Source organism: Labeo rohita, chromosome 11 (genome assembly GCF_022985175.1).
Source record: "Labeo rohita strain BAU-BD-2019 chromosome 11, IGBB_LRoh.1.0, whole genome shotgun sequence".
NCBI classification, from domain to species: domain Eukaryota; kingdom Metazoa; phylum Chordata; class Actinopteri; order Cypriniformes; family Cyprinidae; genus Labeo; species Labeo rohita.
In genome coordinates, this window is record NC_066879.1 from 27,051,756 (window position 1) to 27,195,934 (window position 144,179).

Below are 144,179 nucleotides of genomic sequence, written 5' to 3' on the forward strand. Positions count from 1 at the left end.
TGTGTTAGCAACCCAGGTTGTTCTTTTAAAAATATCTGTGTATGCTTAACAAAACATTTTCACAATAGTCCCATGGTTTCTCAGTCTGTAAATGAAAGTGTAAAATGACTTGTAGACTGTGGATAGCCTACTACACTACATTTTCATATGAAAACTGGATATAAGAAAGGGTGTTAATGGAGGGAATTTTTAACCGCGACGCTTTCTCACCATGGATGACACTCTTTAGCGTGTTAATTTTGGCCCAAAACTAGTATGTGTATCTGTGTGCTTCACGCTGTGGTGCTTAGGGGCATGAATTTGTCAGGCAAATAAAATGTTGCCAAGAAGAACTGGAATTAATTTTTGCAATGAATATGGCAGTAAATGATACTTTCAAGGTAGGTTTGTTAAATACATTTAGAAGATAAATCACTTAAAAACAAAAGCGCTATGCAAATAAAAATATACATACAGTAGAGAGACTGCAACTGTGTCCATATTTCCATTAAAAAAAATTGCAGAGATAATATACAGTGCCTTGCGAAAGTATTCATACCCCTTCATTTTTTTTCACTTTTTGTGAAAAAAAAAAGTTAAACTGCTATAAATTACTTTTCCCCCACATCAGTTTATACTCCATACACCATAATGACAAAGCAAAAACCAGATTTGTGATAACTTAAAAATAAAACACTGAAATAAGTACATTGCATAAGTAGTCATACCCTTAACTGAGTACTTAGTTGAAGCACCTTTACACCCCACAAGTCTTTTGGGTATGATATGACAAGCTTTGCACATCTGCATTTGGCAATTATTTGCCATTCGTCACCTCACCTCTTCACCTCTCAAGCTCTGGAAGACATTTTCAGGCTTCTCCAGAAATGTTTGGGTTCAAGCCCAGGCTGTGGCTGGGCCACTCAAGGACATTCACAGAGTTGTTTATAAGCTACTCTTGATGTGTGCTTAGGGTCATTGTCCTGTTGGAAGGTGAACCTTCTGCCCAGTCTGAGGTTCTGAATGCTCTGGACTGGGTTTTCTTTAAAGGAGAAGTCCACTTCCAGAACAATTTACGAATTATTTCCTCACCCCCTTGTCATCCAAGATGTTCATATCTTTCTGTCTTCTGTCGTAAAGAAATTATGGTTTTTGAGGAAAACATTTCAGGATTTGAACTTCCTAAATGCAGTTTAAATGCAGCTTCAAAGGGCTCTAAATGATCCTCAGCCGAGGAAGAAGGGTCTTATCTACCGAAATGATTGGTAATTTTTTTTTTTTTTTTCGAAAAAAAAAAAATTGTATACTTTTTAAGCACAAAAGCTTGTGTAGCACAGGCTCTGGGATGCCCGTCCACGATGCTATGAATCACGTCTAAGTTCATCATCTGTGTACTCCGGCTCAAAAAGGTAGAGTATGGCGAAAAACTTCATCTTATTTTCTCCTACAACTTCAGAATCGTCCGACATCATTGTACCTTTTTGTTAGACCTTTCTGGGTCTGTAGTTCCACCTACATTCCGCATGACCTTTCGACGTGATTCAATAGTACGTAGTGTCGTGGACGCGCATCCCAGAGCTAGTGCTACACAAGCTTTTGTGCTTAAAAAGTATACAATTTTTTATTTTCTGAAAAAAATGACAGATCGTTTCGCTAGATAAGACCCTTTTTCGTTTAGAGCCCTTTGAAGCTGCATTTAAACTACATTTTGGAAGTTCAAAATCGGGGCGCCAATAAAGTCTGTTATAATGAGAAAAATCCTGAAATGCTTTTCATCAAAAACCATAATTTTTTCACGACTGAAGACAGAAAGACATGAACATCTTGGATGACAAGGGGGTGAGTAAATTATTTGTAAATTGTTGTTCCGGAAGTGAAGTTCTCCTTTAAGGCTATCTCAATATTTTGGTGCATTTAGCTTTCCTTCTACTCTGACGGCTTCCTCAGCCCCTGCTGCTGAAAAACAGCCCCACAGAATGAGGCTGCTTACCAACACACTTTACTGCTGGGATGGTACTCTGCAGGTGATTAGCAGTGCTTGGTTTCCTTCAAACAAGATGCTTGGAATTGAGGTTCATCAGACCAAAGAATCTTGTTTCTCACAGAGGGTCATTTAGGTGCTTTTGGCCACACCGCCATAAAGACCGGAGTGGTGGAGTGTTGCAGTTTTGTTTGTCCTTCTGTAAGTTTCTTCCATCTGCATATATGATGATGGAGCTCAACTAAAGGTTGACCATCAGCTTCCAACAATTGCTCAGTTTGGCCAGGAGGCCATCTCTAGAAAGACTCCTAGTTAATGGATAATGGAGGCTACATGCTTCTGTGAATCTTCAATGCAGCAGAATTTTTTTCTGAACTCTTCCCCAGATATGTGCCTTGACGCAAGCCTGTTTCTGAGCTCTGCAGGCAGTTATTTTGACCTCAGAGCTTGGTTTTTGTTCTGATATGCATTTTCAGCTGTTAGACCTTTTCTAAAAGGGGTGTGCCTTTCCAAATCATAATCATTCAGGTGAATCTACAAACAATATAAGTGTTCTTAAATGTCAAGTGTCCCAGAAAAGGGTTTGAATACTTATGCAATGGAATTATTTCAGTTTTTTATTTCTAATAAATTTGCAAAGTTGTTACAAACTTGTTTTGTGCATTGTCGTTATGGTGTATGGTGTGTAGATCGATGTGGCAAAGCAAGTAACAAGGCTACAACATAACAAAATGTGAAAAAAACAAATGGGTATGAATACGTTCGCAAGGCACTGTACATCCAATCTGCGTGACTACAGTATGTTTACATTATGTAAAGTTATTCAGTGCGTGCTAAGTGCTGTTGAGAGTGATTTGATGAAAACTTTAGTTCTGACTGGTCTACTTCACCAACTAACTGATCGAAAAGCATCACAGATACATTAGCAAGGAGCAGCTAAATGGCACGAATTGTCCTGTAGACCAATAATGAAAAGTTTTTAATTAACTTTAAATCTTAGGAAAGGGTTTCAGATAAATTTTCAAAGCTAAGCTTTTTAGTTTTTCCTGGCAGCTTTTTTCAGTAGGGTGCCAGCTATAGTGAGACAAATCATGCCACAGCCTGTGTGTACATAGGGGAGGCAAAACCCTAACACCCAAGAGCCCTGTTTTCTGAAGGCTTCCTCTAGAGAAAATCATAAATAATAAAACAAACTCCAGTGCTTTTGCACTGACAGATAAACAGTGTGCCTGCTTTCTGCAATCATCCTTATACCTGACACTGTACATGTGAATTCTAACCCACTTACAAAATACATAATGTGTGTCAATGACGTGATGCTCGATTTTATTTATCTATTTATCTATAAATCTATTGATTTATTTAAACATACATTAAAAAACAATTCAAACATACAGTGAGTAGAATACAAATTTATTGTGATGCACATAGTTTTCATTTTCATGAATTTCATGAATTTTCATTAGAATTTTTTTGGGGGGGATGTAAAAGATTTTTGTTTTCTTTGCACACAACAAGTTTTCCCGTAGCCACACTGATGTCACATGGACTATTTTTCAACAATGTCCTTACTACGTTTCAGGGCTTTGAATATGGTAGTTGCGTTGGTGTCTATGCAGGGTATGAAAGCTCTCTGACTTCATCAAAAATATCTTAATTTGTGTTTTCCGAAGATTAACAAAGGTCTTATGGGTTTGGAATGAATTTTAATTTTTGGGTGAGCTAACCCTAAATATTAGGTAATTTGACCTGACAAAGCAGTGTTAGTTCTGGTTGTAAAATGTCATGTGTCATGTAGTAAAAAATACATTTTTAAAACTTTTTTTGTAGTAATAATGATTCAAATGTGTGTATACTTACATGTATTTAAGAATTGCTGAAAATATTTTACACTTTTACTTGATGGTTACACCAGCATGACTACAAAAAGTACATTTTTTTTCTTTTTTTTTTTTTTTTTTACATTTTTTACTAATTTGGCATGTTTTAAACTAGATTTTGTGTGTAGTATTTCCTATGAAATACATGTAGGGTGTACATGCATGTACACCGATATACATGTATGAGGAATTTCAGTTTCAGCCCAGTCACTTCATTTCAATATTTTTATCATTTTAGATAGCCTATTGCATATTGTAATAAACCATAGCAATAAAATTGCACCAAGAGAACATCACAGTAGAAAATACAGTGTTCATTTCAACTGCTTTGGATTTTATGTTCTCCTGTTCAGTACTTATGACCCCACACTGTTACAGCCCATTTTCTTTCTCTAATATTTGGCAAATGAGGATGTAAAGGCAATATTTTAACACACAAAGGAAAATTTAATTTTAGAAGAACTGTTAAGGCTTCAGGCATTATCTCTCAGTCTGCAAGGAGACATCTCATTTACTGTTTGCCTTCGCTTTGTAACATTAAAATTTGAAAAGCAATCCAGACTATTTCTTCTCACTTTTCAAAACATTTCCCCTTGTCTCTAGGTGGGCTGCCTGCTTACTTTGCCCTTGGACTTTTTTGCCATTTTGGGACTCCCGTAGCTTTCACAGATCATAACAAACACACTCAATACTTTTATTTCTATGTAAAGATGTTTTTTGAACTGCTCTCATCAACACGTTTGTCCTTTGGTGCATCTTAGAGTCATTTGGGTGCTTCAATAGCGCAAGCAAAGGCAGGCTGTTTATTTGAGAGCTCTGTTTAAAAGACTCCATTACAAAGATGAATATCATTACAATAACAGAGTGAGGACTGTTTGTCTTAATTGTTTACCTAATTGACCTTGCAGAGCTGGTTCATGAGACACCTGAAAGAGACAAGACTATTTTTGTGGCACAGCTGAGATGAACCATAAGGTTTGGATGAATCATATTTTAGCCCATTAGCAGTGATGCTCCATACATCATAAGAAAGCACTGCATTCGTCACTTTAAAGAACATCTTCGACCATCTGCGCAATGTGGCCGTACTGTAGCACTCATACATCATCATCCATCCCATGTGTGTTTGGTAGGAGGACAATCGACGGTTTACTCTTGGCTGCCGGCTGCATTTTCCAACCTTCTGCCATCTACTGCTGCCACAACACCACTTGTATCAAATGTAAATATGCCATTCTAAAGTCAGATCTGTGAGTTATAGGAGTAAAAATAAGGCACACAATGTCCTTTGGGATGTCCCCCTATGCTTCACACCATACATGTCAGTTTCTGCTTTCCAGGGGGAGCATTTGTGTTTTGGGAGTCTACACTTTCTTAATGTAGTCCTTTAGATCTGTTGACTGCCAGTCTGTGTAAATACTGGTATTTAAAATAGCCTTGAGCAAAGTGTGGAGTGTAGACAACCAAATAACAAAAAAAACAAACAAATACAACCAGAGTATGATTTACAATTATGCCACTGAAGGAACACTGATAATAATTTTGCAACTCTCCATTCAGTCTGTAAACTTTTAAGCTCGCCTCAAGATGCAAGGAGAAGAAGATTACGACACATAGTTTTAGTTCTTCTTAGCATCTAAATAAATGATGACTTTGCACAGTGTTACACGGCTGATGTTGCAATATCATCAGCCGTGGACATCTAATCTTTTAAAATGATCAAAAGTAAATGTCTGTGCGCCAATGCAACATTTCAACCTCTTGGTTTTCCTCAGGTTGAGTGGTTGAAATTTGTAGCCTACACCTCTAGATGACATGGATCTAAATTTTAATCTACAGTCAAAAGTTTACATACACCTAGCAGAATCAAAATTGTAATTATTTTACCAAAATAAGAGGGATCATAGAAAATGCATGTCATTTTTTAATTAGTACTGATCTGAATAAGATATTTCACATTAAAGACGCTTACATGTAGTCCACAAGAGAAAATAATAGTTGAAAATATAAAAATGACACTGTCCAAAAGTTTACATACACTTGATTGTTAATACTGTGTTTTTACCGGAATGATCCTGTGTTTTTTTTTTTTTTTTTTTTTTGTTGTTTAGGAGTTGTTTGTCCTAAACAGTGAAATTGCCTGCTGTTCTTCAGAAAAATCTTTCAGGTCCCACAAATTATTTATTTATTTAGCATTTTTGTATATTTGAACCCTTTCCAACAATGACTGCATGGTTTTGAAATCAATCTTTTCACACTGAGGACAACTGAGGGACTCATATGCAACTATTACAGAAGGTTCAAATGCTCACTGATGCTTCAGAAGGAAAAATTATGCATTAAGTGCCAGGGTTGTATACTTTTGAATGGAATGAGAATGTGTACATTTTTCTTATTTTGCCTAAATAGCTTTTTTTTTGTGCTGCCCTTCAGAAGCTACAGAAGATACATACATGTTCCCCAGAAGACAAAATAAGTAAAATTTACCCTAATCTTATCTCCCCCCCGCCCTTCTCTGAAGCATCAGTGAGCGTTTGAACCTTCTGTAGTAGTTGCATATGAGTCCCTCAGTTGTCCTCAGTGTGAAAAGATGGATCTCAAAATCATACAGTCATTGTTGGAAAGGGTTCAAATACACAAAAATCCTGAAAATCCCCAAAATCTGTGGGACCTGTACATTTTTTCTAAACAACAGCGGGCAGTTTAAGTGTTCAGGACAAACAAGGGACTCATGAACAACTATCACTAAACACACACACACACACACACACACATGTTGTGTTTACATGTTTTATGGGGACATTCCATAGGCGTAATAGTTTTTATACTGTACAAACCGTATTTTCTATCGCCTTACACCTACCCTACACCTAAACCTAGCCCTCACAGGAGACTATGCACACTTTTACTTTCTCAAAAAAACTCATTCTGCATGATTTTTAAGCCTGTTTCCTCATGGGGACCTCACAAATGTCCCCACAAGGTCAAAATTTACTGGTATTACTATCCATTTGGTCCCCATAACGTGATAAATACCAGGTGCACACACACACACACACACACAAAGCTGTGGATAATTCAGGTAACAAAACAGTATTAAGAAGCAAGTGTATATAATCTTTTAAACAGGGTCAATTATTTTTTATTAATTCAACTATTATTTTCTCTTGTGGACTATATGTAAACGTCTTTTATGTGAAATATCTTATTCAGGTCAGTACTAAAACAAAAACATGCATTTTGTATGATCCCTTATTTTGGTAATAAAATTGACATTTTGCAGATTCTGCAAGGTGTACGTAAACTTTTGACTTCAACTGTATGTGACATTCAGGTAAGGATCTTCCCTGCACTAGCTGCTTCAATTCCTATTTTTTGTTAAGCATTAATATCAATAACAATATCTTTCATTTCAAAAAGGCAGAGGTTTTATTTTAAAAACAGGATTACAGCTTTTCTATGTAAACCAAGTAGTGGTAATCACACTATAATTGTGAAACTCATAAGGCCTCAGCCTCATTATATAGATGCCACAGTCACACAACCATCTAAGGAATAAAAACATCTATGAATCTCAAAAGACATGGCGCTGTTACCCTTTTAAGAGTATGCAATAATGACAGAATTATAGGTAACCATGGCTACCAAACAGTAATGGGCCACCTGTGGGCTACTGGTTCAGTGAGGAAGCCAGAATGAGCTTAGTTTCAAAACACTGATGAGATTGCATGTCTGGACAGAATAAAATGATGTTTGTTCACCACAATGTAGGCCTGTTTGACTACAGCTCCCTTGTATCATGTTACAATCATCAGTTATCATGCCCTCACATTAGAGACACAAAAAACAGGTGTGAAATGTGAGAAAACTTAGTTTACAATCCCTCCCATTGTCATTTTGAAATAAGCAGTTTGAGCAGCTGCTAAATAGGTCTCAGCAATGCCCAAAACCACGTTAACATAAACAGACTAAAAAACAAAATTTGTTTTTAGTCCTCCTTCTATTGCATTAATATTTATTGGACATTGGCAAACCAACTTAAGATGCATTTCCGCCACCTATTGGACTGGAGTGATGTGAATTTTGAAGCGCAAAGCAAGGACTACAACTGCTGTCTGACTTGTCAAGCACATAAACACGCATTATTGTGGTAGTTGTAGTACTTCTGTAGAAACATTTTTTTTTTTTTTTTACAATAGGCCTAAATATGGCTTTAAAATTCACATAAAATATGAAGCTAATTTATGTTCCAGAACAAAGCTAGTCTTTAAATAGCATCAACCACAAAACTTTATTTTATTCATAAACTCAAAACAGCTATAAGAAATCTATATAATATAAAAATAAAAGTTGCTGGCTGGAATATGCTAAATCTCTTCTGATTTTCAGGAGAACAAATTAAACAGCTCTATTTAGCGACACCGCTGGCTTTATGACTGAAATCAGAGTCTTGTAAATTTTTAAATAGTGTATAAATATCCCAGCGTCACACAGCGTCGCACCACTGCCTCCGTAGTTGCATATCTCGCTTTATAATGACTATGTCTAGCAACTCGAGGTGTTGGGAATTCCAGGATCTGACCATTCATTTGCTTCAATTTTCCTTGTGATCCACCTTAAATGACTGATCCCACACAAGTCCCTCCCTCTCCGCCGCAGCTCTCCCAACCCTCAGACTGAATCTGTATCTTCCCTCTTTCGATTTCCAGCCACGGCAACCAGTGATTTAAACTGTCTTTTTCGTTGCGCGGTGAAAGCTTGCGTTTATCCGCACTTTTCCCGGCGGTTAAACGGGGGGCAACAAATAGAGCAGTTAACACGTAGAAAACAAGATTGAGAACCAAACAAAACTTGGATCTGTTGCTTTTGCGTTCCGTAACCAAAGCGGAACATACCTCAATCCCTCTTGTGATTATTTCCTCTTTTCTCTGGACGAGAAAAGGCTGTTGGATTGGGTTCGAGCAGACGGGCTTCTTACTTCTCAGCGGCGCGATATAAGAAGTTTAGACATGTTTTTAGCCTAAACGCGGAGGTCACATTTTACATGTAGGAAAGGCGACTAATTCCATCCTGCTGGTTGACTGGCACCAATTCTAAAGTTAGTTTCCAGATGTAGAGTAAACAAACACGGTTTGCAAGCGAAGAAAGACACTGCTTATCCGTGCAAGCGTTTACTTAGAGACCTTTTGCGTCTTTCTTCACTGGGAGTTTTGAGGAGAAGGCTTGTTTTTGAGGAGCAGGGCTTGTTTCTCGATGCACTGAATGAGGAGGAACGTCCCATGTGCGGCTTTCACTCTTTCTGACAACCCTTCAGCCCCAAGGTAGGTTTGTTATTTTTCCTGTTGTATTCTACTCATTTCCTTCACTTTGATTTTCCTATCCACAGGTGTGCGCGTTCATGTTCCATCTTGTAAACGTTCTCCAGAGCTGCTCAGGAGACCTGTTTTTGCCTGTTGCAAGTAATCATTTCTGCACAGCTTTTCAGTGAGCGATTTTAATCGTTTACAGATATTACACTAGCTCAACTGTAAAAATGCTTTTTTGGTATTCCAGTAACGTATATAACTGTCTGTTTCATGTAAACGTTACGCTTAGCGTTTTTGATTTTGTTATTTATGTATGTATTAGCGTATTTTAGTGCCATTTCATCACTTCTGTCAACGTAGTCACATAACGTTGAGGCGTGCACGTTTTGCATAACTGCCTAATAGGGGCTTTTAATGGGTACATTTCATGTGAAGAGTAAAGAAGCTCTCTTGCTGATTGATAAAGAGGTAATCAGTCGATCCCTCTGACGTCACCCCCTTGGGTACGGTCCACCGCGCCTCTTTCGCGCCTCTCTGGGTGTGTCCTCGCGCTATTGCGTCGAAGGGGAAACCCTGCAATTTGTTCCCCGTGAGGAGCTTCGATTCACTGTCCTGTGAGGAGAACAAAACCTACCCAGTCGTGTCAGAAAGAGAAGAACACGAGGCACATAGGCTTTCTGGTTGGTGTTATGTTAAAGTATGAATGTTAAATAAATATTCGTTTGGACGGGTTGAAGCTCTCGTCACCTTCAGGTGTCTTGTAATCGTTAGCCTCAGCAGCCTGAGGAGACGATAAAGCGGTGACACTAGTCATGACAAATGGGTTTAAAATGTCAAAATACGATATAAGCCCCACCTCATTACATCAGTGGTTAATATTAAATTAGTAATTCACCTAAAAATGAACGTTTAACAGAGCGCTTCAGTCGCTATTGACTTTAATGACAGTGGATGTGAGTGTCATTCTGACAAACATCTCTTGTGTTTCACAAAAGAAAATCACTCAGATAGGTTTTACACAACATTAGCTTCAAATTATTTAATTTTTGGATGAACTATTCGACTATTTTGTGTAAATGGTACTTTTGAGGACTTCTGATCCTCAAAAGGTAAGGTTGTGTGTATTTTTGTTTAGGTTTAAACTCCTTTTTCCCCCTGGCAAAAATGTTATCTTGATGTTTTGGAGGGCTGATGAGAGTCCTGTGAGACAAATCATAGCAGGTTAGTTTGTTTACCATGTCACATTCACAAAGTCTCCTTGTGTGGAAACTGGAAAGCCACCTCATTGTTTTATGGCCCACAGGGGATGTTCACTAGCTAATCTTCTGTTGGTGTGAGGGTGATTTACTTTGTGGAAATTTATGAGATGTTTAGTATGCCCACAGAATAATCACACGAGAAAGGTCAGTCATTATGAAATATGCTGTGATCACATTTAAGCTTATCCCTTCAGATCCACCGTAATCCAGGAGAATCCATCCCAAGGTTGAAGGACTGTTGTTAACCAAATGAGAGTGATTGAAACTGGCTGAGATCACGGTGTCATCTGATAGATTTGCAAACGGTACGCTCTCTGCGTGTTTCAATGCGGAGCGTCACGTGTGTTTGCGCAAATATCGTTCATGTTTCAGAGGAATTTATTAGTAATTAGTAAAGAACCTTCTCGAGGACATCAGTAAGCAGATATCACAGCTGAACAATACCACTTGTGTATGCGTTCATGTGTGTGGGTGTGCTTGTGCATGCTTTAAACTTTACATAACCTGTAGGGTGGGGGTGCTTGGAGCTATCGAGAAGTTTTCTTCTCTAGTGATTACTCCAGCCGACTGATGCAATTTATTGTTGTGCATATCAAGCTGTGTTTACCCTGCAGAGCATCTGTTCCCTCTAATTAGGGGAGAACTGTACTGTTCAGCCTCCCTCCTCAGACATGATCATGGGCGCTGGTGGTAACATCAGCCTGTACCGTGACTCAGGTCTCCCTAGTGTGACTACTGGCTATAAATGGGATAGCTATATCTACCAGCTCAGACTGTTGTGTTGAAAACACGACTAGAGGCACTTAATGAGCTGTGGGGGATTGTTTAGCGTGAAACAGTGTGGGGGATGTACCTGTTGAATTGGGCTGAAATGGAAATAAGGCCTTTGTTAGTGGGAGTAGAAGCTTCGGCATGTTGTCGCATAATGGTAAAATTTCAGGTGAATCTCATTGAAAAGTGCTCTGATAACATTTCTTTGAAAAAGCTGCAGAAATCAGTAGTATTATGCAGTTTTTCTAAAGAAAATCAGTATTTTGACATTGTTTAATTACAAGCAATTACTGCCGGCTCTCAAATTCTAATTACCATTGTTCTTTGGACAATTTGTAGTTTCCAAATCATGGAATTTTATTTATTTATTTATTTATTTATTTTTATTTTTTTTAAATCAGCGTACGTTTGTGCATTATGGTAATGAGAATAGCAGGGGGTGCTTTAAAGTCAGATGTTGTGATAATCTTCCATATGATATGTATCCAAGTAAAATGGCTTTTTGAATGGAAAAAATAATGTGTGGCAGGGCTTGGTTTAGTCCTTTGGGAATTGATTGGATTGTTGGATCGTTGTTGTTTGCTAATTGCTGCAATCTCATGTGAATGGTAGATTGCTGGAGGGGAGAAATTATTGTCCCACCTTTGTGCCAGTCCACACGTCATCAAAATAGACATGAAGCGATTGGGAGGGGGGGAGAGTTATTTATTTTTATTAAAGATTATGAGGTCACATGAATAAATAATAACATGCATGTATAAATGATTTATAATAAACGCTGCAGTGTCTGTTTGATTTCATGGTATCTTTAATATCACAATGCCCTAGAAAATATAATTTATAGGGATTTTAAGTAAAAAATTTAATTGCCATTTATTTTTAAATAATTAAGCAAAAGGAGCACCTTCTAATCAATAATCAAAAAATCTGATAAAAAATGTGCCCTCCCATTGCGAGGTGATGTTTCACTCCTTAAATTTTGTTTTATTTTTTTTAATGCTTTATAAAAATTTCCAAATAAAACAACAGAATAAGAACAAGTAGAATAATAATAAATTACCAATAAAATGAAATCTGTATTAACAAAAAATTATTTGTACTACAGAGGTGGCACAGAAGAACACAAAAGTGGCTTGTAGATGTATTTTCATATGTTTAATGAGGCTCAGAGGTGGCATTAGTGCAATCAAATTTACGAATTCTTGTTGAGATTAATGTTTTAAATTATAAAATTTGGAATACAGAAATAATAAATAATTTAAATAACTGAAATAATGCTTTAAAAATGAAACCGGTAGGTGGCGGCAAGTCACAGATTTAATTACTGAATCATATAATTTGACTCGTTCAAACGGCTGATTTATTCAGGAATAAAGCAAGTGACTGTCTTTATGAATAGGAAATTGAATTAGTGACACGTTCATTCATAAACGAAACACTGCTGTGTTTGAATGGAGATGCGCAATGGCTCAGTTGTGACTTGTTTGAGACTATTTTTGATGACGACAATAGTGCTATAGTCAGACAGTGTAAGTCACTTAATATTAAAGTCTTGTTTATTTAGCTGTTGTATTAAATTAATATCACACAGTAGTTTTCAGTTCCAAATGCGTCTGAAATGGTCGCAATGTAGAGCCCTGGTTAAAATATGTTCTTAAAGGGACAGTTCACCCAAAAATAAAAATTCATTAATTGCTCACCCTCATGTCGTTCCAAAACCCGCAAGACCTTCATTGGTCTTTGAAACTCAAATTAACATATTTTTGATTGTAGTACTCTCGATAATGGTGGAATCTGGTAACTCGCAGGTAAAGAATTATTTTAGTTTTTTTTTCTGTGCACAAAAAGTATTCTCGTAGCTTCATAAAATTACCGTTCAGCCACTGATGCCACATGGGCTATTTTGTCAGTGTTCTTGATGGTAGGACTCTTGCTGTCTCTGGAGGGTCAGAAAGCTCTCAGATTAAATAAAAAATGTTGTAATTTGTGTTCCGAAGATGAGCGAAGGTTTTACAGGTCTGGAACGACAAGAGAGTGAGTAATTAATGACAGAATTTTTATTTTTGGGTGAACTATCCCTTTAACAGAATTTGTGAGATTTACCATTTACTTTTATGTAAAGCAGACTGCCAAATGAGACTTTGAATGAAAGTATATGCAGTGATAAATCTTTGCCAGAGAAATATAGAAAGAACCAGTTTTTTTCCTTAACTGTTTCTGTACAATTAGGGCAGACGCTCAGTTGCCCTTCTATTACACATTAACGTTGTCTTGCGACAAAAAAGTTGTTTCCTGCAAGCTGCTTTTTCATTCTCTGTCAGCCGTGTGTTACAAAGATTTCTTTTGCGTTGTTTTCCCTGTAGTTTGCTTGTATTTAGGACATTAGCACTGCTAAATAGGAGAACATTTGTACCAGGGTTAAGTGTGCCAGTGTAATGATTACAGAGGTCAGGTGATTCTTAGCATCTGCGTGTTGTTTTCCTCTCCCCTGTCAGACAGTGTGGCATGCGTGCTCTGGTTTGACGGCAGAACACGCGACCAACAAACCTTGCAGGGATGCCGCGAGTCACATTGGCTCAGCTTGGGGGAAATGGCGAATGTACAAATAAATGCATAAAAAAATAATTTTGCATTAGCGGTGGGGTTCCGTGGAGCCTGGATGCTTGTGGATGTGAGGTTGCCCGGCATGCAGTGGCAGGCGAAAGATCTCTGCTGACTGAGATAAAAAGAGGGGCCTCCCTGTAACAGATGCTCATACTCATTCGTCTGGAAAAACAAACATGCTTTTTTATTTGTACGTTCCAATCACAGCGAGCTTCAACACTTGTGTTATCATCACTGGGAGCTAGTGGAGGCACCTCCTGCCCCAAATCACCCACTCTCAAACTAGCTGGAGTATGAAGATGTATTCTCCATCTCGTTTTTTTTCCCTCTTGCATTCATTTACTCACTGCATTACTCTCTTTCCCTCCCTCTTCTTTTCTGTTTCTATTTATCTTTCACCCTCCCACTTCTGTGTGATGTTTAATGCAATACTAGGGGTGTTTGTGTGTACAGTGTTGTTTGAGTGTTCGTGATTGCTGGTGATTCAACAGTCTTTAACTGTGTTTGCAGTTGCATCAACATTAGCAAGTAAGCAAAGTGAGTGTGTGTCTTTAAGTGTGTGTTTGTGTACATGACAGATACCATTACTGGGTACCTATGTGGGTTTCCATAGAGGATGAGTTTCCAGGCTCTGCCTCTGTTCTGAATGTAATCACAGTGCAACATATTGGCTGTTTGTGTAGGTACTGCATTACATAGCAAAGTGGTTGTCATACTTGCCTGGTGAAGTCTGCCTGATCAAGTCAGACCATGCAACCTCACCTTACAGACTGTGTGAAATCTCTTGAATGTTAAGACAGATTGCAGACACATTGCATGTTAAAGTTTGGTGTCAGTCTCTGGGGCCAGTCTTTTTTTTTTTTTTTTTTTTGGCACGTAACCCAGCAAGAATTTGGTCTTCCAGCCAAAAGGTGTTTAAAATATATTCAATATTGTTAGTATATTGTTATTATCGTGGTAACATGACGATACGAAACGATAGGTCTTCCAGCCAAAAGGTGTTTAAAATATATTCAAACTTTATATATATATATATATATATATATATATATATATATATATATATATATATATATATATATATATATATTTTAATATAAAAGGTCTTTAAAGGAGAAGTCCACTTCCAGAACAACAATTCACCCCCTTGTCATCCAAGATGTTCATGTCTTTCTGTCTTCAGTCGTAAAGAAATTATGGTTTTTGAGGAAAGCATTTCAGGATTTTTCTTCATATAATGGACTTCAATTGTGCCCCCGATTTTGAACTTCCAAGAAGTAGTTTAAATGCAGCCTCAAAGGGCTCTAAATGATCCCAGCCGAGGAAGAAGGGTCTTATCTAGCGAAACAATCTTTAAAATATACAAAATTTTCTTTTTTTTTTTTTTTCCCCAATTCTTTTTTTTTTTTTAAATATCATATTGTGGACTTCATACAGCAGTATTATCATATCGTGAGATTTTGATGTCGTTACATCCCTAGCAAGGATGTATGCTGTTGATCAAATGTAACAGTAATGTCTTTGTCACATTTGATTTGTTGCAAAATTTTCAAATAATTGTCATTCCTAACTTTTTATTCATCAAAAAATTCCATTTCCACAAAAAATATTAGGCAGCACAACTGTTTTCAACATTGATAATGACCAAATATCACCAAAAGCATATCAGAATTATTTCCGAAGGATCATGTGACACTAAAGACGTGACACGAATGGATGCTGAAAATTCAGTTCTGTCATAAAAAAATTAATGTCTAATTGTTATATCTAAATATATTATAAATATTTTCAACTGTAATAATGTTTCACCATATTACTGTTTGTAATTTTAAATGCAGCCTTTGTAAGCATCAGTGAAATTTTATTGATCCCAAACATTTGTGTCGTTCCAAACCCGTAAGACCTTCATTCATCTTCGGAGCACAAATGAAGATATTTATGTTGTAATCGTAGACCTTTCTGACCCTGCATAGGCAGCAACGCAACTGACATGTTTAAGGCCCAGAAAGGTACTAAGGGCGTTTTTAAAATAGTCCAAGTGACATCAGTGGTTCCACCATGTTATGAAGCTATGAGAATACCTTTTGTGCGTTTTTGTTTTTTTTTGCGCAACAGAAGTATTCTCGTAGCTTAAAAAAAAATTATGGCTGAATCACTGATGTTACATGGACTATTTTAATGATGGCCTGGTGTTTGACTATCTTTCTTGGCCTTGAATGTGTCAGTTGTGTTGATGCCTATGCAGGGTCAGAAATTCTTTCATCGAAAATATCTTAATTTGTGTCTTACAGGTTTGGCATGACATGAGGGTAAGTAATTAATGACAGAATTTTCATTTTTGGCTGAACAATCTCTTTAAAGTCTGTTGTCATTTATGCAATAGTTTGTTCCACTCCTATAGCCTGATGTATTGCCATGTGAATATTGTCTTCTCACGGTTTTGTTAAGCCTGTTGTGTAAAATGCTGCTGTTGTGTTTTGTACAGTGTTATCAGCCATTTAGCATAAAAGCAAAATTGGAGACGCACAAAGCAGCCAAGCAAGTTTTCAGGACCTGTTTTGCACTCCAAGCGAAGAAGTGTCTCCGAAGGCAGTATATACTTTAACATTATTAGATCAAATGCACCTTTTCATAATATTCTGTTTTACTGGTGCTATTTCTTATAATTCAGCAAGAGAAACTGGCCTTAGCTCAATGAGACAGCAGCCTTCCTGGCTTTATCAGAATGATAGCGCAGCTCCTGCAGCCCACGCAGCAATGGCAGTTACATAACAATCACTGATGTCTCCCCGCGCAACTGTTAGAGTCAATCGACAGGTCCCACGATCAACCTCCACTGCTGGCCTTGTACTGTGGGCCATGGTGGGCGGCATAGTCCCTGGGTGGTGGGCAAGACAACAATGACAAAGCCATGTAGTCAATAACATTCAGCGTGAGCCTGGGTGGAAGAGGATGTCCTAATTGAATGGGGAAAAAATCTGTACCAACAGCCACAGATGAGCAAGAGCCTCAGAGGTTACACTCTTCAAGGGCAAATGAAAGAGCCAAAGGCACTTTGTGTACTTATGCTGTCTGTAAACGCAGGCCCAAAACTGATGTGGCAACTGTCATAACTTGTTCTTGGTTATTATTGGCCCATATTTAATTCCATTTGCATTAAGAGTGATTCACTTTATGTGCTGCCTGTGTTCTAATCAAAGCTGCTAGCAAACAGAAAACAGGGAAATGATAAGCATGGGCCCATCCACCATTACAAACACATTCTTCAAGATTGAACTACCTCATCAGCTGTTTCATCTCAATGAGGTATCTGTCTCTGGCCTTTTCTGACCATCACTTTCCCCCGCCTTCATCTGAAAGATGAAAGCTGTCAGATACCGTTGTGAGGCAGTGAGAACGAGATGCAGATGAAGAGAGAGAAGTGGGGTGAAAGGGATTAATGTCTCAGACAGTGTGACAGACCCATTAAACAGATACTGTCAGATTCCTAATTAAATGTTTTAAAAGACAAGGGTGAGAGAGCGCCAGATAACCGAAACGTTTGAGGGTCTTTGCAATAAACAGTCTTGCGGGTTGACTACCTGTATAGCTTTTTGACTTGTTGCGGATGGGATATGGCAGAAAACACTTATTAGGTACTTCAATAAATGTCAAGTGGAAAATATTTATTTTTGCTATTTTTTTTTTTTTTTTTTTTTTTTTTTTTTTTTATTTATTTTGCCATAAAGAGGATTATAATTGTTAAATAAAAGATGTGGAACAAACCTGACTTTTCCTGGAATTTGTATTTAAAATTCAAATGATTGATGCTTGTATGAAGCCAAAATGTTGTTTACAGAGTTTTACTCGTATTTTTTGTGTTGCTGTTCTTTGCCATGCTTTATTTGGTTGTAGTTGTTTGTGCCTCAGAGGTGCCTGGCAGAGGCACGGTTCTAATTTAGTTGCTGGGCGTCTTGCCAAGTGGGAAACTCTTGGGCATGATGCCTCCTATCGAGGCCCTCCCTGATCTCTTTTGCGGGGTTACGGTGTTGGGATCTGTGTGAACTAAAGGCCACCTGCTGACCAGTGCAGCTTGTTGATGGCAGAAGCAGCCTGTCCTAACCTAGCCTCTCGTTAACAAAGCAGTTATGCTGTATAACATGGCAAAGAGGTCATATCATGCATTTTTTATGACTTAATTGTTTTTCCCTGAGGTCCACTTAGAGTGTTAGTGAAGCTTTCTGTGCCAAAAATAGTTATATTTTAGTTTTTCCTTACTTTTTGAGTGACAGAATCATAATGCTTGAAATGTGACTGTAAAAATGATGAGAAACTTAAAATTGTTTAACAAAATGTTGGGATTCTTCTGAAGGATATGTAGAGCGGCAGTTTAAAAACAGTTTTTTTTTTTTTTTGGACTGGTAAGTTTGAATTCTAAAGTCACTGTTTTCATAGTACATATTTTTTTATGAAATGGCCTGTGAAAATACACTATGGCTCTAATCTGATTATCCTCAGGTGTGTGAAATTTTGATATCTGTCTGTGTCATCAAAAGCAGAATTGTGTGAGACTATTTTGTTGATCTCATGCTGTTCTTTATGATGGATGCAAAATACTGTGTCATGCCTTCTTACCTGCCTGACAGTGACGTACGTTTCCACATCATGTTTCTCACAGAGATGGAATAGCTTGTTTGGTTAGTGGATGAGGGTGTGGCATACACACATTGTTCTTTTCAGTGTTTACAGAAGACATTTTCCTTTGAAACCTTATTGTTTGACATGTCGCTGATAGGTAATCTCCACAGTAACAGTTTTTTTTTTTTTTTTTTCCAAAACTGATTGATAAATGTAATGTTTTTATTTTCCACATTTTTTTTTTTTTTTCTTTCATCATGTGATTAGCCGCTTTCCTCTCGTGGCATTAAGGGAAGTTTTGCATCTATCTTAGCTCTGTCACGGGTGGAAACTGTCGTGATGTTGTTCCATTCACTGAGACACACCCAATATATTCATGGCTTGGTAGTGAATGTGGAGGTTGTGGACAGCACAGGGAGGGTAAAATGGGTCAAAAATGCACAAGTTTCCGAAACCCACATGCTAACTCCCCACACAAGAACTCTCAGTATTCAAGACAGGCTGTAGTAAGGAATGAAATGCGACCATGTGAGTCCCAAGTCAGAGAGGAGTGGAAGAAGGAGCCTTTGTAGATCGCGTTCTCCTTCCCAACTTTTTCCACTGCTGCGCGAGGCCGGCTGTTAATGCGGTTTTGTGTGTGACAAGCAGCATAGGAGAATGTGGTATGATACGCCTAGTGTTGGACAAGAATTTCTGTCCTCATCGCCACTGAAAAAAAGGGGCTTTACAAGAAATTCCATTACCCCATTTAAAAAAAAAATAATCTATTATGGTTCCCAAATGTTCTGTGTTTGTGCATAAGTTGCTAAGTGGTCAGACTTTGCATATGCTAGCATCTTGTGACATGCATTTGTGCGTCTCTGCAGAAAAAGGTGCCTTGTTCTCAACCACATGGTTTATTTCAGACATCTGAGCAGCTGAATTTGTGGAAACCATTTCCAATTCATTGTAGTGCAAATGATACATGTTTCATGCAGTTCGGAGTTTGATCTTTTGCAGTGTAACAGAACGTTTGCCAGAAGATGGACTCCTTTGAATTGAATTTCCTACAGGGTCATTGGCTGACATTGGGTGCGCCTCTGTGGTCAAGCCTTATATCAGCCAATTTCCCTGCAGATGTCAAAGAGAAACCCTGAGATGGATGGGAGCTCACAGGCTGCAGCTGGCCTTCAACTGAACAAGCTTAAGGTCTTTTGGAAGCTCCCTGCGGCTCAATCCCAAGTCGTGACGAAGCGAGAGAGACAACAGATCAGATGTGGCAACTGTTGACCTCCTCCCTCTCAGGCGCCACTAGAGTGCATCTCCTCATGACAAAGTGAAGGGCCTTCACTATATCAAAACAGACCAGGCTTTGACAGCTATTGTAAAACTGTTCAGTTGCTAAGCCATCACATCAAGCAGTCCTTTTAATTAAAGGCAGGCAGTGCTTTTTAAAATATGTGTGCGCTATTACAAATGTAAAAAGAAAAGACTTTCAAGAACATCAGTGATTTTTGGTAATGCAGACATTCAAAAAAAAAAAACATTAGTCCATTAGTCTGTTAACATTCAGTTGACCCTGCTCTGTTAAAAATAATTAACCACAGTGTTTGGAAAATAAACAGCATCATCTTTTTAAAATCGTATGGTTTTTTGGGGAGATATGTGCTGCTAGTTTTCGAAGCAGTTGGATAAAGCAGATCAAATATCACTCACACATTTTCTTCAGAAAATGTAAGAATCTAATAAGTTACTGTAGCCGAATATACCGCTGCTTTCGTGTTGAGTTTATACGCTGGGGTTGTATTGTCAGAGCGCTAGCACACAATTTTCATTCTTGACAGTTTGTAAGACCATCCACAGTAGAGATGATCCTCGGAGGAAAAGATCTTGTTTTGATCCAAAGCTGTCATGGTGTTAGACTTCTCATAGAGTGGCAGGCTTTTTTGTAGTTGTGTGTGTGGTGTTGGGTTTGCATTAAGGGTGTTGTCCATTGAGAGCAAGACTCGAGCATTTCTATGTAGATAGGCCTGCTGAATGGAACAAAAAGCACAGAAGTCACAAGGGTGCGTGTCTGTCTGTGAGTGTCTCAGCCGTTGACATTTGGTTTAAAAAGCCTCTGTCGCTGTCTAATAATTTGTAGCATAAAAGGGAGCCTCAGCAGGAGCTGCCTAGTCAGTGAAGATAACCCTGTATGTACGGATAGTTTTTCCCTCCAGAGCAAAATGGGACTTACAAGCATAGAATGTGACATCTGTAGACATTGTCAAGACTCCATCCATCCATCTCGGGCTTAAACAGACACAGTGAATTCGTAGAAGCTCGGCGGAGAAAAACTGGAAGGCAGGGTGGGTTGAGCGAGAGCAGAGATTGGGGTTGGGGGTGGTGGTTTCAGACAAGAACACATGACATTCATTCCAGTTATTGGCAGAACTGTTGATGTGAACTGAGCCACATTGATTGCACAGACAAATCCTAGGCAGTGTTGCAATGTGTTTAGACATGTTTTGCTGGTGGTATAATTTTCACAAGCTGCAGTGGTCTTGAACTTGCTCTGCGTTGAGAGACGGCATGTTAACTTAGCGAAAGACGCATAGATGGAAGAATATTGCCTTTGGGCTTGCATGTCACATGTTTGGACCAGGCAGACAATGTTTCTTTGTAGCCATTAGAGAGAAGAAACTGCTGAGGTGTCACAAATGGAATATTTTAGTTCTTGAAAAACCCTATGGAGCGTCATGATTAAGATGCTGTGCAATCTTTTTCCATGATTCATAGCATTTTTTTTTTTTTTGTAATTGTAAATGTTTTCTGCAACATCTGCATTATTGTTGCCTTAGGACAGTTTTGGTCATTCAGTGTTAGCCATCAACTCCTATAATGCCACTGTATTTATAGAGAAGCGCTGGTAACGTAGCACCCACTCTCTTATGAAGCAGTTTTGCCCATTAGTTAGACTCCTTTATAAACGTTGCATCAGTGCCTTCATTAAAAAACATTATTGGACTACAATAAGTGATTATAATGACTCTGGGATTTGTTCGGCAGTGTTTCAGTGATAACCAGCAAGTTACGCTGGGCTGCAATTAGAAGAAAATGTCTGTAATTCCTGATCTGATTTTGGTGTACTCCACTATTTATATGCTAAATAATAGTGATTTGTGTTTGGTTTGTATATTGGATAACTTATTTTACTAAATAATCACTTTTATGTTGGACAGATAAATTTGGAAAACGATTTGGGTCAGGGGTCCCAGATTACCAGAGGTTAGTAGCCAGATTTTGTTCTCTGGCAGGGGCCAGTTGAACGGTTACAGCAAATACAATTGTTCTTACAGCCATGAGTTTTGAATTAAAGTATTCGTTCACTTCCAGAATAAAAATTTCCTGATAATTTACTCACCCCCATGTCATCCAAGATGTTCATGTCGTTCTTTCTTCAGCTGAAAAGAAATGAATGCTTTTGAGGAAAACATTCCAGGATTTTTCTTCATATAGTGGACTTAAATGGGGATCAACGGGTTGAAGGTCCAAATTGCAGTTTCAGTGCAGCTTCAAAGGGCTCTACACAATCCCAGCTGAGGAATAAGGGTCTTATCTTGCAAAACAATCTGCCAATTTTTTTATTTTTTTTAAACCACATATGCTTTTCTTGCACTAGCTCTGTGACGCGCGTCTATGACTTCACACATTACATAATCACGTTGTAAATTTCACGCGCGATTAATTCTTTATCTGTGTTCTCCGGTTCAAAAAGGTAGGGTGGGGTGGAAAAACTCTGATTGTATTTTCTCCCTCAACTTCAAAAATCATTTCAAACTCATCCTACATTGCTGCAGAAGTTCTGACCCAGTCTTTGCAAAGTGAACATGCAAAGAAGATCAGACACCCTTAACAAAAAGGTTAAAACAGCGATATAGGACTATTTTGAAGTTGAGGGAGAAAATATGAGTTTTTTGACATACCCTGGGATCATGCATCTGGGATCATTTGAAGCCGCATTTAAAATGCATTTTGAAACTTCAAAATCGGGGCACCATACCAGTCCATTATATGGAGAAAATCCTGAAATGTTTAACTCAAAAATAATAATTTCTTTACGGCTGAAGAAAAAGACATGAACATCTTGGAAGACTGAGAGAAACAATCTGTTATTTTCTAAAAAAAATAAAAAAAATAATGCAATTTATATACTTTTTAACCTCAAATGTCTTTGTCCTTGCCTTGTCTAGCTCTGCATGAACTGTGTATTCCGGTTCAAGACAGTTAGGGTATGTCGAAAAACTCCCATCTCATTTTCTTCTCCAACTTCAAAAACGTTCTACATCATTGCTTTACCCTTTTTTTTGTAAAGGGTGTTCGATCTTTTCATGTTCACTTTGTAAACACTGGGTCAGTATTTTTGCAGCGATGCAGGATGATTTTTTTTTTTTTTTTTTTGGATGAGTTGGAGGAGAACGTGAGCCCTTTAAAGCTGCATTTAAACTGCATTTTCACCATATCAGTCCATTATATGGAGAAAAAGCCTGAAATGTTTTCCTTAAACATGATTTCTTTATGACTGACGAAAGAAAGACATGAACATCCTGGATGTCAAGGGGGTGAGTACATTATCTGTAAATTGTTGTTCTGGAAGTGGACTTCTCCTTTAAGATTGTATTCATTTATTATTAATTAGGCTTTTCCAGGTCTAAAAATCACAAAATTATGGGTGTTTTTTTTTTTTTTTAATGATTTTATTTTGCGTTCATGTTACTGAGAACCCCACTCCCCTTGAGAATTGCGCAGCCCCCTGGTTGAGAGCCACTGATGTAGACGCTTGTTTGTTAATTTCAGGCTTTAATTAATGTTTAATTTTGTATTTCTGTTTCACAAGGTCATGTGTGTTCTTTACTCTCAGCATTTATTTGTTCATTTCTGCTGTGCATGTTTTGAGGTTAGTTTGCTATTTATCTCCCAGTTCCTCAATTTTTTTTTTTTTCAAAGCCCCATAAATCATGCTAACACAGCATATGCAAACTCATACTTAGGTATCCGGAAGTCATTCCAGTGCGATGATTTTACTCTGATTACTTGACTTACCTGTTGAAGGCCTCACCCTTTACCTGATAAAAAGAGCACAGACCACACAGTGAACACTGCTGCTCGTTAACACAACTCGGCAATTAAAAAAAACCTGAAACCTCGCATCTGATGTTGCATTTCAAAGCGCTTCACTTCAAAGCTCTCCTAGTCGTCACTCAGGTGAGATGGCGCAATGTCAAGCTGTTAGGAGAAGTGCCACACTGCGAACTAGGTCATGTTGATTTATCCTTTTTGGCGAAACATGCAAGTCATCTGTCAGTACTATTACCGAAGAGTTTGGCCTCTAATTTGTATTCGAACACTTCCTGAAATGCAGGAAGCCATCCATCAGCTGGTGTTTGAGATCCTATAGCTTATGAAGGTTTCAGTTCTTATTTCAGCATATACTAAACATTTGCGCTAGACGCCTTTTATCTCTGCTTCTTGCTGAGGCTTGTTGCTTGCTTGTGTGTGTGTTTGTATGTGTGGACTTGTTTTTATATCCTTGTGGGGACCTAAACCTGAATACACACAGAGTCATGGGGACTAGTGTCACCATGGGGACCTAAATTGAGGTCCCCATGGGTACAAAAGCTTATAAATCATACAGAATGAGTTTTTTTGAGAAAGTAAAAATGCAGAAAGTTTTCTGTAAGGGTTAGGTTTAGGGGTAGGGTTAGGGTAAGGGGATAGAAAATACAGTGTGGAGAGTATAAAAACCATTGCACATATGGAGAGTCCCCATAAGGATAATAAACCAGACGTGTGTGTGTGTGTTCAGTTAAGGGATAGCAGGGATGCCGAGGGGGTTATGCAACATTTGTTGTGGCGTTTTATTTTAAAGCTCAACTGCCGCTCAGCCCTTGCACAACGTGAATGTCAGCATGTGTGTTGATTGTTTTTTTGTTTAATGAATCTGAAGTTCATCCAGTCTGTCTGGCAGTCAATTTTCTGTAACAAGTACACATCAAGAAGGTTCACTCTCGACGCAAAGGTCACAAGAGTGACAAGATGTTAATTCAATAAAAGTGACTGGGATGGCCGATCCGCACGGCTGCTATATATATATATTTATTTATTTATTTATTTTGTTTTGTTTTGTTTTTTGTTTTGTTTTGTTTTTTTTCCTAGGATTGGGTTTAAACTTGTGGAATATGTCATTAGCATGGAGGTGGTTGACAAATATAGCTTTAGACAAGAAATATCATGCAACCACTTCACCGCCTACATGAGAGCAGGGTGGTGTTTATTTTCCAATGTATTTAAGTTTCCCTAAAGTCATTTGGAATTTTTCCTTTTCCCGTCTCCCTTTTTTTTTCCCTTGCTCTGTAGGTAGTGTTTTACCACCTCCTTCCTTCTTTCCTGAACACGCCCTCTTTCTTGCCGGCTGACAGCATGGAATAATTTCTGTGGAGGCTGGGTCCACGCAGTCTTTTGGGAGTGGCTTGGAACGACGGGCACAAGAGCAAACACAGTCGTTTTTCTTTGACTGGTACAAAACCCAGGCTGGAGAGAAGAGGGAAGGAAGAGGAAGAGAGAACATGCTGGTGTGCGGAAAGTTTTCCTCATCAGATTTGTAGTTAGCAATTTAAAAATTCTCACAATGGAACTGCAGGAATGTGCTTTGTGTGCTTCGACCTGTTTTGATTGATAGTTTGGAATAGCATACGTCCGCTTGTCTTTGCGTTTGGCTGGTTTCTGAACTGCAAGACGGGACTGGAATGCCTGGAATTAGATTTCAGTCTTTGGTTAGGGTCTGCAGAGCTGAACTCTTACAACAAACACTCTCACGCATTTGTACGTGCAGAAATTCCTATACAATTCCAGACTTGTTGTGTGGCATTCCAGGTGACTTTAAGAGAATCCCATGATGCAGATGCCAAAACATGCCTGTCTTGTTTAAGAAGTGCATAAATGTCACCACCAATTTGTTATAGTAATTACAATATTCTCCACAGAAAAAATGCAAGGCTCAAAAAGACGGCACCAGTAATCTCCAGTCAGCATAGTCCCAGCTGTTTTATTTCAGTCGTAACATCTGCTGTGACCGAAGTTGGGAACGATTCAGATCTTGAGGAATGTGCTATATTTGTATAAAGTACTAATCCTCTTTACTAAGTATTACGGTGTCTTTACTGCTACCAATTTATTGGACATGTGTGGCGATTAGAGGCTATTGATGCTTCTGTATTTATGAAGTTTTCTTCTTTAATAATTAGTGGTGGACTGATATGGGTTTTTCAATAACCAATACTGATATCTAGAGTGCAGGGTGGCAAATGGCAGATGTCCAAGCAGTATTATACAAACGAGAGCTGTTGTACTTAATATCAGATATTCAGTGTCCGTACAACAGCATGATGGACCTATTTCACTGACTGCTGTTGCATTTCCACAGTTAACATCATAAATCTAGCTTTTCCATTATAAAAGCAAAAAATCTAGTGCATATTTATGCCACTGTAATATTTTCTTTGCAATAAATTATGACAAACTAATAAACACTGTTGTGATGGGGTTTCTAATGCAGCTGTAAAACTGACTTTTTATTCTCTTCTGACTGCTGTAATCATTTCTATTTTTTTTTCCCCCACTTTTATATATTAGCGGAAATACAATAGTGAATTTCTTTTGTTGCTGGAGCAAGTTTCCAAACCCAGAAATTAAAAAAAGGCCCATTGAGAGATGATATTGTAATTAGTATAAAATGAGTGGCATTTCAGACACAATGACCAGCTTGAGTAAAATGTTAAAGTGATGTTATATAAATTATCTTATAATGTTGCTTTATTTTAGTTTAAATGAGTGAGCATGAGTTGTGTAAGTGTTTCAAATGCTTTGAAACATTTTAATTATTTGAAACGAAGCTTATGCATAGCTGCAAATTAAGTGGACACCTTTTTTCACACTTAATTACTTTTATTTACTTTTTTGGAAACATTACATGAGCAGAATAGCACTTCTATTAGTCAAGTGGACAAGCTGACATAGATAATCTCAAGATGGGATTGGCTGATAATCGGTCTAATGCTAGAAATATGTAGTGGTCCACAGCCGTGTGCAGTGCAAATGTATCTAAAAGGTCAAACCTTGTATGTTCACACACCCATTTAATCCTGAACATTTTCTGAGTAGCATGCATACACTTGTTGAAAAAGAAAAAAACTCAAATGTTGGCATGCTCATGTAGCGTTAGTTGTCCAGAGCCTAATCGGACACCAGTATTTGCCATGAGTCATGCTATAACTAACCCAGTGCAGTCAGTAATTCAGGAATCCCCTCCCTTTACACTCATCGTCTCTTTATTAATAGCTCACATCCAGCCCCTGAATATGCCCAACTTCCCATGACTCCAGAACGGCTGATACGTCTACCTTTGCCCTTCCTTCCCGTTGCCCCCCGACTCTCGAACTGACATCTGATCAGTCTGATGACAATGGGATAGACCTCCGACACCACTCGCTTTGTCTGGTCTGGCCATCTGTTGACTTTTGTATTTTGTATTTTCAGATGGTCTGGTGAAACTTGACCAGCATTTGCTCATGTTTCTGGAGAACAGTATACATGATGGACTGAGGTGTAATGGTGCTGTTGTTAATAAGTTTCACAATGACTTAAGCAGTCACGGGGTGTTAAAAATGATCCTCGCTCTCTGCAGTACAGAGCTTTGCTTTTTCACATGTACTCCTTGGTCATTTGCTTCTCTCAGCTTCAGTGACTGAAGTATTTATCAAATAGACACATGATCAGGGCAGAGGCAGTGGTTTGGGACGGCTGCCCTGCAGTGTTCACACTGTGCAACTATTCTCGGTTTGTTTGATGTTGTTGGTATTCAGAGGGCATGGGGGTGGGAAATCAATGTTGGTGGGCTGGTGACTGACCAGGAGAGAAGTTGGACCACCATGGGTTTTTTTTTTTTTTTTTCCCCCACATTCTCGATTGCAAAGCAGTGTTTTCAACATTTTGCATGAACATTTACATGGCCGTTTCCATAACATTCTAATGCATAAACCCAAAAGCTTTCTAAAAATATCGCAAGGAATGTCAGTGTTTAGTCCATTTACCGTTTACATGAGTGCTTTAATTTGATAGCTGGGATGCCAGCAATTTTGCAAAGCGTTAAAACCCATCGTTGTGATTATTTCTTTTTTTTTTTTCTCAAGGTTCAGTGTTGTTTTGAAGTGCTTATGTAAGTCGTAATGTGTCTAATTATCACCTTTTCTGCTAACCATTTCATCGAATAATTAGAGGTGAGATTAAAAATAGCTCACATTTAGATTTCATGATGATTTGACAGGTGAGCCTGGTGCTTTAGCTGCGTCCAAAAGCTGAAAAACTGAGCAGGCAGTAGTATATGGAAGATTGAAAGGCATCAAGGCATGTCACAATCACAATTTGATGTTTGCTTAAATATGTATGCTTAATGCAGAAAAAAAGATATACTTAATGTAGAAATGGTTAATCAGAGAGTTTGCAAATTGAATCAGTTTATTAATGTCCATCTTTGTTTATTTTTTCAAATTTGTGACTAAACACGTTATAGATCTTTGATATTATGGGAAGTGCTGTTATACTGCTCTTTTGTTATTATACTTTAAAATGTAATTAATTCCTGTCGTGGCAAAGCCGAATGGTCAGCAGCCGTTACTCCAGTCTTTAGTGTGTCATGCTCAAAAAACTTAGAATTTCTTCTTATCAGTTTTGAGAACAGTTGTGCTGAACAGTTTTTTTCAGGATTCTTAACAGCATTTATTTGAAACAGAAATCTTTTTTGTAACATTAAATGTCTTAACCGTCACTTTTGATCATTTTAATGCATCCCTGATGGGGAAAAAAAGTATCAAATTATATGAACTCTTTCCCCGGCAGCATTTTTAAATAAAAGTTTGCCAAGCACTGCCAGCATTTTTGATCATTTTCACAAAATTTTCATGGCCCTCAGAATATTTTGTTGTATGAATGTCTGAATATGCAATATGCCAAAGGAAAGATCAGAGCTTCTGCTTTAAAAACAAAAACCTCCGTTTCATTATAGCTTTATGCTTTTAGTTTTTATCAACACTTGAATATGGGTAAGTTTGATTTGATTGAAAACAAAAACTAAAAGCTACATTTTAAACAAAAAGCCAAGAAAATTGTTTTTGTCAAAGAGTACGCCCGAATCAAATTCAGATCGATGATCGAAACATAGATAGAACAGATTGCGTCCATCAACACCCCTAAGGCTTGCATGGTTCTATACCAGTTCCTGGGTCACCATTTCATTTGGTTACATTAGGCAGTTTTCATTTATATTTATATTTTTATCCAGACATTCAGTACTCTTTCAGAGGATGTGTAATAGTGCCTCCTACCTAACATCAGTGGCAGGGAAAGAGTTTAAAAAAAAAAAACAAAAAACAAACAACCAAAAAAACTTGACCCTAGACGTTTGAATGTTCTCTGTGTTCCTATATAAAACACTGTCTGTTTACCCTTTGACTGCCCAGACCATGCCGCTTTCTCAAAATGGCCAAATATTAGGAGCAATGCATTCACACAATGAATGGTACAATGCATTCTTAAGCAAAGTTATTTTATTTTCCTCTGTCAGCAGAAGCTGTTGAGGAATTCTTGGAAGAAATCACCAAGACTGGTATTCGTTTTCTGCTGTTGATCGATATGAGCCGGTCCAGAGCTCAAGGTTAAAAACGCCTCTTAGTAATTTAGATTTATGTTACTCTCCAAAGAAAACCCGCAGTTCTCAGAAGCAACCACTACTGACTTTCTATTTGATTTAGATGTAGTGTTTCTTACCCTCAGAACTTATCTCGGCAGCAGAGTGGAAAGAACTGAAGTTATCACAGAGTTGATTTCATTCAATAGGATTATAGTCAGATGTTGATGCTCGGCTCCAGAGCGTACTTGCCCTGAGGAATACCCCGTTCTGTCCTCCCACGTCCATGCCTGATGCAGGTCACAGGCCTCATGAATTTGGTAAGATGCACCAGCGCTGTGTGCCGGGAGGAGTCGATGAACATGACTGATCTCCTCTGCTTCCTTTTTCCCTTTTCTTGTATGTCTTATGTGGCTAATTTACAAAGGAAAGCATCTCACCAGCAACCACAGACGGTGTGACTAGGTCCTCATCGTCTGTGATATCAGAAAGTGCCCAAAACATGGGCTCAAGTCTCCTGCTCTCAGCAGAATGGTGTTCATTTTCTTGAGGCCTGTTCTTCTGCCATTCAACCTTGTTTGTTCTTCCATCAGCCAGAGAATCCAGAGGGGACCTGTGGCTCAGGTTGTATTATGTCTGTGGGTATAGGAAAAAAACAAGAAAGGACCACAGTGTTTGCCATCTTGTGAGAGCCTATTAGTCGAGCTCGTGTGCTATTGTTGTGAAAATTAATACATTTTCTTTCGAGAGACCCTTGAATTCTGGGTAGACTTCTTCTCAAGGGCTAGTGAAGGGGCTTTTGTAGCTCCAGGAACAGAAAAACATATTGCAGACTGTAATGGTAGTTTTAATAAGGTTCATTACCACTAATGCTTCTAATGATTGTGCATGATTTTGTTTCTCTTTTCACAGCATGTGCCCCTCTTCTCTCGCAAATGACAGACTAACTTGTCTGCAAGGTCCATATCTGGTGCATGAGGTTAAATTCTCGTGACTCATCAGATACGACGTGATGAAGTGACGAGCTTCCGTGTTATTCAGAGTTTTTGTTCTAATTTGCCATGACTGTGATGAGCAACACTGTTTTGTCAGGTAGGGTGCCACTAGGGTTTCTGGGCTCTCTGAACAGCTTGCCTCTGCCGGTTTTAATCTCACTCCTTTGCCATTTGTCAGATAGCTCCGGCCCCCCCATTGTCAGTCACTGGGTTTAAATTTTGCAGCATAAAGGCTGGTAAAATTGTCTACCCTAAAATCTAATTTAGGGATGCATGAAATATCTTATATATATTTTTTTTTTTATTTAGCAAGGATGCATTTAATTGATCAAAAATTAAGACATAATGTCGCAAAAGATTAATATTTTATGTTATTGTTATTTTTAATCGTAGTGTTTCACAGTACTGTTTTTACCAAATAAATGCAGCCTTGGTAACACAATTTTAATATTTCTACATCCATTTATGTCATCCAAGATGTCTGTCTGTCTGTCTTTAGTTGAAAAGAAATTAAGGTTTTTGAGAAAAAACCTTATCTAGTGAAATGATTGGTCATTTTCTTTAAAAGAAAAAAAAACAAAACCGTGACTTCACGCATTATGTAGTCATGTTGAAAAGGTAGTTTGTGATGTAGGCAGAAGTACTAACCTAGCGTTTAAGAATATACAAAAAAAAAGGTAAAACAACAGTGTCGGATGATTGTGAAGTTGGAGGAAAAAATGAAATGAGATGCTCTACTCTACCTTTTTGAACCGAAGTACACAGATGAAAAACTAACCACATGTGACCTTTCCAACGTGATAACCTAATGCGTGAAGTTGTGAACGTGCATCGCAGAGCTAGTGCAAGATGAGCATTTGCGTTTAGAAAGAATATAAATTCTTCATTGGGTCCCATTGAAGTCCACTATATTGGAGAAAAATCCTGGAATGTTTTCCTTAACCTTAATGTCTTTTTGACTAGTAAAGACATGCATGAACATCTTAGATGACATGTTACTGAAATTCTAACACATTGTGTATGGTTAAGATGTGTTAGACTGCAAAGCAAATTCTTTTCTCAGTTTTACAGGGTGAGTGTAGTTCAGCATTGGAGAAACAGTTGGCGCCTTTGCCTTGTTTGCACCTGTATGCAATCCATCTCACCCCACCCCCAGACCTTTTGGCTGCCTTTATTTATTTATTTATTTATTTATTTATTTTTCTCTTCTATGTTTGATTTGTGTCTTTTATTCTTACTTGCGCTCCTGTGGCATGATATCTCCTGCTACCCACGCTCTGCTAATGGTGGGTTTAATTGCTTTCTACCGACCTGGTTGTTTACACAAAGATTTGGTACGCCACTCGCTATCTGTGCTCGACGCCTCAGTGAATTCAGCATGTTGCTCATGAAATAACAACAACGCAAAAACAGCTCACTCTCTTCCTAGACACACTCTCTGCGTTCTGAATCTTTTGATGTAACCGCGCTTGCTTTCTTGTCTGTTTTTTCCCTTCCCGACCAAAACACCCTTCATTCTTCTCCCCCCCCTCCCCACACGCACACTCTCACACTCTTTCTCTCCCATTTTCCATTGCTTCTGTCTTTTAGGCGAGCTATGAGAGATTCTGAGATTGTGTAAGGGATTTCCTACTTCCCTTGGGTCATGTGACTGCAGACAGGGTGTGGCCTTTTCCAGGCAGCCAAGCTGTTTATGGCAGTGAATCAGTGTTCGTGCCAACCCCACCACCCCAACACATACACTCACAGTATGTACACGAGGGAGATGGGTGTGGCTGTTCCTCTCACCCCATCCAGTCTACATAAACAGGACGTTGTCCATTTCTAGTAGAAGGGACAGTAAAAGACATTGTGAGTGCTGCTGTCCAGTGCAAAATTGCTAGGGCTTCTGATTGTGGGTTTTTTTTTTTTTGTGTTTAGTGTGTTACTATGTAGTTGCTGGTGTGCTCTGAGTAGTTGCTAGGGAATTCTTGGTGTTCGGTGGGTGGTTGCATGCTCTAACCCTCATGTAATGTTTCATATTTATAATTCGCAGTAGAGAATTTTGGGGTCAGTAAGATTTTTTTGTGTGTGTGTCCCTTTGAAAGAGGTTTCTTTAATGCTTACCAAAACTACATTTATTTGATCAAAATACAGTAAAACAGTAATATTGTAAATTATTATTATTATTATTGTAAAATGTTTAGTTTAAATGTATTTTAAAATGGAATTTATTCTTATGATGGTTACATTTTAAGCAGCCATTACACTAGTCTTCAATGTCACATGATCCTTCAGAAATCATTCTAATTTCCTGATTTGTCATCTTTTCACTTCTCTTTTTTTTTATTTCAAGATTTTAATATACTATCTATCTATCTATCTGTGTGATATAAATATATATATGTATGTGTGTGTGTGTGTGTATATATATATATATATATATATATATATATATATATATATATATATATATATATATACGCATTGTGTCACAAACTTGTACACTCAGTGCCAAGAAGGGTCAGAACAGTATACTTAAAGTTCTGGTGGACATACTATGTACTAGTATATTATACATTTTCTGAATTAAATCTAGGGTGTACTCATTTCTGCAGTCCTTCATTTAAACAAAATTGGCTAATTTAGTTATTTTACAGAAAATACTGGCCTATATTTTGTGTTTTTATTAAGTATATGTTTAATACATTTAAATTTTGCCATTTTTCCAGTAATTATTTTAGTGATCACCAAGAAAAAACATTGTTTATATTTATTCAGAGAGGGTGTACTCATGTATGCTGTGCACTATATATAAAATCCGTTTTTTGCTTTTTCCTCCTTGGTTGGGGATGTAATCGTCTTCGCTGAAGTGAGCACTGCACACACGAAAATCCTTGATACTGGATATTTTAGCTCCCGCAGAATAGCCGATGGCAACCAGCCAAAGCTGTCTCATAGCTATATCCGAAACAGGAAAACGATGGAATCTGAACGGTGATCCCGGCACATTCTTGTGGTCACAACTTGGGAATTTACAAGTTCGCACCATTGTTAATTTTCTACTTTTTACGTCGTTGTCATTCGAGTGTGTAAACACTATGGAACAGCTGATCGGAACGTGCGCACTGTTGACGTTGACAGCAGCGCGGATTGATGGAAATGGAAAGAAAATAGTGCAGATTAAAACTGAGGTATGAATTTTGTCTGGAGTGTTTTTTGTGATGTAAATTAATCAAGCTTTGAAACGCATATAATTTTTTCACGTAAAAACGCACAGTTTTGAGGCCCCGGAAACTAACCGGGACTACTTTCTTGAAAAACTTCCAGTGGCCAGAACTCTGACCAGGGAGGTGACCACAGAGTGGGTCAGCGTGTATACACTATAGTGCTGGTAAGGAATGCATACAACTTCATGTCTTAAATGGACGAACTATCCCTTTAATAACTTTCAGGAGGGTGTACTCTTTTTCATAATAAATTAAATATAAGATAAAATCGTATTTTCCTATATAATTTTGACATTCTTCTTTGGTAATTGATCTAGCAGGCTTGTTAGAACATTATATCTCCAAAGAACCCTAACATGTGTTCTAAGTAAAGAGTAATTGCTGAATTTGAACATCCAAGATGTTCGTGTCTTTCTGTCTTCAGTCGTAAAGAAATCTTCAATTGTGCCCCTCTGAAATGTAGTTTAAATGCAGCTTCAAATGACTAAATGATCCCAACCGAGGAAGAAGGGTCTTGTCTAGCGAAACGATCTGCCATTTTTTTTGAAAAATAAAAATTTGTATACTTTTTAAGCACAAAAGCTTGTGCTAGCACAGGCTCTCGAATGCGCATCCACTGGATGTTCTTGAACAATTTGTTCATTTTAAACAAATCTTTAAAGTGACTCGCGAAGAACGAGTCATCTATTAGGTTCTGTACTGGAATTAGTTCACCTGTTTCGAGTCTTCGGGTTTTTTGAGTCATTCGTTCATCTTATGGAGCTGTCACGTGACACTGATTTTGCTAAAATTAACGAAATGATTTGAAAAAAGATTTGTTCGTTTTTCTAAACGAGACTCAAAGGTCTGAGTCGGTAAAATGATCCGAACTTCCCATCACTACTATGAATCACGTCTAAGTTCATCGACTGTGTACTCCTGCTAAAATGTAGAGTATGGCAAAAAAATCTCCATCTTATTTTCTCCTACAACTTCGGAATCGTCCGACACGTTGTACCTTTTTGTTTGTAAACAGCGTTTGACTTGACTTTGCACTTTCTTAGTCTTTCGTTCGCTTTGTAAACTCTGGGTCTGTAGACTGTAGAACCTGTGCTACACAAGCTTTTGTGCTTAAAAAGTATACAAATTTTTATTTTTTTAAAAAAATGACAGATCGTTTCGCTAGATAAGACCCTTCTTCCTCGGCTGGGATCATTTAGAGTCCTTTGAAGCTGCATTTAAACTACATAAACTATATATATCTATATATATATATATATATATATATCTATCTATCTATCTATCTATCTATATATCTATCTATATATATATATATATATATATATCTATATCTATCTATCTATCTATCTATCTATCTATCTATCTATCTATCTATCTATCTATCTATCTATCTATCTATCTATCTATCTATCTATCTATATATATATATATATATATATATATATATATATATATATATATATATATATATATACAGTACTGTGCAAAAGTCTTTGGCCACTAGTATTTTCATCAGCTAAAAAATGGTTTAAAGTCAGTTAAAGTCGGTCTTTTACTGTAGTGTGTCAGAAGGAAATATCAGTTTACATTTCTAAACATTCATTTTGCCATTAATTATAATAATCCACTGAGATTTTTGTATGGAGCACAGGCTGTTGTCAGACTCCTTGTGCAAACAGAGATCTGATCTCTCCATCATTCAATCCAGTCTGTCTTAAGAAACAGAAAAAACAGAGACAGACTAAATCCATAAGAACTGTGGCAACATCTCCAAGATGCTTTAAGAGACCTACACCTGCAAAGCTACAGTACTGTTAAAATTTTTAGACAGTTAGGCACATAAAATGAGGATGCTGTCAAAAACAATATCATAAATAGATTTTCTTTATCAATGAACTTTTATTAACTAAAATAAATCAGCATTTGATGTGACCATCCTTTGCATTTAAAATAGCTTTTGCCCTAGGTAGCTTTGGAGGTAGGTTATTTGAAAAATCTTGGAGATGTTGAAACCGTTCTTCTGGATTTAGTCTGTTTCGGTTATTCTGTTTCTTCATGTCATTCCAGAGACAGACTGGATGATGGTGAGATCAGATGTCTGAAATGTAAACTGATGTTTCCTACTGACACACTACAGCAAAAGATAGCAATAACTTACTTTAAACCATTTTTTAGCTGGTGAAAATACTAGTGGCGTAAGACTTTTGCACAGTACTGTGTGTGTGTGTGTGTATGTGTGTGTGTGTATATATATATATATATATATATATATATATATAGGGCTGTAGCGATACACTAATGTCACGATACGATACGATACACGATATTCAGCTCACGATACGATATATATCACGATATTTAGCCAACGATACGATTCTATATAATTCGATACGATTCTATATAATTCGATACGCTTACATCATTTTCTGATAGATTTAAAAGAGACAGAGTGATTTTGGTGACATCTTGTGAGTGTTTCATTTACTTGGATTGAATTAATTGAAATAAACTCAAAAAACATCAGACAGCTTGCAAAATAAATGCTGGACAAAATTAATCAAAGATGTGTTGAGAAAATTAGTTCCATTTATTGAAACAGTGCAAACTGTAGATTACAAGCTTACAAGCCGCTGCTGCTTTGGGTCCTCCGTAAGCATAAACTTGTCCAGGTGGTGACGTTTTAGGTGCGCTCGTAAATTTGTGGTATTGCCGGAATATTTAACGTTAGTGCCACATAGCTTACAAACCGCGATGCTTTTATCCAAGTCGTTGCTTTCCTTCTTTTTTTTAAAACCAAAGTGCTCCCACACATCTGCTTTTAAGTAGGTGGGTGCTGGATTTATATTCGCCGCCATTCTCTGAATATCCTCGCTCTGACTTGGTAAACAGGAAGAGGTAGACATCTGCGTCTGTGTAAAGTTAGTACGGGTAACTTGCTCTACAGCAACACTAGCGGCTGGCTGACCAAATCGCTCTTCCTGCAACGCGAACGGGGGTAAACAACACGGGGGATTTGAATGGGACGTATGTATCGATACTCGCGGCAAAAAAATCGATACTTTCTTTGGAAAAAAAATATCGATTTATATCGCAGAATCGATAAAATCGTCCAGCCCTAATATAAATGTCTTAAATGCCGCTTCAAAGGACTCTAAACGATCCCAGCCGAGGAAGAAGGGTGTATGTATATATGTGTATATATATACACATATATACATACACCCTTCTTCCTCGGCTGGGATCGTTTAGAGTCCTTTGAAGCGGCATTTATCTCTATATATATCTCTATCTATCTCTCTCTCTCTCTCTCTCTCTATATATATATATATATATATATATATATATATATATAAGTTGAACTATATCTTAATGTGAGAGCTGTTTGTTGAACTTGCAGCTTCATTTAGCAAAAATACATTAGTTTCACAGGGGGTGTGGTACTCTCTTACAAATAGTGTTCTGGCAGACATTTTTTCCTTGTTGAAGTCAGCTGCTGTTTGTTGTTTTACAGCAACTTGGAGCAGTACCTTCATACTACGTTCTTGTATATACATAGTTGCATTATATGGCTTTAGTATGCTACAACCTTGAATTATGGGACGCATAACTTAGTAAAGACTATACAATGTCCTACTAAATGGCATGTCACAACTTGGTGATGGTGGGTTACTTCCTTTCAGTTAAAGGTTTTTTTTTTTTGTGTGTGCAGCAAGTGAGCGTGAGTCGGCTGGATTGGTGCAGAGCGAGCAGCTGGGTCCAGGCTCCGCATTCTGCCGCTTTAGTATGCAAGGCAGGTGTGGCTGCAGTCAGAGGGAGGGTGGGCACAGGCCGACGCCTCGACACACAGACAGAGTGTTTCGCTCCCGGCCGCATCCAATTACACGCCCCCTGTTACACACACACAATCCAGCACAATCATTTTCTGTCCTTTTTTTCCTTTCCTTTTCTACACACCCCATCTGTCTGTTCAGCATGCCTTCCTTTCCATCTCACATCCTGCTGTCTTCACCTCTCAGTCAAAATGTCTCAGCATCCGTCGCTTTGCAGCCATACCTTCTAAAAAAAGACCTTGTCTACTTTGATGCACATCCACTATCATGCTTTTTTCCGATCAAGCTTCCTTGCCATCTATTTCAGCCACGGCTTATTTGGTTCTCGCTCTCCCTGTCAGGGACCCAGAGGCGTCTGATGAATGAAAAGCTGAAATTTAGGAGTCAAGGGAAGCAAAGACGGATGACCTGTCTGTCCGGCGACATTCAGCTATAGTTAGATAGGGGAATAGGGATGACATCCAGCATTTAGGTGCTATTGACCTGTCTTTAGAGGGTTAAAAATGACTGCGTAGTCAGTGTGGGCATCTGTTGCTTTTCCAACATTACAAAATGAGAGTTCACAAGTCGCTGGCGTGGTTTGTTTATTTGCGCACCATTTGTCTCACTCTCCCCAGGGAGCTGCTGGATGTCTGTGAGCCCTCCAAGCCATTTCCCTGATCCAAATGGATGTTGCAAACGAAGCCGATGCTCGAAAGCGCACTTCCTGTAAACGGCTTCCCCTCCGCCTCACCTGAATTGAACTTCATCCTTTCAGGGGTAATTTAATAGCTGTCTCCATCCGGTGCTCCGCCTTTAATTATTGGGAGTGCATCAGACTGTTTGATTTGTCCCTCCGGCTTTGATGGCTTGGACTGGCCTACTTTGCTTCGTTGCATCTCCCTGTAGCCATATTTAGTTAAAATGCAAAAAAAGTCGAGACTTCCGTCCCACTCTCTACCACACGCTTTTGATTGGTGAATTACGTAGCTGCCTAATTTAATTCACTTCCTGATTAAAGGCAGATAAAAACTGCCACACTCAGTCTAAAACGATAAAGCTAGCATTATTGGGTTTTTGGTAATGGCCGACAGACTGCGCTCGGCAGACATTTCAGCACTGAAGAAGAACGTATTGTCATTTTTAGACATTGACAGTATAAAACGGCGGTGTCTGCAGGGAACCAAGATGTTTTCTCTTCTTTCAGATGTGCACTAACTTGCATGTTTTACTCAAACTTTTCAGATGCAATGTAGACTGATGAGTCACTCTCATAAAAACCCGACAGACAGAGTGAGAGGGTGGAGAGAGAGAGAGAGAGAGAGAGAGAGAGAGGAAAGAAAAAGACTGAAGAGGTGGCGAGGCAGTGCAGGGTTTGCGGTGTTGCAGAGCCCCAGCGGAGTGGAGGCGGATACAGGGCCTAAAGGCCTGTGCTGGCACCACTGCTGCAGGACAGCGGAGGAAACAGATGTGGCCATGATTTACATCTGCTGCCTACCAGTGACTGCTCATACGCTTTAATCTCACAGCAATGCCTCGCTCTTATTTCCTTCCTCCCTCTCTTACTTTGGCATCTTCCGCTCACCCGGATGTCCCCGCCTACTTTCGTACTCCCCCGCCTGTGTCTCGGCGGTCCCCCTCCATCACCACCGCAACCGCTCCCCACCCTTCATCATCCTCTCCAGCTCGATCCACACGTTCAGCCTGAGCTCAGATGCTTTAATCCTCTCAGTGTCTTACCATCCTCCTCACACTCACACTGGGATGCGGAGTGTGAACTACTTAGTGCACCCTCTTCTCCATTTACACAGCCACACTCTTCCTCCACCGCTGAGATTTTGAGCAGACGCCGACCTCCCTTTTTGTTTAACCATGTGTTTGGTGACTGCTGCGGGGTGGAAATGCATTTATGTAGAGCATCGCTACTCAAATGAGCTTTGAAATCTATTTTGACTTTATGTTTGCTAATGAACTTTCTATAGGCTCTACTTTTTATAGTAAAGTGAGTGTGTCACAGCAAGAAGTCCTCCAGGCCATTGTGTTATCCGTTTGCAGTCAGATGTTTGTAGCTTCATATGAGGTCGTGGAGAATGCTCTCATGATGAAGGCATAGATAAATACCTATTTGTAGGAAGTGAGGTCACTCAACTCCTCCCTAGACATGGTCTTGATGTTTTTTGTTGGATTTTTTTTTTAATGTACAGTTTGTGCCAAGGCGTATTGATAAAAATAAAAAGGCTATACAAGGATAATTGCGTTGTGAGTGCTTGGGTAATCAACAAGGCTGAAATATTTTAAAAAACACAAACATAAGTAGAAATAGATAAATAGACTAGGGCTGAGTGTTGATGTAGATTTTATTAAAGTCTGGCTTAATTCATTTTTTTGTATTTGTTTGGGAATATTTCGGTTAAAGTGTTTTCTTTTGCTTCTGTTTGAAAGCAGTTCTCTCTGATTGCTGCAAATTGGCATTGTTTCAAACTTATTTAAATGGACAGTTCACTCAAAACTGAAAATTACCCCATATGTGACCCTGGACCACAAAACCAGTCTTAAGTCGCTGGGGTTTATTTGTAGCAATAGCCAAAAATACATTGTATGGGTCAAAATTATTGATTTTTCTTTAATGGCAAAAATCATTAGGAAATTAAGTAAAGATCATGTTCCATTAAGATATTTTGTAAAATTCCTACTGTAAATGTATGAACCTCATTTTTGATTAGTAATATGCATTGTTAAGAACATTATTTGAAGAAAATCTTAAAATCACCTTTAAATCACCCTTAAAGGTGATTTTTCTAAAAATTTTTTAATTTATTTTTTTATTTATTTATCTTTTTTTTTTTTTTTTTTTTTGCACCCTCAGATTCCTGATTTTTAAATAGTTGTATCTCAGCCAAATATTGTCCTATCCTAACAAACTATACATCAATGAAAAGCTTATTTATTCAGCTTTCATATGTTGTATAAATCTCAATTTTGAAAAAAAGACCCTTATGTGATCCAGGGTCACATATAATAAAAAAATTTCCTGGCTCTTCCAAGCTTTTCAATCATTAAAAGCTGTCACTCATCTTAGTTCATCACAATCTCACAAAGTTCTATTATAATCAATGAAGCTCTCTACACTGCACAATGAATCTCTTATTTACACTCTCTCTAGACTTTGTTTATGAAAGGATTCGTGAGATATGTCTGTGATACATTACTCAATGTTGCAAAAACAATATGCGCAATCACATGTGCTGATCGGGTGAGTCACGCTGGTGCTCCTAAATATTTTTTCATAGTCGCACACAGTAGTTTTCAGTCGCAAATGGGACTGAAATGGTTGTGCCGTAGAGCCCTGCACTGTTAATTTAGTGGTATTTAAAAACTATTATATTATTTATTTGTCATTTTTCTTGTATTTCTTTATAGCTCTTATTACAGTTTTAGTTTTAACTTTTCACTTAGTTGCCACTTTTTTTTTTTAATCTGTTTTTATTTTATTTATTTTATTTCAGCTTTATTTCAAGAATAAATATAAATAAATAAATTAAATAAGTTAATCATAAGAGTCATTCATTCATCAAAAGGAATTTGTTTGAGAGTTGGACTGGTCACGTTGTATTTATTTTTGTGCAGCCTGAATTGGAAAAATCTAAGTTGTGATCATTCAAATAAAGATGATAATTAATTGGAAAATATATGAGTTGGAAAATATTTTTACCTAACCTTACAAAAATAGACATAAATCTTTAAGTTGTGCTCACATGGACTGGCCCATAGTAAGCCTTTTCTTTTTACATATATTAAACGGCCAAGCGTGTTGTGACAACCTTTGGACCTGTTTGGTTGCACATTCACCAAATCTACGCTCAAAACGAAAATGCTGGTTTTATATGCCAGGCCTTGTTGCATCAGCCTGCCGCTGTTTCATTTTGAGGCATGCAAATTGCTCTTTGAGCTGAGCTCATCCTCTAAATGCATTGTAAGAGAGCATTTAAAATGATTTGTTAAATGCACCTCAGGGACTGCGTGATAAATTGCACCGCTCTTAGACGAAAGTCAGCCCGTCCACATAAAAGGTCTGTTGTCAGATTGGTTTAGCAGTATGACCTTGGCAAACAGGTAGTAGTTATCTTGTTGTATTTTCATGGAATGTTGTACCATCCACTTGTATAGTACGATATTGACGGTTTTTCACAGGTGACGCCTCAGCTTTAAAAGGCGGCTTGAGAATCTCAACAATGTTACAGAGGTGATAAAGGGTGGAGTGATTTGCATGGCTTTGTGGTTTTGGCACTGGGTTACTGGACTACACTGATTGCTTGAGTTACAGCTGTTGAAAATTGCAATTTGACAGCTTTATACTTCACCCTGGATAGTGTTATTCAGTGCGCGAATTGAAGTATGCTTGCCTTCATAAGTGTGAAAGAGACCTTGTAATATCCTTGATCCACCAATTCTAGTGTAGAGAAACAAAAGAGCAAAATCATTCAAAGGTGTGAAAATGTTTGCCTTGGTTGCTGTTTTGTGTAAAAGAGTGTGTCAAGGTTTCGCATGCATACTGTGTGTTTGAGTTAGGCATTTTTGTGTCTTTTCTGTTTTTTGGATACATTAAGCGTCATTTAACAGCATTTTTCACCCTGGGTCATACAGTGCAAGAGCTAATTGTAGTGCTGGCATGTTAATCACAGTGTTGCGAGAAGCATTATTCATGTTTGCAAGTATCACTATTATCGTTGCTTATACTTGGGTTTAGGAATTTGAACACACTCCTAAAACTATGTATTAAACTCTGGTTTGTAACTCACCCGAGGTGTTTGTGCTGCAGACATGAATGGTGCCTCAAAACATGCAGCTTGTTAAGGAAAGGTGTGCTGTTGCTTTTTCTAGCTGAGCAGGAGGAAGTCAGTAAAACTTCTCTGTACCTTCACCACTCGACCAGTTTAAGAACCAGAACTTGTGTAAATTGTGTACATGCGTTCTATTATGTTTTTAAGAGAATAAGATTTTGTGCAATATGCAAGCATATTAGTGAAGCAGATGAGGGGTTGATGTTCTGGGCTTTGCAGGGGCTGGCATTGGGATGGGTGTTTCAAGGTGTGAGTGGAGAACAGGAATGAGAAGAAAACTAGTTTAGCAGGATTAGAAACAGACTGTGGGAATTTGTATGTCTCAGTCTGACTAAACGCATGAGTCTAGATCTGCAGAGAATGTCTGATGTGGGGTGGGGTTTTTGAGCCTTAGGAGCCCTGTAAGAAGATGCTTTTCCTCCTCTAGTGGATTTAACTGTCTTGGTATATCAAAAGAGTTTTGAGAACTCAAAGGGATGCATTACCTAAAAATGACAATTGTCATCATTTTTTTCAACCTTGTACCATTGTAGTGTTTCAGATTATTCTTTTTGTTGCAGAAGACATAAAGGTTTGATAATTATTTTAGACTTAATTTTGTGTAAGTGATTTAAAGTAAAATATTTAAGGTCGGTATGTGTGTATAACGAAATGAATAGACTGCTTTTGTAAACTAGGGATGCCTTAAATTGATCAAACATGACAGTGAAGACACTTTAAATATTTTAAAAGATTTGCATTACAAATAAAAGCTGTTCTTTTAAACTTTTTTTTTTTTTTTTTTTTTTTTTTTTTTTTTTTTTAATAGAAGAATCATAAAAAAAATCATAGTTTTAACAAGACTTTAGACTTCCTGCATGGAATATTGGTGATTATTTCTAAGTGGAAGGAAACCCAAGCAACCACAGAATATTTTAAAAACACTCTTCCGTTCATATTATCAGAGATGTACTTACTTGGGTGGGTCCTCTTTAGCATGACATGTGACATTGCTCATTGCTTTATAGATTTAGGGGTTTTTTTTTTTTTTTTTTTTTTTTTCCTTCTCCACAGAAGCACTCAAACATTTTATGTGCTCTGCTAATCTGAAGGCTTGGTAATGGCCTCTCTCAATGCCTTGGGCAATGGATGACATTTGTTTGGAAACACTGTAGTGCTTGTTCTTGTGGCATTTACACATTTCGACATTTACAGACATTTGTTGCATTAGTACTAATGTTAGAACTGTTTTCTGTATTCTGACCTGACTAATGTGGTTTGCTCTAACACACTTAGCCTGTATGTAGAACAATGGATGTGTTTTTAAAATCAGACCACACTTTAGGTACTTTAAACTATGATGAGACCTCAAGTGCCAGGGTTAAAATAATACTAAAAAGAGGTGAGAATTATTGACCTCATTGAGCTTAATGGTTGAGGTTGATGTCTCCTCATTTAGAGGTTAAGAGGTCAGTGAGGCTGAAGCTTGACCGACGCTGGACAGTAATCCAATCTGGGTTAAAATCCACCTCGGGGCTTACCAGTATGCGCTGCTTCGTTTTTCATGCCTACCATCACTGACTGTACATGTGTGATAGTGGGAAATTGGCCGTAGTGCTGGAAGATGAATCCCAGTCCGAAATTTCATCTCGGATCACTGCAAGCACACATCAAAGAGTGACCTCTATTTTTCATATTCCGTGTGCATAAGAAAACCCAACGGAGTTGGAAGCTCCCCTATCTCGTATTAACACAGACCCCTTATCTCGGATACGAGTGGAGTTGTTTTTTTTTTTTTTCTCCCCAGCTTATTTTGAACCCAGTACCCTCTCTTTTTCTTTTTCTACCTCTCTATGTTTTGCTCCTACCCACTTCAGTGAGCTTGGATACTGGTGGCAAAACAGCAAACACATTAATTTGCTCCCAAACTGTGGATTCCTCCGGGGTTAATTATTTATGTATGACTACGATGGACAGAATCTGGGTCTGAGTCTGAGAGATTCCCATTAGATGTGCAAACTAGGTACCTTTTATGGGTTGTATCTGTATACTGCAATTGTTTAAGTGCATGAGGAAGTTTGTAGAACTGCTGTGTGGAGGGAAAAAAAAAAAAAAAGAAAGACGCAGCTCTGGATTTCATAACATTTTGTTTTTTTCCCACTGTTTTATCACAGCATGATGCTTCATTCACAAGCACAAGTGGTTCTAGTCATTTAGAGTGTGTCAACATTTCCTGTCTGTTCTGTCACAAAATGTTCATGCTTGGAAATTAGGCCATTTTTCCATTTGATTTGCAAAATAATTGAAACCCTGTCTGTTTGTGCTCTATTTCAGTTTCTACGTGCTACGTCTTGACTCTACATTACATCCTTTTAATGCCTTGCTGCTGCGGTAACATGTCTGACCTGGATCATTCCCTTCAGAAACGCTTCCTCTGATGCTCGTTCGCTCTCAAGACAGTACTGCTCAACGACACTCAGAAAGACTTCTTGAACCTGGGAACACTGTATCACCTACCTGAAGCATTCCTTCATCACCCAGTCTTGCGTTTACAAGCAGATCGATTGGGAAGTCTAACGTCCTGAGGCGTGACTGAAACTCAGCGAGTCAAAATGGCTAACAACACTGCAGACCACCCGCCGGGGAACTCGGTCGCCGAGGTCGACCACGAAGGGGACTTTGGCTGCTCGATGATGCAGCTCCGCGAGCTGATGGAGCTTCGCAGTGGCGAGGCGGTCAACAAGATCGCAGAATGCTACGGAGACGTGCAAGGGATCTGCCGCAGGCTCAAGACTTCACCTATTGAGGGTAAGAAGCAGTGAAGGTCTACACCCACACACACATGACTACTTGCTGCAGGAAACACTTGTACATGTTGCAAAATCACTCAGAAATGTAGCCAACTGAATTACATTACAGTTGTTTGCATAGTTTAATTTCAAAGCACTGAAACTGAATTGATCTTTTAATTGATGCATATTAGAAGCTATTAAATTGAAATCTGCTCCATATTTTCTGAATCCCTTTCAGCATTAAAAGGTTGAAATATTTAGCTGAAAAGGATCCCCACTGCATGACTCCACACCACCATACTTCACTGAAGGCACGGTGCTATGTTTGTGGGAAGTGTTGTGCTTTGCACGTGAAAAGCGCTATCATCTTGTCATCTGACCACAATCTCAAACTCTTACGTCACAGCCGGGTCACGTGGGCATTTGCGGCAAGCTCCGGACATGCTTTGCATAGTTCCTTTAGAGTAATGGCTGCTCTTGTGCCACCCTCAGATACGTGCCAGCATTATGCAGTGCTTTTGAGATGGGTCCATTTATTTTATTCTCTTCTACTGAGCTCTGTGATTGTTCGCTGCTTTGTGGTTTCACATCCAGTCTGGTTTTCAAGCAGAGAGTCTTGGGGGACAGGCTTTTCTAGGCAGTATTTTGGTAATTTGATGTTTCTGCTTCTGGATAATTCAACCAACAGTGTCCCCTTGTCCTAATTTAAGCATTTTTGTTGCTTTGTCCCAGACATTTTGGAATGTTCTTCAGTCTTTGGTTTCACAGCTGACCTTCAAATTCGCTAAATATTCATTTCTTAGAGGACTATTTTGGGTTAAATACAAGCAAAGCTCTGGATACTTTATTTATTTACAGATTTATTTTTAGTTAATCATATTTAATTTTAATTTACTTTACATATTTATTTACTTATTTTGTTTACTCATTTATGTATATACTTTCTTGTCAAATGTATGGTGAGTCAGAGTGGTTTTCTGTAGTAATCAACAGCATAACACAGATGATATTATCTTAAGTTTATCTTGCATTTAACCTGGCATATGCATCACTTTAGGTACAATCAGACTACTGTTTTCCTCAGAAATATGTTTACACTTAGAAATATGTTTAACACTTAGAAAGTTGTCCAAATGAAGTTCTTTGATATGCATATTACTAATCAAAAATTAAGTTTTGATATATTTACAGTTGAAAATTTACAGAATATCTTCATGGAACATGGTCTTTACTTAATATCCTAATGTTTTTTGGCATAAAAAATAGATAATTTTGACCCATACAACGTATTTTTAGCTATTTCTACAAATGTACCCGTGCTACTTAAGTTTTGTGGTCCAGCGTCGCATAGTTTTGTAAACTGTATACGTTGTATTACATACCCTGTGCCCACTATGAGAATAACCTTTTTGCTGACATGGTGCTAAAAGTCCAACAAACAAGCAAACGAAACCCAGAGTATTTCTTTAACAATTTTTTTTTTTTTTAATCCCTATAACATGGTACTTTTATGCATTTCTGACACATGGAATTTATACAGATTTGGGGCCGTATTATTTCCACTATGCAAAAAACATGGACGAATACAGTCATTAAAACGGAATTGCGGAAAAAAAAAAGTGGAATGTCACAGAATTTGCCAATTTTTGGATGGATATATCAAAAGTAGGTCAGTACACTTAAATCAAAATGCTAATGAGCTAATCTCTGTAAATATTATATATATGTGGCCTCACGTTATCATCATTTAATTTTTTGGGCGGTCGTTATAGACTCAACGTCAGCCACTGCATAGCTTATTTTTTCAAATCAGCTGGGGAAATACAGAACAATCTAAAATCAATCAGTAGCCTGACGGAATTATTCATCTTCATATAATGTTAGACGACATATTAAAACACAAATCAAAAACAATAGAAAGGTTTATCAAGGAATAGCATTAAAACAGCTTTTGTGTTGTTTAAAAACAAAACAATGCAGCAATGCCCATTTTATTTACTGAAGACCATGCGTTTTTGTTTAGTAAATTATCAACGTGATCTGGTGAACTACAAAAAACTCACTCAACAGGAACTGAAGTTGCAGGCACACTGAGATAAACAAAAAGCAAGCTGATAAGAGTTTTTAGAAAGCCCCTGGACATCCCGCACAACCACCGAATTGGGTCTTCGTTTAGAGGAATAGACGGCGCAGACGGGATCACAGCGGCGGCAGGTTGTCATGAATACCGTGATTGACATTTGCTGGCTTTGGCTAGCCTCTAAGCTAACGCCTACGACGTGCCCATTATGCATCGCTCCAGTAGAGTTATTGTAAGCTAATTTGATATTACACTGTTTACACAAAACTTTTCCGATTCCTTCTAATTCTAAATAATCCCACACTTTAGTCTTTTGCGTGGTCATGAGGTCTCTATAAGGACATGCGAGGTCTGAGGTAAAAATGTAGTTTTCGCTCATACAACTTTTAAAAATAATGTATTTTTCAGACGTTTAATTTTAACTTGTTTAAAATGTTTTAAATGTAACGTTAAAATTATGGCAATTTCAATGATAAAATCATGCTTTTTTTCTGTCGTGTAGTCGACTATTGTTTTCAGTGTCGACTAGTAGGAGCTGTACCGTTTAGTCGACTAGTTGACTAGACCCGCACAACCCTAACCCTGGATTCAAACATGCCTCACCTGTATAAATCCAAAGTTTAATGTATGCTAACCACTAATCTACCTTCTGTCATTTTCTGATCTCTCCTCTGCCTGTTTTTTTTTTTTTTTTTTTTTGTTGTTTGTGTTTTTTGTTTTTTTTTCCCCGTAACATGGCTGGTGTTGTAGAAATGCCAAAAGCTCTTCTAAAGCATTTTTAATTCAGGGGAATGGTAGAGCAACTAGTTCTAAAATATTTGTAGTTGCAAAGCCACATTAAGTGTAACATATGTACAGTATGAGTAATTTTATCACTTGAAGTGGCACTTGATGACAGGATAATTCTACTCTCGGGATGTTTTGCGCCATGTTTCCAGAAGGTTGTGTACCATCAAACTTTGAACAATTCTGTTGATTTAAGATACTTGCATGGCCCTGAAGGTGACATGGCTTATCTAAAGAAAAGCTGGACCGTCATACTGACCTTTTAAAGATATTCACAAGCACTCACTGAAGTTTACAGAATGGCTCTACAGTCCTCCTACCAGCGACCTTAGTGATGTTTTATCATAAACCAGTTTGTCACGACATCAAGGCTGTCTTATTTCACCTCCATCAGCGCAAGGTGAGATTAGGCTTTGCTGTCGTCCCCATGAACAGCGTGAATGTGCTAAGCAAACACCGGCAGGCTTCTCATCTCCACTTCAGCATATGGGCTCTGTTGGATCATTCTAGCATTGAAATGTGCTCCACACCGTGTCCTTAATTACATTTTAGATCATCGCTCTGTTCCATTTAGTAATGAAGGGACAGCTGTACAGACTTCCCCACACAAGAAATGACTCATTTTATTGAAGGGGGCATAATTATGTTTTCTCTTTCGCCCTTAAATGGAAGTGTAGGTGGAAAAAGCAAAGTAGCATTTCTGTTAAAGGTGCTGTCGAGACCTTTTGATATGGTTTTTGTCGCATAGCATAAACGTGTATCGTCTGAGGCGTGCGAGTCTGACTGCATTTGTGTATTTGTTAAAAGAAAAGAGGCAGAAACATTGAAATTGACAGTAGAGGCGTATTAGCTTGGCGCTGGACTCGATGTTAGCTCTTGTTGCATACTTGGCTTATGAGGGAAAATGAATCATCACTGGTCTGCTGTAATATTTTTTTGAAATCCAAGCCTCTCCTTTTTGCATTACAGGATAACACAGACCGCAGAACACAATACCATTACAGTTCATTCAAGAGTTATAGGTTCAGCAGCCATTTATGTGTCCTATTTATGTTCGATATACATTGTGGCCTTCTAAGAAAACCCTAAGTCAGAGATAAAAAAAAAAAACAAAAGACGTTTTTAACCTCTTATCTCGGCCTTTAGACTTTGCAGATTGTACTCATCCGCTCCTTAAATTCTCCATTAAATCAATACAAGTTGTTTTCACACCCATGACTCTCAGTGGACTTTGCTTGTTCAGACTTTTTGAGAAATGTTGTCCAGTCGTCTTGTTTTGGAGGGTATCCCTTGTTTATTTGGCTGAATGGCTAACATCAGCTTTTATCACTTCCTTTCATTTGTTTCCTGTTAGTATAGACAAACTTTTGGCAGCTGTTCCAATCACGCCAAGGCCTGAATGTGGAAGACCTACTTGTTTGGCCTTGCAAAACAAGTTAGGGTAAATGAAGTATATTTTACATTCACGTTAGTCAATTTAGCAGATGCTTTTATCCAAAGAAATTTACAAATGAGGACAATGGAAGCAATCAAATTCAACAAAATAGCTTTTTTTTTTTTTTTTTTTTTTTTTTTTTTTTATAAATTATATAATAAAAAGAAAATGGATAGAATAGAAAAATAATAGAGTAAGATAGTATTAGAGTTTTTTTTTTTTTTGCTTTTTGTTAATTGTATAATAATTAAAAAAAAAAAAAACAAATACATACAATACAAAAAGAATAGAGTAGCTAGTGTTCATTTTTTTGTTGTTTTTTGTCATCAGATTTCACTTTTACATGTTGTTTGAACATTAATGTGTGTTGCCAGTGTATGTACAAATCTATCCTATAATGATAAAAATCCATGAAGTGGTTTTTAATTGATCTGTAAAAATATTATCCCCTTTTTCAAATTGAGCCATTCTCAGATGCGTGTCGTTGTGCCGTCACACCAACAGAGGCTGCTCCCACGATAGTTGATTGATATGCGTGTTTTACCTCAGATCAGCTGTAACAGTCCGCCCTCTTTGTTTCGATGCCGGAGTAGGGATGTAAGTTAGACAAGAATATCTCCGATTGAGCGATAGAGGTGTTGTGTTGCTGGATGTAATAATGAACAGTGGTCGCCATTTACTCCCGACATCTAAGCTGCTGAAGATGCAGTATATTACGTTTGTTTGTGAAGGGAATGCACCTCCCGATCTACATAAATGCGTCTATGTTCACGCGAATCATTCATGATCCAGCTTCACTTACAGCAGAAGTGAGTATAAGGGTTTTTATGAATCTTTGCGATCGCCTCTCCTAGTGTGCTAGTTAGCAAGTTTAGCGGCTAAACGCGACTAAAGTAAACACACTCATCCCTCCACAGAGAGAAGAGAGGGGCGGGGTGAGCAGAGCTCATTTGCATTGAAAGCAGCCTCGACCAGAATGAGATGACTTTTGCAGAGCTTATTTTGGCAAGGTAAAAAGGGTGTTGTTTTACACAACCATTGAGAATTTTTAACCAAAGTATATTATAGACTTTTTATTAAGACCCTGAAGAATAATATCAACTTGTGGAAAATGGGCATCCGATGACCCCTTTAAGACAAGAAGTAGTTAGCAATTGAATGGAGTGCAAGTCTAAAAGGGGCAAGTTTTTTTTTTTCTTTCTTTTTTTAAAGAGTAGAATTAGAATAGAGAGTGTTAGAGATAGAAGGTCAAATAAAAATGGAAGAGATGAGTTTTTCATCTTTAAGGATATTTTAAAAGATATATTAGACATTACAGTTTAATGAAAACTTAGTTGGATCACAGTTGGTCTATTATGCTCACCAAGCTGCAATACTGTGAAAACTGGTTTTCATTTGAATATATTTTAAAATGTAGTTTATTCTGTCAATGGCAAAGCTGAATTTTCAGTAGGGATGTAATGGTATGAAAATTTCTGCAATGATGTCCGGATTTTAAATTAAAAAGCTGTGAAAAAAAGATAAACCTCACATTTTGGCCTTTAAATAAAGAAAAGGGTTGAGTCAAAATGATGATTGATTTTAATAAATTATTATATGTATTTCATCTGTTCCATAAATAATCTAGATAACTGGTCTGAATTGTTTAAATGTGTAGAATCCACTTAGGTGGAGCGAAGGGAAAAACAAAATGCCATCGAATCTTTTCTGAAGACAGTCAGAACCTTCAGAGGTACATTCATATAATTAATTCATTTATATATTCATTATAATTCCCGATTTATGTTTCTGCCGGTGGGTGCCCAGCCCCCAAATTGCAAAGTGAAACGTACCGACTGCAAATGCATTAGTTATCAAATAATACACATGTTCTTTCTATGAGGATTGCGCTTCAGTACATAAAATGATTTAATAAATACCTGTTTACAATAAGCACTTATTCACACGTACACAGGACAATGTTTGAAGGCACACACGTAATATCTGAGGGAGCGCAGATCACTGTGGGAGTGGAAGGCTTAAACTTATTTTTTTAATGGTTAAAGTAAATTTTATTACTCAAAAAGCACATCAAATTAATTTAAAATCATAAAACTTAATTTAACATCAGTTTATTAAAAGTTTAACAAAAAGTACATATTTAGGGCCTTATGAAATGTTTTTATGCATTCAAATAATTAGACATGCTAGAACACAGAATTTGGTAATAATAAAACAGAAGGTGGGCAACTCAATAACGCCAAAAACTTGGCACTCTTTTAAAACATCCGCCGTCTTTTTACATGGAAAGAAAACAAAACTACTCTACGTGCCGTGCACAAATGAGACTCTTACTTAAAACTGTGCTTTATGCTGTACAGTATTAATTTATCATCAGTAGTTCAAATCGTGGTAATCAAATACGGTTTTAATGATAATTAAAATACGAAATGGTAATACCAACCGTGGGGAATTTTATCATGATTTATTGTCAAACCGGTAATCGTTACATCCCTAATTTTCAGCCATTAGTCCATTCTTCAGTGTCGCATTCTAAGATGTTGATTTATTGCTCAATCAGTGTTTCCTATTAATATCAATTAAAACTTAAAACAGATGTTCTTCTAATATATTTTTTGTAGAAATCAGGAGATATGAGCTGATGCCCTCGGGCAGGAGATATAGGGTATGAAATTGTACATTGAAAAACACGATTTCTCTAATTCCATTGTCAATTAAATAATTAGTGACTGGATTGTTGTGTGGGTAAAGATAATGTGATGGGTAATATATAATGTGGGTGTACTATTTAGGATTGTGTAGAGGTGATGTATGTGGTTTTGAATTGTTTTTTTTTTTGTTTTTTTGTTTTTTTTGTATTGTTGTATGTTGGAACTGTTCTCTTGATTGATTGCCCAAGACAAAAATTTCTCCTATGGGAGACGAAAAAACAGAAACTTAAACTTAAACTTAAAATATCTCTTTTTGACTAGGGATGCACCAGAAGAAAAATTATGGGCAGAAACGGAAAATTCTGAATGTACTTGGCAGAAAACTAAAAATATATTTTTTAAATATATTATTTTATTAAATAATACTTAATAATTTTGCAAGACTTTTTAATTTAACTTAATATTTCTAATGATACTGAATTTAAAAATATAAGCCAATGAAATAACCACACTTTTATTGAAAGTAAAACAATAGCATTTGACAGATAATATATTAATATTAAATATCAGTGTATTATTTTTATTTAGTTCTATTCAACGGAATCAGGGTTTGTTGTTGTTGTTTTGTTGTTGTTGTTGTTGTTGTTGTTGTTGTTGTTGTTGTTTCACCTTCGTCAGTGCAAAGCTATCATTATTGGAGCATGTGAGCATTTTATCAACATTGCCCAGTTTAACTGTACTGTACCATGTTACAGGAACAAGTATACTATATAGAAATTTCCTGTCAGTGCGTTAAGCAGACTTTGCTTTTCTGGTGAAGGAGGGAGAGTGAAACCTGAACGCTGATTTTCCTCTTTTTTTTTTTTTTTTTTTTTTTTTTGCTGTTTTTCATTTTCGTTGATTTTCTTTTTTTCATTTTTGTCCAATAATTTTTGGCTTCTGAAATTTTGATGAATCCTTATTATTGACCTCGAACTTGTGAACATATCATGAATATATCTAGGCTATAATGTAACTCAAAAGTGTTCTTATACGTAAAGAACTTGCTCATTTAACATGTGGTACTGTGGACAAGAGCCTAGCTTGTTAACGTGCCATTTGAATACCCACTATAGCAAGTTGCCATGGCAGCAGAAGCATATCGCAGCCCACTGTTAAGTCCAATTGCAGGTTTTTATCTGCATAGATTTTACTTGGATGGTCAATTAATGTGGATATCTCCTGCACCTCTGAATAGCCTGATGGAAGCGCTAAAACGCCATCCATCTATTCAACAGGTCTAAACAATCACAGATCAGAAATTGAGGGAGAACATAAATGCTTATGGCAGATATAATTTTCTCTACGCTTTCCTCCCTTAGCTGTGATATGGCATCTGAGATTTGTGATTACAGCATATCCACCGTAACGTTATCTAGTTATATCTATGCAGTGAGCAGCACTATGATAGTATGAAATGATTTCAGTTTCTGCAGATTTAATGAGACCTGTTGAGAGAGTGAAACTCAAGCAGTCTTTTCTTAGTTGTAATATGTGCAATATATTAGCCTACTGATTTTTGTCCAGAAACCTCCTGAGGTTCTTCCATGACAAGAGGAGAGTCAGAGGTGGTGTTTTGAAAGGGCACTAGAGAAGCAGGAGACAAAGATGTACCTTAAGTCCCCCATTCACTGTGGGACACACAGATCTTGGCCATCTCCCTTCTTCTCTCCAATGACTGAGGATCCATCCATACTAACTTTCTAGCCTCTTGCTGAAAAAGAGTCTCCATTTCAAAGTCTTTGGCCTGAAGACTGCTAAATGAGGCATTAATCAGTGAATATTTATTTAGGACAGTTTTGTTTAACATGCCTTGTGTGACAAAACAAGGCAGCGTTCAATAAAATAAAGGGTTGTGCACTATTTAGGGGTGTATCGATTCATTGTTATGGACTGATACATCGATACAATGTCTGACAATATGATGCATCGATGCCACGTGTAAAATATAGATATCTGTAGTATAAAGAGTCACCTTTATTTTGGCACTGTCCGCATTTTTGCATAATGTCAGTCTGTTCATTACTGCCAACACGTGTATTCTTGTTCAAACTCGCGTATCAGGACTAGGTCTGAGCGATATGGGCAAAAAAAATTATCACGATCACTTTTTTCATATCAGTCGATATCGATAATTATCACGGTAAATGTCAAATCTTTATTTATCTCAAGTTTAATGTCAGATTTTTGCTCCGAAGTGAAAGTTGTAGAAACCAGACCATTCATTTTCCTTCACAAAATAAATATCTAAATAGAGAAATTAATTTCTGCATGTTCCAATGAGTGTTATTGTTTCAAATCAAGAAACGGGTTTGGCTTGTCTGATAATAATGATGATGATGATGATCATCAGTCATCTGTAACATCTGTAAAAATTGTAGCAACCTCAGTTTTATATGGTTAAATTTATTCTGACCCATGATAAACATGATAAACAGTTAAAACCACAAATAATGGTACCTCAATACCATGGGAAAAATATTACTACATGGTTTTATAGTTAGCCTATTTGTATTAAAAACGGTAGTGTAAAAACATTCAGTATAAATGCACACATGCTATAGCTTAATCACAAATACATACATACTATAATTATATAACATTACTTGCGTTTTTTAGTGAAATCCGTTTGCTCTTTGCTGAAACTTTGCTGTCTTCATTGAGAGCGCAGGTCATGGTTGCTTAGCAAAGGCAGACGCCACGTGAGGGCAAGCTACAGGGCGCTTTGAAAAGGAGGAGAATGCAGTGCGCCTAGCGTTTTCCATGCGTTTTAGGCGCAACATGTGAACTGCCCCTAAATGCATCTTCTCTAGTGAGCTCGCGCAGTGCGCCAGTTTGAACTTTGATCCAAGCGGATAAATGGCACCTGTTTCGTTCCGCTTTTGGAACTTAAAAATATACTGAACATTTATCAAACTCTTCATATCATTTTATCGAGCAATAATTATATATTATAATAATTATAATTATCGTTATCGAATTATCGCCAAGCCTTAATCAGGACTTGATATAAGGACTGCCCGAAGGCACAAGGCGAGCATAAAAGATGCTCAGGATTGTTGACGGAACAGTTGAGCGCTGTGTGAAAAGTTTTCTGTGCACACACACAGACAGCCGCGTCTACACCACGCGAATACTAAATTGAGATCTCTTCCACTTTTTTGCACATGGATGAATACAGACAAAATTACGTCAAAATGCACATTTTAGGTTATATAGTCAGTTAGGTGTATGTCAGCGTGAACATCCTTGCTTTCGTTTTTAAAGTGAAAGCAAACTAATAATAAATCTAATGATGTCAAAGAAAAATACAAGTGCTCATTGCACTGACTCAATAACCTTTGTAACATAAAAAATGATTAATCTATATTTAATTTATACAGTGAAGACTATGCGGTTATTTTACATTTGATTACATTTCTGTAGTCTACCTGAAAATGTATTTTTGACTCAGTTGGAAAAACCTAAAAAGCTCTGTTTATTGAATTTGTGTCTTTGTTCTATTGTATTTATTTTCTGCTATTGCTTGTAATTTGGTTGTCTGTAGGGAGGATTTTTAGCACTGAGCCCATAGTAGCAGCCAGAATTGTTTTTTCCAATTGTTTATTTTCGTTATTATTTAAAAAAAAAAAAAAAAAAAAGTGTAGGCCTATTTTTTTTTTTGTTGTTGTTGTGAATGTCCTAATTGAGGTACAGAGGTGTGAAAATTTCAGATAAATGTTATATGTTATATATTTTGGTTGCATTTGTGAATTAATAAAAATGTAGATGGTTGTTTAAAATGGGTATAAAATATCATAATCTCGATATATTGATCAATATACTCCTGTATCGAATTGTATCGGAATTGTATCATAGGCAGCGGGGTAACAAATATATATATATAGGCTGCAATGCCTTTCAGAATCCAACTGAGTTTCTGAATTTAAAGTGAATTAATTTTATTCAATTGAAATTTGAATAAAACTTGGATACAATAGTGGCAGAGGATTTATGTCTGGAGGAGACCTTTTTAAATGTATTAATATTACATATATTATTTTTTTATATTGTGCATATATATATTAATAGTTCATAAGTTCCCCTTTGTATTCAATTAAGCCATTATCATGTGCATTCCTCAAGCATATTTGCTTGTGTTATCACAAACAAAACAATTGAAACTCAGAGAGTTTCAATTGCAAAAGTTTTACACTCACTAATAAACTATGCAATATGCTTAGAAAATATGCATCAACATAACATCAGTGTTTGAATAAAGGGAGAAACTGTAAATTTTCCTAGATTGGATGTCACTTTGGCCACTGCTATGTATATATGATGCAACACACCGCTTGTGTGTTGTGGACAATTCACACTCATTAATTGTATGAGAACCAGTTCATCAACTGGGAATTTTGCCCAACCCAGAGATGGGTAATGTAGTAGTGACAGCTCTGTTTAACACACATTATCATGTTTAAAGCCATTCTGGCTATTTTCCCCTTGCTGAAACAGAGAGGGTTTGGCGATGAGGGTGTGTGTGTATTTGTTTTAAAGGGATGAAATCAGAGATTTGTATTTATCCTTTTGAGACCGTACAGACACATTAGCATGCATGCACATTGTATGGTTCGTCATTTGTTTTTGTCAAAAAGCAGTGGCGTATTGAGACATTTCTATGCATAAATGCGTTACCGGAATGCAATTAAGAATTACCAGTGCAAAACAGACATAAATGAAAACAAATATGAAGGTTGTTTTCTTTAAGTGCTTGTGGTCTGCTGTGTATTAATGGGGGCTTTCTTCATCAGATGTGAGCTAGCTGGAAAAACACATTAAAATGATGCATGTTTTTCTCGCCTTTTTCTCCCCCTAGTGTTTCAAAAAAGTTAAAGGCTAATTGAAGACCAGTCTTGCATGACAAACTAAGACCTTTATTAAGCACACACCTCCTTAAATTCTCCTCAAAGTGCTCTCCACAGCAAGAGCGTTGTGTCCTGTTAGCATGGGTTATTACTTTTATTCCACTGCACAAGCAAGTCGGGCGCCCTTACATACCCGACACATCATTAAGAGCTGATGAACACTTTCTTAACCAGACAGAAAGGAGCAGTTTGGAAAATTGCCTTTCCTTGATATCTGTGTGTACTTATCCCAGATGGGACCAAGGTCAACAGTCACAGTTGTAGCTACTATTAGACTTCAAATATATTATTTATTTTGTTTAAGTAGGTAGGCCAGACAAGACACTGTGATAGAAAGCATTTGAGAGATCACATGCCTTGGAAATGTTGTAAAAGTAATATGCTGTTTTGTAATAGAAATTATCCTTTTAAATAAACTTCTATAGTGATCTGTTGGGGTGATATGATCAACTTCAAAAACTCTGATGTGATGTCATGTGGGAAAGGATTGCATAGTTTGAATAACAAATTGAAGTACATATTTAAGCAGTTTAAAGGTTCAACTCTCATGCTGTTCAGCAGCAAATACTGTAGCAGTTCAGGATAAAGAGTTAAAATGATCCAGTCAATCTATAAATGCTTTTAGTTTTATCAAACGATGATAAATTGGCAATTAAAAATGAAACACGTGTCTTGTTTTAATTTAAAATGCATCAATTTTGATTTGTGCTTCTAATTTGTTGGTTTTTCAAGAGATTTTAGAGAAATAAAAAGTCTGTTCCCTGTGAAGCAGCAAAGAGATGAGCTGACAAGCATTAAATATAAAATGATTTACCTGTTCAGTGTTGCGTTACTTTAACAACAGAATAAGCCTCTATGTTGTTCCAAACCTTCCTTTAGTTGAAATCAAAAAGAGATGTTAGACAGTGTTTATTTAGGTCTAAATAGGCCCAATAGACCAAAGTGTTCTATATGACGTGCTATAATTCAAAAGTATTGCAAGCCTTTTAGTAGTTTTATGTGAAGAAGAAACCAAAATAAGAGTGAGACTTACTTGACTTAAACGCATAAGATTCATTGTTTAATTTATCGACAGTGCAATTTTGTAAACAAACACTTAGTGGGTTTGAGCTATGTAGGTTACAGTAAACAGTATAAAAAAGGAGGACATGGTGTGTTTTCCTGGTGTATTTACTGCTAGGCTGTGTGCTTCAGGTTGGCGTTTTTCTAAGGGAATGATGGCCATGTTGTTCAGAGAGAAAGAGAGTTGGTGTATCTGTAGGGGGTGTGACTGGCTCTCCTCCAGACAGCCACAGCCCTTATGCTGTCCATGTGTTCACGATCTCTCTCTCTCACCTCTCATCCTGGCCAAGAGAGCAAAACAAAATGCAGGACTTTTAAGGTGGAATTGAAGGTGTAAGGTTTGATATGATTTTCTTGCATTAAATGAGTCTGGTTGCTAAAACCCAAAACAAATTTTGAAAAATATTTTCAGACATACTCTATCGTTCAAAAGTTGAGGTGGTTTTGTGTTTGTTTTATGAAAAGTCTCCTATGTGCACCAAGTCTTTATTTATTTGATGAGAAATACAACAGATTACAATTTACATTTACACTTTACAATTTACAATTACAATCAGGTAATTTACCATAGAAATGTTATGTTTTTAAATGTTTATGACAGTTATATTGCCAACTGTAATCCGATCCCCTAAAAACTTTGCATGCTTGTCTAGAATCACCTGTTGCATTTGCTCAGCAGGTTTCGTGAAGTTTTGAGTTTTCTTTTAGGCTTTATAGGATTTTGGGTAAATTTGGACAGGCCCTTTTTTAAACTACCACATTATAGCGTACTCATTTACGCCCTTGAAAAATTCAATATTGTCCCCTGGTGGCTGATTTCTTTAAAATTTCCCACGAGTCGAACAGGCCCACCGTGTTTCGTTCCGATCAGCCTCAGTTAACCTTGTCTAAGAGGTGTTCAAATTTCGTCTGCCAGTGGCGGCCATGTTTTTGGAGATATCCTTGTAGACACTTGTGGCACTTCAGACCTAGACCATGCACACCGATTTTCATGTTGATAGGACAAATGGTTTTCCCTCTTATAGTGCCACCAAGTCACCAAGCTCTGCAAATTTTTTTTTTTTTTTCTGTGATCTCATTCCGTTCAGGAGTTATAGGCGTTTTACTAAAAGTGACCCTGCACTTTTTGAATGTTTTGGTGCCCCTTTGCAATGGTGAGTCTAAAGTAAAAATCTTTTTGATAATTATTGATGTTCACTCTCCAGAGAATCTTTTTTGTTTTGGTTACGATTTGGCAAAAAACCTAGTTCGCAAAAATAGGTGTTTCAAAAAATGCAAAATACCCAAACATTTCACGGGGCTCATGATCGAATCCGAACACACGCCGTTTTGTCCGGCCAAATATTCCAATGACATAAGACACTTGAGCCTGCGACTGACGGTTTAGGAGTTATGAGTGATTCTGTACTTTTGTTCGCTGTAGCGCCCCCGACAGCGTGATTGGGGCGAGCCTTGGTCACGTTGTAGGCAGTGTGAGTACTACCATCCCTCCAAGTTTCAAGTCTCTACAGCTTACAGTTTGGTCTGCATGGTCCATTTAATGTGGAGATCGCTGATCCGTGACCATTCTAACAATTACAATACGGTTTCAGCGTTATGTACTTGAACCCCTAATAAATGTCTTCTATCTGAACACATTTTACCAAGGGTGCCCAACCCTGTTCCTGGAGATCTACCTTCCTGCAGAGGAATCCAACCCTGATTAAACACACCTGTCTGTAATTATCAAGTGCTCGTTCAGATCCTAATTAGTTGGTTCAGGTGTTTTTGATCAGGGTTGGAGCTGAACTCTGCAGGAAGGTAGATCTCCAGGAACAGGGTTGGGCACCCGTGCATTTTACAATATAGTTTATTCCTAGCAGTGTCAGGTCACATTTGTTGTCATTATCAGTGAAAAATAGCATTTATTTAAAATAAAATACTTTTGTAACATGTATTTATGGCACTTTTGATCCATTTAATGCATCCTTGCTGTATATGAGAATTCATTTCTTGGGAAAAAAAAAAAAAAAAAAAGTCTTGCTTCTCCTCACAAGTCATAGTTTTTAGTTTATGAACTGTGGTTGAAAGTAAAAAAAAAATCTGAAACTAGCAGCATATTGATTCCAAATGACTTAAGGATGAGTAAATGAGCACACAGTTTTCTTTTTTATGATCTGTCCAGTCACCAGTCACAAATTGGTCAATCTGGCAGTAACTGGGCACAATCTGTGCGTCTGAAAATTGAAGTATTGAATCCCATAATACAGGCTGCACCAGTGCTTAAAGTGATTTATAATGTTCATGCCCTTTCTCTGCTCTTCCTCCCTCTGTTTCTGTTTGAACAAGACTTCTACTGCCCAAATTGCCCAAAGTGTTTGACGCATCACCACGTTGCCATTTGTGGAGATGTCTTGTGACTGCAAATACTTGCTGATGGCACAACAACTCAAACCTCTCTTTCAGGCTTCTCCATTTCTGTGGCATTTATTGTTTAGTATAATTAAAACACCATATATTGCAAACCAAGGTGAGTAGTGTAGTTTTATGAAGAAAATGAAAGGCTGCCTTATCTGCACGTCTTTTCCTGTTGAAGTCATTTGTGTGCCGAGTTGGAATGCAGCCTGTTGTGCTTGGTTGTCAGCCCGGCCCCGCTGAGCTCTGCGGCCCTATTAATGATCTCCTCCATTACCATCACAACCGTCTCCCCTCAGCATCCTCTTTCAAAGCCTCCGCTTCAGTCACCTTGACACCAGCCCCCCGGCAACAGCCTTCCAGCCATAGATGTGACTGCAGTTGTCTGGAGGCAGTCAGCTCTTGTTAGCCTCTAGCGTATAAACACATGAATAATGTTTGGGTGCCTGTAGTTGATGATCTCTTGAATGGAGACCTCCATCTGTCAGTCCTTACATCATCACATTATTACTGTTTTTTTTTTTTTTCCTTTTCCTTTTTATTTAAATCATGATGAACAATTTCATCATTTTTCCCACTCTACACAGGTTTTTTTTTTTTTTTTTTTTTTTAGGCCTGAGTGCTCCTTGACTCTCCATCCTTAGGCCACAGTGGGACTTTTGTTTACTTGATTTGCATGACAGACTACGCTCTTCCAAACTGAAACCATTCTGTTGACAGCGCCGGATGTTGTGTTGAAGTGAGTCAGGAATTTTGTGGAAATACACCTGGTTCACGGCCTGATAGCGCGTCTTAATGTTGATGGGTATGAAAAACAACATCCAGCCTAAATAAAGAACTCAAGATGATGTAGAAGATCCTCGAAATGCTTAAATAAACATCACGTCAGCTTGGTATTCCACATGGAGGGCCAGGATGTTTTCGGCCTAATTTCCAATCCCGTAAATGTCGACACATATACAAATCACTCACGGACCGCCCTGGAATGGACCGTGCACCATGAGATAAATAGATGGGGAGAAATAAAGAGAGGGGGCAATCTCTGGAAAATCAATTCTGACCTTCAGCTTGTTTAGAGTAGAGGGCAAACAGAAGGATTGCTCGATTACCAAACAGGACCCCGCTGATAGAGAAATATTTGGTCACAGCAATGCTTATGGGCAGGACCAGACACAATCTGCAGGCTATTTTTACTCTTTTGGGGGCAGATTTTTAGGGAGAATGGTTTTAAGAATAACTTAAGTTCACTCCTGTATTAAAATTTCTTGAGAATTTACTCACCCCCCCAGTGTCTTTCTTTCTTCAGTCAATAAGAAATGTAGGTTTTTGAGGAAAGCATTCCAGGATTTTTCTAATTGTGGACGTCAATGGGGATCAACGAGTTGAAGGTCCAAATTGCAGTTTTAATGCAGCTTCAAAGGTCTCTACACAAGAAAAGGTCTCCCAGCCAAGAAATAAGAGCCTTGTCTAGCAAAATGGTCGGTCGTTTTCTACAACAAAATGTATGTACTTTTTAACCACAAATGCTCATCTTGCACTAGCTCTGTGATGCACATCTGAGAAGCATTACTTAATCACATTGGAAAGGTCATGCGTGGTAAGTTCTTTGTCTGTGTACTTCCTTGACTGGGATCGTGTTGATCCCTTAGAAGCTGCATTAAAACTGCAATTTAGACCTTCAACCTGTTGATCCCCATTGAAGTCCACTATATGGAGAAAAATCCTGAAATGTTTTCCTCAAAAACCTATATTTCTTCTTGACTTGAGACATGAGGCATGAACATCTGGGTGACATGGAAATGGACAAGTGGAAATCCGTTAAGTAAAAATGAAAATCACTTACTCGCCCTAATGTCAACTTGACTTTCTTCCGTGGAATGTAAACGATACAACGAGTCAGTGGGGTCCAAAACAACAGATAGATTTTCATAGTATGGACAAAACCAGACAGTTTTAAAATATAATATCATAAAAAAAAAATAAAGTGACATAGGTTTGTAACAACATGAGAGTGAGTAAATGACATAATTTTCAGTTTTGGGAAAACTATCCCTTTAATGAGTCAATAAGGATCATCCTCCACATGGCCAAGCTCTTATTGTATCTATCCTCTGGTTCTTATCTAAAATCTCAGCTGCTAGCTTTCTGTTCTTTATTCCCTGGAAGCCTTGCTGCAGTGTCAGTCATCAACAGGCTGGCCAGTCGACAGCTGCGTCTCTGAGGAAGAATGCACACACGCTCTCACCCTCTCCCATGTTCCTCTGTTGCATAATAATTTATTTAGCGATACTGACAAGATTCAGTGCTTTTTCAAAGACCTGCTGCTGGCAGAAAGCAGTCCATCATATCTGATCTGTTTGCGATTTGTGAATGAGGATTGATTGTGAGCAAGGGACATCTTGGCAGGGCACTTTTTGTTAGCTAAGTAGGGGGAAGAAATCACAAGTTTGGACTGATAAAAGAAGAAAAATGACTAACCTTGTTTCAAAATGGTTTCTGTGCGAAATCCATTTAAAGAAATTTCTATTTTGCCTAAACCCTCCCAAACCCCATGTACTAGTTTCTGGTTGATTAAAGCAAAGGCTAAAACTCATTCAATATTCTGGGCTTATCGGCTACAAGCACTCCCGGCTCTCAACACTGATTAATTGTTCCGCTGCTCCTATAAACCTTGACACACATATCCATGATAATCCACCTGAAACGCAGAAATATCTGTGTGTGTGTGTGTGTTTGTGCGTGTTAAAATAATAACCTCTAGAATGTGTGCAATGACTATTCCAACACCATCTACCACAGAAAGCACTGATGAAAGTTGACATGGCATGGAGAGCGTTTTAAAATTCATAGGTGCCAACCAGGCATGCTTAATTGTTTCCATATTAAATGAATTAGGGTGTGCGATTAGTTGGCTTGTTGTCCTTGCCACTTCTGAGGTTGTATTTTTACGACTTTTTTTTTTTTTTTTTTAATATGCGTGCAGAAAAAAACAAATGCCACTGGCTACTTGTTGATACATCTCATTTGTCTTGCAACCACTATGGTCTAAAAGGCAAACAGGCTACAAATAAGGTGACATGCTGAATGTTGGTTGAAAAGACCTTAAGTGTGTAAAGCCCAATCACTGATTTAATATGCTTTCTTTAAAGGTATCAGAGAGCTCATTTGACCTCGTATTGATGACCCAGTGTATTTATAAAGCAATAAGCCTTGTGTTTAGTAATAGTTCATATAGAGATGCTGACCTCCTGCATTGCTATTAAAAGAGAAGTCCACTTCCAGAACAAAAATTGACAGATAGTGTATTCACCTCCTTGTCATTCAAGATGTTCATGTCTTTCTTTTTTTTCTTTCTTCAGCCATAAAGAAATTTTGAACTTCCAAAATGCAGTTTAATTGTGGCTTAACTATCCCAAATGTGGTTGTAAACGATCCCTTTTTACCTTTTTTGTTGAGGGTGTTTGATGATCTTTGCATGTTCACTTTGCAAAGACTGGGTCGGTACTTCTGCAGACATGTAGGATGATTTTGAAATGATTTTTGAAGTTGAGCGAGAAAATACGATTGGAGTTTTTTTTTTTTCTTTTGTTTTTTTTTTTTGACATACTCTAACTGTTTTAAATCAGAATGCACAAGAGGTCAGGGAGAGCAAGACAAGGTGAGCATTTGAGATTAAAAAGTATCTAAATTGTATTTTTTAAAATGAAAATAACAGATTGTTTCGCTAGATAAGACCCTGCTTCCTCGGCTGGGGTCTTTTACAAATGCATTTTGGAAGTTCAAAATTGGGGCACCATACCACTCCATTATATGTAGAAAAATCCTGAAATGTTTAACTCAAACAAAATTTCTTTACGGCTGAAAAAAAAAAAAAAAAATGAGCGTCTTGGATGACAAGTGGGTGAGTACATTATCTGTATATATGTTCTGGAAGTGGACTTCTCCTATAATTCTCTTGATTTACAGTAACGGGTATAGCTGAGTCAAATTTCAGAGTCAGATCTATGTTAACATAATTAATGGTGTTTGTATATTTTACAGGCCTCTCTGGTAACCCTGCGGATTTGGAAAAGCGTCACACGTCGTTCGGTAAAAACTTCATCCCCCCCAAGAAGCCCAAGACCTTTCTGCAGTTGGTATGGGAGGCCCTGCAGGATGTCACCCTCATTATTCTGGAGGTGGCAGCCATTATTTCTCTTGGTCTGTCCTTCTACCACCCACAAGGGGAAGGCAATGACAGTAAGTAGTTGCTTTAAAGAGTTTTTAACAAGTCTGTTTCAGTACTGTTTGGTTTATTTTCCTTCAGTCAAACTACCTAATAAAATTGAGCAAATTGTAATTGAATAAAAGTTTTCTTAAAGTACCTTTTAGTATATTTATATAGAAATACAAATATAAAAATATTTCAAAATATTTGAAAATATAAATTCTTCATAATAACTGATAGGAAACTGCAGAGCACTCTTTCTGTTGTACCAGAACAAGTAAATTTCCAAAGTCTGGTGCTGATTTGGTTCTTCAACAAGTAGCAGATGCTAATATGTTGTTTTAGTCTCAGTACAGATGCATTTTCTTTCCATAACAGTGTTCCTTGCTTTAGTGCCAGTGTTCTGCTGGTTTAGTGATTGCTTAACTATTATTATAAAAACAGAAGTATAAAAAAATGACATTCAACACTAAACTTAAACTTTCAAAACCATTATTAAAACCAGTTAAACTAAACTGAAGTTGCAAAACTATGAACTATCGTTCAAAAACTGGGAGTTGGTAAGATGGTAAGATGGTAAGATGGTAATGGCTTTGAAAGGAGTGTCTTACGCTTAACAAATCATTTATTTAATCCAAAATACAGTTAAAACAGCAGTAATGCAATATATTATTGCAAGTTAAAATATTTTTCTTTTTTTTTTTTTTTATAATTATAGTGTTTCAGAATTTAATTTATTCCTGTGATGTCAAAGCTGAATTTTCAGATGAATTTTCTCCAGTCTTCAATGCCACATGAGCCTTTAGAAATCTTTATAATATGTGGATTTAGTGCTCAAGAAGCATTTATTATTACTGTTAATGTTGAAAACTGTTGTTCTGCTTAATAATTTTTGGTAACTGTGATGAATGTAAAGTTGACAAGAACAGCAACGGAATAACATTATAAATGTCCTTTCCCTGTCCACTGTCCAAAAGTGTCCATGTTTACTTTTGAATAAATTTAATGCATCCTAGCTTAATAAAAGTATTTATTGCACACGCACACACACGCACAACTCTATATAGCTGTCTTTGTGACGACATACATTTACACAATGCAATCTCTAGCTCCTGACCCTAAACCTACCCATCAGAACTAAGTGCCTCACCCAAACCCTTATGCTAAACCTAACCTTTACCCTATTATAACCTGATCTTTAAAATCAAGTCTTAATTTAAAGGGGTCTCAGAAAGTGAGGACTGGCCAGAATGTCCTCACTTTACAAAATTGTCCTCACTCCAATGGTCTAAAACTCAAACCAGCCCTCACAAAGATAGCTGTACAAGTGTGCACACACACACACACACACACACACACACACACACACACAATCATTCTAATCCTAAAGACTTTTCTTTTTTTAATAGTCTTTGTTAGGTTTAGGTAGCTTTGGATCAGAGGCTTCAGTGATCTAAGCAAAGCTTCGGCCTTTTCTTTACTGTCCAGAAACCAATCCGATGTTTTTAATTTTGATTCCGGCTTTATTAGTGACTCAACATTTTGGCGTCTTATATTTTAATAACCGCCTCATTTGGGACTTTTGTTCAAAAGCGCCGCTCTGAACGCCGGAGAACTTGAATTTGGCTGCAACTGCGGGCTCTTCCTATTACCCATATGGCTCAAACCACAAGGATGACCTTAGACAGTCATCAAGTTCTCCAGGAGGAAATTAGGTCAATGAAGTGTAAATCTGCAATAAAACATGTTTCTGGCAAGAGGAAACTTTCCAAAGAGGAGACTCTGATAAAAACATGAGTGTGCAGCTGCTGTTGTTATTGCTTGGGCTCTTAATGGTCTCCAAAGGTTACATGAACCTGTTTAAAGATTACATTTAGTTTATATTTTTTGCGCAGGATGTTGTAAGTGATTTTCTCTTGGTGTTTTTATGTAATTCCAGACTGCGGCCAAGCATCCGGGGGTGTTGAGGATGAGGGCGAGGCCCAGGCGGGCTGGATTGAAGGTGCTGCCATCTTGTTCTCGGTTATTATTGTGGTGCTGGTGACCGCCTTCAATGATTGGAGTAAAGAAAAGCAGTTCCGTGGGCTGCAGAGCCGCATCGAGCAGGAACAGAAGTTCACCGTTATCCGCAAGGGTCAGGTCATCCAGATTCCGGTGGCTGAAATCGTTGTGGGAGATATTGCACAAATCAAATACGGTGAGAGTGCACGTCTGAGAAATATGGTGTAAACCTGTTGATTTATCTCCACGGTGTGACGGCACTACATGTGACACGTCACAGTATCCTGTGATCTCTGCCATATTTGTTTTATGAGTGCTGTGGCATTTATAAAGCCTAGTTTTCCCCCCAGAACCCTTTGCCTTTTTTATTAAACCTCAGAGGCGAGTTCCTCACTGAATTCACCAGCGGTTTTGACGGATCATATGTGACTGCCAGTCTTCTTTGAGACACAAAGCATGGCTCATGACTCATGCTTACCGGCTTGCGTGAGTCACTGCGCTGCTGCTCATGGTGCCTGCAATGTGGGCGACGCGTGGGGTGTCCAAGAGTCACAGGAGAGATCTGTCGTCATGGTCGCCAGATCAGCCTCTGCTCCTCTCCTTTTGCTGAATTGCTGAATGTGTCTTTCTCTGTATCTGTTCCTTCCCTCAAAGTCATCCCACAGTCATTCACCACCCCATGTTCTTTTCCATCAGGTGACCTCCTTCCAGCTGATGGTATCTTGATCCAGGGTAATGACCTGAAGATTGATGAAAGCTCTCTGACTGGGGAGTCTGATCAGGTCCGCAAATCTCTGGAGAAGGACCCCATGCTCCTTTCCGGTGAGATAGATTCTTTTTTTCCCTTGGTTACATCCCTGTCTTAACTTTTGTAGAGTGCAAAAAAACATTTAATCTAGGATTAAATGGACCAAAAAAACTGGGCTCTACAGTGTGACCGTACAGTGTGAAAACTTCTGTGTGCGACTATGGAAAAATATTTAGGAGCACCAGTGCGACTGACCCGATCAGCATATATGTTTGCGCATATCGTTTTTGCAACGTTGAAAAATGTATCACAGGCATATATGTCACAAATCCTTTCATAAACGTGTAGAGAGTGTGTACATAAGAGATTCACTGTGCAGTGTAGAGAGCTTCACTGATTATAATGGAACTTTGTGAGATCGCAGTGAACTAAGATAAGTGACAGCTTTTAATGATTTTTAAGGGAGTTTGTAAATGAGATATTGATTTAATACAACAGTTAAATAAACAAGAAGTTAATATTACGAGACTTGTCTGACTATAACACTATTGTCTGATTTTGCTCTATTTTGTCGTCAAGTCACAACTGAGTCGTTGCACATTTCCATTCAGACACAGCGGTGTTTCCTTTATGGTTTTTAAACAAATCTAGTGATTCAATTTCCCATTCATAGAGACAGTCACTTGCTTCATTCCTGAATCAAATAATTGAATGATTCTGCAATTAAATTAAATACTGGCAGTTTTAGTTTCATTTTTAAAGTATCTTTTCAGTTATTTAAATCATGTAATATTTTATATTTGGAATGTTATGTTTGAAACATTAATCTCAACATGAATTCGATTGCACTCATGCCACCTCTGAGCCTCATTAAACATGAAAATACACCTACAAGCCACTTTTGTGTTCTTCTGTGCTACCTCTGTAGTACAAATTAATTTTGTTAATATTGATTTCATTTGATTGTTAACTTATTTTTATTCTGTTGTTTTAATTAGAAATTTTAAAAAGCTTATGTAATATAATTTTTTAAAAATTCGACATGAATGATGACATACTTTTAATAAAAAAATCACCTCGTAATGGGAAGGCAAATTTTTTATCAGATTTTTTGAGTGTTGATTAGAAAGTGCTCCTGAAATTTTGACTGTGCTCCTAAATTTAGGTAAAAGTAGGCGTAGAGCCCTGAAAAAACAAACAAACTAAGATAATGAGATGTGAGCTTGAGTGCTAGGGGATAGTCCACCCAAAAATGAAAATTCTGTCATCAAATACTCACCCTTATGTCGTTCCAAACCTGTAAGACCTTCGTTCCTCTTCGGAGCACAAATTAAAGATATTTTTGATGTAATCTGAGAGCTTTCTGACACTGTGTACAACGGAACTGATATGTTCAAAAGGCCCAGAAATATGAATGAAGGTCCTACGGGTTTGGAACGACATGAGGATGAGTAATTAATGACAATTTTTATTTTTATTCAATTTTGTTATTCTGCAATTTTAAAATTATATTAAATAATTTTTGGACCACATTTCAATGGAATAGACATGAAGGCCCTACTTTTTCTGAAAAGCCCTCAGGCGCTTTGCTTTTGTTTGAAGTACTGTCATTTAGAACGTAAGCAGTCATTTAGCACATGCTTTTATCCAAAGCGACTTACAGTACACTACAGAAACAATCCCACTGGAGCAGCCTTGGTGTTAAGTGCCATGCTCAAGCACATAGTCCACTTGTTAAGGTGTGATGTATCAATCTTCTGATGTTATTATTTCTGGGTCCAAGACTCTACTCTGTCTTAAATGTGAATTCTCTCTCAACAGCTGTTGATGAACACTATTCATTTATAGCACACCTTTAAGCTTGGCTTTTTTAAAGCTCATAGTTTACAGTACCATCTTCTGGCTCACGGTATCCCAAACACCTGTAAATTAATCAGAAAAGATGAATAACTCTCTTGCCAATGGATATTTTAGATATGGAGAGAAACATTGGCATCATGCTTTTTTGGTAGTACTGGGTGGTGTAGTACTAGTAGCACAATGTGACTCTGTATTAGCATTGTTTGTTGTTTGCTTTTGGGATTTAAGCGGACATTTGGACCCGGAAATGGTGACTCATGATGACAGACTTAATCCCTACGTTTACCTACCTATCTAGTCTACACCACAATACTGTCATTTTTTTAAAATCAGTAGTCTAGTAGTATTGACTAGAAAAATATAAAACTATTCACTGAGTTTAATTGGCTTTACCATTAACTTTACTCAACTATATAGAAAAACACTACTTCAACTTTATTTTCAGTTAAGTAAATAAAGTTGATTATTTAGTTCATGTTTGTTAATATTAAACATTAAAAACTAGTGATCGGAAATTCTGACCTTTGAGTCTTGTTCAGCAAATTGAACGAATCTTTTTTCGAGTCATTTCGTTCATTTTAGCAAAATATAATAAAAATGTTACGTGTTACTTCCCAAACACATCTAGTGCTTAAACAAACGTCACACTATCACACTACAAACAAGACAAAACTATAATGCTATAAGAAACAGAAAAGATTAATTCATTGTTTACCTGGATCTTTAGTCTATGATTAGCTCACCTCACTTCTTATCTGACAAGTTTTCGGGTTTGAGTCGTTCGTTCATCACGTGACAGCCCTATAGCTTAACCAATGCAGTGTGAGCCAGGAAAAAGAATTGATTAGTTCATCTCTCGAGTCTTCGGGTTCGAGTCATTCGTTCATCTATGCAGTCTGAGCCGGAAAGGGAATTGATTAGTTCGTCTCTCGAGTCTTCGGGTTCGAGTCGTTCGTTCATCACATGACTGCCCCAGAAGATCAACGAACGACTCCAAAAACCTGAAGACTCGAAACAGGTGAACTAATTTCAGCACAGAACCTAATAGGTTGTTGCGCATGTGCGACTGAATGAATCACTCCCCGAGACGACTCGTTCTTTCCGAGTCACATTAAAATGAACAAATCAAACACATCAAAATGAACGAATCGTTCAAGAACGACCCATCACTATTAAAAACTGTCAGTTTGAAATGCCAAAAATGGCATTTCACTGATACTGGTATGATATTGACTGTTGACTGGTATTGTGAAGGCGTTTCTTTTTCTTTCTATCAGGAACTCATGTGATGGAGGGATCTGGCCGAATGGTGGTCACTGCCGTGGGCCTGAATTCTCAGACTGGAATCATTTTTACTCTTTTGGGCGCCGGCGGTGAGGATGAGGAGAAGAAGGTGAAGAAAGGTGAGAAACTAACATACTTTCATTCTCATTTGTATAACTACCTCTCTCTTTGAGTAAGTAAACCAGTCTACCTCTCTAGTTGGGAGGTTACGTACTATCAGCCTGCAAGAGGTAAGAGCTGTTTACATGATTTGCTGAATTGTCGTCATCCACCAAAACACCCCTTGCTCTGAAACCCTCTGCCAAGGTTTAAATTTGCCATTTAGTTGGGGAATAATCACAGTATGTCTGTCAGTGGAGACGTACAATGTCCCTTGAGTCACTTTCCATTGTACTAACCCTTTTATCTTGATTTAGTTTGATTTTGTTTTTCTACATTTTTCTGTTAGCTCAAGCTAAATCTGAGCTAGTTATTTTTAATTGGCTAAATATATTATTTAAAAAAATAATGCATAACACTGAGATGATCATGATAACTGAACCGTCAAAGAAACAGTCGGATCTGTCATGTTAATGCATCTCCAATTTAGCATGCAGTATGTCCCTACTGCATACACTGGCTCTTTTGGTCCTCCAAGCTATGGCCAAAAAATAAATAAATAAATAATAAAGTGTCTCTTTCATGTTCCTGTTTGTTGGGTCACCACCTAATTCAGCAGTCACACTGGTTTAAATGGTTTGCTGTCTCACTGCCTTAACTTAAAGAGCAGCTCTAAAACTGAATATTTTGAATCCTTTATTTTTGTTAGAATGACAATTCAGTCATTGTCTTTTAGTTAGATAATTGCTGTAATTTTCCCCTTTCGCTCATGTTCCCAAAATATCTTTCTGTTGAACGTGTTTGCCAATAAAAATTGAGAGCACTGCTTTTTGGTTTGAGCCAAACCCTGTTGGCATTATCATAGTTCGTGTTGCAAGCGAACAGAACCGCTAACTCGTAATGAGGTTTTATCAGCTGTATGCCACAGTCAAAAACAATGACCGAGCCGTCAGTGTGCCCTGCATAAAGCCCCTTCCAGTCCTTGTCTTTTTCTATAGATGACACATCCAATCCCACATATACTCATGTAATGTAGTGTTACTTATCTAGTTTTTATTCTTTTGTTGTTGTGTTTCTTTCTTTTCTTCTTCTGTCTTTGGTTTATTTACTTTGAGCCATGTTATATCAGCCCTCCGCCCTCTCTCTCTCGTTTGAAACAGGTAAAAAACAAGGACCCCCTGAAAATCGCAACAAAGGTAACCTTACCCACTCCCTCTCCCCTCTCCCCCTCCTCCCCATTCAGCAGCAAGTTTCGGAGTCTCGTGTCAGTCCCACTCACTCACTTGCTCACTTTCTCTCTCTGTCTTTCACGCTGTTGCTTACCCCTTCCTGCTGAGCCCGGGGGAGCTTCTCGCCTCGCTTTACCTATCAAAGGGTGCAACTCTCACCTGCTGGAAACGGCACTAAGCAGCCAGAAGACTTTGCAAGTCCATAATTTGTCAGTTGATTTAAATAATAGCAATTCATCTATTATTTATTTAATTTTTTTTTGTCATTCTTGAATTTTTTTTAACATATTCTCAGTGTAGTGCAGTCAGTGTTGACTTCCACTATTAATAAAATACTATTTTGCAACAATGAAAGAAATCGACTTTTTTTAGTCAAGTTTTAGAGTTTTAGAGTTGTTGATGGTTGAGCAACTAGTTGACCATCCTACCCATCCCTATTATCTGCTCGAAGAAAATATTTTGGACGTTTACTGCCAATCAGAAGTTTGGAATCAGTGTATATTCTTTTCTACTCTAAAAAAGTGATTAATTAGCAGTTACTGATTACATCTTCAACTGTGTAATTAGATTACTGTACAAATTACTCTCTCCAAAAAGTATTTAATTGCTTATTACTAATAACTTTCTAAATCCTATATTAACCTTGACAAGTCAATAATACAAGGATAGACATGAAACTATTCTTTTAATTCTTTCAAATAATACTACATAAATTATTCTGGTCACACTTTAGATTCCCATTCCCATTTAGAGTCCCATTCTCACTATTAGCTAACTGTTAACTATAACGATTGCCTCAACATATTCCTAATTACTGCTTATTTATACTGATTAAAGTAGTTGTTAAGTTTAAGAATTGGGTAGGAATTAACCAACTAGTTAATAGTGAGAACTGGACACTATAGTATTACCAATATTCTTTTTAACTCAAAGTATTTAAAGTGAGAAGGGTACATACAAAGCATGCATTTTAAGGTTAGACTTGATGGTAAATCCACTATTGTATTATATATAAATGTTCTACAGTTTATACACAGTATTAGCTTACATAAGTAACCGTAATTAAATTCTAGAAAAAATAAGGGTAATCCCTTACTTTACTTTTTTAAGGGAAAAGTAATTAAATTACAGTAACTAATTACTTAAGAACTAGTTACACCCAACACTGCTGCTCATCAAGGCTGCATTTATATGATTAAAAAAAATTAGTTTGAAAGAAATTGATACTTTTATTTAACAAGGTTGTGTTAAATTGATAAAAAGTGATTTTTGAAGACTTGTATTGTTAGAAAAGATTACTATTTTGAATAAATGCTGTTCTTTTTAACGTTTTATTCATCAGAGAATCCTGAAAAAAAGAATCACAGGTTCCAAAAAAAAAATATTGTTTCCAACATTGATGATAAATTAGCATATTAGAATGATTTCTGAAAGATTTGCAACACTGAAGACTGGAGTAATGGCTGGTAAAAAAAATTCAGTTTTGCATCACAGAAATAAATTATTTTGTAAAGTATAATAAAATAGAAAACTGTTATTTTAAATTGCAATAATATTTTATAATATTTTCTTTCTGTATTTTTAAACAAATAAATTGAACTTTAAGCATAAGAGACTTCTTAAAAAAAAAAAAAAAAAACATTGAAAATCTTACTGATCCCAAACTTTTGAATGACAGTGTACTTTGATATGAAAACTTAAAACCTTAAAACATTGTTTAATGTCAAACATAACCATTTTAATTATGGCAACCGTATTGATTGCATGTATCGTTTATTCTCCTATAGATCTAATTTTTCACTAATGTGACATTTAGATGTCTCTACTTTTCAGAAGGCAGACTATCTCTGTGTGCTTGGCCGGGTAATCTGTGAGCATTTGTACTGTGTTTCAGAGTGTGCCCACTCTGCCCTGGCTGACCCCAACAACCCCTCCCCAGCCCCACCCCCTGTACCGCTCGGGGACTGAGCATCTGCTCCAGACAGAACTGCTCATTTTGTCTGCACAGATCTCCTTCCTTTTGCCCTTGGTCTCCAGCACACAAACACTTACACAAGCTGATATAACACTGAGTATGTGAACACAGTGTCTTCCCGTGGTCTTAAAGTGTTAGCCAAAAAGATCTTTAAGATTTAATCATGTTCAGGTTTTGCTCTGTGGTATGATCTTGTAAGTCCAAGAAAGTCCAAGCCTTTTTTTAATCATTGAATGGCTTGTTTCACTCTGAAATATATAGCAAGAACAGTCTGTTACGAACAGGGTCTCATGTTGACTCGTACATATGCATCCATGAGCTCTTGTGCAGATGCACATTGCCCAGTGCAGTGCGCTCGCAGCTTCATAGATGATTTATGACGTGAATGTAATGCTTAGGGGCGTGGCTTACGTGGGAGTTGCACCCTTGCAAAATGGACCGGCTGTGGATTGTTGTTTTTGTCCGTTTCTTTACTTTAGCTCTTTGTTTTTCTCACTGTTGCTTCTTTCTAGGGTGTGGCTCAGGACTTCATGCTGTCTTGTACACTCTTCTCTTGGTCAAAATTTGACCTTTTCTTTCTCCTTTACCCTCTTTCTCTGGTGCCGCACTCTCTCTTTTGGGAGCGGACAAATAAACCAGAATCTCTCTGATCTTTTTCGTCTTCCTCTTGGTCCTTGTTTTTCTCGTGGTGGTTGTATATCTGGCTGTTTGGACCGTTTTTCTGTTTTTAAGTTGTTTGTAAATCACTCTCGTTCGTCGTGCGTGCCTCTGTTCGTGTTGTCAGTCAGACAGTCAGTCCGTCCATCAATCCCCGATTCATCTGTGGTCGTTCTGGTCAGCTCTGTCAGTTCTGGTCAGTTGTTTGTTGTGACTGGTGGTCAGGTAGGCTCTTGGACTGTTTCTCAAACTCCACCACTACAGAGTTTCAGCCTGTTGCTCACCATGTTTGAGATGATACAGTACATAGGCTAACTGCAAAATGAAACGACTTGGCCTCTTTGTATCTTTTAAAATGGAGACTTAATGGGAATTGGGGGTGAGGGATCAATGTCTGTCCACAGCAAAGTGGCCGAATTGGATCTTCGACTCCATTAAGTTTCTATTTCAGTGGGAAATTGGGTAATATAATATGTCATTTTATCCCTGCAAGTAGCATAATTGAATTAAAACTATCAAAGTTCCCAATGTTTTATTTTTTTTTAAACTAGCAGCTGGTTTGCCATGATAATGTCTTTTTTTTTTTTTCGGTAAATGTATTATTCCCTTATGTCTATTCCAGTTTGGTGCAGTTAATCATAGTCCAATAAGTTGCTTTAAAAGTGAAATGAATGCCAACAGATGCAACTATAAGAGAAACCATGAATGCACAGTAAAACAAACAAGAGAAAAAGTAGGGCTGTCAATCAATTAATCGCGATTAATCGCATACAAAATAATATATGTGTGTGTACTGTGTAATTATGTATATATAAATACAAACACATTCATGTATATATTTAAGAAATATTTACAAGTATATGTATTTATATACATGTATTATATATAAATAAAAAGATTTTGTATATAAATAACATTTCTCACAGTACACGTTAGGCAAACTCAAACTTTTATTTTGTATGCTATTAATTGCGATTAATCGTTTGACAGCCCTAAAAAAAAAAAAAAAAAGGTGAATTTAATTTTGCGTAATTGGCTCATAAAACAGTCCTCAAGACAGAAATGAGATTTTCATTACCTATTTAAGAGAATTTATTTTTACACGCTGAATAGTTTATATAGCTTGTTATCCAGTGCCAGTGTAGGGTTCGGTTTTATCGAAATGTCTTGTGTGCTGCTTGGATCTTCTATTCAATTCACCATGCCCGTCTTAACCTGCCGGGGAATGGCTCTGTGAATTTAGAGTTTTCTCTACCAGCCCAGATTCACTCAAGCAAAGTCAACTAACATTAAACAAGTGCTTCTGGTATGGTTCTTCTGTATAATTCTCTAGGAACCCACTGTATGACTTGCCCTCTAGCTGTTACTGAATTGCCCATTCTCTCCCCTCTTCCCCTTTTCCCCATTTTCCCCCCACCTCTCATCTCCCTCCATCCTTTTTTGGCATGTTCCTCCCTTGTTCCCATAACCACTCCTTAAAATCAACCTCCACAGCTAAGACCCAGGATGGCATTGCTCTGGAGATCCAACCACTGAAGAGCGAGGAAGGTGTGGAGTCCGAGGAGAAGGAGGAGAAAGAAGAAAAGGAGAAAAAGAAGGTCAACGTCACCAAGAAAGAAAAGTCGGTCCTGCAGGGCAAGCTGACCAGGCTAGCTGTTCAGATTGGAAAAGCAGGTTAGAAAACAACACAAGTGAGCGTCAACTGTGCCCGATAAACTCATATACCATATCTAAAATGGTTAAAGATCACTTTCACAGTTTTTATTGAGCGAAATTTTGTTGTTGATGTAAAATGAATAAAAATTACTCATTACGACAATTTTGCAATCCATCAAAAGAGTAAAACCATGTTTTATCAACTTTAAGCTTCAATATATAAAAAACTGTTTTTTCTGTGAATTAGTTTGATTCACATTTGACATTGATTCACAGTTTGATTCTTACTGACAGCTGTTAGGTTGAAATTATTCCTTCCAATACGTGTTGAGATGTTTAATGTGGTTTAAAAAGCTAGAAGATATTGCAATTTGAAATGTATGTATTTAAGCTTTTTTTTTTTTTTTTTTTTTTAAATAGTAGAACTTTGGAAAACTTGTTTCAGATGATTCTAAGATAACTCCCATATTTGCCATAGCAAGCAAAGTGCAGCTTTAAAGCACAGTATTTATACTAATTACCCATGTGTTCACTTGATTTTTTTCAGACGTCCTTTCCTTAAATTAGTTCATTTGGTTCCCAAGATTTGTTTTACTTACTGCTTAAAGAAACAGTGTCACCCAGTATGGAAACAGGCTTGTCCCTTTGGGCTGTGTTCCACCTAATTATCCTACTTCCTACAGTTACCCAATCAAATAACATTCAGATGGAGCACATCAGACCGCAGCTGTGGCTGTTATGAACAAAAGTCAGAAGGCTTTGTTTCTCCCCTGTTTCCCGTAATGGTTTTGAAACTCCCTCTCCTTCGGCAGGTCTCATCATGTCTGCGGTGACCGTCATCATCCTCATCTTGTACTTTGTCATTGATACGTTTGGCGTCCAGGGCCGCGAGTGGACAGCAGAGTGCACTCCAATCTACATTCAATACTTTGTGAAGTTTTTCATTATTGGTGTGACCGTGCTGGTTGTAGCTGTGCCTGAGGGGCTCCCTCTGGCTGTCACCATCTCCCTGGCCTATTCTGTCAAGGTGAGCGCCTCTGGGTTAGTTTGCCAACACAAACCTGTATTTTGTTGACGTCTTGAGGGTGTTCAGATGGATGCAAATGTCCATAAATGTTGCTTGATTCTTTTTATTGGTGTTTGAGTGCAAAAGCACACTCCTTTCTTCAAATATAACAACATTAATTTCTGTTTTTCCTCAACAGAAAATGATGAAAGACAACAACCTGGTGAGGCACCTGGATGCCTGTGAGACCATGGGTAATGCTACTGCCATCTGCTCTGACAAAACTGGAACGCTGACTATGAATCGCATGACGGTGGTGCAGGCTTACATAGGTGACACACACTATAAAAGCATTCCTGAGCCAGAGGCCGTTAATTCAGAGACTCTGGAGCTACTGGTGAACAGCATCTCCATAAACTCAGCCTACACTACCAAGATCCTGGTAAGAATTAGTCGTACACAAATGAGATACAGATGAATGAGTGATCTGTTTTGTTTTCTGTTTATTCATTAATTATAAGCTTGTCAAATTAAAAGCCCACAGTCAGCCCCAGCCAAAACAAAACACACTGAGAGCACACAGCACAAAATGTATTTGTAATTGTTCTACTTCGTGATTTGTCTTAAACTTAGTGCACATTGCACAAGATGCAAAAAATTTCTTTGATAAATATCTTTTTGAAGCACCAACATTGCCCGAAATTATGAACACGATTATAAATATGCGCTGTTAATGCAAAATGTTAATGCGTTTTACTTCACTTTCTGATGCATTGACACGTTCACCGGCATGTTGCATTATGTGCATTGGCTCGCCTTCATGGTTTAAAACATAAATATTTACAAAAATGAAAAAAAAAAATTCTGACCTAACCCCAACGTAATGCTATTGTTTTTCACTCACTGAAAGTTTAATCTGTCTGCGCGTAGCGCGCCACTCTCTGTTCTCATCACTGCATGCCTTCGCTGGTCCCCATTGAAGTCCACTATATGGAGTAAAATTGCGGAATGTTCTCGTCAAAATTCTTAAATTCTTTTAGACTGAAGAGAGAAAGACATGAACATTTTGGATAATATGAGGCTGACTAAATTACCAAGATTTTAATTCTGGACTGAACTAATAATGCAGTTAATTTGATAAAATAATTGCCAAATCATGTAATGTAATCAATTTCGATTAGCTGACTTTGATTGACAGTATCTAATGTATTCTTTTCGCATATTTTTTGCCTGCTGTTTACAATGTATCTTTCTTTCCCATAGCCTTCAGAGAAGGAGGGAGGTCTGCCAAGGCACGTGGGTAATAAGACAGAGTGTGCCCTTCTTGGTCTGGTGTTGGACCTGAAGAGAGACTATCAGCCTATTAGAGATGAGGTTCCTGAGGAGAAACTTTATAAGGTTTACACATTCAACTCCTCCCGGAAGAGCATGAGTACCGTACTAAAGAACAGCAGTGGTCCAGGCTTCCGAATGTACAGCAAAGGCGCCTCTGAGATTGTCTTGCGCAAGTATGTTAAATAAACGAATTGTCAAGCTCTTAAAAGGGTCGTATTATAAGGAAAAAGTTTACTTAATATTTAGAGATTAAGGAATTTGATATACTGTGAAAAGTTCTGAATTTTTTGTCACAAACCTGAATGATATGACCCGTTTATTTCCATTTCTGTCTTTGTCCTGCAACAAGATGCGATAATTGTAGTTCGTAGTGATTATTAAACTTTTCTGTTTTCTGTCAGGTGTTCCCATATCCTTGATGCTTCAGGCCAGCCACGTGTCTTCAAGGCCAAAGATCGGGATGAGATGGTGCGGAAAGTGATCGAGCCAATGGCCTGTGACGGGTTAAGGACCATTTGCGTAGCCATGAGGGACTTCACAACAGAGCCAGACTGGGACAACGAGGCTGAGATTCTGAATGACCTGACCTGCATCTGTGTTGTGGGCATTGAAGACCCTGTTCGTCCTGAGGTGAGAGAAATGATCCAGTTTGCTCTTTTCTAATAGCGTTGTGCTTGTCCATAGTGCAGAAATTACTCACTTCACATTGGCTGGACTCACTGCACATGGCTTCACATATACTTCAGGCCTCCGTTCATAATGAGACATGACAAGCATTAGGGGACGGCTTGTTGCGTCATGGGCAACCCGCCATATTTGATGTAATGAAAATGTATTGACCGTGATTATCATGCGATGATGGATTATTTGCAGAGTGTCAAGCGCTGTGAAAGTATGGACAGGAATAGCCTCATTGATGGAGGGACAAACTGACCTAATTCCCTTGAAGGTGGTTAAATGAGTGCATGACAGGCGATTGTGCTGTTTTTGATTATGATATTGGATCAGTGCAGAATTGACGTCAGCTTCCCTCAAATGAGGTGGCATATATAATTCTATAATGGAGCGCATGAATGATTTTTAGGTTAAAATGATTCTTGCAGGCTTTTTTGAGTGGTACGATCCATTTTATCTGTTCCTTTCTACAGTGATTAAAAATCATCCTTTCTATGTCCGCAACTATACACTTATTTTTATCTTTTAACCATGACGGCTTGGCATCATTATGAGCGGATCAAAGGAAACAAAAAGAATAGCCTGGAAATTTTGGCCTGGATAAAAAGTCATGAAAGTTTAAAAAAAAAAAAAAAAAAAAAAAAACTTAAAAGGTTAAGGAAATTTCCTTAGTGAATATACTTTTTTTTAACAGTCTTAAAGGGTTACTTGACCCGAAAATAAAAAAAATTGTCATTAATCACTCACCCCCATGTTGTTCCAAACCTGTAAAAGCTTTGTTTGTCTTCAGAACACAAATTAAGATATTTTTGATGCATTCTAACAGCTCTCTGACCCTCCCATAGACAGCAATGTAATTAACACGATCAATGTCCAGAAACGTAGCAAGGAGATCTGTAAAATAATCCTGGTGATGACAGGGATTCAACCGTAATTTTACAAAGCTACGAGAATACTTTTTGTATGCAAAGAAAGCAAAAATTACGACTTTTTTCAAGAATTGTCTCCTCCATGTCACCCTAGTGCCATTTGGGAGAGTATCCACTGAACGCAAACAGCGACACACGGATACGTTGTTCGTGTTCAACTCAAATCGTAAATAAACATAGAAAACGTATCTGCGTGGCGCAGCTGACACAAAACAGCATACGCTGTTTGCGTTCAGTGTATACTCTCCAAAATGGCACTAGGGTGATGCGGAGGAGACGAATAGTTGAAAAAAGTCATTATTTTGGTTTTCTTTGCATACAAAACGTATTCTCACAGCTTCGTAAATTTACGGTTGATCCCCTGATGTCACATGGATTATTTTACCGATCTCCTTGCTACGTTTCTGGATGTTGATCGTGTAAATTACATTGCTGTCTATGGGAGGGCCAGAGAGCTGTCAGAATGCATCAAAAATATCTTAATTTGTGTTACGAAGACAAACAAAGCTTTTACGGGTTTGGAACGACATGGCGGTAAGTGATTAACAACAACATTTTCATTTTGGGGTGGAGCAACCCTTTAATATTTCCTTGTGTAGAAACTAATTTTTGTGATTTCATATAAAATTATATTTAAAAATCCTAATCAAAAATTCTGAAAAATTAGATTGATAGAAATTAATTGCCATATCTCTTTCCATTTACAATATAGTCAGATGCTCTGTTTTTAACCCAGCCTTAAATACTGGAGTTTGTCTGACTTTCATAGGTGCTCCTCTAACAGTAAACCTGCCTTGAGCTGATTGAAAAAAGCCTGTGTCTTATAGTTCGAGTTAATGCAGAAGGAAATGTTATGTTAAGGCATTGGTCTGAGAGTGGTGCTAGCCCATTTACAGTTTTGAAATGAAATCATGGAGCCATGTAGCGATGATAAGATGAGCTTGAATCTTTCTGTCCTAGTGAAAATGACTCTTTTGCATTAATGATCAGAGCCATCTGTAGCTTATTTAGTACATTTCTGCTATCGCAGGCAAGACGAGAGTCAAGTCTAGAGTTTGTTAATGTACATGCTAGTTTCTCTGAATCATACAACATGTTCTTCACATGCATCAGTTGTGTAGCATCTCTGTCCATGGAAACACTGGGAGGTTTTTAATTATCTATAAATAAATAAGCTTATTGGTTCTAATTATGGGTATGGTGTGATTCATCGCAAGACTGAGTGGGGATAATTACATAGGACTCCAGCATACACACACACAGAACCTCTGGATCCAGCCCCTTCATGTGTTAAGTAGTCTCGGTACCCCTTAGTGCTTAACACACACCAAGAGCTGACAGGGTGCCATACCAAGAGTGACTGGAGTGTCCTCATTTCTCACTGATCTGAGGCCAGCAATGACACTGGGGAAGAAATTTGTCTTGCTTTTAGCCATGAAGTCTGTAATGACAACGAAAGGCAGGGAACCTCTTTTCCGTGGGGATCAGCCTTGTTGATATAATAATGTGTTCATTAAATATGATTTATTACAGAAAAACACTTTTTTTTTTTTTTTTTTTAATGTGACGTTGTCAGATGTTAATGTAGTAAACGCTCTGAAAGATTCAGCGAGTAGCTCCTTATTTATCATTGATTTTGCCAGTGCAACTGGGAAAATTGATTGAACTTTTGAAAAGTAATTGCTAAATCCTCTGGTATGGATTTTCTAACATGGCTTGATCCAAGTCCGTCCAGACTGTTTTGCATTGATCTGTTTTTTTTATTTATTTACTAAGTTTTTTCATTCATCAAATCTATTTATCCCCAGATTCAGCAGTGGAGTGGCTGAATCCCGATATGGCAGTTGTTGTTAGGCTGCTCAACATACTTTGTATCAAGCCAAATAATCATCTTTCTATTCCTCTGGCATGCAGGTTCCTGAGGCTATCTCTAAATGTCAGCGAGCAGGCATCACTGTCCGTATGGTCACCGGAGACAACATCAACACAGCCCGCGCCATCGCCACCAAATGTGGAATCCTGCAGCCTGGAGAGGACTTCCTGTGCCTGGAGGGCAAAGACTTCAACCAGCAGATTCGCAATGACAAAGGAGAGGTAAAGAGCTACAGTGCTTTATCTGCAGATGTGCAAGTCGACGTGTAAAGTGTTTATTTCAGTGTTGCATTTTATATTTAGGTTGAACAAGAACGTCTTGACAAGGTCTGGCCCAAACTGCGTGTTCTGGCTCGTTCCTCCCCAACAGACAAACACACTCTGGTTAAAGGTGAGATCTTTACGAAGGGTTGGCTGGGCTTCTAGTCCACTCTTTCACTGATAGCATCACTATCTAAGCTAAGATTATAAAACCAACTGGAGGATGAGTTTGTATTCACATCTTCTCCCATTGTTGCAAGCCCTTTTTTACATATATTTAGGTTTACCCTGAGGCAGTTTCTGTATTGTTGTCTTTCAGGCATCATTGACAGCACAGTTGGAGAAACCAGACAGGTGGTGGCTGTGACTGGAGACGGCACTAACGACGGTCCTGCTCTTAAGAAAGCAGATGTTGGCTTTGCTATGGTAAGTCTTGTTTTTTCCTACATATATATATATATATATGTATATATATATATATAGTGCATACACTCTGGACATTCTGACTAGTCCATTTTAGACCACTTGGTTTTACTATAAAAATGGCTGTTTGGTGCAAAAATTGGCGCAACAGCGCTATCCACCAGTGTAAATTTCGTTGACAAATAACTTTCGTCATAATTGTAGTCAACATTTTTTCACAGACGAAAACAAGACTATAATGAAAGAACTTGTTTGGAATGACCAAATCTCATGATAAATCTACTGTCAACAAAAAAACTATACGAAAATGTCAGAGAGGGACGTTTTGAAAAGCGATTCATTCAGAACAAATCTGCTGCGAACATTTGAACTGTAACACAGCCTCTTGATCTATCCAGCAGGACATAAGCTAGCATGCACTTGCTGCAAGTCTCATAAAACGTTCAAAAATGTCAATATCTGGGCGTAAGAGAAGAGCAGACATATGGATAAATTTGATGACGCAAAAGAGAACACGATCGAAAATTCGTTCTGGTTTTCCGAGCGCAGACACCGAAGCAGTGCACGAATACTCTTTTGCATTGCATGAACAGAGGAATACCAACAAAATTATGTTGAATTGTTTGTTTTGATGAGTATTCACATAAACACACCCGGTTACGCCTTGTGAAGGTAAACAGTTAGGAGAATATCGGACGTGCATCAGTACATTGCATCTGTTCATTTAGTTGCATTCTGAATTTAGTTGCTATTGTCTGTGGCATTGATGTTAATGAAGCAACAAAAGAAAATCACTCACTGCTCTTGACTGAATCACTTTAGTAGCCCCAATAAAGAATAATCTAAATTTATTTATATAAATAAATATGTCTGCTTGAAATGTGTTTCACTGAAAACAAGACCATGTTCTTGTTTCGTTATGAGAAGTGGTTTCACTTAATTTTAAAATAAAGGCATGTTGCATGTCACAGCAGTTAAATTTGTGTCTATCATGATAAAACCATCATGAACCATTGGTCATTTTAAAGTAATGCTTAATGTATTACACTGTAACTAAACCCATTAGATTTTAGCCAACTAAATCTACTTTAAATTTTGTTGACTAAAACTAAAACAATTCAGATACATTTTAGTGACATTTTTAAAATGTGACGTATTAAAATAACGTGGCGTATTAAAATAACGTATCATCTGCACTACACCTAAACCTACCCAATAGTATGAACAAAAGCAAATATATGATATAAAAACGCAATTGCAAGCATCTCTCTCTCTCTCTCTCTCTCGTATCTCGTATCCACAGATACGTTTTCATCATGAGATCATGTAGACCTTTCCTGTTCCTGCCCCCTCTCTCTCTCTCTTTCACTTTGCTGCCTTGTTACCTCTATACTGTCCTATAGTAATAAAGGCGAAAATGCCAAAAATAATCTTTTAAAAAAAGCAGTTTTGTCTTTTTATTGTGATAGACGGTTGCCAGATGAGTGTCTGGTTCATTCGATGAGGTTTTGGCATCCAGTGTTGTACTGTAGCATAAATTGCTTTAATAACCGCAGAGGTTGCTTGCTAATCCCCGCCCAGCATCTCTTGTCTGTACCAAGCCAGAATGCCTCAGGGCATCATCGCAGCATGCTGTTCTAGCTGATAAGTGGTTGACCCTACTTGTTGCTCAGATGACTCCACAACACTCGCACTCTTATATGTGGTCTTAAAAATCTAAGAGTATCTGTTTCAAAAGCAGAATTATGCTAACTGCCGACTGAAGGACGTTAGGTTAGGATGAGGGCAGGCATAGTAAATTATTTCAGAAATAGACACCCTGAAGCTGTCAAAAACATGGTTTAATTTGGGTCATCAATGTACTGTGCTGTTTGCACCCACGTAACTACAACTTTGGTCGTTTCTCTGAAAATTAATTTAGCTGAAATATCTTTATATGAAACACATCCTAAGCCAAGAAAAGGCCTAATTAAAACTTTTTGTAGTTAGTTTTTCTTTTTCAAATTTGATTTTTAACGAGAACCATTCCGTTCCTAAAAAAGGACATGCATCTCCAGTTATTCATGAAGTATGGCATTCTAAAAAACAGTTGTTTTCTTTGTCTTACAGGGTATTGCGGGCACAGATGTTGCAAAGGAGGCCTCTGACATCATCCTTACCGATGACAACTTCACCAGTATCGTCAAAGCTGTGATGTGGGGGCGCAATGTCTACGACAGCATCTCCAAGTTTCTGCAGTTTCAACTGACTGTCAATGTGGTGGCTGTGATTGTTGCTTTCACTGGGGCTTGCATCACACAGGTTAATTTACATAATTTTACTTAACTTCCTCGGACCAAGCAATTGAAGATGTCCTCTTTAAGATAAATATCAGGACTTTAAAAGTAGTGTTAGAGAAATAACCACTACAGAGGGAGAAAATAAATAGCTAGGAGAAAAAACACAAGAGTATTTGGTGGTCAAGTATGGCATAGTGAGAGGCAATTTATCATAATGTGCCATAATAACAACCAAGCCAAGTAGTTTATATTTATAGAAACATACTGAAGCCATTTAGTGCTGGTGCCAGATGTTGGCTAATATGGGGCCGGACAGTCTTGTTGTGTCCCTGCCTAACTACATTACATATGACAATACTGTAGTAATGTCCTGTCTGTGGAGTCTCACTTCGGTCTGTTTTGTCTGCAGGACTCTCCGCTTAAAGCCGTTCAGATGTTGTGGGTAAATCTGATTATGGACACACTGGCTTCTTTGGCTCTGGCAACGGAACCTCCGACAGAGTCGCTCCTGCTGAGAAGACCTTACGGACGAGACAAGCCACTCATTTCCAGGACTATGATGAAGAACATCTTGGGTCATGCAGTTTACCAACTTGTCATCACATTCACTCTTCTCTTTGCTGGTAAGAGGCTTCTGTATTCATGATGAAGTCCTATTTAAGTCCAAATGAATTGGGTTCAATAATAATAACTATGATTATTGTTATTATTTACTTTTTATGGCTCTTTTTTTTTTTAACTTTGCATGCGGGAAGGGACTGTGGCTAATTGTGTTTTGTGTATGGGATGGATGAGATGTATGGTTGCTTAGCAACTAGCTTTTATATTTGCAATATTCAAAGCATTAGAATTTGCCTCAAGCACCCGTAAGTTTTACCACGAAACATCAGTATTGGATATTTTAGGGATAACCTTAAACTTTTTGTGAAACGCTCCTCTCAAATCTCAGTGAATCTGAGGGTTTGTTTCCCTGCATGTCATTTGTTAAATGTTGTCCTTGCCATTAGTGAAAGCTAAAAGCTCACTGCCTTGCTTCCTGGAGTTTTTTTTTTTTCCCATTTTAAGAGGTAAATGTCTCCATCCCAACTCAGAATTTCACAGAGAAAACTTATCAGTGATGAATATCTGTAAATCCTGGTTTTAAACCAGTCTTTGCTTCCTATAGTATAGTAGATCACATTACAGACAACCTAAAGCCCTTAAGCATGTCACAGTGCTTCAAGAGAGTTCGCTGTAAATGTTCCCATGTTGTACTGCTGCCAGCTGATTAGACGGGTATAAGTTTATCACAAGTTCACAGTGCCGTGGGTTAAGGAACAGCTGCACAGAAGACCTCATTCAGTCTCAGTGGATATTACACTTGACTGTAATTAATTAATTATTATTATTATTATTATTATTTTTTTTTTTTTTTTAATAGCAGCATGTTTTTTTTGAGATCAGTGTTTCTCCTGACATGCAACGCTAGCCAGGTTTCCATCCAAAGTTATGAGTTTAACTATGAGAAGCCACTAAATATAGTAATTTTCATATATAATAAATGACTCGCACCTCAGAGTGATTAGACGAGAAACAATAAATGTGATAATTTCTGTTGGAGGTAGATGCCTGCTGTTTGAGAGCGCAGTCATGTAAGACTAGGGTTGGGTATCGTTAGAATTTTATCAATTCCGATTCTGCTTATCGATTCCGGTTGTATAAATATCAAGCATATTTATTTTATAGATATCAAGCATATTTATTGTTTCTTTTTTGTGCTAAACGTTTAGTTGCAGCTGAATACCATAAACAAAAATCAACAGTCTATATAAAAACAAGATTTACTTAAGAGCTGTTAGCAAAGTAGAGCTGCGTGATTCTGGATAATTGGGTTGTTGTTATTGATTTTTAAATGGAAGTTGTGGTTCTCTTACGATTCTGAAGAAAAAAAAAACATTAGACAACTAAACAAAATCACATGTAGGCCTAATTTATAAGAGAATGATTCAGTGATTCACTCAAGATCTACTTGGTTTTTTACTGGATGAATCTGTTTTTGAATGAATGATCAAATTAACAGCCCCCTTTCGCCACCTACTGGCATAACAATGTAATCGATAAATCTTTAACAATATTTGGAATGTCAAATTAACTTTCAAAAGGATGATTTACTCTATTTTGATCTCTACCGTACACATCAGAGTTTATATCCAGACTATGAACTTTATCCCAGTACTTCTGTGATCATTTGAATGTTTGTAACACAGAAATAATGAACTGTGTGGTTGAAAAGACTGTGAAACTCTTTCATTCATATACATGACAGTGGCTCTCTTTAGGTCCGTGGCAGCACGAACGCAGCTCTGAATGTTCAAATCACACTGGTTTGATCATATGCTGCAAGGAAGAAAGGTTGAGGAATCAAACAAATTAATCATTGTAATTTAGGAATTCGTGTTTGTGATCTTTAATGATCTGTTAATTTAAAATGCTTTGTCATATTGGTGGTGACACCTCAATTGCAACATGTTTAGCTTATCACAAATATTATACTTTGCTTTTTCGACTTCTGATCGCAAGTGTAGCCATGCTTTGAAGCGCTATGCACTGAGATTAGTGAGCAAGGTCCTGGCTGATCGCTAAGTCTAATCACATAGCCCAACCCTATGTACTGGAAGGCAATCATACAGAAATACTTTCACAACAGACTTTGCTCAGGCATTTCAGAATGACCATGAAAACATTTCAGATGCTGTGGAACGAGATCGGTCCACTGGTTAGTCAGATTTTGCTGTCCCATAGCGAAAAAGTCATATGGCTTATTTTTTGATGGGTATGGAGGAATTTATTCGGCAAATGCATTTTTATCTCCCATTATTCGCATTAACCCTTTTTCGCATCAGGTCAAAAACCACTTCAAGTGTGCGTGTAAACTTTTTTTTTTTTGCAAACTAAAGGCTCATGAAACCCCAGACCACTTTTTTCACATTACTTATGGAAACTATTTTTTTTCTGTGCCCAAAGGTGAGAAGTTCTTTAACATTGATAGTGGCCGCAACACCCCTCTGCACTCCCCACCATCTGAACACTACACCATAATCTTCAACGTCTTCGTCATGATGCAGCTTTTCAATGAGATCAATGCCCGCAAGATCCACGGAGAGAGGAACGTGTTCGAGGGAATTTACAGGAACCCCATTTTCTGCTGCGTCGTTCTAGGAACCTTTGCTCTGCAGGTATAAAATCAAATGAAAATAAATTACATTTGAAATTGTACATTACAAGGCAAATGTGTCATCTCTCATAATGTCATTATGGAGTACACTACCAGTCAAAAGATTTAAATTTTTTTTTTTTTTTTCTCTTCTGTTCACAAAGCCTGCATTTATTTGATCCAAAATACAGCAAAATCAGTAATATTGTGAAATATTGTTACTATTTAAAATAACTGCTTTCCTTTTGAATATATTTAAAATAAAATGTCATTTATTCCTGTGATTTCAAAGCTAAATTATCATGATTACTCCAGTCTTCAGTGTTGCATGATCCTTCAGAATTCATTCTAATATGCTGATTTGCTGTTCAAGAAACATTTTATTATTATTGTTATTATTATTATTATTATCATCAGTATTTATAACAGTTAAGTGCATTTTTTTTTCTGGATTTTTTGATTAATTGAAAGATCCAAAGATCAGCATTTATCTGAAATAAAAAAGCTTTTGTAACATAATACACTATACCATTCAAAAGCTTAGAGTTAGTGTAATTTTTTTGGGGGAAAGAAATTATAGAAATTAATACTTTTATTTAGCAAGAATGTTAAAATGATAAAGACATTTATAATGTCACAAAAGATTTCTATTTCAGATAAATGCTGTTCTGAACTTTCTATTCATCAAAGATTCATTTACTCAGCCGTTTTCAGCATAATAATAATAATAATAATAATAATAATAATAATAATAAATGTGTTTTTACTGTTTTTGCTGTACTTTGGATCAAATAAATGCAGGCTTGGTGAGCAGAAGAGACTTCTTTAAATAACTTTAAAAATCTTAGGATTGTTTTGCCCTGTTCTTGCTTCTATTGTGTAGTCCTGTCACTGTGTGTCATCTGAATTAAGTATTAATGTGCTAAGCTGCTGCTTAGCTACAGTTAGACTCCTTCCACAAATAGGGTACAAAACGGGGATGAAAAAAAAAGACGCATTATAGTGTCATAACTAGCCGGCTGAACTGGTTTTTAGATTCAAATTAGACCATTCCATTTTTATGTAACTGATTTAATGTTTTTTGTTTTTTTTGTTTTTTTAATGAACGGTCTTATAGACACAATTAGACTACTAACTTGTAAAACTAGTCTGAGCAGTTTATGCAACCAGCCACTGATGTGTATAAAGTACTTTTTTGTATTGTTGAAACTGTTGGAACTGTATTATAAAAGTAATAATCCACCCAAGGCCATATGTTACAGCATTTTTCACCATGACTGCAGACGTTTATAAAGTCATCCAAACAACACCCCTTAACCATGTTAAAATTACTGTAACTCAGTCTCTCATGGCTTATTGCTTTACTACAGTATAGCTGGACTAATGGAATCCACCTTGTTACAGATAATCATAGTGCAGTTTGGAGGGAAGCCATTCTCTTGCACGGCCCTCACCATCGATCAGTGGCTCTGGTGTATCTTCATAGGAGTCGGTGAGCTGCTCTGGGGCCAGGTAAGGCAAATCCATACAGAATGTCATTGTTCATCACTAATTAGTACATAAGTGGGAAAAAAATCAGCAAAACAACTAGTTAGTTACATGAGCACATTTACAGATGACAAAGTAAGAAAGAGAGAGATCCACAAGCTTCTCAGTGGTGAAATAATGAAAACATCACGGCAGAATGCACATGCGTGGGTGATGTGGAACATCTTTAGTTCTCTCTTCAATCCCACTGGGAGGGCAGGGGAGGGGGAGGTGAAGCTGTGCGATTTCAAACCTGTGGGAGGGAACGAGGGAGGCTGGCAGACGGCAACTTGCTGCACAATTCCAAAGAGCGCTTGCCGCCATCTCAAAGTTCAGCTCAGAAAGAGGACGGAGAGCTTTATCATCAACCCGGCAACGTCCTCTGCCTCCATACATCTGTGCTTTACGGTACATTTAAAACTCTGTATGCAGGGCTGATGCATCATGTTAGGTCATCAAAAGGCCGGGGAAGTTATCAAGTACGGATTTTAAAGCCTTTAGAGCTGCAAGCCGTCTGCTCCTTCTGGCAGTTGCATCACACATAAGCCATTTCCTACTGGGTTTCTCAGCTGGTGTTTGTGTGTGAAAGCGTTTATTTGTGCATGTACACACGTGCAGCCTCACGAACCAGATGCTGAGAACTTAAACGTGGAGGAGAAGCAGCGTGCGTTCTATCCACTATGTATTAAGTTGTCTTGGTGATGTCTCGTATCAAACAGCGTCAACAGAGGCAACTACAGAGGGGATTGCACAGAAATATCTAGCTATTTTTGAGCTACCATAGGTGGTAGAGACTGGCATGGGTTTTTGTGTATGCGTGCGCTACTGTGTTGGGAAGCCCCTGTGAATCTACAATTTAAAGAGGTTAAATTACAGCTCTTTAAAACAGTGTTTAGCTACCAGAAAAGTTACTAATAAATAGTTACTATCTATATTTAAGGCATGGGCGGCTTAAATTAAATGTATCCAATTAAATGGTTGTCTTTTGAAATTCTATCCACTGCATAATTTATTTTTAATCAGATCAGAATTCATCTGGCACAAAAAAAACGATAAGGATCTCAGAGTAGCAGAATTAAACTTATTTAGAGATAAATATGACTAATAAAACACTCTTGATTTTATAATTCCGTTAAAAACAGACCTAAAGTGACATCAAGGGATTCAAATTCATTTAAATGAATTATCTCAAAGATATGATTCACTTAAAATGAATTACCCACATATATACTGCTCACCAAGGTTGCATTTATTTGATCAAAAATACAATAAAACAGTAATATTGTAAAATATTGTTACAATTTAAAATAACCATTTTCCAATTTAATATACTTTAAAATATAATTTATTCGTTGATAGCAATGCTGAATTTTCAGCAGTCATTACTCCAGTCTTCAGTGTCACATGATTCTTCAGAACTCATTCTAATATGCTGATTTGGTGCTTAAGAAGCAATTCTTATTATCAGTGCTGAAAAAAGTTTTGCATAATATTTTTGTGCAAACAGTAATGAGTTCCAGGATTCTTTGAAAGTTTAAAAGAACAACATTTATTGAAAATACACATCTTTTGTAACAATGTAAAAATCTTATGTCACTTGATCAGTTTACTAGCCACAAGTAGAGGGCAAATCCAGCGTTATGGATGTGACATACAAATGCTTAGAGAATGTATGCGTTATGAATATACCGAACCATTTGTTTATATTTTAATAAACCCTTGTTGATAGTCTAAACATCAGAAAAATATCAGTCTGTGCACAAGTTTTCTATGTTAAAAATAGGGAAATAATAATGCGTTATAGATGTGACAAAAAAGGACACTGTTTTTGACTTTGTAGGACTTCTGCGAATTAAAATGCACAAACCTGATGGAAAAATACCCAGCGAAATAGAGAAGTGATGGCTCTTCACAGAACATATGATTGTTACTTTATTTTAATTTTGATGTGTCTTTATAAGGAATATGTACTGTTATGGATGTGACAAGCCTGAAAATAGCACAGACTATGGAAAATCATTGCTTAAAAATAAAAAAAATGCTTTAGAAACTTTGAAACTTACATGGATATTTAAACCACCATATGTTGACATCTGTGCTATCAGTATAGTAAAAACCTTTGGTGGAAACTTGGAATTACCCATGAGTATTAATGTATTGGTGAATAGTTTAATCACAAAATTGGGAAACATTTTGATTCATAAAATCTTTGCATTTATGCACCACATGCTCAGCGTCCTGTTCTCGGAAAACCATCTGTAATCTCAACCCCTGTGCTAATGACTATTTGATGAACTGCAGTTGCCATCACTTGACCCTATTTTTCCCCCTTCTTCTCATCCTCCAGTTGATCTCTGCCGTCCCCACACACCGCCTCAAATTCTTGAAGGAGGCTGGTCACGGCATCACCAAAGAGGACATGCCCGAGGAGGTGCTAACCGAAGGTGCGGATGAAATTGACCATGCTGAGATGGAGCTGCGCAGGGGACAGATCCTGTGGTTCAGAGGACTCAACCGCATCCAGACTCAGGTAAGCTGCTCTTTGCTGCTACTCTCCTTCCTGTCTCTTCCAGCACATGTCCCAGGAGAGAGTAGAAGTGGCTTAAATACAACAGCAGTGACCTATTGTGTATTGTTGTTTGGAGAAAATGACTTTGCTCTTTGACAGCTTGCTGTTTAAATGTGTGGTTTATTGGTATTTTTGATGTACACTGCTGTTCAAAAGTTTGGGATCAGTAAGATTTTTAATGGTTTTTAAAGAAGCCTTTTCTGCTTATCAAGGCTGATGTTTATTTGATTAAAAATACAGAAGAAAACTGTATTTGCAATATTGTTGCAATTTAAAATAGTGATTTTCTATTTTAACATACTTTAAAATAGAATTTATTTCTTTGATGCAAAGCTGAATTTTCAGTGTCATTACTCTGGTCTTTAGTGTCACGTGATCCTTCGGAAATCATTCAAATATGCTGAATATTTGAGATGATAAAATGATGATGAATAAGCATATTAGAATGATTTCTGAAAGATTGTGTGACACTGAAGACTGGAGTAATTCAGCTTTGCATCACAGAAATAAATTGTAGTATAAAGTATTTAAAATAAAACAGTTTTCATAATATCATTTTTTTTCTGTATCTTTGATCAAATAAATAGAACTTTGATGAGCATAAGAGACTTCTTTAAAAAAAAAAATAAAAAAAAATTCATAAATATCATACTGATCCCAGACTTTTGAACGCCGGTGTATGTAAACTTAACTTTCAATGGTACCGGAATTTGTTGAAAGAAAAAAGAAAGAAAAGGAAAAATGTCAAGCAATTTTGTGTTAATCCTCAATTCATAATCAGAATTATAATTTACATTTTTTTCTTGGTTTTAAAATGTAATCAATTATATTAATATATACAGCAAGAAATTTGAAAAATGTACAAATTATTATTTATTCAGCCTGAATAAAAGAACTAGCTGGAGTAATGTATTCAATCTATTTTGCACTGTGTTATCATCAGAACTTTCTGATCTGCATAAATTATGGTGATAAAATAATTTCTAGTATTTCATTTGTTTGTTTTGAAACAAAAAATGCATTTCGTTTAGCTCCAAACAGCACGCATGTTGCTGAAAACTGCATTATTAGTGAACATTCTAGACAGCCGGTGGCTGTTTTTGTATAGATATCACCCTAGTGGCCTTCAAGCATCTCAGTGGGTTAATTTCTGGAAAAGCATCTCCCTTAAGACTTAGCAGAGACTTGCTTCAGTGCCCCGGGTTAAAAAGCAGCATGTGCCCTGGAGATGCCACTCTTGAAATGCCAGTGGGGCAACCCATGTCTGTATGCACAACCTGCCTGGAGATAACTGGGGACTGTACAGCAACATTCACTCGCTTTCATCAGAAGATGTGCAAGTAAACGACTGGGAACAGACTTTTTTTTAAAGCTCTGTTGATGGAGGCTGTGTGGGAGGACTGCCTTTCACTTTCCATTGCCTTCATACATGACACAGTGTTGCTGCTTACAAACAATGAGTGGATTCAGTGAGAGGGTTCACAGATGTATTTATCTGGATCCTCCAGGAGTGTCTGTGTGTTGGTGGGCGATCATTCTGAGAGGGCGTTCTGTGCCTATTAAGAATGTTCTATAGCTAACACTATGGTTAACCACCCACCAAAGATTGTCAATGTATTCCACAGGCACCAATTCATCCCTCTAGATTTGCTTGCTGTCACTTCTGAAAACAGCATATTCGTTTTAGCTTTGTTTTCATTTTGTAGCGATAAGAAATGTGTAATTTGCCTTTCAGCATTGCGCCAGGTCATGGGGAATTCATGTTGCCATATGGGATCATCTTATCGCTATTGTTCTTGTTCTTTATCCATTCTTTCTTACAGCTTTCATCATATCATTTGGGTGTTAGGAATCAGTATATTGGGGTAAAATATCAATATATTGATGGTTTAGACATGAACAGCCTACAAAACATTGTTGTTCCTTTATCTAATTGCTTCTAAGTCACAGGTTCTTGCAAAAGTTGTTTTGAAGAAAACAGACAAATATATAGCAATATATTATGTAATAGTCTGGGATCACGTAAAGCATATCAGTAATTGCAGTTACAAAACTGAAAAAAAAGAAAAATCCTCCAGGTCCTGCAGATTCTTCAGTTTTCCAGCATCTTTTACATATTTGAACCCTTTCCAATGCATTGAGAGCTGGGGGGTGAAAACTTTTGAACAGGATGAAGCTGCCCAAATTTTTCTTATTTTGTTGAAATACATTTTTTTTCTATTTAGTACTGCCCTTTGGAAGCAACAGAAGATACTACTTGCATGTTTCCTGGAAGACAAATTAAGTACAGTTTACCTTCATCTTCAAATTAAAAAAAGGTTTCACCCCCCTGGCTTTTAATGCATCATGTTTCCTTCTGGAGCATCAGTGAATGTTTGAACCTTTAATGGTTATATTTGAGTCCCTCAATTGTCCTCAGTGTCCTCAGTCACTGCTAAAAAGGGTTTAAATATGCAAAAGATGCTGGAAACGGAAGAATCTGCAGGACCTGAAGTATTTTTTTCTGAAGAACAGTGCTCAGTTTAACTGTTCAGAACAAACAAGGGACTCATAAACAACCATCAGAAGAAAAAAAGAAAAAAAAAAAAATCGTAGATCATCCAGGTTTTGCAGGGGGTTATTTTAATAATTTCAGCTATTTTTTTTTTTTTTTGTCTTGTAAACATGTAAACATTTTTTATATAAAATATCTTACTCAGGACAGTACCAAATAAAAAAGAACATGCATTTTGTATGATCTCTCTTACTTTGTTAAAATTCTTCACATTTTCGATTCTGCGAATTGGTTCCCAAACTTTTGCATAAAACTGTAAATTGTTTTTAAGTTAATAATAGTAGGTAATATTTTTCAAACAGCCTTAAAACAAGAACCTTTTTTGTCAATTTAGTAAGTTTAATGTTAAAATAAAGGGTAAAAATCTGCCAATGGCATTAGTTATTTTACATAAATTATTTAAAATGTATATTTTATATTTGTATGTACATTTTAAATGTTTTAATAGGCAAGACAATTACTTGGGAAGATTATTTTTTTAATGTATTCTAATTTAACATTCTTCTATAGTATTCTCATATTAGCCTTCAAGAGTCTTAAATAGTGGTCTTTCGTTTTCATTGTATAATCTTCTGTTGTCTTCCAAGTAAGTCAGTTGGGCAGTAGTGTGTGAAGGGGAGGAGAGTTTTAATGTGTATGTGCCCTGGATACGTCCGGAACCCCTGTGGTTTCAGATCACCATCCCTGCTAATTCTACCAGACTTCCCTCCAAGCCCAGATGAAAAAGAGGCCAAACAATCTTCTCATCCTCCTCCTCCTTCCCTTCTCCCACCCCTTCACTCTTATTCCTGATTAGAAGCTGGTGAACTGACCGCAAAAACACTACTGTACTAATTAGCTCTTTATCTCTCCCCCTTGCCCAAAGTCCCACCACCCCACTTTTAAAATCCTCATGGATTTCTACTTTCTATCTGTCATGCATGGTTAGCGGTACACAAAGAAAGAAATAATTGGCACACGTACGATTCAGACTCATCAGTACTTTATAGAGCTAGTTTCCTTTGTGCTCCCTTTCTTTTCACTGACATCTTCACAGCGTTTCCTTTCTCCTGGAAAAAGTAGTTCCCTACATAAAACTTTCCTTTTTATCTTCCTGTGCCAGCCCTTCTCCTGCCAGACTCGCTCAGTACTAACCGAACTTTTTATTTGTGGGGTGAGAGGGATGTTCTATTTTTCTCTTTCAAATAACAAATTTATCTGCTCTAACCACTCCTTTTGGCCCTTGGTCTTTGTCTTTCTCTGTTTCCTTTTTCTTCCTCTCTTTTTTTTTTTTTTTCCCCCTCGTCCTCCCCTTGTTCTTTGCAGATGGACGTGGTTTATACATTCCAGACGGGCCAAACGGCGGTGCCTGGGGCTCTGCGTCGCCAGCCCTCCGTCGTCAGCCAGCACAACGACGCAAAAACTGTTTCTAGCCCCACCCATGTAGGGATTTCCTCTTCCTCCCTGTCCGCCAACTCTGCTGCGGCTGCTGGGCCGCCCGCCCCTGCTTCTTCTTCTACTACAGGCAGTGAGTGCCACATAACACACCGGCAAACTAGCAGTGCTGTTGCATGATGGCAATGCTGAATGCTAATGTGCTGAATGCTTTCATGAGCTGCCTGTTACCCTGCCGTAAACCTCTAACCACCCTTTTAAAACTTTCTATTTTCATTGTTTTTTTTCCAGTCTGTCCTCACAATCTCCCAACTAAAGTTTCTTCTACTCATTATTTCTGTCTCTTTCTCATTCACTTTGCATTTTTTCCAACACTAGTGCATCATGTGTGATTTGAATGCAGACAGTCTTGCTGATGTCTGCATGCGAGTTGCAATTTTTTCAGGAAAGCCATACATATAATTTATTTATTTAGTGTCCTTTATTAGTAGAAATCAATTTATGTGTAAATTTATCAAAGAGTTAATGGCTATACCGTTTTTTTTTTTGTTGTTGTTTTTGTTTTGGGTTTTGTTTTTTTTTTGTTTTGTTGTTTTTTTTTTGCTTTGTTTGGGTCAGTCAGATGTTTTGTTTTTTTTTTTTTTTTTTTTTTGTTTAGTTTAGTTTAGTTTAGCACTGTGTCCTTGCTACCTTAGACACAATGAAGGGTAAACCAATATACCAATGATACAAAAAACAAATGCTACTTTTTGATGCATTTTGCTGTGCAATTCCATAGACGGTGATATCTGATTGGCCAAAACCAAGTAAATATGACTAGTAAATTCCAACACATTTTATTTTTTTATTATTATTATTATTATTATTATTGTAATTTTTAATTTTTTTAATTTTATTTTATTTTATTTTATTTTATTTTATTTTATAGTTAACAGTGTCCTAGCTACCCCAGACACAATGAAGGGTAAACCAATATACCAATTTAAAAAAAATTCTACTTTTTGATGCATTTTGCTGTGTAATTCCGCAGAGAGTGATATCCGATTGGCCAAAACCAAGTAAATATGACTAGTAAATTCCAACTTTATTTTATTTTATTTTATTTTATTTTATTTTATTTTATTTTATTTTATTTTATTTTATTTTATTTTATTTTATTTTATTTTATTTTATTTTATTTTATTTTATTTTATTTTATTTTATTTTATTGTTAACAGTAGCACTGTGTCCTAGCTACCCCACATTAGGCCACATTCATGAAATACAATCAAAATTAAAGTCTCTCTTTAAGTTTTGTTGAAGCTGTCTGTGACAATTCATTGCAACAATTTATGCTAGAATAGTTTTACAATCATTTTGCACAGAAATGATTCTGCTTGTGTTTCATGAATTCTGCTGTGTGATGTTATGTATCATAGTTGGAGCAATAAGATCCATGTGCAGATATTTATAGATTTTTGCTGCACTTTGGGTTGGATATGCACAGTTTTCCATAATTTATTTTGAAGAAAAATGCAGTACAGCTCTAAATAGCTGTACTTTATACATCAAATATGCTGATTGGTTTCGATTTTGTCACTTTGCACAGCATTTAGCTGTCAGCGATAAAATAAAAACTACCTGAGACCCAAACTTGACATGTCACACCTGGTTGGGATGAGGTGTTAGACCTGAACACACGATTAGCAGAAAACAAAAAAAAGATGGTTTTAATCCAGGCATCAAATTACTCAACAAGCTCATTCCTATGCTAAAACAGAGTGGGGTTAAATGCCATAGGACACAGTGTGCTTGCTACTCAGGTCAGCTGTTACTTATTCGATGACCTTGGCGTTTCCCACAATTTTGATGCATCTCCACACAGCCTTTTATGTTGTTGACCTGCACAGCACGTTCACTGTCTGATCTCACGGTCCTTCCAGTTTTTTTTCCAGTCTTATGCTCTGTACCTCAGTCACGTCACAACTCTTCCCTTCTCTCTCTGACTCTCTGCCTGTCTCTGGATGAATTCCAAATGTTTTTTTTAGTGCCCTTGAAGGAGATGCCGCATTTAGGATCGTTACAAATGAAAGTGACCAGTTGAATTGCTTCACTAAGGACCCTTTAAAAAGGCTGTTAGCGAACAGTGCATGTGATAGAAGTAAAAAGGTTTTTAGACCATGAGTTCTTACCTGGGATTGTTAAGTGCTCTGTTACTATGTGTTATTTTAGTATTGTTTATATATTGCAGTTTTTATTACACAATGTAATTAATACATGCACTTTTTCAAATTCAATTTTTATTATTTTTCAAAAATGCTATTTAGGTTTCATTTGTTTTTAAGTTATGATGCAGGTTTAGTTTTGAATGTAGTAAATTTAATGATGCAATAAATAGTAATTGTATTGGTTCAACTTAAATGGATAGTTCACCCAAAAATGAAAATTCTGTCTTTAATTACTCACCCTCATGTCGTTCCAAACCCCGCAAGACTTTCGTTCATCTGCAGAACACAAATGAAGATATTTTTAATTAAATTCAAGAGCTCTCTGCCTCTGCTTATACAGCAATGCAACAAAAAAAAAAAAGATAAAACATTAAGATTTTTAATGTTGCAAAGTACAGAAAAAAACAGTAAATTTTAAAAATATTTTTACTGTTTAAAATAAGTGTTTTCTATTTGAATATATTTTAAAATGGAATTTATTCCTGTGATTTCAAAGCTGAATTTTTAGCATCATTACTCCCATCACATGGTCCTTCAGAAATATAACGTCACAAAAGCTTTTTATTTCCGATAAATGCTGATCTTTGAAACTTTGTTCAACAAAGAATCCTGAAAAAAATGTACTCAACTGTTCTAAATATTGATAATAATAATAATAATAATAATAATAATAAAAAAAAAAGTTTCTTGAACAGCAAATCAGCATATTAGAATGATTTCTGAAGGATCATGTGATGTTGAAGACTGGAGGAACATAAAGATTTGTTGATGTCGTAGCGAATGCGCATATGAGCCCCTACACCCTTCAGAGTGCTCACTTCAACCCTAAAGTGAGTAGGGGTCATAGTGATGTTCCTAGAGATTCCTATGGAATTCGTCCTGTTCCTCTCTTCCCCTGGCTCACTCCCTCTTGTTTTAACACCAGGCCTCTCCCTCTTTTCACAACTGCTTTCACACACTTGCTCACACTTTTCTCTTTGTCTTTCTCTCTCTCTCTCTCTCTCTCTCTCCTTCCTTTGCAGCCCCACTCTCACTCTCATGCTGTCAGCCCCCTCATCACACCTTGTGTCTTCTGCTCTGACACTTTATACTCTGTCTCCATCTCTCTTCATTGATATTCTAGAAGGAGCTATGAGTCATGGGCTGTTTTTCCTGCTTCCTTATTTAGGTTGCATCAGTAGTGCTTTTTGCATTACACATCTGAAGAGGTAGATACAGGGTCAGAGGGTTCATTTCACCATAGATGGGAGCGATCCAAATATACAGACAGCTGGTAGGACATTACCAAGGTTCAATTAGGTTCAGTCATTTTTAAAATAACCATGTGAAAATGGACAGATGTAGTCCAGCTAGTTCCTGCCAAACAGTGCATTAAAATGTTAACTGGGTTTTTGTATTTTCTACAGAAATGTGTTCATAGTGGTTTTTAGTGTCTTTATGCAGGTGCTAGGGCATTGTTAGGTGGATGGGTCAAATCAGATTATATGAGAATTACAAAATAATGAATAATTTTGTATCGCAAGAATATCATTTTAGGTCCATCTTTGTAGTTATCCAAATTAGTCATTCAAGACGAGCTTTGTGAGAATTTGAGGAGAGAGTAGATGCTTTACAAATGACTTCAGCCTGCTGTTCCTGCTTTTTTCACAGGCTAATGGAATTTGGTTACTTAGCAGACATTCATTTTACGCATTCAGTCTTTCTGATCCCTTCCTCTCCTTTCTGTGTTGTGCGTTGGCTCATCTCTGCTATTTTAAACTAGAAATAGTTAGACTGATTAAAATAAAGGCTGTTGTTCTCCAGTACGCAGTGAGATCACAACATAATCAAGCACTTTGACATGATCTGACATGCAGCTTGGTTTTATGTGCAAGGTTTTCTCTGGCTCGTCGGAGAAGATTGAGAGAAAAAGCATGACCGACATAGCTGCATGGTACAAGAATGTAAACCTGAGAAATAAACAGGGATTGAACAGAATAAGCCACTGCTGATTGGCTGTGCTGGCAGGGCAGAGGGTTCTTCAGACGTGTTTGTTACCGTGGGCTTCATGTGGGGAAAATCCTCCAGACTCTCACAAAACAAGTTACACCAGTTCGCATTTGTCTTTATGGTCGTTCTCAAGGTTGAAGGCATAAAAATTGCAGGAAAGCAAGATTAGTTTTTTTGACGTTTTACCACACAGCGCAGAGAGACTCTGAGAGACCCAGAGCATATGTTTTGAAGGACTGTATGCACATGCTATGCATTTTAATGCTCTCTCTGCTTGATTTCCTAAGAGTTTATATTTTGGGTGGGAAGAAAACAACAACAACAACAACAACAACAAACCTTTTCCATTTTACGATTTTGATTTTTCTTAAAGGAGTAGTTCCAGAACAAAAATTTACAGATAATTTACTCACCTCCTTGTTATTCAAGATGTTCATGATGTTCTGTCTGTCTTCAGTCGATAAGAAATTGTTTCTTGAGGAAAACATTTAAGGAATTATCTCCATATAGTGGACTTCAGTGGTGCCTCCAGGTTTGAACTTCTACAGTGCAGTATAAATGCAGCTTTAAAGGTCTCTAAATGATCCCAGCCAAGAAAGAAGGGTCTTATCTAGCAAAACGATCAGTCGTTTTCTAAACAAATTGACAATTTATATACTTTTTAACTTAAAATGCTCGTCTCGTCTCTGCGCTGCACATGTGTAGTCTGTGTGATCCGGGTCAATACAGTTAGGGTATGTTGGAAAAACCATCTCGTTTTCTTCCCCAACTTCAAAATTGTCCTACATCGCTGCTGAAGTACTGACCCAGTGTTTACAAAGTGAACATGCAAAGAAGATCAAACGTCCTTTACAAAAAAAGGTAAAACAGCAATGTAGGGCGATTTTGAAGTTGAAGAAGAAAATGAGATGGGAACGTTTTGACATAGTATTCATAGAATTATCTGACAAAGCAGCATACCTCTCTAAAGTACTCTAATGTCCTCTCTATCAGTCTAAATATTAAGTCTTTAGACTTTTGTACCCATCATACACATGAAATGCTTCTATGAAGCATTAAAACCAGGAATCTGAATTGTGCCTTTTTTTTTTTTTTAAGTACGTGTGCATGCGTGCTTGTTTCACTTATCTGACAGCATCTTCTGTGTTTTCTCTCCACCTCCTGACAGTTGTTCTTTTTTTTCCAATGCCCTCTTGATTTTCACCCCTTCACTGGTCTTGCCTCTCTCTTTTACAAAAGCAAAACTCCTACTGGTAAGGGTGGGCGTTAAAAGCAAAAAATGAAATAAAAAAACACCAAGAAAATAGTCCATGAGACTTCCTATGAAGCCATGCGGTAGGTTTGTGTGAGGAACAGACTGAATTTTACCATGTTATTTAATTCAACTTTCTGCCAGAGCTCTGAAAGGAAAAAGTATTTGAAATCCCATGAAGCATTGCGAGCGACATAATCAAAACAATGGATAAATATAAAACAACTGACTTTAAAGATGTGTGTATAAAACCATATACAGCATACAGTGACTGACTTCATTAAGTCTGTTGTTGCTTCATGGGAGTACGCAGTTTCTCCAGAGATCTTTTGCTGTGCTGCAGTTGGTTTGAGTTGTTTTTTTTTTTTGTTTGTTTTTTTGCAAAATCATGGTTAATGTGAGTTTCACTAGGAATTCATGTAAACATGATTATTTAAAAAAAAAAAAGTGAAGCAATGTGGGCTGATTGGTTTAACAAAACCTTGTTGCTCACAGTAGCTCTGTTTTTAATTGTTTAGAAGTGATTGTTCAAAATCAATTCCCCTGTGGAGAAAACAAATGGGATCTTTTTCCGGCAGTTGCCCTCTATTAAAAATGTGCATTTTTTGATGAGTTGAGCCACATTTGAGATCCATTGTGATGCAGCAAGTAATAGATCAATTAAAAATGGTAAAATCTCCTCCGCATTGCTTTTATTAATTCCAACAAAAACAAAAAGCAATAGATTTTCATCTAAACTTTTTTTTTAAACAGTTTGTGGATGAAGTATGGAGTCCTTTTAGTCAGTGTTTCCCAACCACTGTGCAAATTATCAAAAACTTGCTATCTCTATTTTGTCATTGTTATTATTTTACGTCAGTGCTATTAGTCATCATTATGTCTGATTGTGGGTTTTACAAATATTTAACTAATGAAAAGCATTCAAAACAGCTCGTGACTAAGCTTCATAACACCATTGGATCTTCTTCAAATTGTTAGTCAAACCTCATAACATCCCACCTCGTGCAGTTTGAAGACAGACATCAGTGTTGCCAAGTCCATGGTTTTCCTGTGGGATTGGGCTACTTTAAAACCTTTGCCGTGGGTTGTTTTTCATGTCCGCGGGTTAAAGCGACCTCAATAAAAAGGGGGAAACCTGGCAACCCTGACAGATGTCTACTACTTCGCAATGTAACCTGGGTAAATAAAGAACTGATTTTTGAATAAGTACAGCATTTTCTGTACTCAAGAAACTCTATAAAGGCTTTATCTGTCTATAAAGGCTTGTGTTTTTGTGTATTTAAAGAGCAGAGAGTATTCTTAGCATTTGCCGTCTAGCTGTAGCCAATATACTTTTGTACATTTTAAATATACCGTGCATTGCGGTTCATCTTTTATATCATTGGATTTTGGCCAAATGTATTAAACAACAAGAAAAACTGAGGGCCATATAGCTACAGTAAACTTTATAACCTTTAAATTGACGAAAACATAATGCAAAACCCAGATCTTCGTCATTTGTTTGTCAAAAGACCTGTGAAGTGCAAGTGATCATTTATAAATCCAAAATACCAACTCTGACGACGTGTTGTTTACTTACTGGTAAGGATGGGATGATAAAACGTTGCAACGCGAATCGAGAAATGATTCAGCATCAATTCGAGATTTTTCCAACACATCGCGATTCTTTCTCAAATTGATACTGAGCTTAGTTTTGAACAGCATATGGCACTGCTTGTTTTAGAAACAGCCGTGCTCTGCTTGTTTCCAAATCCTTACACGCACTTGAACCTAAAATAATCATTTATACAATTTGAAAAGGTTGAAGCGAATTACAAGGGTGTTCACAGTGGGCTGTGTTTACAGTAATCTCGCATCATAAAAGCATTCTGAGCAGAGGTGAAATTACATGACTCAGCCAAACACAAAAGTTCTCTTCAGCACTCTTCATGAGCATAGGAGTGAGGATAAAAACTAGATTAGAGCGCCATCTGCTGTTAAAATCTAAGATCAGAATCGATTCCAAAGAGAATGGCGATGCATCTCAGAATCGATCCACGAATCGATGTATTGTCCCATCCCTACTTACTAGGGGGGGAAAAAAAAAACATTTCCCCCCTTTTTTCGCTTGGTGGTAAGCCTTGGAATTTTTTTTTTATCAAAACTGTGGGAAAAAAAAAGGTTGGGAAACACTGCTGTAAGTGACACTTACTGGCTATAAATAGTCGGTTAATCCAGATATCATTTACAACTTGCTATAGTAATTCACACAGTCTGGTAGTTTCTTGCTGTTTTGTTTGTTGGAAAGCTTGAGTTAGCAACAGTAACTTCCTTTCCTTTCCTCCCTGAATGTAAAGTGATTTGGCCCTTTTTTTTAAACCATGTGGCAGCGATTTGCAGAATACCCTATTTCTGCAGTTGACAATTTCTACGAGTTTAGCATACCAACTGCTGTGTCGCCCACCCCTACTGACAGGCATTCATAAACCCAAAAGAGATGCTGAACATCTGCCATTTTTGGCTCCAAAATAGCTTATTGAACAAACTTCGGTTGCATGTCTGTCTCGTCTTGCAGTGGTTCTGTGATTGTGGTCATTTTGTTTGGAACGTTTTGAAGCTTGTGATTGATATGGATGTGCCCCACTTACAGTTGTATATGCTACGCCTGATTTCCTCATTCACTTGGCCCAAATAGGAAATTGCATCACAGTCGTGGTTTGTTTTCATTCTATCCCTGTAGTCAACGGTGTGTGCTGTTGTTTTTATGTTGGTATTTGTTTGATATTTCATAAGGAGCTTGAGTGCTATTGTGGAAATGAAATCATCTCCCACCGCTGACCATATTTTTGTTTCCCTCCAGATCCAGCGCATCCCGCCCCGAAGCGGACACCACGCCAGTACAATCCCACTAATTCCTCCTTCTCTTTGTCTCTCCCAACTCCTCGTTGCAGATTAAGGTGGTGAACGCATTCCGTAGCTCGCTATACGAGGGCCTAGAGAAGCCAGAATCCAGAAGCTCCATCCATAACTTCATGTCCCACCCTGAGTTTGTACCCCTCTCCGAGGAGGAACCCCGCGTCCCCACGATAGACGAGGGCTGTGTAGAGATCGAGCACCTCCCATCCTCTTCCAGAAACGGAGGTGGCGGCGAACCCCCACACCGCTCTCTTCACAGCCATGAATTCTCCGTGTGACCCTCCCGTCGTTCTCCAGTGCAACTGCCCTGAAATCATCATTATTTTTTGTTTCGTTTGTTCTGTCTTTAAAACCTGTGCACCATTCCACCGGTGGAGCCCTGCTGATGCACATCTGAGAGACAGCAGCACCTACAGCGGCCGACGGGGCGACTACAATCCCTTTCTCCTCTCCTCCATCCTCCCCACCCCTCTGCCCCTCTCGACTTGCACTGTGTCGGCAGCAGCAGCGCTCTGTAAGTACATGTGGCTGCGCTGCAGCCCATGTGACGCACGGCCTAACTTACACACTAGAGGGCGGCGCTGCGGCAAACGCCCTCTCTTAGCCTGTCACTGGCATTTTTATCTCTTCTATAGTTGTGATTTTTCTCATTTTTATATTGTCACGTCTCTGGTCTTGTGTAATGCTGTAATCATTTTTGTTATTTGTTCCAGGACTCTCAGTTACATAGTTTTTGTTTCGTTTGTTTTTTTGCTGATACAGCAGATTATATTCACGCACTCAGTTGCTGTTTGAATAGATTTCTCTCTCTTTTCTCTCTTTCTCGATTTTAAGGTGGATTGAAAAACATGGCAGTGAAGCTACCCATGTTCTTTTGGATTTTAAAATGATTTTATGTTCTAATGGACGTTTTAAGTAGTTCAGACACACTACGTTCTTTTCATGTTTTCAGACGTTTTGACGTAAGATGCTGTTAGGCTCATTTTGTGTGTCACTTTATATGTACAGATGTAAGGCTGCTATAGTAAACGTTAGCAGAATAAAAGACTATAATAAACTTAGCCGAGTTAAGAATACCTGATTGGCTCTTAAAGGGGCAGGGAGGGTCATCTTACACATCATCTCATCGAAATCACACCCGGTGGGCATCTCTAGTCTCTTGTTAATGCTCATCTGCCTCAAAACGAATGCCCGGCTAATTGACCAAGTACTTTATCGAAGGTACAGCACCTCATCATAGCGTGCATGTATCTGTCTTTAGGTTCATCTGTGTCTGATTGTATGGGAATGGGAAGTGTAATACTAATCTTTATGGAATAACGACTAATGAATAGGATTTTCTTTTTTCATGTTTCCTCTTTCAGAAAAAAAAAAAAATGCGATAGAAGTGATTCTGTATGTGTCCAGTCTTTTTCTCACCTCAGCTCTGCAGTTAGGTGTTCTCCTTGTTATCTAACATCAGGCTGTGCTCCACATAAGCTCCAAGTTACGCAGACGGCACTGGTAGAGCTCCAAAATCCCATCCCTGAACTTAGCCTGCGAGAGTAAGGATACTGCACGTAGTAAGCATGCTTTTGCTCTCTATTTTTTTTTTTTTAAGAAAAGAAAGAAAACACACGATAGCATGCGGCAAGGGCCTCCGTTGGACCCTGTGAGCTCTGGATGACAAACTAGATTGGACTGTTTTCATAAGAGTGCGGCCTCAACGACATGTGCTTTTTATTAGCCGAAACATACTACTGCCATAGACCGACCTTCCGCTCATACCAATCTAGGTTCGATGGATTCCTCAAATTACACCTTTTTCTACTTGCTCAGAGCCATATTTTATAGATTGTTCTTTTATATCCCATTGTTTTTGCAGTTTATTTTGTACGTCCAACCAAATTCGAAAAACACACAGAGAGTCACTGCCTAAAGATTCCTAGATGGACCACTTTAATGTTTACGGAAAGGTTCCACAGCAGTCGGCTGATGCTGCACTTCCCCCTACTGGCAGATTTTGTCATTTCGCTTAAGTGGAACACGGTATGTTGTTGTGGGGAAGCGTGCATGAATTTCATATAAAACTCAATGTTTTGTTCCTTTTTTACAATTGTTCTGTATTTTTATATTAAGTACTTTTTAATATTTTGGAAAAATATATATAAATATAGGTGTATAGGCCAGAGAGTTTGGTGACATGACAAATTAGCAAAATAAGCAGTTGAGTACATATAGCAGTTTATATATATATTATATATAAATATAAATATTTATGCCACGTTTGTAACCACATGCGGTGTCAGATTCGATGTCCGAGCTGAGAAAGTTACGTGTTTACTGTAAAGTCAAAGGGTCTGGTCGAGTTCTCAACAACGGCCTTATCCTAAATAGTGTACTCCGAACCTGCAGCCACAGATAGATATTTAAAATATGAATAATTGCCACCTAATTGGAATCTGTTGAACTACAGCCAGGATGTTAAGTGTTAAGTAAAGGTTTTGAGTTTTTGAAACTCAATGTTCTTTTAGACTGATAAAACCTAATTTATTTTATTTGTGAGATTTCTGTATCACCCATTAAAGTGGCAAAGTGTCGGCTATGGAAAATTCTAGAGATTATTACGTATTCTCTGTGTTGTCGTCATTTTAACTCTGATTTGTATTTGTGAATACATTTGTCATATGCAGCTCTGGATATAAATTAAGCATACATGCTGTACGTTACACGAAAGTACAAATGTATTTGACTTCATGTGGAAGCAGTCAAGCGGTTTCCAGTTAGAGCTTTATATAAATTCAGCCAAAGTGTTGCTTTGTACATTCAGTTCTGACATTTGTCTTTGTTCTTGTTCATTTGAAATAACTTGTAACTGGATTTCATCTTTTTTGGACATTTCTTTCCCGTGAGGATTTCAAATATGCCCCTGTTGTTTTGTTTTTTTTCATGACTTGATCAGAATGGATGCAGAAAGGGGGAAACGATCAAAGCCATTGTCTTTCATTTTCTTTTCTTTTCTGGTTCCCTTTAATAGCTTCTGTTATTGCACATGTTTTTCTCTCTCGCATTGTTGTAAACTGAGCATCGCTTCAAGGTGTCGTGCAATAACTTTGAATCTTAACGCATTACTACTCTACTGAAGTTGTCTGACAGTTCTTGTTTGCTTGGTTGGGGACGGGAAGAAATGATACACCACAGCTGTAAATAAAAGATCGTTTTGAAACTGGAATATAGCATTAAGTTATAACCACTTATTTTGCATATATTTAGTCCAATTACATCTAATGTGGAGTGAAATGAAAACTGTATTTGATTGCGGGGAAAGCAGTCAATAGAACATCCGATTTCTGTAATTCATATGAAACACAGTAATATACACTGGTGTTATTTTTGTATAAACATAATATCATCTATGTGGCATGCATTACTTATAAACAAATTGGTGGTTCAAAGCAATATGTACAACCTGGTGCGATTGGTATTTTTAGTGTCCTGTGTAGCTTAAACCACGCTGTACTTGGGGAAAAAAAAACTGCATTGGAAAAAAATCGTAATTGTTCAATATATGTGTTCAATGTTCTGCATGATTACATATGGAATGAGGCGTCCCCAAATGTTTACTTGTTTCCAGAATGAATGTGAGACACAAACACGCACACACGCTCACCTACTCACACATCAATAGACTGTGCAAAGGGAACACACACTGACTCGATGCTGTTTCAGAGAAGAATCTTCTGTACCGAGGAGATGATAAAAAAAAAAATGTAAAATGTAAAAAAAAAGCATCTCGTTTCTTGTCTAGACATCATGAGAGAGCACTACTCCATTAAATTTCCTAATTACTAGGGTGTGGGAATTGGGATATGACTGCCAGAGTATGTGCTTGAACAAGCTCTGGTCTTTTTACCAGTTACGCTTCGCTCTGGCTTCGTTTCGTTTCTTTTATAGCCATAAGCCGTGGCTGTCGATTGAACTGCTTAATTGCAGAGTGGTACGAGCTTTGATGTTCCATCACCTTATTGTGTGGGTTACCAACTCCATCCAGACAGCTCCCTCTCATCCATGCATGATCCATCAAAGATGAAAGACGCTAGCGCAGTAAAGCTGAAGGACTTGCGTTTTCAAGGTAGGCAACAGTCGTACTTGAGTTCCCATCTCACTTTCCTGAAATGCACTGATTCCCTTTACTCTCTTTATTCCCATCTATTTGCTCTTTTTGAGGGCTTTGAGAGAGAGAGCGCATTGTTTAATAAACTTGTACAACTTAGGTTAGTTATTTAGTACATTAGCCAATGAGCGTGTAGTCTTAAATGCAGCGGTCTTATTAATGCATGTGAAATGCACTCTTAAAATTAGGTTCTTTATTGGCATCTATGGTTCCAAGAAGAATCATTACCATCCATGGAACATTTTCATTACACAAAAGGTTCTTTATGGTGAAAAGATTGTTTAGATTATTAAAAGAGGCCATTCACACACAGTGTGCTGAATCCCATTGTTTTTGTATGTACATGTGACAGCGTTATAAAAATGCAGTGCTCAAGTTAAAGTAAAGGCTGGGTGCAGCTTTTAAAAAACAAGGCCTTGCATTTTTCTCCATTCCACCACCTATATCTTGTGAAACTTTTAAAGGCACAGTATGTGATATTTTTGATTAAACATCCAAAAAGCAACAGAACAGTTTATATAGTACATATTTTGCTGACTTGTGTGCTTGCGTTATCCCAAATGTTTCAATGAATGTTTAAATCCAGAAAAATGGCTGTTTTAAATAGCGCCCTTGTCCTTGCCTTGCCTGTCAATTATGACACGCCCCCTCAATTTACGGTTTTATTTTGTAGAAAACATGGAAATGCCAAAGACGCTTCAATATTTTATGTGTTTTACTAGACAGGTGATGAACACATTCAAATATATAGTATGAAAAAACAGCACTGTTTTTCCACACTTACGCATGACCGAAAGGAGCGGAAGTGGTCGACTGTGGCAAAAAAAAAAAAGCTCAGATGCTTTCGAGCTGTGTCACACTCATTCAGTGTTGCCAAGTCAGCTGTTTTCCTGTGAAATAGGGCTACTCAAACACTATTGCCGCAGGGTTTTTTCATCTCCACGGGTTGGAAAGACCCCAATAATGTGACATTTAGCCCATGAAATGCTAATTTTATCAGGGGACCACTCCGAAAAGCGATTGGGCTAGTTTTGAGTAGCAATTGGATGTTTTTGTTTTGAAAACCTGGCAACCCTGCGCTCGTTTCTCATTGTTAATTGCTCCAGCGGCCTCGTTTCACTTCCACAGCTTTCAGCCAAACTCTGCTTCATACTACAGTGACATTAATAAATCTTTAGTATATTAGCTCCTCCGTAAGCATGAGTCCTGTCGGATTGCATCAGGATGAAGACTACAACTCCCATGATTCCACACTTAATCACAGCATCTTCAAACTGCGCCTTTGTTTCTTTGTTTGTTTTGAAAATGACATACTGTGCCTTTAAGAACTATTCTCAAAATGGTTCTTCTATGGAATCCATATGAAAACATCCTTTTTGCAACCTTTTTTAAAGAGTGTAGATTATAGCACATCATTGCCATTTTTATGAATGTGAGGCATTCATAATCAGAATCATGTCATTTGTGACTTTAAGCTATTAAAATTAGGTTTCTGTGTTACTTTTAATACTTTTTTACTGAACAAGATCTCTTTGAAGGACAAGGGCTTTGCATAGTGAGGGACAAAATGTTGGGGGTAAAATCTGTTTACAGTCACTTTACAGAGACAGAAATGTAGTGTTTTGTGATTTTTACATCTCTAGGATCACAGAAGTGCCAATGGACCACATGGACAACCTGCACCACTGTGTCTGATTGATTTAGTCCCGAGTAATCGATTAAAAATTAGAAAACTGTGTCTTTGATCTTGGTTTTGGGAAGTGTTGCGGCCTTAATTGATTCCAAGTGAAAGTGAATCTGATTTGCATTTATTTTGAATAGTTTAATTTCAAATGTTGAATCTAAAAAGCCCAATGTGTCCCAGTGTCTTGTCTGTTTACAGTCTCTTTTAAGATGACAGAATATGTGCTCACCTAATGTAATGTAGTTTTAAGGGCTATAAGGTGACAGTAGGGGGATATACTGTTACTGAATCTGTGTCTAATGCTGAGAAGTTGACTCAAAATGTTCTTGTTGGAAAGTGCAAGTGTACACTTGGTTTGTTTTGATCCATGCTAAATTCATGTAAAGTTGACCCAGCTGTGTCAACCTTAAAGCTGCATGAATGGGGAAAAAAAATCACCATAAGCAGCTGAATTACCATTTCATTAATTGTCAACGTGCACTTGGAGTGAATAGCGGAGTATGTGTTTTGAATTCAGACAACAAAGTGTGTGCCTGTGTTTGTGTTAGAGGAGAAGATCTCGATCTGACAGTCATGAACGGTGTCTGCAGTCAGTGTGTGTTTTAATTGGTGAAAAAAAATCCCGGTTTGTTGAGCCCTTCTTTCATTTAGCTTTTGTGAGAATCATTATCATGCTGAAATGTCAGTCCTGCTTGCTTCGAACTATGCAACAGATTCATTGGATTAAAATATGATGAATTATTTATTATTCTCTCAGCTGTCATAACAATGCTCTCTCTCTCTCTCTTTTCCTTTCTTTCTCTCTCTGTACGCTTGCTTTCTTTTGTCGAAGTGAATTCAATCATGCCCATATTTCATTATTTATACTAACGCAAGTGTATTATCTATGTAATGTATGTGTGTGATGTGCACACATTCAAGTTTTCTTTACTTTTTGTAATATATGATCATGTGGAATGCCTTGTTCTTTATGTCCTGTCGTTTAAATCTAACAGAACAAAAATGAAAAAAGGATAATCAAGCAATTGAAGTCAAAGTTATTATATAAACTATATATATACACATATATATACAAATCTATATATATAAATAAAGCCATTAGAATTTGAAATACAATGAGGCTCATGTTCTTGTTTCTTGTCTTTTTTTGTCAGTTTGTTAAAGGATAGAAGTTGCCAAGGATGCCAGTTGCCAGCTGTGATTAGTTATATTTAGAAAACGTTAGAAGAGTGTTACTATAGAAACTATTCAAACTTGTTTTTGTCTGACTTTCTTACAATGCACACAGGAAATCTACTGTATGTTTATGTAGTATTATTTAAAATAAATAAATAAATACTACATCATACATATATGATTGTACAAAAACAATGTTTATTTACTTTTCAAATAAATAAATATAGCATATATAGCATGTGCAGGATAATGATGCATCAGCCTTTTAAAGGAAATAAACAGAAACATAGATAACTTTTGATATCATTCTTATTAATGTTTTAAAGTGTCAATAATGAAAAATACTAAATCAACTGTTCTATTTAAATGAAGACAACTGTGAAAATTGACAATTTAGTTGAATAACAAATGACAACCCAGTAAGGCTTTTTTTTGTTGTTGTTGTTGTTCTTGTTCTTGTTCTTGTTGTAAAAACAATATTTAAAATCCCTCATTATTTTTGAATGGATAAATCTCACAAATGTTGATATTTCTCTGGTGAAAAACCAGCATATGCTGGTAGGTATGTTTTGATGCTAGTTTAAGATGGTCCTTAGCTGGTTTATGATTTATGCTGGTTTTACCAGCATAAACCAGCTAAGGACCAGCTTAAACTAGCATCAAAACATACCTAACCAGAATCACAGCATCAAAACATACCTACCAGCATATGCTGTTTTTTTTCACCAGGGTCCTGTTAAAGGACTACATTAAAATCTCACAAATGTTGATATTCAATGAAATCACAAAATCAACACTCACGTTTTTCCCGGGAGTCTTCTCGTATTTCACACCCACCTCCCGCCCGCCTCCCGTTTTTCTTTTTTCTCCTGGGAAATTCCCGTCATTTGTATGGCCCAAACCTGTTTATATTAATAATCACATCAATATATTATGTCTAAGTTTGTCCAGTTGCCAGATCTTGTATAAAAAGCATCCTACCCAAACAATCGATACATCAAACAAATTTCAATCCATTTTTTTTACCTCAACCTGGCAACCTACAACCCAGTTGAGCTGTTGATATCTGCGTAGTAGTAGACGCGGGAATTTGAAAAAGGCATCACTGGTAGAAATGGGAGGGAAAGACTAAGGTGGTGCTCCGGCGAAAAAAGAACAAAATATACATGTAAATTGAACAACAGCTCGACGGAAGAATTTAATTTCATATCTCAAAGCTATATCGACAATACCGACGCGGCGCCGTAACTTTTGGCGCTCTAGCGGTTAATAAACAGAACTGCAGGCGTCTTGCGGAAGAACATTGTAGCCGGAGCTACTTCTTTGTGTATATGTCTATGACTAGTCACGCAGGTACTGGGCTAAGTTACTCCGCAGCGGTTCCTACCAGAACCAGTCTGAAATAGTCCGAATATTAAAACGTATTATAGGTGTACCTATAGTGATTCAGGATAAGCCAAAATGAATTCATTATGTACTCAATTATTATATAAATTTTGTAAATTGTGAACAAAAAATGTTACGGACAGCTTTTTATTATCGGACACGGTGGGAACGGTTAAAATCACGGTGGGTACACGTTAAATCACAACTGCAGTGTTTCTGTTTGTGTAATAAAATTTGTAATAATAATAAAAATAAACAAAAAGTCACGTTAATATCGTAATAATATACAATAGTATTATTTTATTATTATTATTATTATTTTAATAATATTATTTAATTATATTATTTTAAAATAATAATTATGTATTATGTATTTATTTATGTGTAATACCCCTGGTGAAAAAAACAGCATATGCTGGTAGGTATGTTTTGATGCTGGAATGCTGGTTAGGTAGGTTTTGATGCTGGTTTAAGCTGGTCCTTTGCTGGTTTATGCTGGTCCTTAGCTGGTTTATGCTGGTCCTTTGCTGGTTCATGCTTGTCCTTGACCAGCAACATGACCAGCAAAAACCAGCAAAGGACCAGCTTAAACCAGCATCAAAACCTACCTAACCAGCATTCCAGCATCAAAACATACCTACCGGCATATGCTGTTTTTTTCACCAGGGACATGTAGGTATATATTTATTATTACTCCTCCACCAGCCCTAAGATGTCTCCCGGATTTCGGTACCCAAATATTGGCAGGTATTGTAGTCATCATCAAAAATGTTTGAGATTAAATTTTGTGTCATCTTTGGTCAAGAGAAAAAGAAAATGAGGTGAGGCATCTTACCCTATATGGGCCATTCTACCATTCTACAGAACTGATGCAAACTGCTGTCCCACAAAAAATAAATAAATAAATAAAATAAAAAACCACACACACATTTTAAAAAGCATTTAAGCATTATAATCTTAGATGTTATGTATAAAATCATCATCATTATTGTGTACTTTCATTTGGGAGGTGCATGGCTGTCCTGAACCCTAACCCCTAAATTGTAACTCATAAAAATATATTTTTTTTGTTTTTTTCCATTGCTGTTGTTAAAAGTAAAAAATTATTTTATATTTTCTTTATGAAACTTTATGTAAAAAATGTATCTCACATTTTTCATGTCACTACTGAAACAGTGTATTTTTTAGTCTTTTGGCTGAGACTGATTTTAACTAAACCCATAAATCTATGATCAGGAAATATTCCTGTATCCCCCTCTCTCAGCTAGAAGGTGTGAGTAGATAGGTCTCATCATTTTGAGGTAAATGTGTTTAAAAGTCTGAAAAAATCTGTAACTTTAAGGAACATCACTACCGAACACCTTTTTTCTGCAATTAAGCACACTTTTTTAGATGTTATTCCACAACATTTAGCTTTTATATGTATACCACTGTTCAGAACTGTGCTAGCTAACCATGTGCTGATTTGCATCTTTGAGCTAAGTTCAAAAGTATCTAAAAATGTCACTACCGAAACACTTGGTGGAGTTTCGGTAGTGACATGTTTGTTTTTTGGGTGTTATAGTTGTGGAGCAAAGTTGATGAATTTTCTCAATGAAGTCAATAAGGCTCGAGAAGCAGAGTTCCAGATGTCAAAATGAGACTTTATTGGACAAAGCAACAAAGCCGAGATAACGGTTACTGCATCTAGTCTCCGTCTGTTCAGGTATCCCTTCTTATACCTATCCATGCTCACCAAAATTGGTAATTCCGTTTTTTATGGGTTACACCTGTCTGTTTTGACTAGCCCACCTGGCCCATCTTCAATGGTGGAATTTGGCTAGCTCGGCCAAAATGCTCTTAACTCCTCCATCTCCAATTAAAAATGACCCTTACTTCACCATCTCCAATTAAAAATGACCCTTACTTCATACTACTTACTACTGTCATATATTGGAAGTTACCCCAAGTTCATTAGTTCGCTTAAGTTCACTGATATGATCCAGTAGAAATCACCGGTGCTACCCAACCGCATACATATGAGACTCTCAATCTGTGTTAAGACATCCAGTATTGTAATAATCAGCATTTTGATCAGTCTGTTGATTATTGTTATAACCATACATTATCTGTTTAAGTAAAATAATATCATATTGAGTAAAATAGCATAATATGTTTTTGAGAATACACAATATTATCCCATAGAACTGTCACTACCAAAACAGTCACTACCGAAACCTCATTGTTTGGACAGTGACAAAAGGGAACACATAATAAATTATTATTATTATTATTATTTATTTATTTATTTATTTTTTTTTTTGCAATTATTTTTTGTTTTAGTAGTGTTTAATATGCAAGTTAAAATTCTGTAATGTGCCGTGGTCGCTACCAAAGCATTATACTACCATAAATGTGCTGTAACTACCAAAAATGCTGAATAATATTATTTTTATTTTTCAATAACAATTAGCCTATGTATTATGTATTGATATATGTGAAATACATATATATGCTGAATTATCAACTAAGATGTTATGTTTTTGGTTCAGTGTATATTCAAACTAATGAATCCTTAAATTTGAAATAAGTATGATCAACTTTTTGCCTTTTACAAAGAATATTAATAAAAAGAATAAAAATATTAAAAATACAACAAATCTCATAAATTACAAATATTGTTAAATATTTTTGGATTTACCTCTGAATAATTTTACAATGTAGATAACCAAAATCTTAATCTTAAGGAATAAGATTAAGAACAAATCTTAAGGTCAGTATAACTCTTCTTATTAAATTATTATTTCTGTGTTTCGATAGTGACAAATTTGGGGAGAGGACAAATATTCCAAAAGTTTCTGAAAATACAATATGAGAATTAACTGTACAGTTACTAGTAATGTGTACCTTGGATATTAGATATAGATATTATACATGTATTTTCAATACATTTCCAACTCTGACTTTGGACCAATTCTGTAGAATGGCCCATACATAAAACTACAGAATTATACATAAGTATAATACATCAGGAAAACACACACACACACAAACACAAACAAAACACCAGAAGACTATTATTTTAATACAACTATTTACACATATTAAGACATTTGTTGAATGTGAGAGGTCTAAACTCATAGAATACATTCATAGGCAGTAATAAAATATAATGAAATATACAGAACAAAAAAATACATTCAGAGGGGGACACGGGAACGTTGTTTGTATTTATTTATTTTATAGATTTTTTGCATTAAAAAAATTCCATGTAGGCATATCTATCATAGTAGACTTGTACATATTTCTGAGGATGGGTAATTGCAGTAAAAGTCATTATAGCGCCGCTACTAGGCGCAACCAAGAACTTGCTTTCGTTTTGAATTAGAAAAAAGGGAACTGTGCTTGAGGTCTGGCAACCCCGATGACGACATACACCACGTCAACTTCAACTGACTGCAACTGTTCAAAAAAAAGCCCAACGCACCTCTCCCTTTCTTTACACAAACTGTGATTCTTTAAAAACTGGAAACCATGTAATCGTTCACAGATAACACGGTGAGTGTGAATGCACTACCAGCGCGATTACGCGAGGTCTAGTTTAAACGTTATCTGCTCTTTTGCTTCTGAATGTCGCGCGCTGATAGCTCGCGCACGTTAGCCTAGCATCGTCGTTTCAACCTCGGAGAATTGAAATTTACCCAACCAGCTATCACAGCTTACCATATTATCCACATGCCAGAACTAGGATAATGGTAAGTAAAGTCATTTTAGTCTCCAGCATGTCCTATACGGGTGAAAATGTTTTGTGTCGTTAGTTGATGGCTACAATGCAACGCCCTCAGGAAAATTAATTTCGTTTTGACTTTCTGTTTCTTTCATTTTTAACATTGGTAACACTTGGTTGCACAGTATATGTATTACTGACATGTATCATATTTCTGTTGAGCTGTCAGTCTCGATTTGAACAAGGAAGCACCTATGATGTCTACCTAGACGCTCACTAAGTTGTGAAAGACAGCCCTTTGTTGGTATAAATAAACAGACGTTGGCGTTGTTCTGAATATAAATATGTTTCCTCCTAGTTCTTAAGTCAATCATGACCTCATTGTCATCATCACCATCATCATCTCAGTTAACGGGGTCAAGCTCTTCATGCAGGTCTCTTCCAGGGGAAGGGACTCAGGTAAGCAATTAGATAAGCTTTTACAATATATACACTCTCAATTTTGTGGATTCATAGTTCATTACTAATCCTGTAAATGCTTGACGAATGAAATATATTTTCAAAGAAGTGAATGCATTTTGAGTCATATTTGATTCATCAGGCTTTTATGGCCTATGTAACTTAGCATGATATCGTGAGAATATGGAGCTTTCACTCGTAAAATAAATAAATTATAAACAAAAACCTCAGCTTAGTTTTATTCAGAGGCCCAAATTGAGCAAAAGCATGTGATTGGATGTGATTCAGTTAGTAAGATGAAAAGATAGCTTGTAATGTAAATCAATGAGGCTTTTAAGCCTATAAAATGCGTATAATTATCAGTTGTCACTATATCTTCTAATAATATGGCTTAAGATGATATTTAAATTATTTTAATTGTGGAGGGAAAACATGTAATGCGATACTGTTGAATCATATTTGGTTTTTATAAAAATATACATAAAAAATATACATTTGGTTTTTATATAAAATATAATGTTTGAGTCAGTAAACCAGTCAGTCAAGTTGCTTCAGTCCAGTAGATGTTCATCTTGAAATACTACTGACAAGTTATTCTTATGTTTACATAAAACATTTCAAGATTTCATAGCAAAAGGATATGTGACCCAGGACCACAAAACCAATCATAAGGGTCAATTTTTTTAAATTGAGGTTTATACATCACCTGAAAGTTGAATAGGTTTTCCATTGTCGTATGGTTTGTTAGGATAGGACAATATTTGGCAGAGATACAGCTATTTGAAAAAAAAAAAAAAAATCATAATATTGAGAAAATTGACTTTAAAGTTGTCCAAATGAAGTTCTTAGAAATGCATATTAATAATCAAAAATTAAGTTTTCATCTATTTACTGTAGGAAATTTACAAAATATCATGGAGCATGATCTTTACCTAATATCCTAATGATTTTTAGCATTAAAGAAAAATCGATAATTTTGACCCATATTTTTGGCTATTGCTATAAATATACCCGTGCTACTTACGACTGGTTTTGTAGTCCAGGGTAACGTGTACCACAACCTGAGAGTGGACATTTTTACATTTATACTAAAAGGTCTTTTATTTAAAGTTTTGTGTTGAAAATGTACAAAATTTATATAAGCAAGTGCATCATGAATCAATTTTTCCAAGCTGTGTTTTTGGCTTATCCTGAATCACCTCTTCCACAAGAAGCATGCAGTTCTGTTTATTATCTGCTAGAGCGCCAAAAGTTACTTAAAAATAGGAGTCTTCAAAAGTAACTATTAATCAGGGGCCAGGGCAGATTATCTTATAATTTAGACAGAGACCTTAGAAATTTATGTTTTGAATATGATACAGTAGGCTTCATGCTGTTAAACATATTGCTTTTTGGTTTCTGCAGGTCCACCCCAGAGCTCCTCTACTGCAGATCCTGAGAGTAGCAGGTGCTCGGGAGGAGGTGTTTACCCTGAAGGAGGTGAGGAGTGTGTTTGAGCTGACCTCTTTAGATAAGAGTTTCAACAGATTGATAAGGAACAATCAATAATGGCAATGTTTTTGATTAGGTCATGCACTACCTGGGTCAGTACATCATGATGAAACAGCTGTATGACAAACAGAGACAGCACATCGTCCACTGTCAAGATGACCCACTCGGAGAGCTACTGGAAGTGGGGAGCTTTTCTGTTAAGAACCCCAGGTGAGCTCATAACTACCAAAACTGAGATGAATGGAAGAGAAACAGAAAGATGTCTCATTTGAGTCAGGTTTTTTTCAGTCATAGCCAGTGGGTTGGCTGATGACCAATATGAATTGCACATAATCTCTCACACACACGCACACACATATATGTGTGTGAGTGATTATGTGTCATTTTAAAGATGACTCAAAACGCACTCAAAAATGGCTAAAAATGAAAATGATCACCTGATAGGTTATTGATATATTTCTAAATTAACACAAGGGGGCGCTACCGTTAAATGATATTTGCTTTAGAATAGTTCACCAGAAATGAACATCATTTACTCACTTTCATGTTGAGCCAAACCTGTTTGATGACCTGTGGAACATACAAGAATATGTTCTGACAAATGCCCATACAGTGGAAGTCAGTGGTCACCAGAACCAACATTCTTCAAAATATCTTTTCATATTCTGCAGAAGAGAGAAAGTTATTCAAATTTAGAACAACATGAGAGTGAGTAAATTGTCACGGATTTGTTTTTTTGGGATGAACTACCCCTTTAACCACTTTAAGATAACCATATACTGGCTGTTTAACTCTTTCCCCACCAAAGACGAGTTATCTTGTGTTTTATGAGAAAACACTTTCCCACCAAAAATTGGATTTTACAGCTTTTTGTTTTCACTGTTATACCCTCAGAGGCTTTGATCTTCTGAATGAGACCAGAATTTTCCAAAAACACAGACTAGGAAGACACAGAAACGAGCAATCTCATATGTAAGCAGATACATATGGAGAAATAATGCGATCAACAACAATAAACGGCATATAAATCAAAACTTCGTAATGTTACAGAGTGAAATGTCGATGCAGGGTTGGTAAAGTGACTGTGTAAAGTGAAAGCTTTGGGGGTGCTGATTGAAGCGATCTACTGCATCTATGCTTTGATTATCGTACAGAATATGATCCAGATGTAGTCTTTGATAAAAATGCAGTTTTCTCAGCTTTTTGCTCAAAATGTTGCTTTGCTAAGTTTCATAAAAATGCACTTTTTATGAAACTTACCTACATTTAAGTGTTAAGTGTAAAAAAAAAAGAATGCTTGAAGCTAGAACAGGTTTTTTTGTTGTTGTTGTTGTTGTTTAAAAGTAGAGGCTCTGTTCTTTTTGACATATTTTATGTTCAGGTATTTATTTAAAAATATTTATATTCTGGGGACTATGGCTGTGAAAGTGACAGATTGGACCACCTACTGTCGTAACGTGGTTTTGAGATATACATGTTTGCGTACTGTGTGTAATTATGTATATATACATACAAACACATTCATGTATATATTTAAGAAATTTTTACAAGTATATGTATTTATTAGAATTTTTATATAGTGTATATTTTATATAAATAAATATATTTCTTAAATATGTACACTAATTTGTGTTTGTATTTACATATACATAATTACAAACAGTACACACATATATTTGACAAACTCAAACTTTTGTTTTGTGTGTGTGTGTGTATATATATATGTATATATATATATATATATATATATATATATATATATATATATATATATATATATATATATAAGAATGTTAAAAGATTGTTAAACATTCATTTAACAATTTGCAAAAGTTTGTAACAACCTAGGCTGGCCCTTCTCTCTCTCTCTCACTTCCCCATTTCACAGCTGCTGTTGCAGCTATTAAAATAGCTCAGTTTAGTTTTTAATAGCAAAGTGGTTAGGCTATATTTGTTTTCCTTTTTAAAGGTATGTGTTTGGAACATTTTTTGTATGTTACATTCAAGTTTTTATTTTTTAAAGTAAAGCGGCACACAGTGAGTTGATCATAGCCTATGTTTGATCAATTTAGCCTTCTCGAATCATCATGACTTGCCTAAAATATCACAATGTTAGTTTAAACGTTTAAAGCATATCACAGTGTTAGTTTAAACGTTTAACCTAGATAAATGTGCGCTATTAGGCATATCCAGTTGTTTATGCGAAGAGTGGAAGCTAAAGCGTGCTTCGCAGCACATGAAGGCACCAGTGCATAACTTTCAAACAACTTAAAGTACGCTGTCATTTTTGCTCATTAGAGTAAGAGTAATATATCACCTGGAACTGTAAAGGGTCTGCTTTAATTTGTGTAAACTCACAATATGAACAAAATGCGGTGCTTTTGTAAAATAAAGAAAAAATACAGGATGCGCTTTCTGATGTCTCAGTGTTAAACAGGAGCGCTTCACAAAAATGAACTGAAACTCAGTGAATACTTTCCTCATAGAAATTATGAATTTATCTATAGAAAGCAATAATCTATTACATTACTACTTTAAAACATAATTCAAATAGAAAACAAAAACTCTTTCATTATGTAATCCATAAAGATGCATTTCTCTCTAAAGGCACGTCCAGTGACCAGATGGCGAGTCAGGATTGTCAACTTTGTCTTTGCACACTGACTCAGAAAACACTAGTTTATTAATAAATAATTCAAATATCTCCTTGCTATTTCCCCCCGACGCATTCATGGTAATTACTTTTGCTGGTGCTCTGCAGCAAGCTTTAGCCCAGGTCTTCAACCCTGTTCCTGGGGACCCACTGTCCTGCAAAGTTTTTTTCCAGCCTGCTTCAGCACACCTGGCCTGTGACTTTTCTAATAATTCTGAAGACCTTGATTAGCAGGTTCAGGTGTGTTTGATTAGGGTTGGAGCAACCGCTGTGGCAATCGAGTCACAGCTAGGGGTTGACGGATTATCGGGGCCGATATTAAGCATTTTTATGATAATCGGTATCGGTCATTTTCAAAACCAATTTGCCAATAAAATGGTTTAATTTTGAAACGCACTGTTTGGCTCTGATGCAGCCTGTCCGAACTCACCACTCTGTGGCCGAGAGCAATTTCCGCCCACCGGCCATCTGATTTGTTAGGAGTCATGAGTCCGATTAATCATCGCAGAAGGCTGAACGCACTGCTAACTGGAGCTGTTTCAGTGATCATGCATCAGTTGTATCTCAAAGTTAAGGCAGCAGCAGACGTTGCTGAAGTTGCAATAAATCACAATACACTAACGATACACTGAAGTTGCAAAACACCTCAATATTATCTATGATTTCCACGATACGGAAAATGCGGACAGAAATGCGGAATCCAGTCATAAATGGAATTTTCTGTAGTCTGTATAAGAATTTGTCAAAGTTTGGATATCAAAAGTAGGTCCGTACACTTAAGTCGAGTCACGACGTGGACTAGTATCTGTAAATATTAAGCTGCAAATATACTATTTAAATATGGATCCTGCATGTTCTGCATTATTATTAGAATTTTGTTAAAAGAATAATTACACAGTATGCTATTTCTTCCATGTTTTAATTTTAATAGTAAACCTCTATGTTTGCCAAAAATAAAGAGTTTTAACTCTCATTTGATTAAAAGATAAATTAAATAGTTTTCCAAATTTAATTAAAATTAAAACTAACTGAACTTTTTTAGTGTCACATAGGCCAAGATTAGGATGACATTAAGACATTTCAATAGGCTGTTTAACTAAGTGTGCTTGTAATAGGCTATTAGTGTTATAGTTTTATGGAAATAGTTCTACAGTGGAGCTATGAAGACAATTACATTACTTACTATATATATTATATTAAAATATATTACTTATTATTAGGGATGCACCGAATATTTGGCCACCGAAAATTTTCCCAAAGTGCATTTTCGGTTTTCGGCCGAAAGATCTTTATCACCGAAACAACATGGCCGAAACAGTATGTTGTGATGACGCTAATAGAAACTGCGGCCTGCACATGCTTGTCTGAAGCAACATGTCTGCGGTGTGAAGTTGAGACGGACCACATAGTGAAAACAATGATTAGGCTACTATATATGTGACTATCAGATATTTCAGCTCCTATCTCTTACCTGTTTATTTTATTTAAAGAGTTCAACATATTTCACGTATTTACATCTGTCTTTTCTGTCTTTCATAGCCCTGTGTATGAGATGTTGAAGAGGAATTTGTTTATTTTGAATAATTCGGGTAAGTCCATCCTTCTTGTTGAATTTAATCTTCCAGATGCATATTTTGAGTGACCCTGAATGACTTGTCATGCTGTCACTTAGCCATTTTACTGTCTTGCTTTTTCTCAGTTTGATTAGCCCCACCTTTAATTTTGAGATGTGTGTATGTATGTTTGAATGTGGTTTGATGTGTGTGCTACAATGGGTATGTAAAACCTTTTTTTATTTTTTGTTTTTCCCCTAACTTTGTCATTGTATTATCAGGTTAGTGTACTGAGCAATCTTGATACAGAATCTTGACTTCAGGTTAAATACTTGACTAGATTAAAGAAAAAGATTAAATAATGATATATGCGAACATTACGAGGTCAGTTTTGCATTTTCCACGACAGATTCAGGCATTACGTTTGGGCCAAGTGTGCTTGAGGTGTGCTTGGTGATTAAAGGGCAGGTTTTTTTCTTTTGTTTGTTTTGTTACTATGTCTTATTTGAAATACAGATGCAGCAAAGAATCTTTCAGTCGGCAAGGATTCTAATGAGTCTCCAAGTGAAGATCCTGGTCAGGTAAAACTACAGCATGGTGCACAGGAGAAACAGTGTCCATTACTCCTCTTCATGGCAAACATTTGATCAGAAAATCAAATGAATCCTATTATAATAAATCTAATTTATTGATTAGTTCTGTTACTTGTGATTTCTTTTTAAAAGAAAGGCTGACAAAGGTGCTGTGTGCAGGGTATTTTGGGTAGCAGATGTAGTGTTCTTTTTTTTTTTTTTTTTTTCAAAAGGTCATTATATGGTTGTTTTTTCAGCATACAGTACTTACTTTTATGCTTTTACATTTGTCAGCTTTTTTCCTTTCTTTTTTTTTTTTTTTTTTTTTTTTTAAGTGTGTGCTCTAATCAACATTTAAAATACTTTAATGTCCTTGATTGTCTTCTCAAGCCATCACGTCTTTTCTTTCCGTTGTAGTTGCTCATACTTTTGCTATAGTGCAATTTTTGTGTGTGAATTGCATCATGATCAGTAGCCTGTTTGCCACGAAGGGGAGGCCGGCAGCTGTCTCCACCAGCCGTATCTGTACAGAGTGGCACCGTCTCTGTACTTCCCCACGGCCGGCTTAGCCTGGTGGTCCTTCCGGAGAAGCCACCAGCGTGGGCCTGGCTGCTGGGGGACAGAGTACCTGTCTCTGTTTGTCGCTCAGAGTTTCCTTCTCTGCATCGTTGCTTCTTTCGGAAGGACTGCAGCTTCCTTCTCAGTTCACTGGCCCTTTTCACCCCTCTGTCCTACACCCATCCACATTTAACACCATTGGCATGGCGGTTTACAGTCATGAGTTGGCAGAATGAAGTTATGTGGGATTGGGATGAGGTGCCTGATACCGTCATGCATTTGTGCTAATCACAGGATTTTAAATAGAAAGGTTTTGAGTGATTAATGCTAATAATATGAACACTAAAAGGTGTTATCATTTTGGATTGGCCTTTTTTTTCAACATTACTGGTATTAGTGGTGAGATGTTATTTAGATACCAGGTGTCTACTTGTTTGAAGCTACTTTATTTGCACTTGTAGCTCAGCGGTGTCTAATATCTCTGTCATTTGTGATTCATTCTAAGCAACCTTTTTAGAAACCTCCTGTTATTTTCCCCCTCCCTCTAATTGTGAGAACTTGGCCTTTTGTTGCCACACCCATGGGTAACTGCTGTGAAGGAACTGCTGTCCTACCGAGTGTCATGTCATTACTGTGTGCTGATACGACTTCTCCCTTGCCGTGTAGGTTTCCAGTGGGTCCATTAGCTCTGGACAAGCTCTCATTGCTGGTAGTTCCAGCACTGGCGCAACCCAGAGCTGCTCACAACGCAGACCACGTGATCCTGATGAAGGTCAACTTGAACCATTAAACACACTTTAGAGCAGGGGTCTCTAAACTCAGTCGTGGAGGGCCTGTGTCTCTGCAGAACACTGGTCGTCCAAGACAGAGTTTGGAGACCCCTGCTTTAGATAATATAATAAATCATTATCACTCATTTTTGCAATTGCAATATGTTTTTTAAGATCAGATATTGATCTGTCCTTACAGACTCCTCAGATGGCTTGCCCAGATCTGCTTGCAAACGGCCAAAGCTGGATGTTACTCTGGAAGAGTGGGATCTTTCTGGGTTGCCCTGGTGGTTTCTGGGTAACCTTAGAAGTAATTACACTCGCCGGAGCAATGGTTCAACAGATATTCACACCAATCAAGTAAGTGGGCACGATACCCAGAGCATAATTCATATGGTCATTTTCATGAAGAAAAACAAGAAAACTCAGTAGTCTTGGAGTTAAGTGAGTGTAGTGAGACTGTCACACAACTAGACTGAGGGAATAGCTCTCTCCTGGACAGGACGAGGATACAGCCATCGTTTCTGACACCACAGATGATCTTTGGTTCCTGAATGAGGCAGAAAGCGAGCAAGTGAGTGTGGAGATGAAGGAGGCAGTGCTGGAGCAGGGAAGTGACGCGGAGTCTCCACATGAAGAAGAGGAGACTGGGAAAGATAGTAAAGATGACCGAAAGGTGAAGTTACTTTTTTTCTGTTGTGACTGTGTCATTTTAAGATAATTGAGTTGTCATAACAAGCTAAATGCAGTACTTTTTCACTTTTCAGATGCAGGAAGATCAGGATGATGACTCTCAGTGTTTAAGTGATGACACTGATACAGAGATCTCCACACAGGTACACAAAAAAAAATAGTGCTATTTTGTTGCTCTTTATTATTGATCAACTTAAATGAGTTTTTAAAGGAAACCCTGGGTATTAAGACTTGTATATAGCTTAATAGAACTTGAATTACGTAAATTTAAATAGTTTTAATCATAGTTTGGGCTATGTTGGGTGCCATTATTTCGATAACGTGAAATGGTTGCGCTCGGTGAGCTTCAGCCGCTACCTGTTGCTGTTTTTACCGCAACACAACTCTGAAAATAAAATATTGATACAATGACCACAGCTACTGAAAGAGCTTACAGGTGGCGATGGATATACTCATAGGCTTAAACTAGGGCTGTGCGATTTTTCTGATATTACGTAGGGCAGCACGATAAATCGAAATGAAATCGTGATTTAGCAAAAGCTGCGATTGTCATACGCATCTTGTCAGGGAAGCATGGTTCTGTGATCAGTAGTAAGGCCAGAGGGCACTCTCGCACGGGAGCTCCAAATATGCCAGAAGAAGAAACCCAGGAAATCATGATCGCTGCAGCTGAATAAACAAAAGATTTAACTGCTTTCACTGACTGATAAACACACGACTACAACAAAATGTGGTTTATCTGAGTTCTTATAATTTTCCTTTAATAATGTATATAATAATGCAGTGCCTTTATCACTGCTTAGAATACTATGAAATGTTGTGTTCCTTAGTCTGTGTAAAAAGCCACAACATCTCACAGAACGATTTATTTCAAACACTCGATTGACGTTATGAGGTGCGTTTGGAGTAAAAACATGTTATTAAATGTGGTATTTTCATGTGCTTTTCAGATGTAGCAGCATTTACTGCACCGTGGTCCACTGAGAAGCTATGCAAACAGCTGTCATTATAGCAAAAAGATTTCTTCGATTTCATTATCACGTGGTTAAGTCGTCTCTGATAAGAAATGCGTTATAGTGTAGCTTGTCAGTGAACTACAGCTTTGTAGTAAATGCTGCTACATCTGAAAGCACGTGCTGGAGATTTACTATTGATTACACAATCGGCTTTCCTGACAAAATACACATGACAATCGCCTTAAATTAATCGTGCAGTGATTAATTTGAATTGAATGTTTTGCCACGATTTTATTTTTTAGAAATTTTTAATAGAAATATTACCAAATTTTAAAATTAGACAGACATCTTAAAAATGCAAACTGCTACTGGGGTGTAAAAATCCATGGATTTGGGATTTTTTTGTAACCTCAAAATACTTATAAATCCAAGGCACTTGAATAATGTAAAAAAATATAAAAAGCCTTTATTTACTTGGCTTTAAAGTTTTAAAGTTTTTTTTTTTTTTTTTTTTTTTGGTAATAAACAAGTTTACAAGCCAATATTTTTTGTTTGCATCATGGTGACAGGCTGAAAGCTGCTGTTTATTGTTTTTACAGAACATTTATAGTTACTAGTAGTCTACTGGTGTTATGCCTTCAGTCATTTTGAATTTGAATTACCGTGACTTATGAGATTTTTTTTTTTTTTTTTTTTCCTTATATTATTTTTTAACATATATGTATAAGACATGTTTGTACAACATGTAGTTGTAGTTCATGCATCTTTCAAGATATTGAACAAGTGTTTTGTTTAACATTTATATCATGTTGTCAACTTCATGTGTGGTGCACTTGGTATATAATTTTCTTTAACTAAAGGGTTAATAAAGAAAAAGTTACTTGAGTCTTTTTTTTTTTTTTTTTTTTTAAGATTTATTTTTGGCCTTTTTTATGATAGGACAGATCATAGCTGACAGGAAGCAAAGTGAGAGAGAGAGAGAAGGGGACAGGATCGGGAAAGGTCCTTGAGCCGGGATTCAAACTCGGGACACCCATAGCCCAACAGCGCTGTATGACGGCGCACTGCCCACAAGGCTATCGCCGTCATGTTGTTCTTACATTTTCAAGTTGACTAGTTAAAAATCGCAAAACATCTAGAATTGGTCAAATGTTCTGGAAAAATCAAGATTTAAATTTTTGCCATATCGCCAAGCCCAGCTTAAATCAAATTCCATACCATTTATTTTTTCACACAGTGTGTCTAAATGCCCCTGGCTATCGAGTGAAATCCATGGTGAGAAACTCCTTTAATGACAGCGGCGTCATGACAAATGTCGGCGTGTTTACATCCTGCCAGAATGGCATCTAGCGTTTCTTGTCTCTATTGTTTAGAACTCTTTCAGTAGCTGTGGTCTACTAAAAGCCTCAAAGGCATCAGGGCTAAAGTGGAGAGAACAAAGATGTGGGTCTTTAGGAAGTTTTATTCATCCACGGGCATCTTCCCATTCTTTTCTCCTCTTCTTATCGCTTGGAAAGAAGACTTAATTAATTCTCTTGTTGCACTTTGACTGAAAAATACAATCAAAAGCCATACAGCGTGGCATGGTATCAACATTTTATTTTCCAAATTGGTTATTCCAAGCTGTGTTAAGGTAAAAATACCAAGGAGCACCAGTAGCTCACAGAGTGCAACCACTTTACGCATTGAAATAATGGAGCCCATATAGTCCAAAATATGTATAATGACAATAACGTATTTTTTTTCATGGGTTTTCTACTACATATTTCAGTAAGAGACATCAGTTACATTATAAGCCATACAAGTCTAATTCGCAGGGTTCCCTTTAAATGGCCAGTGCTGATATTTTATATCTAAAATATGCATTCTTTGAATAGAAAGTTCCAAAGAACAGAATTTAACGTTATTATCAAATAAAAACCCTTTGTGACGACATAAATGCCTTAACTGTCATTTCTGAAAACTTTTATTCATCCTTGCTGAATTAAAGTTTCAGTTTCTTAAAAGTGCTCACCCCAAACACATGAACAGTTTATAATGAAATCAGTATTTATAGGGTAAGATTTCAGTTTGTATAGAAGTGTATCATTTTTCTATTTATGTTCTGAAATAGTTCTACATACTTGAAAGGCGTATCTTTTTCAAATGACTTCTTTTTCTGGCAGGATGCGTGGCAGTGTTCAGAGTGCCGCAAATTTAACACCCCTCTTCAACGGTATTGTATGCGTTGTTGGGCTCTGCGGAAAGACTGGTACAAGGACTGTCCTCGTCTCGTACACTCCATCTCCGTACCAGACATCCCTGCCTGCAGTTCACGTCCTGAGAGGGATGAAGATGAGGAGGATGATGATGGAATCGACATGCCTGACTGCCTTAGGACCGTGTCTGACCCTGTCGTCCTCCCCTCGCACCACGTCTCTAGAAACATTCCCCCATCATCTGCTTCCTCGTCTAAGGGAAAGGGGCCTTCCCAGCTTCACCACCACTTACAGGAGAGCTCAGAGGGAGACAGCCAGGACACGCTGGACATGGAGACGGAATGCCAACCGGAGGCCATACTGGAACCCTGCAAGCTGTGCCGGGTACGGCCGAGAAACGGCAACATCATCCACGGCCGCACGGCTCACTTGATCACCTGTTTCCCCTGTGCCCGCAAGCTGCACAAATTTCATGCTCCTTGCCCAGGCTGTGGTCAGGTTATACAGAAGGTCATTAAAACCTTCATAGCATGACCGAAACATCTTAAAGGCACGCATGTATTATAAAAGAACACTCGCATACTAGTTTTAAAAAAGGTTTCCTTGTACGAAAGAAGGCAGGGAAATTGACAAACCATTTCTGGGATAAAATGAACACGGTGTATCAGTACAGTGCATCTATAATGATTTATATTGTATAGTACAAATCAAGTATAAATTATGTACAGAATGTAATTTAAAGAAACTGGCCTTGTATTGACGGTTCGCCGTTGTTTTGTTAGCGTAACAAAAAGCGATCTATTTGCATCTGCTTTCTGTCAGGTGAAGAAGAAGGTTGGCCTCCATGATTTGCTACCGATGTGAATTATGGGTCAAAAATATTAACAGACCCAGAAGAATTGCATGGCTTCAGTATTTGTGCCTGCATAAATAATTAAAATCCTAACCTTTGCTACTTTAAACAGAGCAGATAGTTTGCTATAGCGCATTTGTGTACTTGACCAGTTTTGGTTTTAGAGAATAGACTAAAATTTTTATTTTTTTTCCCCTTGCAGATTTCAGGCACTTAAAGACTAAAGCTCTAGGAATTACTCCAGTGTGATGTTTAGTACGCCTGGTGATGGTTTTTCTTCGAACAGGTGCTTTAAGCAGATTATACGGGAATATTTATTTATTTATGAACTTAAGTTTTGGTAGGGTGACATTTAATGGGATGACCAGTCAACTGTCACATGTCATTCCTGTGCTATAGTGAAAGAACCAGCTGTATTACAGATTGTGAAGTATTAAACTTTTAATGTGTGGAAGCTAAAATAGAAAAGTGTAATTAGGCCATTGGCCATGCTTTTCACTTCCTAACCTTTTCTTGGTTTCTGAAGATGCTCAGTTCCTTCTTGTTCCTTTGTTTGTTTTTCTATACCTGAACAGTTCTCATGTATGATTGAGATTCAGTTTAGCCTTCTGCCTCTCATCCACACACATGTGCCTGTTTTATGAAGATTAAGGAGCCTGAAAGCATTTAGCAGGAATTCTTCAGTCTTATTTTCGATGGAACTGCCAGGTGAGATAACATTTATACGGAAGTGTTTTGAAATAGTCATATTGCCATATTTTTTTCTTCAAAATGGTCATCTATTGTTGGCAGCGTTAAGTAAAAATTTACCAGAGCACTTCTGTTATATGGGATTTTAGGGTTATTGTCCTCTGCTTTTCTTAGCACTGCATTGTTTCCCATAACAAAGTGGATTCAGTCTCTATGTATTAAGCGCAGCCATTGAGGATTGTTAAAAAGGAAATCTGTTGTCTTCAGCCATTAGAGGGCGAAGAGCTTTCACACACAGTAAACCCCTAGGACTAGCTTTGTTTATTTCTAATTAATGGTGTGTTATTTACCTTTTGAGGATGTGAATCCAAATTTATCTTAAACTTTGTGTGTGTGTCTGTGTATGTGTGTGTGTGTGTGTGTGTGTGTGTGTGTGTGTGTGTGTGTGTGGAACAAACACTGCTATTTCACTGCCATTATGCCTCATAGTGTGAAAATGAGAACAAATTCATCCTAAGCCAGTGCAAGTTATATAATGAAGTTTATTTAGTTGTTTTGTTCACTTGTTTGTTTTATCGAAACCTGGTTTCTGTTTAGATTTAATCTGAACAGTAATTTATGTTTGTTTTTTAACTGTAAAATAAATAGTCTAACCAATGGGAATAAATGCTGTTGTTTATTTTTACCCGCAGCCTCATTGCGGTATTTTCACAATTTATTTTCTGACTATGTATTGAGACTTTTTCTTGCGCCAATTGTAACCATCCAATGTTTTGTAGCATACATTTTAGGTTTAATTTTGTTTTCTACCACAAGGAGGCAGCAACATCCTTTCAGTTATTAAAGAATCATTTGAAATCTTTAGTGGCAACATGATGCTTTGCTGCCTTTTGACTTTAATCTTTTACATAACCCTGCCTTTATTTCAACTGTTTATTCTCAACATAGCCAGTTTGTTTATAAAGCATTAAAATGTCACTGTTCATGTGCTTGATGTGTCCACAGGTGATGTGACCACATGAACTTGCATGAAATTCTGCTTGTTTCTGTCTATCAGACTTGTCCAATGGAAGACACAGTGATGTAATTGGAAATCAATAACGAAAGTGTCTCGAGGGGTCAGTCTCCATGCTGAGGGATAATTGGGTTCTTCCTCTAATCGCACCTCTAATCTCTCACCATCTCGGGTCGTTGCCGTAATGGGCCTACCATCAGGTTAGATCAGTTAAACTGACAGTAGCTGGTCACTGAGAGGTTCATACATAAACGGCTCAATGTCCTCAGAAGGATGAGACTATTTAAGCGTTTCAAGCTTCGGTTTTACACGTTCTTACCATTTTTCATGCCTTTTGATCTCACGATGAAGAAAAACTCATTGTTTGTGATTGTTTTCCTCCTTACAGTCTTTCTTTTTATGATTTATTTATTCTCTCTCCTCCTTTACATGCTGTTTACACTGGCAGTTTCAGTTTATGCAATCACCAGACTGACATATTTATGAGTGCTCCTCCCCCCCCACTCTTTCTATGACATTGTTTACAATATGTGTCTCTAAAGGCTGAGATTTTGGTATTGACAATGCGTGAAAGAATGATTTGACCACATTTTTTGGTGCAGCCAGGCTTACATGCCCATCCATTGCTATCATGTATTCAGAGACAATAATGTGAATTTCATTAAATAAGATTCTTCCGATGATAAATACTTATTAGAATTCCTGAAATAGCTTGATGCATTGACTGCTAATGACACAGCTTAGTTCTGCATGTACAATGAGTCATACCAGAGTCACACAGGAGGAATGACAGCTCATTGTTTTCCCTTATTATGCAGTAGTTATAGCCAGACTATTTAAATAACTGTAAATGATTTTTAAATGAAGTGACAGTCACTTTTGTAGCAGTGATGTGTTCAGTGCTGTCTAGCTGCTCATTGTTTCGTCAATATTGTGTGTTCACTGCTTTGAGCCTTTCTTTCCAGACTGACTGTTCTTCCTTTCCGATATAAAGCATTGACAAAATCTGTGTCTGTCCAATGATGTGAAACAGGAATTGTATGAGGTCTGGGGATTTACAACAATGCTCCTGCAGGCGGTAAGAATCCACCTTTCACGCATACGCTTCCGTTCAAAAGTATAGGGTAGATATGCTTACCAAGACTGCATTTATTTAAAAATAATCTTGTGAAATGTTACAATTTTAAAATATTTTAATATGTTTTTAAATGTTATTTATATATATACATATATAAAATTTGTGCTGCTTAATATTTTTGTGGAAAACAGATCAGAAAGCTCTTGATTTTCATCAAAAATATTGTATTTTTTGTTCTGAAAATTAACAAAGGTCTTACAGGTTTGTAATGACATAAGCATTAATTAATGTAATTAATGACAAAAATTTTGGGTGAACCATCCTTTTAATAATGACCAAATAATTTTTTTTTTGCATCAGCTGTTCCTTAAATATGTATGAGTTGAAATGCAGAGCTAAATGTAGAGTGTTATCGTAGATGTGGGGACCTCTCACACGAATATATGTGCACACACTCTCATGCCCCACCTAAAACAGCCCAGTTCTACTCCATTAACCAGTGTCACTTCCCATTTCTGGGCTCTTGCTCCCCCGTTCCATATTCCATTATCTTACTCACACGGTCTGCCTTCCTTCCCCTTATGGGGAAATCGATAGCCACACTAAATAGATTTCACAATCAATTTTTCTATCATCGTTCCACAAAACTGCTTCCTGGCTTTGAAAATGGGAACGCTTTAAAGGAAAGGAAAAAGAGAGCAACAGGATGTTTAAAGCACTCAAATTCCTGCTGGTCTCGTCTTGGACGGCTGAGGTTAGAGTGTATTTTACACCGTTGTAGCCTGAATTTAATCGAAAAAAGTTTTAGGTGAATGTTGTTTGTACTATTGGAAGTGTAGCTGTAAGCCAGTTTGCAGTCATGGCAGGTGTTGTATATACAATACTCCTTGGGGTTAGGTTTTGAATTTTATTTATTTATTTGTTTGTTTTTCCCCCATGAAGAAATTAACGTTTTCATTTGTCAAGGATGCATTAAGGTGATCAAATTTTATTTCAAATAAATGCTGTTCTTTTTGACTTCCAGAAAATAATTAATTCCACAATAATATTAAGAAACAGCTGTTTTCAGCAGCGATAATAATTAGAAATGTTTCTTGAGCGCCAAATCAGCATACTAGAATGATTTCTGTGAGACTGAAGACTGTTGTAATGGCTGCTGAAAATTCAGGTTTGCATCACATGAATAAATTACATTTTAAAATATAAATAGGAGACCATTAATTTTAATTTTAGTGATATTACTGTTTTATTGAATTTTTGATTGAATAAATGTAGTCTTGGTCAACATAAAATTCTTACCAACTCCAAGTGGTAGTGAACATGCGTTCCTCCATTTCCTTTAGTTCATGAGGGCAACAGGTTTGTTCCAATGTCTATGCATTTTAACTGAATGTTTTTTTTAGTTCATCACTTCAAACGTTTATCAGATGGTCCATCCATGACTGTATTTAAAGAAACCGCAGTAGTAGACTGTGAAAAATCGGTGATATGTCATTAAAATGGCATTCAAAATTTGTAGGACTTCAGCAAAACATTTGAAATAGCAGTCTTTGAATCTCTTAATCATCACTTCCTGATTTTTATTACTTGTTCTTGAGTCACTTTATTACTAATATTTTTGGTCTAATTGTCCTATTGAAATAACTTGTGATTTTTTCTAATAACAAGCCACTTTGTCTGTGCGGAAATTGATAGACATTCTCAGGCGGTGCTTTGATGGTGCTTCCGTTCCATGATTATTTAACCGGCAGTGCCTGCTGTGACATCCAACACATTCAGATTTGTCAATATGTGAGTAATGTTCCCTTAACTGTAAAGGTTTTGTACAGAATGTTCAATTATGAAGCAACTATTTTCTCATTAAAGGAGAAGTTGACTTCCAAAACAAAAATTTACAGATAATGTACTCACCCCCTTGTCATCCAAGATGTTCGTGTCTGTCTTTCTTCAGTCGTAAAAAAATTGTTTCTTGAGGAAGACATTCCAGAATTTTTCTCCATATAGTGGACTTCAGTGGTGTCTGCGAGTTTAAACTTCCAAAATGCAGTTTCACTGCAACTTAAATGGCTTTAAACAATCCCAGCCAAGGAAGAAGGGTCTTATCTAGCGAAACAATTAATCATTATCTAAAAAACAATGTATGATTTATATACTTTTTAACCTCAAGCGCTCGTCTATTCTCTGCAATGCGCATGCAAACTCTGTGTAATCCTGGTCAATACAGTTAGGGTATGTCGAAAAACTCCCATCTCATTTTCTCCTCCAACTTCAGAATTATTCTACATCACTGCAGATGATTAACCAGTGTTTACAAAGTGAACATGCAAAGAAGATCAAATGCCCTTTACAAAAAAAAAAAAAAAAAAAAAAAAAGGTAAAACAACGATGTAGGATGATTTTGAAGTTGGTGGAGAAAAAGAGATGGGAGTTTTTCAACCTACTCTAACTGTATTGACCCGGATTACACAGAGTTAGACCAGACGAGCATTTAAGGTTAAAAAGTATATAAATTGTACATTTTTGGGGTAAAATATCCAATTGTTTTGCTAGATTAGACCCTTCTTCCTTGGCTGGGATCATTTAGAGCCCTTTGAAACTGCATTGAAGTTGTATTTTAGAAGTTTAAATTCGCAGACACCAGAGAAGTCCATTATATGGAGAAAAATTCTGGAAATTTTTTCCTCAAGATACAAATTTTTTTACGAGTGAAGAAAGAAAGACACGAACATCTTGGATGATTTGTTTTGGGGGGTGTACTAGAACATGCTCTCATGCTTGGTGGTTCCAAAAACGCATTATTTTTCACATAATTTACATTATTACAATACCTTTCTCCCAGCCTGGCACAAATATCTCGATTAGTTCCAGGTTTAATGAGGGCCCGCCTCCCGAAAAAAATGAAATGTGTTATGATTGGTTAGCTGTCAACTGCGTTGCAATTGGCGAACAACTTAGATGGTGTTTCAGTACTGCCTCGCCCCTTGTCAAAGCAGTTAGCGCAAGCTAGATTAATAGTGAATCTTACGTTTTAAATATGGATATTTTTCTTACAAAAACGCATTGATTCGCTACAGGAGACCCTTCGGGAGCGGTGTGAGGCACTTTTTATTATGGATGGATGCACTTTATTAGACTTTATTAGACTCTGATTGCATTTGTCTGAAAGAAGGAAGTCATACACACCTAGGATACTTAGGTTGAGTAAATAATACGCTACAGTAGTGTTGAGTCCCATCCTCAGCCTGCGAGATCGCAGATACATGATATTATCATGCTAATTTATTTAATTATTTTACATACTTAGTTTCATTGCCCAAAACCAGCTGCAACATGAGGCTAAAATCAGCCTAACATTATCAAAGAAAATCATCACTAATCAGCCTAGCCTATTCTAGTGCAAGTGTATGCATTTTAAAGAACACTCGCGTTATAAGTGAAGCTGTCTACACTGTATGATGAATAAATCTGTTACCACACACTGCACACGTCTGCGGCGCGTTACGGCTCCGATGTGGCAACCAGAGTAGATCGCGACTTCGGCATGTGTTTCGACCCCCTGCACTGCACACGTCTGCGGCGCATTACTGCTCTGAAGTGGCCACTCTAGTCAATGCTTATGTTTATACATATATATTAAAACAGCTCTCCACGCTGCAACGCTAAAATTTGGCTAATCCTCCATCTCCTCCCTACACACCACCCAACAATTCGAATTTCCGTAGGCGGGATTTATTTTAATGATATTCTAATGGACAGCGTTGTGGCATCAGGCGCTGTAATCCACAGGAGCCGTTCATTGTAGTTCTTGGAAAGAGATATTTTAAAAACTAAAATCTCCCTTTGGAGTGGACTTAAAGATTTTTTAGATCTTTGTAGATCTTTTTTTATGCCCAAAGATACACACCACACACAGACTAAAATTCAAAAAGTGAAACCGCATAATAGCACATATATTTCTGTAAATGAAAAGTTTTCTTTTGTCACTGTGGGATTTTTAATCCAGTAATATCAATGTTTTTGCACAATATATTTGACATTTTCCTTTTAAAGTTATTAATCTTAATGATTGAGCCAATAATAGTCAAATGTCACATTATATCAGTTGACTAGTGTACCATTTAATAGTGAATTATGTTTTTTGATTTGGGCTGAAACCATATAAATCATTCTCAAGCTTGAGGCAATGAAATCCAGTGGACTTCTATCTCTCATTGATCAGGAAATTGAATCGAGAAGGTCATTTATTAAATCATTATTCAGCAAACCTACTATTTATGTACTTCGACTATAGATGCTGCAGTAGTGTTGTAGTTGAGCTTGCTTGGTTGTAATATTCTTTTGATCTTGCAGTGTAATGTTTTTTTTTTTTTTCTTTTCCCCTCCATTAAACGTCAAAGTTACGGTTCAGTGGTGCATTGAGCCTTATAGTTTGGCATTTCCAGGCTTGATAGATTGGAGAGGGTCCACTTGAGTGTGAAGGATGGCATTAAGTGTTACGAAACACAACCCAGTCGTCCCACTTTCAGTATTCCTTAAAATAACTGTAATGTGCAATTATAGTCATTCACAATTATGGATGATTTCTGTGGAGAAGCATAAAGCTATTATGTTGCCTACAAACCACTGCCCCCTGCCAAACATATCTGTTTATTTTGTTAATTTTTTCTCTTCAGGCATCAATCACTGTCTCAAAGTTCCTGTTTTTAGACAACAGGCTCTTTGCAGTAATTGTGAAGTACGTAAGAGCACTGAAGGGAGAGTACTGGGGGATGGATATACCATTTGCTGCTGAGAGGAAGAGCATCACCAGCCTGAGGCTCTTTTCTCAGCAAATTTAAGAAGCCGAGGGCTATTTTGCAAATCTCTAGAAACTGGAGTAACTCATTGTGGTGATTCCATTTCAAAAGAATGAATATTTGTTCTCATTATAATTGGAAGATATGTTGCTCCATTTAACTCTAAGGCAGTTCTGTGAAATTATGGCCCTTTTTGGACCAATAGCGTAACGGCTCCATGAAACCCAACGACAGAAGAAAACGTAATTCAAAACCCTGATTAAGAAAGAGCATGAGTTAAAGGTTACATGCATTGAGGGTGGTGTATGTCGTCCATACCATTAAGAATGTTTACATGCACAGTGAAAAACTGTTTGTCCAATTAAATGCATATTGCTCACTGTGTTTTGGAAAAATGCTGAGACTGATTAATGTGTATACATGGAAGAAGCTGAGCTGAAATCATATTGTCTTGGTCTGTTTTTGAGATTTTGCAAAAACCAGACTGGTACTTTTTTTCATTTTGAATAAAATGTTTATATGACATTTAAAAAAAAAAGACTGATTATTGCTGTAGACCGACTGAAATCAAACTTTTAAAGTGCATGTAAACACACTTGGTGTCCTGCAATTGATCAAACCTTAATATCAGTCCAAAATGTTTTAATAATAGCTCAAAATAGAATTTAACACACAGTCATCTAAATTATTTCAGAAAGTGGTATGTTGAATAGGAAATTCAGATTGACTTATGTACAGCTTTGGGGTGGGGAAAAGACCAGTGAGCAACAAATAATAATGAAGGAAAACCAATTTCAGGACAAGACGGTCAAGTTAGAGAGAGAGAGCCACTGAAACAGGAGGGCACATCAACCACAAACTTACAAAAAAAAAGAAAAGAAAAGAAAAAGCAAACAAATTACCATAAAATGACAGCTTGTAAAAAATGGATTTCCCCATATTTGAGAATATAAGAGAACAGTTCACAATCCCCAATGCTGCTTTATTTCGTTTCCTGGATAAAAGAGGGGCACACCGGTGCCCTTCTGACCCCTCTTTCACTGGGATTGTCTCTCATTAGTATAGCTGTCCAGCAGTCATAGCGGAGTTTGTGTGCTGTGCACTGAATAGTCACCTGACAAACTGTTTAAGAAAAAGCCCATTTTAAATTCTTTTTTTCTCTTTTTACAGAAAGAAGAGTTGGCACTATCTTTCCATGAAGTGTGTCCCATTAGCAGCCTGACAGGACCCGCACTTTTCGTCAGTGCTGAAAGAGATGGGATTTCTGACGTGCTTGCTTTGTACAAAACAGTGTGCATGTAGATGTGAACCTCATTCCTGTCACCAAATGTTTGCCTTCATTGCTGGAAAGGATGGCATCATGGGGCTGTTCCACACGCTTCCTCCATGACCCTCTCTTCTTGTTTGACATGTCTGAACAAAGAGGCCGACACGTATGTCTAGGCAGTATGTCCATCAAGAATAGAACATCTGTTCACTTGAGTTGTTATTCTAAGCAAGGGTCTGTCATATTTCAGGAACAAGGGGACCAAAATAGGCAAACATCCCACTCTGAGCATTTTGGGTCATAAGTTTGTGCCCCCTGTCAGATCAGTTCGTTTTTGAGGGAGAAAAAGATTCTTTTATGCGCAAAAACATTCGTTTTTTTTTCTGGGATGGTCTTAACTTTGGAGTGTTCTCTTGGGGTCGTTGTACAAAGCACAATTTAACACTGTTAAAGAGAGAGTACATACAACATTAGTTATACAACATTTAAGACACCTCCCTTTATATCAGCTCTTCGTAATGCCTGCTTTGAAAAAAGTTTGGTTTTTCACCACAAAAAGAAAAGTGTTGCCCGCAGCCTGCAGAATGCCTTTCAGAAGACTTTCTATCTTACTTAGTTCTTTAGAGGCTTCCTTGCTATTTGTGTTCTTTGCTTTCCCGTGTCATATCAGTCTCTTCTTCAGTATTAAAAATATATAAGTGCTTATCTTTCTACAACCATTTGGCCTGTTGTGACACAGACTCGTAAAGTTGGGAGGTTGCATATAAACAGACTCTATATGAACTGTTATTTATGATTGGCAGCACAGCTTTAGTGTCCTAGGTTGATATACGGTATGTGAATATATGAACAAATGCTTTTAATATACATATATTTGTTGTATCTTTTTTGTTACAAAATAAATACAAATATCTTTTTTTTATTTTCTTTACTTTTTTAGTTTTTATAGTATACTTTGAAACTGGGTCGCTGTTGTGTGAAGCGGGTCTGCCACTTAAATGTCTAGTATTGTTCAGTAGTTTTGACTGTCAGATTGGTAAAGTGAGCTTTGTGAAACTTATACTCCAAGGAAATTTTTTTTGTCCATCCTTCATGAACTCTTTATTCTGCTCAGCATGCCTCTTTTGTTAGCCCCCGAGCATCTTGCCCAGGTGAAGTATTTCTGAGGTCTTTCCCTCTTCCGTCTGATAGGACTTTGTCTGGATCTTGCTGATTCAGGTACTTTACTGGTATTGGAGAAGCAATAAAAGCTTTCGCCTCCTGGGTCAGAATGGTGGTGTGGGGTTTTTCAAGCTCGAGCATGTGGTCCTTCCAACCAAATGAGGCTCCCCCATGACATGCTCTGGCCGCAAATAAAAGGAGCAGAGCTGAAACTGCCAGCAGGACTGCCGGGGTCAGATCTGGTAAAGGATCTGGCATGGACACCTCCTTGGTCCTTAGATGGACACATGAGGTGTCATTTGGCCCCATGTGTAGACAAACTTTGTAATGAGTGCCTGGTTGCAGACGGGTTAGGTTGAATCTCCTGGTGCCAGCTAGAATTCGAGTGCTGTGCCTATGATGGTCTTCTAGACTGCCATTGGACACCCATGATAAATGGGCTATTGGGACGTTACGGCTTGCTTGCCAGGTTAGTAAGGCATACCTTTCTTTGACATCCTGAACTTCGAAAGTATCCTCTGTCTTTTGAGTACTTGCACGAACCAGGTCACCTCCCTCCACCTGTAGAGTCAAGCTTCTAGTATCAGCTCCCACCAGGTTCTGCGCAACGCAAGTGTAGAATCCGGCCTCTTCAGCAGTGACTCCAAAAATCTCTAGTGTGCCTTCTGTGAGAACCTGATAACGCCCATAGCTGCTGGATGGAGTCAATCTCACGCCTTGGGGAATGACCCAGTAGATACTTGGCTCTGGCTCTGCCAGCGCTCGACAGTGCAAGGCTACGTTGTCTCCATGTTTGACTTCAGTGTAAGAGGGGAATGTGCTTGGGGCAATCAAGGGCAGGCAGCTGTCTGCCATCTCTCTGAATGAGACTTCTTTAACTCGTCGGGCTTTCAGCTCAGGAGGCTCAGAGCAGAATGTGGATTGAGGCTCAATGAAACGGACTGGCTTGTCATTGTCGGCTCCCACCCAGCGGATCAGGCAGTCACAGCGAATGGGATTGGTGTGCAAGCTGATTTCTTGAAGGCTGGGCAGCGACCTTACTGTCTGGCTATGCAGGGCACTCAGGGCATTACTGTTCAGCATTAGACTTTCCATACTCAACAACTTTTGGAAGGCCTGAGGGTGGATATAGGAGAGCCGAGGATTGTTTGTGATCTCCAGTTTGGTCAGTTCAGGCAAGTTTTCCATCGCTGAGTGCTCGATAGAGATCAGCTCTTCCATGTTGTTTAAGCCAAGCTCTTTCAGGTGAAGCATATTTCGAAAGTCTCCCCTCTGCACTAGCTGAATGGGATTCTTGTTCAAGTCCAGGAACTTTAGACCCGGCAACTTTTGCAATGCCTCTTTTGGAACTTTTATTAGGTGGTTATCGTAAAAGCTAATGCTCTCCAGGTTTTGAAGCCCCTCTAGCGCTCGCTCCGAGATCTCACGTAAGCCCATGCCTGCCAGAACGAGACTGCGCAAAGAGCTCAGTGGTTTAAAATTGAGGTCCTGAATAGTGTCCACAGGATTTCCACCGATCATGAGGACCTCCAGTTGTGGCAAAGCATGAAACCAACGGCGGTCGATTACAACCAATCGATTAGAGTTGAGATGAAGCCTTAGAAGTTTATCCAGACCTTTGAAGGCCCCAGGGGAGATGCTTCGAAGCCTGTTGTGATTGAGGTACAACTCCTGCAAGTTAGGGAGACCAAAGAAAGCTGCTTCTGGGAGGTGTCTCAGCTGGTTTTCCTCCATGTGCAGGCTAAGAAGAGCTGGCAGGTCAGTTATCCTCAGGTTACGGGTACTGGTAAAGCTGTTATGGGAGAGATCCAACTCTGTCAGATTGACAAGGCCCAGGAGTTCACTCTGGTCCACAGAACTGATGAGGTTACTTTGCAGCCGGAGGGTTTGTGTCTCTTGAGGGAGGGAAGTGGGCAGCTGGATAAGTAGCAGGTCATTGCAGTCTACTGTAGGAGCCTCTCTATACACAGACTGGGGAGAGTACCAGGGCTTAATTTGGCAGACACACTGGTGAGGGCAGGGCACTCTCCAGGGCATGGACTGAATGACCAGGGAGCTTCCAACTCCAAGCAGCAGATGCATGTGCAGAAGAAATATTGCAATCTGTCTCATTTTCATCATTAAATTGATATAACTTAATGCAGATTCACTGTGATCTAGACTATTCAGTCTCTCACTTATCGCTCAAGTTCATGTGACAGGAGAACCAAGGGTTTAGTTGAATTTTGCTAAATAAATTGTCTCAGAGATGAAGCATGATCTGTTTCTTCATATCCTGTCTTGTGAAGTAGTCACACGAGTATCTCAAAATCCCTTTTCTGTCTCCTTCGGATGAATGTAATTCTCTCCAGTCTCACTCCATTGATCTTACATCCTAGCACAGTAGAGTAGGTTTTAGAATTGGTTTAGGGACACACCTGGAAAAGAAAAAAAAAAAAATACAACACTTAGTCACAGGACCCAAGAATTATATCATTATTTTTATTTTTATTATTTTTTTTTTTTATAGATCAACAAATGATGTATGACTGTTCCTGCTTGATTTATTCTTTCACTTTTCACTGTTTCCAACAACTGTTCACAATTGTCCTTTTTCAATAACCAAAACACTTTGCATGCTTCTCAGCTTGTATATTTCTCTTGTAAAGAGCTCCCCCTAAATTCGTTCTGGGACATTCCAGTTGAATTTCACTTCACGTCTCATAGATGGAGGAAAATGACTACTGTGAAAATACGAGAGAAATGCAGGCTGAAATTTAGTGAGTCTAATTCATGGCTTAGGATTTAGCTCTCCAAATAATCAGGGCCCTGGTATTACTCATATGCTGGAGGCTTGTAAGGAATGGGGAAAATATGACATGTTTTTGGCTAAATTCACAAGACGAGGACTCAAATGGGACATAAAAATGCATTAAGGGAGGAAACTCTGACTGTGGTCTAACCTACTTTGTTTAAACTTTGTGACACGGTGTGTAGAGGAAATCTTTCAGCTGTCTACTTTGGATTTAGTGCTTCTATACTTTGGGAGAAGAGCTGAAACCTTTTTCATAGTTAACTTTCAGAACACCAGCTTGGGAGTTAAGCAAGTATTATTTTTGCACTATAAATTGCAATGTTACATGGTCTGGTTTAGTTCTTGTTCTTACTATGTTCTCACCTGCATGCCATATTGTACTGACACAAACAAGGTTTTTGAGATTACACTGAATATTAGATCATTTTCCAGAAATCATTTTTGTTCCTTCACAGCACCTCATACACAGCAGTCATGTAATGCTCATGTTTCAATTAGACACCACATCTACACAGTAGAATGGCAGGAGTATTTGCTCTGATTGTAGCATCCACCCTTTTCCTCCCTTTCTCAAAGCTCTGCCACAGTAATCCATCCTTCTCCTGAATGCCCAATTAGTTCTAATGTTCTCTCTGTCTCTCTTTTGTCCCCCAGGGATCTACCTGCCGGTTCAGAGACTATTTGTGCTTCCCCTTCGCTCTCTCTCATATATGCACACTGGCGTGGAGGGATAGAAGAACGATCCATAGCTATCAACAGGCCCATGTGAGCACAGCCCTGGGCTCTCCCCCGCCAGCCATCAGCATGTGCTCTTCACCTTCAGGCTCATTTACAAAGTGTCAGCTTCTCAGGCAGAAGCTTGGCCCTCATGATGCACCCTGTTACCTTGGCCCAGCTGGTCCTGGGACATGTTACGTACCGTCAATTCTCTGTCTGCGTCGTAATGGGTTGTGAGGGTGTCTTGAGTGCCCTTAATGTGAGGTGAATGGAGACGTTTGCATGTGGGCTGCTCGCTTGTGCATACTGAATAATACATTTGCCGAGTTCACCTACTCATATTCCTTCTCCCTGCTTTTCACTCTCACTATGGGTAGAAAGAAGCATGCAACTCTTGACAAAATAGTGCATAAGGCCAATGATGAGCACCTTCATTTAGTTCTAGAAGGAAACAGCTGTTGTGGTGCCATGCAACAGGTGGTCCCATCTTGCAGGTGACATTTTATGTCTATAAATAAATGTGTTTTCACCTCTTAGCTGCTATTTAGGCTGGGTATCGATACAGTTTTCTTATTCAGTTCAATTCAGTGCCACAAGCTCTTTGAATCTGTTTCATCTGGGCATAATTTTATTATAATGTACATTTTGCTTATATATAAACATTAGGGCTAGGTAAAAAATAACTATTTCTCTTTTTTAATCGATTCTCATTTTTATGAAACAATATCAATTCTTAAATCCCAAGAGTCAATTAGTCCGGCCGATTTTCAGTTAATGAACAGAACCTGAACAGAACGTTGAAGCGTTTGTAACAAAGTCTCAGATTTCAAATTCTGTCCATTTTATTACAGCATTCAAACAATAAATGCCGTTTTGGCGCTGTTTAATGTGGATTGTTGGATCGCTGTAGTGTCACAGTTTGAGAGAAGCGTCAGCACGAACCGCATGAACTGATCATCTCCTCCGCTTTAATACAGTTTGAGCAAGAAAATCCTAAGATCCTAAGGTATGTTATGAGAGTGCAAATTTTTTTTTTTTTTGGAGCATTTACCTTTTCTTATTGCAAAATAATTGTGAGAATGTACATTACTTTTAGATTTTTGGATTTGATTTGATTTTTTTTATTAATAAAGACAGCTAAATAGATTATTTCTGAGTTTTTTTTTTTCTTTTTTACTTTGTTTCTTTCTCTTGTTAGTTTTACTTTTGTTAACGAATTATGTTTGTAATGTTGTTTATACAATATATGTTTTGAAGAATTGGAGTAGAAATATATTTACGTAATTGTAACTTTATTATAAGAAAACTTCATTGAGTATAATTTAAGTGTTTGTATACAAATCAGTTAATTTTAAACTTCAGTATTATAGTGATGTAGTACCACCTTACTCTTATCTATATTTTACAGCATTAGTTGGGAGGGGGGGTGGGGGGGTTATACTTGAGAAAATTTGGCATGCACTGTACATGATATATATCCAAAAAAAAACAACAACATCGAATCTGAAATTGAATCGAATCAAATCATAAAATAAACAAAGAATTTGTCTGATTAGTGATTTATTAAAAGGAATGGCTCAGAAGAATCATTTGTTTGTGACTGAGACTATAGTAGTTGTAGTTATATGCTGTATGTTTTTGATTCACTAAAACAAACCTGTTTAAAGGC

General features: G+C 37.4%; 3 protein-coding genes and 1 long non-coding RNA gene across 11 annotated transcripts in view; 3 read left to right on the forward strand and 1 right to left on the reverse strand.

Moving 5' to 3' along the window:
• The first annotated feature begins 8,483 nt into the window (after positions 1 to 8,483).
• atp2b4 (ATPase plasma membrane Ca2+ transporting 4) lies at positions 8,484 to 106,054 on the forward strand. Of its 6 annotated transcripts, none has more exons than XM_051123514.1 (22): positions 8,484 to 9,161; positions 44,264 to 44,737; positions 64,117 to 64,314; positions 66,222 to 66,479; positions 66,980 to 67,105; positions 70,169 to 70,294; positions 71,435 to 71,470; positions 75,630 to 75,809; positions 76,604 to 76,818; positions 76,997 to 77,239; positions 78,061 to 78,305; positions 78,534 to 78,762; positions 81,651 to 81,830; positions 81,912 to 81,999; positions 82,189 to 82,295; positions 84,402 to 84,593; positions 84,981 to 85,194; positions 87,575 to 87,786; positions 89,169 to 89,276; positions 91,639 to 91,821; positions 95,720 to 95,809; positions 104,167 to 106,054. In XM_051123514.1, exons 2-22 carry the CDS (start codon positions 44,542 to 44,544, stop codon positions 104,407 to 104,409), a joined length of 3,669 nt encoding a protein of 1,222 aa, XP_050979471.1. In that variant the 5' UTR covers positions 8,484 to 9,161; positions 44,264 to 44,541; the 3' UTR covers positions 104,410 to 106,054. The 6 variants fall into 6 exon arrangements, with proteins under 6 accessions (XP_050979471.1, XP_050979470.1, XP_050979467.1 ...); XM_051123510.1 differs by having other exon boundaries at positions 8,485 to 9,161; positions 95,720 to 95,921; positions 104,167 to 104,313; XM_051123513.1 differs by lacking the exon at positions 71,435 to 71,470 and having other exon boundaries at positions 95,720 to 95,921; positions 104,167 to 104,313.
• A 9,855-nt stretch (positions 106,055 to 115,909) lies between these two features.
• On the forward strand, positions 115,910 to 130,127 carry mdm4 (MDM4 regulator of p53). 3 transcript variants are annotated; one of them, XM_051122554.1, is made up of 11 exons: positions 115,910 to 116,067; positions 116,595 to 116,695; positions 118,100 to 118,174; positions 118,263 to 118,396; positions 122,379 to 122,428; positions 122,909 to 122,973; positions 124,189 to 124,294; positions 124,492 to 124,652; positions 124,780 to 124,968; positions 125,060 to 125,128; positions 128,107 to 130,127. In XM_051122554.1, the coding sequence occupies exons 2-11, from the start codon at positions 116,609 to 116,611 to the stop codon at positions 128,671 to 128,673; spliced, it is 1,503 nt and encodes a 500-aa protein (XP_050978511.1). In that variant the 5' UTR covers positions 115,910 to 116,067; positions 116,595 to 116,608; the 3' UTR covers positions 128,674 to 130,127. The 3 variants fall into 3 exon arrangements, with proteins under 3 accessions (XP_050978511.1, XP_050978510.1, XP_050978512.1); XM_051122553.1 differs by having other exon boundaries at positions 115,920 to 116,264; XM_051122555.1 differs by having other exon boundaries at positions 115,920 to 116,264; positions 124,795 to 124,968.
• Positions 130,128 to 137,198: 7,071 nt separating this feature from the next.
• The window catches only part of lrrn2 (leucine rich repeat neuronal 2), a 71,360-nt gene continuing 64,379 nt past the window's right edge, over positions 137,199 to 144,179 (reverse strand). The window contains exon 2 of the mRNA XM_051122753.1: positions 137,199 to 141,416. Within this exon, the coding sequence (XP_050978710.1) occupies positions 138,949 to 141,120 (2,172 nt within the window). The 5' untranslated portion in view covers positions 141,121 to 141,416 and the 3' untranslated portion in view covers positions 137,199 to 138,948. The remainder of the gene's footprint in view (positions 141,417 to 144,179) is intronic.
• On the forward strand, positions 142,300 to 143,508 carry LOC127173113 (uncharacterized). The gene is made up of 3 exons (XR_007828720.1): positions 142,300 to 142,774; positions 142,888 to 143,004; positions 143,362 to 143,508. It is a non-coding gene; the product is annotated as an uncharacterized LOC127173113 (long non-coding RNA).

Bases quoted from the DNA above. Each gene is read 5' to 3' on its own strand.
- atp2b4 (XM_051123514.1), top strand. From the start codon at position 44,542: ATGGCTAACAACACTGCAGACCACCCGCCGGGGAACTCGGTCGCCGAG. The intron at 64,315-66,221 runs GTAAGTAGTTGC...ATGTAATTCCAG, and splicing joins ACAAGGGGAAGGCAATGACA to ACTGCGGCCAAGCATCCGGG. The intron at 87,787-89,168 runs GTATAAAATCAA...ACCTTGTTACAG, and splicing joins TAGGAACCTTTGCTCTGCAG to ATAATCATAGTGCAGTTTGG.
- mdm4 (XM_051122554.1), top strand. From the start codon at position 116,609: ATGACCTCATTGTCATCATCACCATCATCATCTCAGTTAACGGGGTCA. The intron at 116,696-118,099 runs GTAAGCAATTAG...TGGTTTCTGCAG, and splicing joins TTCCAGGGGAAGGGACTCAG to GTCCACCCCAGAGCTCCTCT. The intron at 124,653-124,779 runs GTAAGTGGGCAC...CTGAGGGAATAG, and splicing joins CAGATATTCACACCAATCAA to CTCTCTCCTGGACAGGACGA.